General features: G+C 37.5%; 5 protein-coding genes across 9 annotated transcripts in view; 2 read left to right on the forward strand and 3 right to left on the reverse strand.

Annotated features, from left to right (window-relative positions):
- MS3_00006987 (uncharacterized protein) overlaps positions 1-5,083 on the reverse strand; it is a 19,829-nt gene extending 14,746 nt beyond the window's left edge. The window contains exons 1-3 of the mRNA XM_051215243.1: positions 4,831-5,083; positions 4,689-4,794; positions 4,397-4,655 (exon numbers count right to left, since the gene is read on the reverse strand). Of these exons, the coding sequence (XP_051068439.1) occupies positions 4,397-4,522 (126 nt within the window). The 5' untranslated portion in view covers positions 4,523-4,655; positions 4,689-4,794; positions 4,831-5,083. The remainder of the gene's footprint in view (positions 1-4,396; positions 4,656-4,688; positions 4,795-4,830) is intronic.
- A 32,871-nt stretch (positions 5,084-37,954) lies between these two features.
- MS3_00006988 (uncharacterized protein) lies at positions 37,955-61,770 on the forward strand (the record flags this gene model as incomplete). Of its 2 annotated transcripts, XM_051215244.1 has the most annotated exons (14): positions 37,955-40,459; positions 41,641-41,735; positions 42,309-42,401; positions 42,442-42,508; positions 43,094-43,252; positions 44,481-45,086; positions 46,491-46,551; positions 47,044-47,229; positions 53,153-53,520; positions 56,196-56,507; positions 58,444-58,537; positions 60,158-60,232; positions 60,291-60,310; positions 61,242-61,770. In XM_051215244.1, 9 exons carry the CDS (start codon positions 45,049-45,051, stop codon positions 61,645-61,647), a joined length of 1,560 nt encoding a protein of 519 aa, XP_051068440.1. In that variant the 3' UTR covers positions 61,648-61,770. The 2 variants fall into 2 exon arrangements, with proteins under 2 accessions (XP_051068440.1, XP_035585573.2); XM_035729740.2 differs by lacking the exons at positions 41,641-41,735; positions 58,444-58,537; positions 60,158-60,232; positions 60,291-60,310 and adding an exon at positions 42,091-42,214 and having other exon boundaries at positions 40,364-40,451; positions 44,788-45,086; positions 61,188-61,770.
- Positions 61,771-62,191: 421 nt separating this feature from the next.
- KAZALD1_1 (Kazal-type serine peptidase inhibitor domain 1) lies at positions 62,192-75,014 on the reverse strand. Of its 2 annotated transcripts, none has more exons than XM_051215246.1 (3): positions 74,242-75,014; positions 66,007-66,156; positions 62,192-64,050 (listed from the first exon to the last, which is right to left on the reverse strand). In XM_051215246.1, exons 1-3 carry the CDS (start codon positions 74,768-74,770, stop codon positions 63,797-63,799), a joined length of 933 nt encoding a protein of 310 aa, XP_051068442.1. In that variant the 5' UTR covers positions 74,771-75,014; the 3' UTR covers positions 62,192-63,796. The 2 variants fall into 2 exon arrangements, with proteins under 2 accessions (XP_051068442.1, XP_051068441.1); XM_051215245.1 differs by having other exon boundaries at positions 66,007-72,248.
- Positions 75,015-79,605: 4,591 nt separating this feature from the next.
- Positions 79,606-96,047, reverse strand: WDR4_1 (WD repeat-containing protein 4). 2 transcript variants are annotated; one of them, XM_051215248.1, is made up of 11 exons: positions 95,656-96,047; positions 94,987-95,317; positions 94,909-94,950; positions 94,731-94,874; positions 94,527-94,695; positions 93,277-93,389; positions 93,176-93,233; positions 90,980-91,158; positions 88,680-88,917; positions 87,454-87,502; positions 79,606-81,406 (listed from the first exon to the last, which is right to left on the reverse strand). In XM_051215248.1, the coding sequence occupies exons 2-11, from the start codon at positions 95,049-95,051 to the stop codon at positions 81,393-81,395; spliced, it is 1,071 nt and encodes a 356-aa protein (XP_051068443.1). In that variant the 5' UTR covers positions 95,052-95,317; positions 95,656-96,047; the 3' UTR covers positions 79,606-81,392. The 2 variants fall into 2 exon arrangements, with proteins under 2 accessions (XP_051068443.1, XP_035585575.1); XM_035729742.2 differs by lacking the exon at positions 79,606-81,406 and adding an exon at positions 85,884-86,196.
- A 3,866-nt stretch (positions 96,048-99,913) lies between these two features.
- Positions 99,914-127,127, forward strand: GPC4_1 (Glypican-4). Of its 2 annotated transcripts, XM_051215250.1 has the most exons (10): positions 99,914-100,168; positions 100,208-100,349; positions 100,388-100,561; positions 100,593-100,987; positions 105,635-105,800; positions 111,076-111,206; positions 113,611-113,808; positions 115,723-115,844; positions 119,155-119,380; positions 122,073-127,127. In XM_051215250.1, the coding sequence occupies exons 2-10, from the start codon at positions 100,214-100,216 to the stop codon at positions 122,409-122,411; spliced, it is 1,887 nt and encodes a 628-aa protein (XP_051068445.1). In that variant the 5' UTR covers positions 99,914-100,168; positions 100,208-100,213; the 3' UTR covers positions 122,412-127,127. The 2 variants fall into 2 exon arrangements, with proteins under 2 accessions (XP_051068445.1, XP_051068444.1); XM_051215249.1 differs by having other exon boundaries at positions 115,723-127,127.
- The last annotated feature ends 17,052 nt before the right edge of the window (positions 127,128-144,179 follow it).

Consider the following 144,179-nt stretch of genomic DNA (forward strand, 5'->3'; position numbering starts at 1 on the left):
ATGCGATATATTGATCAGAAAGTTAAAAACTTTATACTTAAACTACAGAAACATGCCGCTAAGTGCAATTTCAGAGAGCGATCGGAAATTCAACTTCGTAATCTGTTAATTGCTAGTATATATATTCTGAATTTAGAGAGAGAGTTAATTCAGTAACTCAAAAGTTCATTCCAAAAATTAAAACAACATGTATTAACTATGAGGCAGTGAATGAGCTTGATTTTTAGTCAGTGGAAATTTCTAATACTTTGCCTAGTTGTCGTGATGAACTACACTCTCAGAGTCACTCAAGCTCGCGTTTGTTCAATAAATGTTCCTATTCTCGTGGAAATATAAAACGTGATCCAACAAAGATTTGTAAAGCATGTTATGAAGGTGATCACGGGTTTGACAAATGTTTATCCTGTGGTAAATTCCACTTACGTTTCGCCACTAGTGAAGATAAACCATGCAGTTCAGATTTTATTAAGTTCAGTGTTTCTAATGGTTATTTATCTTTAACCACCATTTCGAAAGGTAATGTTCATGTTCAGAAGAGATCATATACCTTCCTTAATTCATTTTACGACTTCACTGTGGACATCGGCAGTATAAAGTCCATTATTTCATTCAGCAACCTGAAATCTTTAGATTCTAACATTGTAGCACGACTCACTGAAGTCTCAGTATTGGAGATTACTGGACACAAACTTCCCAAACGAGAATGCTGCGAATTGCCAATATAAAATGATAATTATTCATATATGCCTTGTGGGCTCTTAGTTGGTGAAACAGGACCGTCAATAATGGGTTCAAAAATTTGAAACTGCCTAAAGTGGGGTTGTCTTTATTAGTTTATAAAAAAATCTCTGATGCTTTTTTTGAAAATTTGTTAGCTGAGTGTGCTAAGTGCAGTGGAGGCATGAGAATCCAGCTTATAAAACATCAAGTACAGGGTGATCCAGTCTTTATTAAATGACGAATAATTCCTAATGATCTTCAAGAAACAGTGCATAAAAACATTGAACGACTCGTGTACGAGACGTATATTTGAACCGATCCAGTTTTTAGCACGGGGCACTCCTATTGTTACGCCCTTGAAGTCGGATGACAAGACCCCTAGAATATGTAGTGACTATAGATCAACACTGAACTCCTGCTTGTTGAAGCAAACGTGCATGATAGGGGAAGCTGAAGATATTCAAAGTCGACTTCATGGTTCCAAGGTGTTCTCGAAAGTTGACTTGTGTTATAATCTCTTTCTTACGGTTATGACCCCAGCTATTCCTGTTGCTTAGTATTCTCGGACACCGATTCACTCAACAAGTCCCCAAATCAGAACACGGTTGAACAGGAAAGAGATTATATTCCAGATAACAAGGTTAGATAGAAGTAAGAAGCAAGTAAGAAGCACAATATGGAAAACGTTAGTATATTCGTAGTTTTTACATGAGAAGATTCTAGAGTATTCTCCAAGTATCGAGTAGTGCAGATTGGATAAGAATTAGCCAATCAGCGTGCACTAAAGCAATCGTGCATTGAGCATGCTTTAATCCAGTCCATGTCCCGCTAACAACTTGAAAGATGCCTATCCTCAAATCACTTCAGATAAATCTTCATCTGTTTCGACAAAAATTAGCACTTTTTTAGCATGTCTAAATACAACTTTCCTCCATTTGGTCCAAGTTGTACCCCATCAACTTTCCAGGAAGTGATGAAAAATGCGGTCAGTGATCTTAAAGGCGTTGAAGTTTATCAAGATGATCCTATTACTCATGATCCTGGTAAGGTAGCTCATGATCAGAGACATTGCTTTATTACGTCGTGTAACTGAAAGGAAGTTTACGGTCAGTTCAAATAAGTATCCATTTTGTGTATCCAGTTTTGAATACCTTGGATACTTAGTTTACATTTTTAAGCCAGATATGAAACATCTAGCTCCAACCACAAGTGCACCATCTCCAAAATATCTTACAGAACTGCGTTCAGTAGTGGGTGCTCTTTAATACTACTCCATTTTTATTCCGAATTTTTCTTGTCGTGCTAACTGTTTATTTAATATTTTGACATCCAATTCATTAAATGGGTGACGAACAAAAGTCATGTTCACGAAATCCACTAAATTTTCTTCAAAGTGATGCTGTTCTTCGAACTTACTTCACAAGTGTACATTCCGCACTTATTGCTGATGCATCACTTTGGGGTATTGGTGCAATTTTGGAGCAGAAAGGTAGACCAGTAATCTGTGTTTCATGCAAATTTACTGTTGCTAAACAAGGTTATTCACAAACGCAGCGAAAAACAGTAGCTGTGTTTTGAGCCGTCAAAATAATCCACAAGTATTTATTCAGATAAAAATTCATTATTGTTGCTGACCATGGAGTTCTAAAGTTCATTTATCATTCCAAAAATCATTAGCACGTTCCTCGTTTGCTATGGTTCAAAAATGGAGCATGGCTTTGAGTGCCTGTAACTGTAAGGTTCAGCACAGAATTACTAAACAAATCCAAAATTCTGACTACATCTCTCGACAATCATTACAAGATAAACCTGTTAATACTGCAAACTGTTTACTAGTGTAACCTCTGCCGGTGGGACGTCCAGAACTCATTAGTGGAACTCGTCGATACTTCAAATGTATACTCAGTGATATATGACATAGTTGTTTGTGCTAATCCGAAACTTAGATTTCCTATCTATTTTTTAAAGCGGGATGAGTTATCCACTACTCCTGATGGTATTTTGTATTTAAATGATCGTGTTGTCATTTCTTATTCATTACGTAAATCTGTCCTTGAACGTCGTTATAGTGATCATTTGGGTGTTGAGAAAATGAAGACCTTGGCAAGACTAACATGTTAATGGCCGGAGACAAATGTAGATACATGTCGTACGGCGAAAAATTGTGGACGATGTCACAAGTATTAACTTTGTCGTTCAAGGTTGACTCCATGGTCAGTATCACTCGCGGCCTGGCACAGAATCTATCCAGATTATTGTGATTTATTTCTCGTCAAATACTATGCACTCGTGGTCATTGATTCTTTTCCCAAACGACCTGAGTTTTTTATCATGATTTCATCAAATTTTGAATTCGCAATCCAAACGTTAAGAAATATATCTAGTCGCGAGGTGATTTTTATAGTATTAGTGACTGATAATAGCTCTCATTTTGCAGTAGACGCAGTCATTGCTTCCAGGCACCACTGTTCTCGTGCTCAGACAGAAGCTTTCGTTAGGGCATAAAAACGGCTACTACTTTGATTGCTGCTTTGTTAGCTGAAGAACTGGAGAAGGGAATAGACACATTTCTACCGCAATATCAAAATTCTAAGCATTTTGTAACGAAAGATACTTCATCAAAGCTATTGAAAGGATTCTTTTTGCGAATATGAGGTGATTAGAGTGTGCAGAAGTTACACATTATCTTGGAAATGATCTTCGACTAACCACGACGACTGTGGTGAAGAATGTTGGAAAATCTATGGTCCGAATTTTAAACACAACCAACATGTTGATCAAATACAATTCCGGGAACCATGTGAGTCTTTTCCAGTTTTGGCCGTTAATTCCGATACAAATAATCACATTCTAGATCGTGCAGAATCTAAACACAATACATAGTCGGACAGAGACACGATGAACCTCATAAGAAGTACAATCGTTTACAGATAATTGGATTTGCATTTAAGCTGTGGAGAATGTGGTATTTGTACGAACTAACGTTTATTTTGTACTTGATTGCCAGCTGATTAAGAACTTCAAATATAATGAGTTCACTTATGCTCATCTAGTTCTACTTGTTGTTAATTGCACTATTTCGGGAACTCCTAGTTCATACAATAATTCGAATACTTCTAATTATCGTAGAGGCATTTTCATACGTATTTTCACGAGAAGGATATGATTCTCACTGAAAATACCAAAAGCTAATTAATTCTATCTAAATATATAGACACAAATCGTTCCCCATATATGTTGCCTAAATAACTGCATCGTTTAATTTTATTCTAGTTAAGATTACACCAAAAAAAGAGAATGGCTAGTTTAAGAAGCAATAACGTTTTTAATGACACAACTAATCTTCCTTTTAACTGTTCTTCATGACCTAAATATCTCAATACATTCTACAGCTAATTTGACTTTTTGATACTTAGTTGTTTCAAACATTTTAGTTAGTTCAAAGGCATGAAATATTAGATACCAGGCCTTAAAAAATGAACTGAATTTCGAAAAACTTTAAATTCTGAGTCCTCGAACACTGAAAACTTGAAATTATTTTGTTAATCAACAGGCCACAAACAGATGCTAAACTTGAGACACATTTAATCGTCAAGGTACTTTGTAATCAAACTGATAAATCCGCATGAAAGTGTGTAGAAATCTATTTACCTCATAAAATTAAATTTTGACTTACTTTGTTGCGCTCATTTATTTGGTCATTCCAGTGATCTGCAATTTCATTTTGGCCGGCCGCTCTCAACATGTCCCTCACATCCGAATTGTTTTTTTTTAAATGTTCCATCAACAAGGTTTCAGCCATCTAGATAATATTATATTTCTAAAATGAAGATGACCTTTTCCTTTTCTGAATCGCGTTCTTTCTTTAGAGCAGTGGACCGAATTAACATGGCTGACTTGGATTTGGAATATTCACCGTATGCTTTCAATAGATTCTAAACGATCACTTAGAGAATAAACGGCTTTACTTTTTCATTTTCTGAATCATTTTCCAGAAGTTGAAGTAGCTTGTTTCTTCTAGCTTGCAAACTTTCCTGTGAATCCTCATTGTTCTTTCCAACAAAATCCTGTGAACTTGTAAAAAGTAAACTCGTAGAGAGCTTAGTTTACCTATTTATTAAGTACTTGTTCGATGACCACCGTTTTTCCTTCTCGGTTCTCACAGTTGAGTTGTTTAAGTAGTTTGAATATCTTTTCCATTGCGCTAACTTCTCAAATTCAATATTATTCCTCTTTATAACCATGTCTTGGTATTTCATCGTTTTTGAGGGATCGAAATTGTCTACTTTACAGGACTGAATATCTCTAATGTAAATAAAGATTTCAATAACGCACGTACTTGAAGGTTGCCGAATGCAGTTTCAGTTTCAGTCTAGTAGGGATAGAAGGTTAGGTGGTCTATATTACTCCTATCAATTTATATAACTCGGTCGATCCAACTCTCTTTTGAAAGGGTCAGCAGACAGAGCTTCAATTATATGTTATCGTAATGAATTCCCCTCGTTGATTCTATGGGAAAGTCGGTAGTCAGCTGACAAATAATTTGTTCTGAGTTAGTGAATATTTTTAGGGTGTCATCACAAATTTTCTTTATCGGCAGACAAACAGTGATGGCATATCAGATGCAAATTTATCACTAAGTAATTTAGGAACCGTGATCAAGTCACCTCTGGTTTTTCTCTGTGACAATAGAAATAGGTTTAGTTTAGCCAGTCAAACATCATATGGGACCTTTGTTATTCCGGGAATTATCTTAGTTGCAGTTCTCTGAACATTTTCCAACAGCTGATTGTCTAGCTTCAGGGAGGGGCGAGCCGACTGTATACAATACTCGAGTTTAGGACGAACGAATACTGTATATAAAGTCAAAAACGTTTTAGTATCTCCATGACTAAAGGCCCTATGTGTTGACCGTAGAGTTCTAAAGCCTTCGGCAGTTATTACATAGCGGAGTGCAGTAGTTCTTAAGTCATGAATAATAATGGCTCCGAAGTCATTGTGTGTCTGAATAACAGGAGGCTCACTGATATTCACCGTGTAGGTATCCGTAAATTAGTGACCAATATGTATTACAATGGACTTGGTAGCATTTATTACCAACCACCAAGTTTTGGACCATTCAGATAATTTCTTCAGGTCATTTTGAGGCTGTGAACTGTCACATTCACTTTTTATCTCTATATATTTGCATCATCAGCATATAACAAAACAAATGCCGATACAGGAATAAGGCGGTCATCTACACATGGAAGAAACCACACTGGCACCAAAACTGTACCCTAGAGCACTCCGCCAAACACAATTTCCCAGCTAGACAACTCCATGTTCACCCACACATTTTGTTGACGCCCAACTCGGAAGTCTTTTACCCACTTCAATGGATTGCCTCCCATCACGATATTAACTTATTTAACAGCCGGTTTTGAGGAACTTTGTGAAAAGCCTTACAACATTTACAGGTAACTTTAGATCTATAAGAGCGCACCAATTTTCTGCGGGCCACTAATAAGTCAGTGAGAAATGAGTAGTCTGTTCTAAAGCCATGATACTGTTCAGAAAGAGTCCGGTTCTCGTCTAGATACGTGAGCAAATCCTTCTGAAATTTCAGCAACGAAGCTGGTTAAGCCAACGGACGATAGTCCTCAGGTTTGTGTCTCATACCTGTTTCGACTTATTGTGGCATTCCTTCTGTCCTTTGAAAATCTATCCTAGCTGTATGTGCTCAAGGGATTAGCGATGAAATCTGCTACATACTTCAGCAATCTAGAATGCGTTTCATTAGGTTTTATAGATTTTCTTATATCAAGCTCGTTTAGCAGACCAAAAACATCTAGTTCTTTAATGATCACAGTGTTCAGTGTGCTTATGGGAAGGCATCTATACGATGCACACATAGCTAAAGTAATTTGAGAACACGTGGACTATACCATAACCGTTCCTCAATGATTATGCACTACCATTTTTCAACAATTATCTGATCTATCTCATCTTAGTCCTTTGGTTAATGTGCGTTTTCCATGCTCTCCTGAAAGCGAGTGACTGTGGACTATTATTAAATATATTCTTAATGGGAAAGCAAACCCATCGCAGACTTACATCCGTAAATATTCTATGTGATCATTGATTTTAATGTTCAAATTTCCCGACTACAGTGATTGTAGCTACTCTTCATGTGGTAACATTTTCACACATCTATGGGGCGTAGTTCTCATCACCACTCCGCGTAGTAGTAGTGCTTCTCCACTTCAGTTATCTGGCATAAATTTTAATAATAGTCCTGTATTCTTGCGCTTTCACAATCTACATGACTCTTTTTTACTGACGCATTCCTGATTATGAGAAAACATCGACAGTGACAAGATCGACACAGAATAAAGCTAAGCAGTGCAGAGGCGATTGCTGAAGTAGCACCACCAGGAAATATGTAGTTGGTAAATATGCGTCATCTGATCATGATAATATTAACCCAGCTGTTCAGCATACCAGCCACGTAATCGAGACCTGATTTGTTTAGGTTTACGAAATAATGTGTGATATGGGAAACAGCTCCTCTTATAACAAAATGACTTTGAGCATATGCCAGTCATCTTTGATAATGTTCAAAACAAATCAAGCTGACTGAACATACTAACATATCCATTAGACGATCACTGTAACGGCGAGATTAATCACATCATTTGGGTTAAATTTATATTAGTTCCTACACACATTCTGAACTATTCTGCAAATTTACTAAGTGAAACGCTCACAAAGAAACCGTGAACTCGGTGTGTCAACCTGTCACATCCTGTCGCTTTCGTGTCAACCTGTGTAACTATCTACCTTTTCTTCTCCACCTTTTCTTCATTCATCATTCCTCCAAGTCTTTTGTAATTGACATGTTAAACGTTAACCACGAAGGCAGTTTCGAATCTGGTATTGATGGTACGTTGTACTACGTTTCTGACCTCAAGCTTTAAGAAACGTAGAAGACTGTTTAATGCGTCCTATAGTTGCAGTCATTGGGCAGCGTCTGTTTTACTGAAAACCTTTCAGAACGTCAATATATGTGGATCGTTTCTTCTGAGATGTAATTTCAAGCGTATATAAGCAAATTTCACACGATTATTAATGTTGTTGCCCAGGATTGGCACGTGTTTGTAATAACAAGGAGCCCATATTGACTTACAGTCTATCCAGTGACCTATTATGTATACGTGGACCCGTAGGAAATGTGCTTCCAGGTTCTTGTAGTTATGAGTAAATCCAAACACAATAGATTATGAAAAGTAAAGCTTTCATATTCGATCTCTTTATTATTACAGGAGGTCCCAAACATTTCTGAATATCGGTACGTCGAAACTGCAGCAAATAATTTATACATATCATAGCATACATAACGATGTTCCCTTTCTCTGGGACATCAGATTCTACTAGCTGGAATAGTAGAGAGCTTTGAAATAAAGTCGTTATTGTTTGCTGACTGCTCAGTCTTGCTGGTGTGATAAGCGATTAAAAAATACCACCTCTGAAAATTATTTGTTCTCGATGACCGGAGCAAATCATAAATATATTCTCATTTTCTATGCTTGACTGAGTACCTTGCAAAATACCGTCGGTATGTTGTGTCTAGAATAAATAAATTAGTGTTTAAATTTAACAACCTGGATAAAACTGTAGCCCCATTCTAGTAACATTGTTCCCTGTAAGCCGCCGGTGGAACTTCCAAAAAATTAGATGTCGAATGCTATGAGTTGGTGTATTTGTAACAGCTCAGGTTGGTTGGTTAAGAGTTGACCCCAAACAACCAAGCTTATGCCGAAACAGTATTGTTCAAGTATTCATTCACTTCCTTATTTTTTATAAGCGTTATATTCCCTATTATCTTGAATGTTGAGAGCCTTTGTTTGTCTGAACAGATAATCCCACGCTCCACTGTGACTGCGCGAAGATCGAAATAAAGACATATTCACTACTTCTCTGGTTTCTTCTATCAATAGCACGAGGGTTACCTTAAGGCACGAAATATTACTCTAAAACAATAGTCTGAAATGCAATCGTTCAGTTGCCGTCCCGAAGGATCGACAAAAATTTATTATTATACGCAAGGATTGTTATGAAAGGTTTTAATTGATATAACGTTTAGCCAACCATTTACTTCACAGACCCGAAATCCCGTCCGGCAGTCGCAATATTCAGACCTAAATCGTAAATTTGTTTGAAACGAAGAATATTTTGATGAGTGACGTCACCTTTTGTGTTTAGGTCGTGATAGTGAACTGAGTGTATGGTCTTCGGAAAAATATTGATCACTATCACCGTGTATGTTCTGAAGTCAAGAATCCAGTCCTTATGCACTGTAATTACACGCATGTTTACAAACATAGCTAACTTAAAGGCATTTTAGACTTGGGTAATCTTCGTTCTTTTTACATACCGGTATGACGTACTTGGTGTGTACATGCCGTACGAAAAATTACTGCTCACAGAAGTCCTTTCACCTTACACATTTCTTATATGCAAGTCTCGAAATTATCCCAACTAAGGAGTCGTCGCGATAGCGTAATATCACCAAAAATTCGTTCTACATCGTGCATCATTACGTTAGCATCACTTTATCTACTTGAAGAACGGAGGTTGTGAGACATAGTGGCTGAAATCAAGTCCAGTTCCAAATCGTCATGAGTTTATTGCTTATGGAAGTACCTTCAGACTGTTGTTATGATAAAATTCGCTCGCGCTATATAAAAGGGCAGTGGTATTTTTCATCGCTGGGTTCTGATCGTTTATTGCACATCAAGGTCACTGTTTTCAATGTAGCTAAAATGATTTCGCTAAAAGTAGTGCAAAAAGTATCATTTCTTTCAGCTAGTTTTGCACCTGAACTTAGGCCCACATGGGTTTGATGATGTCAAAGGTATTCAGTGTTTGACAACGCTTTTACCAGTAACACCTAATATAATTCGTTACCACCCAGAGAAATCAAAAGACAGAGTCGAGGAGATCGGAAGAGTGTATTTGGCGATTACCAGTATATCGGAATTCTCTGATCTAATCTGGCTAGCAATTGCGGTAGATGTTGAGCACGGCGTTAACACACGTGATCTGGTGCGGATGCATGACCGAGCGCCTGTAACAGCTTAGGTTGGTTGGTTGGTTAAGAGTTGACCCCAAACAACCAAGTATATGCCAAAACAGTATTGTTCAAGTATTCATTCACTTCCTTATTTTGTATAAGCGTTATATTCCCTATTATCTTATATTGAATGTTGAGAGCCTTTGTTTGTCTGAACAGATAATCCAACGCTCCACTGTGACTGCGCGAAGATCGAAATAAAGACCTATTCACTACTTGTCTGGTTTCTTCTATCAATAGCACGAGGGTTACCTATAGACACGAAATTGGTGAGCCCTTTTGAACACAAATTTAACCTCATTTTTGTTATTAATATTATATTTATTGTACTCAATCGTAAAAGTAGACCTGATTATCCGTAAACTAAGTTGGATATATAAATAGTTTTTATCTTTTTTTAATTACCTTAAGTTATTCGTGTTATAGAAACCATTTTTCGTGCTAACTTTATTGCTATATTTGTCACATACCTCATGTCAGACTCAATAGAAACCCATAATCTGGAGGATTTGTCACCAGTGGAGATAGACACTGTTATGACTACGAAATCTCGACTTCCAGAATTTGATCGTAGTGATCCTGAATTGTGGTTTGCTCAACTAGAGCATTATTTCACGAGACACAATATCAAATCTGAAGGGATTCGCTATCGAGACTTGTGTTCTATCCTTCCTCCTTCAGTCGCCAAAGAAGTCCGTGACTTGATTTTAGATCCACCATCACCACAACCATACACCATCTTAAGACGAGAGATAATGAACCGTTTATCATTATCAGATAGTCAAAGAATCCAAAGACTTTTTCAAGGTGAAACACTAGGTGATCGGTCGCCGTCACAGTTTTTACGTCACCTCCAAGTCTTAGTGGGTGATAACACAGTGGGTGAAGCAGTCCTAAAACAAGGATGGATACAAGCTCTCCCATGCTACGTCCAACACTGTTTGGATGCACAAGATCCTGAAACCTCATTATCTCATTTAGCGCGTATAGCCGACAGAATAATGGAAAGAGGTCCTCCAACTGGATCAGGCACAATTAATCACACACAAAAAGTAGGATCAGCAAAAGACCCCGTCATAGAAGGACTCATTGCGAGTGTTAAGAGTCTCACTGAGGCTGTCACCAGAATGCAAATGGGTCATACAAGCAGGAGCAGGTCACCACAACGACCACGATCCAAGTCACAAAACAGGTCACATATGTCCAGACAATCTGGGCAGTTTTGTTGGTACCACTGGAAGTTTGGTGTCAACTCAACCAAGTGCATGCAACCATGCGCCTGGCCTAAACATAATTCTAAGACAGCGGGAAACGAGTAACCCCTCCCCAAGTCGCGACGACTGAGGAGGGGCGCCTAAACAGTCGCTTGTTTTATGTTAGAGACAGAAACTCTGGCTTGAATTTCTTGGTGGATACTGGCGATGCTCTTAGCATCATCCCTCAAAATAAAACTGAGATTAGTCGAGAAACATCATCAATTACACTTCAAGCTGCAAATAAAACTAAAATTGCGACATTTGGGCAGAAAACTTTAACCCTAGATTTGGGGTTCAGGAGGCAATTCCCTTGGGTTTTCACGGTAGCCGACTTAGATCTGGCAATACTGGGGATGGACTTTCTAGAGAGATACGAATTTCTAGTTGATACCAAGAAACGGCGATTAACACTAAAAGAAACTTCGTATTACACAAAAGGCAAAGAAAGTCACATCAGCTCTCTTAACTTGATTCAAAATCCTCCAGTAACAACAGCGAAATTCCAAGATATACTCGCGGAATTTCCAAACTTAACTAAACCAAACCCACAGCCTTCTAAAGGCAAACTAAAAGTAAGTCATACTATCAAAACCGAAGGTGCACTGGTTTTTGCAAAACTCAGGAGACTAGCACCAGATAAGCTCAAAATCGCTAGGGCCGAGTTTGATTATATGCTACAATTGGGTATTATCCGTCCCTCTGATAGTCAATGGGCATCCCCTTTGCATATGGTCCCAAAGAAGAATGAAGGTGACTGGCGACCGTGCGGGGATTACAGAGCCCTCAACCGTCAAACCGTACCAGATAGGTACCCAATACCTCATATCCAAGATTTCACAAACGGTTTACAGGGTATGAACATATTCACTAAAACTGATTTAGTCAGGGCATATCACAATATCCCGGTAGCTGATGAAGATATTCCCAAGACAGCTATTACTACACCCTTTGGCTTATTCGAGTTTGTACGCATGCCATTCGGCCTGAGAAATGCGGCACAGACATTTCAAAGATTCATAGACAACCTACTTCGAGATATGCCATTTGCGCAGGGGTATATAGACGACTTGTTAATTGCCAGCCCCAATTTGCAATCACACGAACAGCATGTACAAGCAGTGTTGAAAAGACTGGATGAACATGGAATAAACATACATCAAAGTAAGTGTGTTTTCGGTGTTCAAACTTTAGAATTTCTCGGTCACACAATAAGCTCAGAAGGGATTAAACCTATCAAAAAAGAAGTGGATACCATCAAACAATACCCCATACCTAGTTCTCTAACACAACTGAGAAGTTTTCTAGGTCTAATGAACTTTTATCGCAGATTCATACCAGGTTGCGCACAATTAATGCAACCTTTGACAGATTCACTCAATGGAAAACCAAAAGAATTCAAACTGTCTTCTGACGCCGTCGAAGCTATTAAACAGCTTAAAGATAAATTAGCTCAAGTAACTACGTTGATGTATCCGAATTCTCTTTCCCCACTTGCTTTGATGGTGGATGCTTCAGATAAAGCAGTAGGCGGTACCCTTAACCAACTGGTTAAAAACGCCTGGAAACCAATTGCTTTCCTCTCAAAAAGACTCGCTCCAGCAGAGACAAGGTATTCTACCTTCGGGCGAGAACTTCTTGCAATCAACCTAACCATTAAACACTTCCGACACATGTTAGAAGGCAGGGAATTTATAGTCTTTACGGATCACAAACCATTAACGAATGCACTAAAAGCGAGAGCTGATAAATACTCACCTCGAGAAGTCCGACACCTTGACTATATATCACAGTTCACAAGCGATATCCGACATGTCAAAGGTCAGGACAATCAGGCGGCAGATGCTTTATCTAGGCTAGAAATGAACATGCTACAGCAGTCTACAGTAAACTTCGAGACGTTAAGACACGAACAAGAGCAGGACCTAGAATTACAAAACCTACTTAAAACAAACAATTCAAGTCTTAATTTAAAACAATTCCCATCACCTATCGATGGTATTCTAATTTATTGTGACACGACCAAGGCAATGCCGCGACCTTTCGTTCCCAAAAATATGCGAAAGTTGATATATAATAACTTTCATTCTTTGTCTCATCCTGGCGCGAAAGCTTCAACAAAACTAATCAATGCCAAATATATATGGCCGAATTTACAGAAGGATGTACACAAATGGGTTAGAGAGTGTTCAGCATGTCAACAATCAGAGATTAATCGTCACACAAATTCACCCATAGGTGTTTTCTCGCAACCAGATGCACGTTTTGCCCATGTGCATATCGACTTGGTAGGTCCTTTACCACGTTCAAACGGTTTTAATTATCTGTTTACATGCATAGATCGATTTACCAGATTCCCTATAGCCATCCTGATAGCGGACATCACAGCGGAAACAGTAGCCAAAGTTTTCATGCAGAACTGGGTAACCATTTTTGGTACACCCATAACAATAACGACGGATAGAGGAGCGCAATTCGAATCCGAACTATTTAATAACTTGGCTAAACTTCTAGGCTCCAATAGGATACGCTGCACTGCATATCATCCTCAGGCTAATGGGATGGTAGAACGTTTTCACCGTCAGCTAAAAACCGCCATTATATCTCACTCAAACCCCAATCAGTGGACAGAATTCCTACCATTAGTTATGTTGGGAATACGAACATCTGTCAAAACTGACGCACAGTGTTCAGCTGCGGAACTGGTTTTCGGAACAACTCTGAGACTACCAGGTGAATTTATTAACCCTAATACTAACAGTCAAAAACTTAATTTAGAAAATTATGTAGATCAACTACGGGACCACATGTCTAAAATTAAGCCGATTAATACTCGTGAACAATCGCGCGCCGTATATATACCTAAAGACCTAAGCAATTGCACGCACGTCTGGATAAGATGTGACAAAATAAAAGCACCACTCAGTCCTCCATTTGAAGGTCCTTTCAAAGTCGTCTCAAGAAAATCTAAATATTTCGTGATAGAAAAACATGGAAACATCGACACAGTAAGTATTGATAGGCTAAAGCCGGCTTATCTAGATCATGAACCACCATACGTGTTGTTAGATCGTTTAACTGACAAATCCATTACGGAATCGAAATGTAAAGATGATAAATCTTTACAAATGACTAAAACGGTTCGCTGGGCACATCCAATTAGTCAGTCAAGGATGTTGACAGTTTCGGCTGCAGGATAAAATCTAACCACGCAGCTAATCACACCCTACATCTACTTAAAAATATTTTTTTCCTCATTCCGTCTCACCGACAACTCCCCAGACCTTTTACCTTTGATATATACGTGTTATGTTAAATATTTTTTTTAAAATACTGGACACATAAGCTAGGTATTCCGAAACGATGGCTGAGGATTTTAATCAAACTCATACAACTAACACTGGCAAATACAACGAATTCAAAAAGCAACCCAGAATACCAATCCGTTCTGGAGACCAAGCACTTACATGGAACCGAACAACTATCAATTACATTTATGTATTTCCATTGTGTATCTTATTATTTTATGCAGGCAGTGGAGCAGTTCTTCAGGTTTGCTTGATTTTCACCATTACCTTTGAAGTAGATTCTTCTTTACCTTTAACTTGAGGGCGACTCAAGAGACAGGTGAGTAAACACCTGATAGCCGGTCTGAGCATGGAAAAATCGTACCTCACCAACACGGTGTTGGGTAGCCCGCTCGCGGCACTTCCTCAGATATTCTTGTCCCACATTCTCACACTCTTTCTCTTGAAAGCACGCAGCAGACCGTCGTCGATAGTTGTAGAAGAAATCACATGCTACAAAATAAGATGACAAGCTAGTAAAGAAGAGACATCCATGGACTATCGTTGACAGCGTTAGTCGTCACTGATTGTAAGTCAAATAGTGAGCGAGTTGATAATTTTCCCTTGGGATGAGAAATAGAACTAAGGTGTTTTCGATAGATAGGTTAATCGAACCGACGTTCCTACGGAAGTCGATTCTAGGGGGAAGCTAATGTAACAGCTCAGGTTGGTTGGTTGGTTAAGAGTTGACCCCAAACAACCAAGTATATGCCAAAACAGTATTGTTCAAGTATTCATTCACTTCCTTGTTTTGTATAGGCGTTATATTCCCTATTATCTTATATTAAATGTTGAGAGCCTTTGTTTGTCTGAACAGATAATCCCACGCTCCACTGTGACTGCGCGAAGATCGAAATAAAGACCTATTCACTACTTGTCTGGTTTCTTCTATCAATAGCACGAGGGTTACCTATAGACACGAAACGCCTTCAGTTAGATGAGTCCACTAAAACATGGTCAGCATCCAATGTCGAAAACTTAGAGCTATTTATTTTGGGGATTTATTTACCGCTACAGATCACTCCCCCCCCTAGTGGGGCAGTGACGACCCTAAGACGTGGCCAGCCAGAAGTTTAAACCCAACGAGTTTGTCGTTGGTAAACACTCTTCTGATAGCTTACTAAGTGTAGAAGCGTCTGGTCGTCTTTCCTTACTATATGGGACCGAGGTACAACATAGTTACAACGAAAATTTCGACTCCTCGTAAACTGCATCATTCTTTTCCAGCCGTCCTGGAAAAGAAAAAAGAAAGTGTAAGTGCATGTCGAAATACACTCGTATGTGCGTAAATACACAATGTCGGCGAAAAAATGGAAAATAAACTCGAGCACACGTAATAGCGTTAACAAAATGTTTATGTTTTTTTTAAAATAAAAATATAAATATATAAGTATATTAAAATTGTCTTTTTTAAAAAAAATTATATATCGTAAAAAGAAAGATCGAGATAATGTAAGATGTCGAGTAGTGCCTTACGTGCAGTAGTCGTTTAAATGTTCTGGAAATCTTACTCTTCTTCCAGAACGCGTCGTTTTAAGTTTTTTTTTCAGATACATTCGGAGTATCATCGCTAGTGTTGGTTGTCGGTTGAGGAATTATGAGTGTAGGAGTCGTGTTGTGCGATTGTACCGAAGGAAAGTCGACGTGAATAGGATTTCCTTCTAAATACGCTGCTTTTAAGCGATCGATGCTGATGCTATCGTTGGTTCCGTTCTTATCGACTATATAGTACTTAGATTCACGTTGAAGAACTTTGAAGGGTCCTTCGTATGCTGATTCGAATGGTCGTCGATGCGAGTCTCGACGAACGAAAACGTGTGCACTATATCGTAAGTCAGGTTGAACGAAAACATCGGTTGATTGTGGTCGAGTGGAAGCAGGTTTAACTGAACGCATTGCGTTTGTAAACCTGTTCGTGTAGGAGGTTAGATCCATGTTCATTGAAAAGGATGAAGGATCCAAGAATTCTCCTGGAAGTCGAAGTGTCGTTCCATTAACCGGTTGAGTCGCAGTGTATCCAATGTCAGCTTTCACTGCATTGCGAATACCTAGTAAGACAAGTGGAAGAGCGTCGGTCCACTGTGAAACGTTTGCAGATGATAGTGAAGCTTTTAGTTGTCGGTGAAAACGTTCTACCAACCCGTATGCTTGTGGATGGTAGGCGGTCGTTCGGAAGCGAGTGATTCCTAAAAGTGTGGTCAGACGACGGAAAAGTTCAGATTCAAACTGACGTCCGCGATCTGTAGTGATGGTTGAAGGGCAGCCGAAGTTTGCTACCCATCGTTCGACGAAAGCGCGAGCCACTGTTTCAGTAGTGATGCCCTTGATAGGTACTGCTTCTGGCCATCGAGTGAAACGGTCTACGCACGTTAAGAGGTAAGAGTATCCATTTGAATCTGGTAAAGGTCCTACCAAATCCAAATGAACATGGTCAAAACGAGCATCGGGAGTTTTAAATGAGCCTAAAGGACGTTTATTGTGTCTGATAACCTTAGATTTTTGGCAGCTTACACAGGAGCGTGCCCACTCCCTCACGTCTTTATTCATGCCAGGCCAGCAAAACCGTTCTGCTATAAGCTTGATGGTTGCACGAACACCTGGATGCGAAAGTTTGTGCAATGTGTTGAAGACATTGCGTCGATAATGTTTCGGCACGATTGGGCGATCCCTACCTGTAGATGTGTCACAAAGTAAGGTTTCCTTACCTGTTCCCATCTGTTTGATGCGTAGTTTAAGTGTTGTGGACGATAACTCGTGCTGAAGATCACTGTTTTCTTTTTGAAGCTCGGCGAGTTTAAGAAGGTCGATTCCTTGGAAACTGTTCAAGGAAGTTATGCGAGATAAAGCGTCTGCAACTACATTGTTTGCTCCAGAGATGTGTTGAATATCTGAAGTAAACTGCGAAATGTAGTCCAGTTGTCGAGACTCACGGGGAGAGTACTTGTCTGAAGGAGAGCTTAACGAGAAAGTGAGCGGTTTATGGTCCGTGAAAAGAGTGAATTCACGACCTTCGATGTAGTGTTGGAAATGCCGTACAGCACAATACATAGCTAGGAGTTCCCTACCGAATGTGCTGTACCTCGATTCGGTGTCTAGCAACCTTCTAGAGAAAAATGCCAAGGGTTGCCAGGAGTTGTTAACCCATTGTTGTAAGACTCCTCCGATTGCTGAGTCGGATGCGTCTACTGCGATGCTAATGGGTGCTCGGGTGTCCTGATGTGTGAGCATTGTTGCTTTAGCAATCAGTTCCTTAACTGTGGAGAATGCTTTTCGTGCGGTGTCGTCCAAATTAATGGATTTCGCATTTCCACGAAGTTGGTCGGTCAGAGGTTTCATAAGTAATGCGCATTTGGGTATGAAACGTCTATAGAAACTTACGAGGCCGTTGAACGTGCGTAATTGCTTGACGGTGGTCGGTTCTGGGTAATCCAGAATGGCCGCCACTTTGGTTCTAAGGGGTCGGATACCTTGAGCATCGATAGTGTGTCCCAGAAAGTCTAATCAGTCGGTTCCGAATTGGCATTTCCGAACGTTTACAGTAATGCCATGTTTTTGTAGTCGTTCGAAAACAAGATCCAGATGCTTGAGATGTGTTTCTCTGTCCGGACTTGCGATTAGACAGTCGTCAACATACGCGTGTACGAAGTTGAGACCTCGAAAAACGTCTTCTATGAATCTTTGGAATGTTTGAGCAGCATTTCTTAGAACGAAGGGCATTCGCAAAAATTCATAGAGTCCGAAAGGAGTTATGATAGCTGTTTTCGGTATGTCGTCAGTAACCGTAGGGATTTGGTTATACGCTTTAACCAAGTCGATTTTCGAAAAGACAGTTGTACCTTTCAAGGTAGCTGTCAAATCGTGAATGTGAGGCAATGGGCAACGATCGGGAATGGTTTTCGCGTTCAATCGCCGATAGTCATCAGTTGGACTCCAATCGTTGCTGTCCTTTTTAGGGACCATGTGCAACGGAGATGCATATGGGCTACTTGACGGTCGTATGATTCCTAAGTCTATCATATGGTCGAACTCGTCTTTCGCTAACCTTAGCTTTTCGGGAGCTAGTCGTCGTGCTTTAGAGAATACAGGTGGTCCTGTAGTCGTGATGTGATGTGTAACGTTGCTGGTTACACACAGTAGTTTCGGTTGCGTTCGCTGAATTCCAGGAGACTTATCGAGTAGCGGTTGATAAAATGGATCTATCGTATGCTTAATTGTGACCGGGGATAATCTGAAACCAGAAAAAGAAGTTACGCCAACGGATAATTTAGTGTTTCCGTCTACTAGCCTCCGTTTGAGGGTATCGATGATTAGATTATGGTGTTGTAGAAGATCCATACCAATGATTGGCATAGAAACATCTGCAACAACGCAGATCCAGTGAATGGGTTTGCGTAAACCCACGTTAAGGTAAACGTACCTTTTGCCATACGTAGCGATCGGTTTCCCGTTTGCCGCCTGTAAGTTTAGGGTCGATTCGTGAAGTCGGTCGTTGGAATTCGCTGGGAGAACGCTAACTTCTGCGCCAGTGTCGACGAGGTAGCGAACTCTCGTTGTCACACCTGTGACGTATAACAGACGGCTATGTTCACCGGCTACGGTTGCCGTTAACGCGTGCCGGCTTGGAAGTTTCCCGAGTTGTTTTTCGAATCAGTCGGTTTCGTGTTGGGAAAATTGCAGGGTTTTCTGCAATTTCTGGAAAACTTTCCATACTGGTTATGATACCAGCACCAGTCGGGGTTATCTGTCTCTCGTAGTCTAGAGACAGATCGCTTACGTGAAATGCTTCTACGTGGTGGCGCGATCTCTTACGGTCGGTACGAAGACTAAGATAACGCGTGAGTGTGTGACATAACTCGGTTATATCATTCTGAGTCGTTTGATGTTTTTCTTTGACTGAAAATACCTCGGTAGTAGAAGGTTTCGTAATTTCTAAAATGCGGTCGGCAGATGCAGCTAGCTCGTCTAAGGCGCTGTTCTGGAACGAGACCAGAACTGCTTGCACCTGTTGGGGAAGTTTTGATAAGAAGAGTTGTTTGAATAGACCTTCGTCGAAAGTTCTTGGGCCTATAACCTCTCTCATCCGTTGCAACGTGTCCGTCGCAGAACCGTGTTGCAGGTCGATGTTATTGAAGAGTTGATCTAACCTTTGTCGATCGGTTAGGTCTCCTCGTTTAAGAATCGAGTGTTTTAAGATTTCGTAAGGATCGGAAACATCACTAGTAAACATACTAGGTGTTACGTACCTGTTGAATTCGCGCGGTAGTGCCATGACTACTGCGAGGAATTGTGCACGTGTGTCGATCACGCCGTGCTCATGGAAGTCGGATTCTGCGTAGCAGAACCAAGCTTCGATTTTGTCGGGCCAGAAAGGCATCAGTTGAAACGAAGGTGGGGACAAAGTCTTAAGCTTGAGTACTTTGGGTGTCTGTTCAGTCATGATGAAATGTGAAATACGATAATGAACGAGGGGAAAAAAATATATATCCAAGAAAAAACACGAAAAAAATCACAACGTTCAAAAAATAAAAAATAAGGCAATGATATGTAAAAATCCCAAACAGGAACAGACTCACAGTTGCAATTAGGTGTACCAGATCACATCAGTCTCACCAATGATGAATGTTACAGGTATTCAGTGTTTGACAACGCTTTTACCAGTAACACCTAATATAATTCGTTACCACCCAGAGAAATCAAAAGACAGAGTCGAGGAGATCGGAAGAGTGTATTTGGCGATTACCAATATATCGGATATCTCTGATCTAATCTGGCTAGCAATTGCGGTAGATGTTGAGCACGGCGTTACCACACGTGATCTGGTGCGGATGCATGACCGAGCGCCTTCAGCTAGATGAGTCCACTAAAACATGGCCAGCATCCAATGTCGAAAACTTAGAGCTATTTATTTTGGGGATTTATTTACCGCTACAGGTTGTTCTAGCTACCGGGAAAGACGATTTACTCATTCATCCTGAGTCACATTTTGTCTTTATCAATTGTTCGCTTATCAACCTTGATTATTTTCATACGACCGTATGTGTATTTATTGCTTACCCTATTCGTTATACGTCTTTGGCCTATTTTTGTCTGACTATAAGTACTGAATCACACTTCATCAAATCGGTCTGACTCACTCGCTCAGTCCTCTCGCCTTACATTCTGAATGTCCGTCTGTATAAGCGAGTGACTGAAACAAATTCAATCAACCTAACCTGTGTTTGACTTCTCACTGTCTCTATCTCACAAACGAGGTTTGCCTGGGTGATGTGCGGAGTTCAATGTCAGATTTATGTTCATGGCATTTTTATCCGTTCTTTTAATCAGCAGCCAGATCAACGGACCACTAAACTTTTTATACCCCATGGAAAGTGGTATGCAGTGCAATAAATGCAAATGATGGTATTGTAGAATTAAGGTCTACTATGATATTAGTGCTGCTCTAATAATAGACCTAATTCTAAATTTGTAGATTCGTCATGATATAACTGCCTAATCTATAAGATCTTACGTGGAAGTCACGCCATCGACTACGCCAACTCACTGTATCGTACCAATTACCAATACATGATGTAGAACAGGGTTAGGCTAGAGAAAGAACAATATATTTAATATGAATACAAGAAATAAGATAACATTCAGCAGGGACCACGCCTGCATGGCCAAGCCATGCCGTTCGATCAACTCTAATTCGCTCAACTCATTGTTCGCGCCTTCTCCATCGTTAGGTATTTCTCCGTGTTAAATATTGAATATCTATTTTCCGAGTTGTCTCATGTTCAGCTTTGCGGATTGTGTGGTTATGGTTCAATGCCACTACTCTACTCCCCCACCAGAATCAACGTGGTGTTGGTTCGATACCAAATCGGATGGGATCGTCGTGCGCCGGAGGTTACCAAGACTAGTAAGAATCCCCCGGGTAATGATAAGCTGAAAGATAAATCAAAAAGAAGGCGGCAGCACTTGGTCGAGAAATACATGTAATAATTTTAAAATATCTGCCTTCATGCTTAACATACTTGAAATGAAAATTTGGGTGATAATTTGAGCTATAAAAAATGGGATTACAATAGTAATAATAATAAAACGATGCATGTTAATAGCCGTTGGTTAATAACTTAACCCATAGGTAGTATGTATTTTGTGTTTAGAAATATTAAAAGTAATGAATATTGTAGAAATGTTAATATTTGTATTATTTTTGGTTTAAATTATGAAATCAAATAACAATTATGCCGGTAAGTTGTCCATATGAGTTGAATCCCAATCGCATCTCTATTACTAGGCTAACTGAAGGAACAAAAGTATTACCGTGGAGAAGAATTCCAACTAGTGTTCCAGTTAGTTTGATACGGTTTATTTAGTTACGGGGAAATTTTCTCAACCTCATTTTTACTTGACCGTGATAGAATTTAGTAATACTACTAATACACATGAACGGTTATCAAAATAAAATTTAAATACATGAGTGATAATTATATGGATTTTGGACAGATAGCTAGGAAAAAATCGTTAAACATGAGTGTGTTCGTAAGAGACATGCTCTAGACTCAATGTTCTGATCTGCAGCAGACTATTTATTTATATTTATACTTGCCGGCTGATTGCGCACACAAGTTAGTTGCAAGTATGCAGTTTATCATAAGGCGGAATACGATTTAATTGAAATATAGTGGTTATAAGTTATTAAAATCAGTTAAGCTTATGTGTCATATTACTAAGTGATGTGGTGCTGCAAGATGTATTTGGCTAAATAAGTTTTTACAAGATGATTAATAGTAAGTGATGCTCATGTGATTATAAGGGAGAACATAAGTTGTAACCAAGGGGAGTACACTCCCAACTCATGTCTATGATAATGGCTTGAACCTTAGTCAGTGTTGGGGTAAATTCGACATTGATGTTTTCAGTTTACAGGTTTGCTCGACTGCTTATACTGATTATTTGCATGCATGATTGTGTCGCTAAACCATCAATTAGACTGACAAGGTTTCGAGATATTTACTGAGTGAGCATCTGATAGAGAAACATACTGTAATCATCTGTAGTGAATGAAGATAAAAGAAAAACAACACTAGTGATAATTATAAGTCAATTTGCTGACCAATTTTGTTAATAATTTCACTAATTTTATCAATCATATTACGTGATTGTCAAGTCATGACAATGCTTTATGACGATATCCTGAGACTATTATGTTTAACTAGTTATAGTGTTGAATGAGGATTAGTCAGTGGAAAAATAGGTATTGTTGCTTTAGGTGATTCGAACTTATCAGAAATTTGTAACGTTAAAGAATCCGAGACACCTAATTTAATTATAAATTTTAATTCAGAAAGATTCGTTTAGTGTTAATTCTAGTAGGCTACGGAGTTTTGATTTTAAACGTTTGTTTAGCCAACAGCTACCTAGGGATTTAGTTATTTTACTAGTATAGTTGATAGTACCTAAATTTTTAATCTTATTATCTAAACTATGTTCGCATTTTAGGCTGCTAATACGATAAACCAATCCATAAACCCAAATACGATTAGCAACAACGACTATGATGGGTTTATTGATAAATGTTAAAGGCGATTCAGATGATTTCTAAATTCAAAAGATATGAAGATATAGTAAAACGTATGTACGGGCCAGGTTAACATGCAGGTTGTTGACGTATATAAAAATTTAAAAATAATGAACATGACCAGAAAAATAATTTTAAAGTCAAGACTGCTTATGAAACTTCAGGCAGGAATGTAACGCGTTATAAACTTTCCATGAGAAATTCCTGCATTTAGCCTAAAGACACTTACAAATATATGGCACAAGCAACTGGAAAACATACATGTTAAGTACAAAACAAAAATCGTCCAGTAAATTAGTTAAACTCGCCTGGATCATTTTTGAAAATTATATTATTCAGTGGACGACATATATAACGCCATTCGTGAGGAGTAGTAATGATCCGAATGTATCCAGAATAAAACATGCAGTATGGCAATCACTTCCAGGGTGCTTGATGCCGTTGACGTTTTTGTCACTTGCTCGGATCAGAACAATCGAATGAATCCAGATAATTGTGTGGTTGTTATTGAACGAGCCATCTATAATGACCCTATGATTGCAGAAAACCTATAGCTGAAACTCATCGTATGTTTTTGGAGAAGTATCATCCTTGTTGTTTGGCAATGGAACTCGAAAATATGAAATTAGGCAGGCAGTGGTCAGAAGAAATATATTACAGGATAGTGCATAGTTTAAAAACAGGATGAGGTGTTAAATGAAGGAACACTAAGAATTAGATCCAGATAACTATCTAGTCCTTGATTGCACTGTTAGTCGATGTATATTCACGTTATTTTTAGATAGAGCTAGATGGGCGAGACTCTAATTTAAGGACCTTGACAATTATTAGCCAATCAGAAGAAAGTTAGTATAAAGTGAAAATATATTATATGAAAGTAATAAATTACAGTGGATATTCTTCTTTTACATGATTTAAAAACTTGTTAAGGTTTGGTTAAGGTTCAGAGTTTCTGAATTCACAATGCATACGGAATAGAAACTCGTTAGGGTTAGGGTTAGTTGAGGGTTAAGGTTTAGGGTTAGGTGAGGGTTAAGGTTAGGGTTTAGGGTTAGTTGAGGGTTAAGGTTTAGGTGAGGGTTAAGGGTTAGGGTGAGAGTTAGGGTTAAGGTTAGGGTTAGGTGAGGGTTTAGGGTTAAGGGTTAGGGTTTAGGGTGAGAGTTAGGTGAGGGTTAGGGTTAGGTGAGGGTTTAGGGTTAGGGTTAAGGTTTAGGGTTAGAGTTAGGTGAGGGTTAAGATGCTAACATACGAGTTTTTAAATCATGTCAAAGAAGAATATCCACTGTAAGTTATTACTTTCTTTTAATATATTTTTACTTTATGCTGTCTTCTGATTGACTATCAATTGAAATTGCTCAAACGCTTCTGATTGGCTCGTCCCTAAATTAGAGTCTCGCCGTCCTATCTGTTGTAACCTCTCATTAATAACCTACTCTCTAAAATCCGCTGTGAACCGATCGTATGTTAGCAGCGCGTGTTGAACTTGGCTCCGTGACCTTGAAGTTGCTCAAACGCTTCTGATTGGCTCGTCCCTAAATTAGAGTCTCGCCTCGAAGACCTACAGAGCAATTGATTTTGGGGCTTTATTTACCACCACAGATCACTCACCCCCTAGTGGGGTAGTGATAACCCTAAGAATTGGCCAACCAAAAGTTAAAAACCAACGAGTTCGTCGTTAGAAAACACTCGACTAGGTAAATGATCAGAGATTTTGGCTGCAAATTCTATCGTACAGTGAGCGATAAATGTTAAATTTTTCCACATAGTCTTCACTAGGTGATCAAGTGCGGGATCCTGGACATTATTTCCTAATCACAGTTCTTTGGTGTCCAAAAACATATTCAACTCTCTGCTCCGATATACCTTTATAAGCTCAGATCTTGTGAATTGTCAGTCAGTGATTGGCTGTCTACTCCTAAATTTATAGAGATCCTTAATACCTGTAATCTCTAAAACTAAAACGCATGCTTTCTAGTGACATCCATCCTTCATTAAAAGTGTCTATCGGATTGGATGGCCTAACGCATAAATTCTAAATACAACTCTCCATAGTGAATGCTATGAGCGAATGTCGTTTCCTTTTTATCCACTATCAACTTCGATCCTATTTATTTCTATTAAACAAGTGTTTAATCTCGTAACCGATTACTAACAAAGAACGTCGTATTCAATACTTCGCACTTATATTCCTGGTTTCTGTACACAGTGACTCACGAAAAATGGAGACCACGGAACACGACTTTTGTTCCGTGGTGAATTATTATGACAGGAGACTTTATGGATCCAGCACAATCGATGACAAATGTCGACGCTCCAGTTGTTCCTGACATTAGGACTTTAAATGTCTTCAGTGTTCATTTTGAATCTGATTTTCTCTTACATTCGGACCGAGTGAGCATGAACGGACGTCCATTAACATTTTTGTTTGGAATATATTGTTATATCAATTTGTGTTTGAGCCAATTATGCTAGCCAAATAACTTTGCATAACCCGTTTTGTGTTTTATTAAAATTTGAATCTGTGTAAACCGTTTCATGAGAATCTTCATACCAAAGCCTAATAGAATATGCTGAACGACACTCAGAATATTTGCTAACATCCCCGTTTTTAAATTCACATATCATTTCTTTACTTTTATTATTACATATCGCGATATTATTTTTGTACTCTCGAACTTCTTGTCTATTTGTAGACTTTATCATCACTATGACGGAACAGACACCTAACTTATTGGAAATTAAGACCGTTACACCCCCGCCTTTCAAATCATTCCATTCTGACCTGGTAATATAGCGGTAAGGTTCTGCTAGGTATAAGCTGACTTCCATGATAACGGTGCAACAGATGCACGTGAGCAGTTCCCCGCAGTAAAGAAGGCATAACTGTGTGGCTTTAAGAGGTAGGTATCTTTAACAGTGATGTTTGGGAATCCAATAACAGTTTAAAAAAGGCCATATAGATATGTGGCGGTCTTGTAAAATTATTATCTACTATGATATTAGTACTGCTCTAATAATAGACTTAATAATAAAATAGTAGACTTGTCATGATATAACTGTCTAGTCTATAAGATCTTACGTGGAAGTCACATCACCGTCTACACCAACTCACTGTATCTTAACAATTACTTTTCGTGCCTTAAAGTGACCCTCGTGCTATTGATAGAAGAAACCAGACAAGTAGTGAATAGGTCTTTATTTCGATCTTCGCGCAATCACAGTGGAGCGTGGGATTATCTGTTCAGACAAACAAAGGCTCTCAACATTCAATATAAGATAATAGGGAATATAACGCTTATACAAAATAAGGAAGTGAATGAATACTTGAACAATACTGTTTTAGTATATGCCTGGTTGTTTGGGGTCAACTCTTAACCAACCAACCAACCTGAGCTGTTACATTAGCTTCCCCCTAGAATCGACTTCCGTAGGAACGTCGGTTCGATTAACCTATCTATCGAAAACACCTTAGTTCTATTTCTCATCCCAAGGGAAAATTATCAACTCGCTCACTATTTGACTTACAATCAGTGACGACTAACGCTGTCAACGATAGTCCATGGATGTCTCTTCATTTACTAGCTTGTCATCTTATTTTGTAGCATGTGATCTATTCTACAACTATCGCTGACGGTTTGCTGCGTGCTTTCAAGAGAAAGAGTGTGAGAATGTGGAATAAGAATATCTGAGGAAGTGCCGCGTTTCTCAGGCCGAATGGCATGCGTACAAACTCGAATAAGCCAAAGGGTGTAGTAATAGCTGTCTTGGGAATATCTTCATCAGCTACCGGGATATTGTGATATGCCCTGACTAAATCAGTTTTAGTGAATATGTTCATACCCTGTAAACCGTTTGTGAAATCTTGGATATGAGGTATTGGGTACCTATCTGGTACGGTTTGACGGTTGAGGGCTCTGTAATCCCCGCACGGTCGCCAGTCACCTTCATTCTTCTTTGGGACCATATGCAAAGGGGATGCCCATTGACTATCAGAGGGACGGATAATACCCAATTGTAGCATATAATCAAACTCGGCCCTAGCGATTTTGAGCTTATCTGGTGCTAGTCTCCTGAGTTTTGCAAAAACCAGTGCACCTTCGGTTTTGATAGTATGACTTACTTTTAGTTTGCCTTTAGAAGGCTGTGGGTTTGGTTTAGTTAAGTTTGGAAATTCCGCGAGTATATCTTGGAATTTCGCTGTTGTTACTGGAGGATTTTGAATCAAGTTAAGAGAGCTGATGTGACTTTCTTTGCCTTTTGTGTAATACGAAGTTTCTTTTAGTGTTAATCGCCGTTTCTTGGTATCAACTAGAAATTCGTATCTCTCTAGAAAGTCCATCCCCAGTATTGCCAGATCTAAGTCGGCTACCGTGAAAACCCAAGGGAATTGCCTCCTGAACCCCAAATCTAGGGTTAAAGTTTTCTGCCCAAATGTCGCAATTTTAGTTTTATTTGCAGCTTGAAGTGTAATTGATGATGTTTCTCGACTAATCTCAGTTTTATTTTGAGGGATGATGCTAAGAGCAGCGCCAGTATCCACCAAGAAATTCAAGCCAGAGTTTCTGTCTCTAACATAAAACAAGCGACTGTTTAGGCGCCCCTCCTCAGTCGTCGCGACTTGGGGAGGGGTTACTCGTTTCCCGCTGTCTTAGAATTATGTTTAGGCCAGGCGCATGGTTGCATGCACTTGGTTGAGTTGACACCAAACTTCCAGTGGTACCAACAAAACTGCCCAGATTGTCTGGACATATGTGACCTGTTTTGTGACTTGGATCGTGGTCGTTGTGGTGACCTGCTCCTGCTTGTATGACCCATTTGCATTCTGGTGACAGCCTCAGTGAGACTCTTAACACTCGCAATGAGTCCTTCTATGACGGGGTCTTTTGCTGATCCTACTTTTTGTGTGTGATTAATTGTGCCTGATCCAGTTGGAGGACCTCTTTCCATTATTCTGTCGGCTATACGCGCTAAATGAGATAATGAGGTTTCAGGATCTTGTGCATCCAAACAGTGTTGGACGTAGCATGGGAGAGCTTGTATCCATCCTTGTTTTAGGACTGCTTCACCCACTGTGTTATCACCCACTAAGACTTGGAGGTGACGTAAAAACTGTGACGGCGACCGATCACCTAGTGTTTCACCTTGAAAAAGTCTTTGGATTCTTTGACTATCTGATAATGATAAACGGTTCATTATCTCTCGTCTTAAGATGGTGTATAGTTGTGGTGATGGTGGATCTAAAATCAAGTCACGGACTTCTTTGGCGACTGAAGGAGGAAGGATAGAACACAAGTCTCGATAGCGAATCCCTTCAGATTTGATATTGTGTCTCGTGAAATAATGCTCTAGTTGAGCAAACCACAATTCAGGATCACTACGATCAAATTCTGGAAGTCGAGATTTCGTAGTCATAACAGTGTCTATCTCCACTGGTGACAAATCCTCCAGATTATGGGTTTCTATTGAGTCTGACATGAGGTATGTGACAAATATAGCAATAAAGTTAGCACGAAAAATGGTTTCTATAACACGAATAACTTAAGGTAATTAAAAAAGATAAAAACTATTTATATATCCAACTTAGTTTACGGATAATCAGGTCTACTTTTACGATTGAGTACAATAAATATAATATTAATAACAAAAATGAGGTTAAATTTGTGTTCAAAAGGGCTCACCAATTTCGTGTCTATAGGTAACCCTCGTGCTATTGATAGAAGAAACCAGACAAGTAGTGAATAGGTCTTTATTTCGATCTTCGCGCAGTCACAGTGGAGCGTTGGATTATCTGTTCAGACAAACAAAGGCTCTCAACATTCAATATAAGATAATAGGGAATATAACGCTTATACAAAATAAGGAAGTGAATGAATACTTGAACAATACTGTTTTGGTATATGCCTGGTTGTTTGGGGTCAACTCTTAACCGACCAACCTGAGCTGTTACATACTAATACCTGATGGAGAACAGGCTTAGGCTAGAGAAAGAGCAATATATTTAAGATGAATAAAAGATATAGGGTAACATTCCGCAGGGACCACGCCTGCATGGCCGAGCCATGCCTTCCGATCAACTTCAATTAATTCAACTTCTTGTTCCAGCCTTTTCCATCGTTAGGTATTTCTCCGCGTTGAATATTGAATATCTATTTTCCGAGTAGTCTCGTATTCAGCTTTCAGGATTTTGTGGTAACAAAAGATAATTCTTTAATCGAAATCACATAATAAAGGCTCAGACGAGGAAGACTGAATAACAAAAGATGTGGTTAAACGAGATCTTAACCAAGGGTAAAATACGCGACAAGGAGAAGGAACAGATAAATGACAATACTGTTCAACAGAGAAGCTGCGGAGGGATTTTCATCGTTCTCTTTCCGTTACACTGTGTATGATAAATCTCGAAATTGCAAAACGTTCTGTAGTTCCTCGATCTTCAAACATTCTGACACGAAAAGCCCTCCAGGAAACTTTCCATCTGGCATGCACTGACGGTAACCGTGGCCGGTCAACACAGCTGTCATTTGTATAGACTTGCTATGAAATCATTACGATCGTAATCCGCAAACGGAAGTCAGTAGGTAGCACCACTTAATTATCTGATTGTATAACTTCCTTTTCCGGTCGCAGATTATCCACAGTCTCTGTAAGGCACATAATCGACAGTCAACAGATGTTCGATGATGTCGGGGATGCTTGATCCCAAAAACATATTTGGTAAACGTCTTACTTTTTGCAATATGATTTTTGAAATTTGAATTTCTTGTTTTCGCGACAAATTAGCCTATTTTTACCTTCAAACTGTATTTCTGAATTGAAAGGCCCCTTAATGTAATTGGTTCATTGTATCTTTTAATATTCTACTTTGTGACGTTTTCCAATGATATTTTTATGCTGTACATATAAGCTAGAGTTGTGCTTGTTGTTATTCCTTCCTCTGGTTGCTTGCGGAATGCTCATTCCTTCTTTTGAACCCGTACTACTCCCTCTAGTTAGCGGGCCTGAGACGCATTGGAATAGCTAACTTATGCTGTTATTGTGTCGCTGCCCCTTCGTTCCGTTTGCAGATTTTAAGTGATCTCGTAATTCCTTTAAACATAGTAATGTGGCGACGGCGCGGGTGCAAATATGGATCCTTCGAAAACGAAATCATCCAGTTGTTAGCAGAAAGGAAAACTACGTACACCACACAACCGAGCACTTCTAATTCTACAATTGCAACGTCAATTGATGATATGACGAGCTGCATTGCTGATTTTCACTACGATCCTGATGCTAATATTACTGTGTAGAATTATAGTCTACTTCATTATTAGTACGGCTCTAATAATAGACCTAATAATAAAATTGTAGATTTGTCATGATGTAACTGCCTAATCTTACGAGATCTTGTGTGAAAGTCACATAATTAGTTGCATTGACTTATCGTGTCGTAACAATTAACAATATATGATGGAAAACACATTTAGGCTAGAGATAGAACGATGTATTTAATGTGAATAAAAGAGGTAAGTTAAACAAGAATGACCACGCCTGAAACGCTGAGCCATGTCATCCGATGAACTGAATTTCGAATTAGTGTCCCCGCGTCCACCCTTATTGATTTTTTCTTAGTGTTACATGTTGAAAGTCTATTTTCCCAGTTATCTCATGCTCGGCTTTGGGGATTACGGTTAGGATTCACTGCTACAGCAACTGTTGATATGTGGTCACAGAGGTATGAGAACTTAAACTTGATTTTGCTAACCAATATGATGCTTGAAAGGTTCGGTTGCTATTTCGGAATCTAGGTCCAAGTGAGCTAGACAGGTACTGTAATTTGATTTTGACTTTGAACTCGTATGACCGCTCATTCTCAGACAGTTATTGTGTCTACAGTTTGGAGATAACTCCCTATTGCCCAACGCATGTTATAGATGATTGAAACTGGTTATGAAGAAAGATTCATTTCCTTACTCATGTGGGCATCATCAAACGCGAATACGAACGATTCCGACTGAAATTACTTACTGAAGATCACTTCAAAACCCTCATTCTCATCTACAGTTCACGTAATTCAACAACGATTATCCGACACAGCAAAATCCGTAACTGATAGTATAGAACCCAAACTACGGTTTGGATGTTGAAGAATAGCCGACCGGGGACTTTAGACACGCGCCATTTCCCGTCGAAATCAAAACAAGTAATCGGGTAAATAGCGGTTCTATAATTCATCATAAATTTAAATGTAAATCGTTACCTAAACAAATATTACCACCCGGCTATTCAACCAATGATTGTTCAATCAATTAAATCTAAATTACAATAAATAAAGAAGTTGATAGAAGATGAGGAAAAATTACCAATCACAACAAATCAACGTTATTCTATCCTGGCTGGATAGATCACACACAACAGGAGGAACAAATCAATATGGCTACCGCCAAGAACAAGTGTCAAGTAAAACAACACAGATGCAGTTCAGGAAGAAGCACAATCTTAGCGAATGCGAAATAAAAACAAAAACTATAATAAAAAATACAAGTATTAACAATTCAAATGTAATCAAAATACAACAATGTACAACTAAGGGGATAAATAGGAACAAAGTACAAGTATATACATGGAGAGATTTTCACCAACACACAAAATATTCAAAATGGATCTTACAGATAGTTCGATCCCTTCTCATCCGATCTCAGTACAGAGGACGAAGACTAATCCTTATGCTCCCTGCTGGCATTATGGTGCATGGCATTATGTACGAATTTGTTCGTTTAAACAACATCGTCGCTAAAAATATAAATCCGTTGGCTACGGAGGTGGATTTCGTCAAAAGAGGAGTTCAAGTCGGTTCAGAAGTACTAAAACGCCAGTCACCAGATCCTGCACAAATTCGTTGAACCTATGAACATCTTGTAAGAGCTCAATCCCAGGTGAGAGGGAATTTATTGCCCCTAACAATAATGCGCATCCATTTAGATTGTGAATAAATAGTGCACCAGACACTATCATTTTCTTACGGGAATTTTGGGTTAAAATGGGTGGCACAAGCACGATTCCGGTGACACAAAAACATCGCACAGAATGTGGTAATTATCTACGTTTGTTGATACAGTTATATTGTGATGTTTATTCCCGCGACTTGGCGTTCACTGGGGTATGTTACATAACGCCAGATGATCTAAATTTGCTTGGGTTCGATCCTTTCGACCACCTGCATTCAACTGACACCCCGTTAAGTACCGTATGCCATCTGTTAAAGCAACCCTACTAACCTGAAGCATATGCGGTGAAGTTAATGACACAGTTTTCAACCATTTTTCCGCCTGTGTTGTGTCGGTGCTCTGCCGTGAAAGGAACCCTGAGGTTTGAGCCTGGTGGATTAACCTGCCTTCCGTCCAAAGAGATCAGTGTGTTTTAGGTATTCATTCATACAGTTATTGATAACTGATAACTTTGGCCACAGTAGTCCAATTTTATTTATAAGGAAACGAATGGCAAGAGAGTGGTTGCCACCGGGATATCAGAGCGGCTTACAAAAATAATGAGTGACATTTCAGGGACAGAAATGTTCGTCATGAATGTGTACAGGCAGAAACCACCACAGTCAGAAGTACTCGTCGACAAACTAAGATAATCGGTTTATTTATAGCAGTCTTTCATCATACGGCAGAATTGCTGACTCGGAAATCAACTTAGTTGCATTGTTTTGAACCTTTTTCAACAGTCTGCTGTCTCTTTATGAGGAGCTGAACATTTGGGTGCTACAGTCGAGTTTAGAGTGAAGAAACACTGTATGCAACATCAAAATAATCTTGGTATCAATATGGATAAAAGCTCTACGTATTGACCTATGGTTTCTAATACCTTGTGAAGCTGCAACATAGCAGTGTGCAAACGTTCTCAAGTCTTGGTTAACGATGACTCGTAGGTCGTTGTGTGTATGAACAATATGCAGCTCGGTATTATACACTATTTACGTATGTTTAATTCAATGACGAGCATACAAGATGGTGCGCCTAGTAGCATTTTCAGCTTCTGCCAAATACTAGACCATGCACTTGATTTCTGCAGATTGCTTAAGGTCTCTAGACTAGAATTCCTTATAGGCTTGACTTCAGAACGTGTGTTTTGTCTTTAACCAACAAATCGTTGTTGACAAGCATGTGAAAAACCATAAGGAGGACAGGATGGTCACTCCTACCTCGAGGAGACATATAATCGCGGGCTCCGGGGAAATGAAGATATTTTTATTAACACGTTTCACTGGAGGAGATCAATCTCTTAACACACATCTTGGTTAGCAAAACGTATTCGATTGTCCGCGCGAGTACCCATCTATTTGTATAAGTTTTCATTACATTTCTAACGCTATTGATAAACAATGTTTTCAAGCCACTTACCTCTGTCATAAATGACCAATAGGTTTCAGAAAAATGGAGTATATTTTCCACGTTTTCAGGGTACTTACTAAACATGAGTTTCCTTTTGAATTGTCTACCGCACACCTTAGACAACGGAAGATGGTCGGGCAATTTCGTGGACTGATCAAAGTTAAATTTTAACACTGTCGGATGCCAGTTTAGTTTTCCAAAGGTCAAGCGTACCCAGAAGATCGAAGATTCTGGGTTTGAGAACCGTGTGAGTTATACTCGATGCTCACTGCTCAGAAGTCCCATACCAGGTCGAAATGGATGTTCAGTGTTTCTAGGTTTTTAACGGTGGTCTAGTACTGAACGACTCATGACTTACTAAACTTCAAAGATCTCCACATTACCATACTTTGGTACGATGTACATCAATTTTTTAATGGTTGGAAAAGTTTGACTTTGACTTTCGTGACATAAGTTGTTCAGGGCTTAAACGGAATAATTCAGTTAAGTATCTAAAAATACTCTGGTGTGATCTAAGATGAGTGAGATTATAACTTAAGCTGCTTTTAGCTCACTCAAAAGTGGGCTTACAGATTTCAAAAAATTGTAAGTTTTAGTACAAATAACAGTTTTTTACCATAAAGTATGAGCCAAGGCGTTCAAAATGAACGTGAACTAAGAAATACCAAACATTTAATATAAAGCCGTGAATCATCAATCACAAGATCTCCATTATATGTTATGCTTGCGCAGAAACGTATAAAGCCATTTCTCTACCGCGAGAGATTTATGATGAATCTGCTTCACTAAAACGACAAAGTGTACCACAAGACTTCATATCATTAAAACACTTAACATAGTATTTAGTAGTCTAGTATTTCATTAACTATCTTACGATAACGCTTTCAACATTTTAACAATGGGTAAAAAGTTTACGCACAGAGTTTTAATGATTTGTTGAAATACAGGATCGTAATTGTTTAGACGCATTAATCATTTTGACTAAGTACGTTCTGGTTACTTAGATATTAAGGTCACAAGTAAACCCCGATTAATATGACTTGGTCGTTATGGTACTTTCAAAGGAATAGGGAGCGATTCAAACATTTGTTAAATAAGCTGATACGAAACTCTGTCTCAAGGTATTTTAATTTGGCTCTATTTATACCGTTTAGTGGTCAGTGCATCGTTATTCCAACGTGTTTTCACGAGGTAGAAATTGTACAACTTATATAAATTTTTAAAGCATGCATTGAGGAGTTTACTGCTGGAGGGCTTAAGCCACAGATGCCTTTCCATAGTTAGATTCGACGTGTGTAATGCAATCCACGTTGAGGACAAGTAAGTATACCTCAAGTTTTTATTTTCCAGTCAGTTCACAGTGTTTTTTAAGGATACGACAGGGCGAATCATAATGCTTCCCAAGCTGTACGACATTTTATGAAATAATTTTCAGATTGCCTAATTTTTGTAAGGATAGTGAGGTTGTGAAATTGAGAGAATCGCCCTCAGGCGTTTGTCATTTGTACAATAACAAACGCAACTCAACAAACTTCACCATGATTTTTTTAAAAAGCATAGATCAGGAAAATAGATACTATCACAGTTATCTTGAAAATTTCATTTTTCAGGTAAGATTGGGTTTATAAGTTTATTGTTACAAAGTTAAAGTTATATAACAAGATGTGAACATTAGTAAAATGTTCGACGAGATTATACATTATAAATTGTAGTTTTGTTGCTAATCACCAACTATCAGTATACGTTAGATTTCCGAACGTTTTGTCCACAAATGTTCAAAAAAACATTAACCACCTGTAAGTGGATGCAAATACATAAGACAAAGGAGACTCAAATTAAAGATGAACATGTTAATATAATTGACCTACAAGAATAGGATTTGCAGCCACAGTGCGTCTCGATAACTCAAGCAATAAAAGATAAAGACGTTAAATAAAACGATCATTTATATGGCATTTGTATGAACTAATAATTTCTTTGTACATGATGACTGCTTGATTTCCAATTCCAAATACAGTGCGTTCTTTCGTGCTCATCTAGTACTTTTTGGTTAAATTGCGTTATTTCTGGGATTCCTAGTCTGTACTACAATTCAAATACTCCTAATTATCAAATTGGAGTCGCGATGGAGCCTGTGATTTAGGATTACATTGAAAGGTTCGAAATCTAGGCTATGACCAAGGGGGATGTCGAGGATGTTAACATTGTGGCATATTTCTTCACAATCATCAAAAAAGAAGCATACAGTTCATTAAAAACTCTGGCTTCACCAGAAAAGTCTATTTGGATTCCTTATGCAACTCTTAAAGAACTACTGCTAGACTATGTAAAGTATACAAATTTCAAATGCAGTAAAGGAGAAAAATTCCGTAAAACGATTCATCGGGACATCGAAAATTCCACTACATTACTACGTTGTCCCAATGCATCGCGTACTCAAGGATATACAGATAACTCATTGAGGAGTTGTGGTGCAGGTCACAAAGATGGGCACAACTTTGATAAATGTTTGTCCTGTGGAAATTTTCACTCATTCAGTTCATGTGAATTTCATAATTCTACATGCTTTAAATGTGATGAGATTGGACACATTCAGTCAGTTTGCAATACTGCGGTTCATTTTGCTTCAACTAAAGCTAAAATTTGTAATTGTTATCCTATTAAGTTGAGTTTTTTTACTGATCATTTATCTTTATCCACGACTTCGAAAGGCGGTATAGAGTCACATAGCAGTCCAGAATTAAGCGAAACTCAGAATCACTGTGGGATAAACATTTATAATCAATCAACTTCTTACCAAATTTCTCATGTTATTGTACTAGATATGGTTTGTCCTGATGATTCACATATTTATGGTAAAATTTCCTATAAATCTGAGGAAAATATGTTGAGTGAATCAAATCGTGATCAAAAATCTAACGCAGTTTTGATAGATGCTGATTTTTCTAGTGATTCATTATTCTTTGATGAAATTCTTAATAAATCTGAGGAAAATATTTCGGAATAATCAAATTCTGATGTTATGTCAAGTGTCGTTTGTTCTCACAGTGGATTTATCTCTAGTGATATCCCTAATGAGTGTGACAAATATGTTCCGAATGAGTTGAATTCTAGTCACATTCCTGATGTTATTGTATCAGATATTGGATATTCTCACAACCAAAGTAAGTTGAGTAGAATCCTTAGTTGGTGGTATGATGAATCAGAGGAAATAGCAATTTTTTGCAAAGTAATCAGAGAACCAGTTTACCCAAATATGAAGTTTGCACAGACAGAAAATTCAAATCGAGTTCAAGATTATCCTAATGAGTATGAGGCAGATGCCTATTTTCCATTTTGATTGTTTTGTAGTGAATCAAGCCTAGATGAATCACATTTGTTGATTACACATATCAAGGCATATTTATCTGTGTATTCTAACGTGAAAAGCAAAAAGGACTATGTATCATAATTTTTATGCGAGTCAAATTCACATTATGGAATACCTCAAATTATATGTCAGTGTGTATCCTCAAATACTCATAGATGATAATCGAAGTGTGAAATATGAAAAGTAATATAAATTGGGAACGTCAAAATGGTCATGCAACTGCGACATAAGGACCCTATATTATTTCTTGGGGGTGGTTAGTGTTGGAAAGTCTGTGATTTTAAATTCTAGATATCCATCGTTTCACTACACAGCCAACATAGTGATTGTATCCAATTCCGGGACCCAGATCATAGAGAGTCTACATCTAATACACGGTCGGACAAACACGATGAACCTAAGAAGAAGAGGAACGATTGAGTTCAGAGTTTTGGATTCTCATTCATACTGTGGCTAATGTGGTGTCTGTATGAAATAATAATTTCTTTGTACATGATGACTGCTTGATTTCCAATTCCAAATACATACGTTCTTTCGTGCTCATCTAGTACTTCTTGGTTAAAGTGCGTTATTTCTGGGATTCCTAGTTTGTAATATAAGTCAAATACCCTTAGTTATCATAAGTCGTTTTAAAATGGCAGCCCGTATTCAATATAATTAGTTAGACATAGTATTCTCCTCGCTAGAAATGACAGATCTACACAACCTTAAACATAATATTGTGAAACCCGTTTACAGAACAAAAGATTAGGTAAAGAAAGTGTCCAACATTTTTTCATGTTATGTCTTGAATTACAATTTAAGATGTGTCCTTTAAAGTTCGAACAAATATGGCGTCTCGCTTATCTTTTTAAAACATTACAATTGGTTTTAGGGGTGAAAGAAATGAGTGAATATGAATTTCATCACTTTTAGAACCTCTCATTCAGCCTTTTAGATGTACCACTAATTTAGTAGACTGCTCCTTAAATTTACTCTTAATACAGTTTAGTTGTTTCTTCATTGGCAGCAAATTTCAAAACATCCCTTTCATTGGAAATCTTAAACAGTTAATATACCAATAAGATACTAGAATAGATATTCAAGAGACAACAATGTAACACGAAATAAATAGTCATCCAGTTTTTAAATACTTGGTGCTGAAAATTTATAGTTGGTTTTGAAATCGATCATTAATTGTTGTCGAATTTTTTCTTATGCCTTATGTCTATATATGTCCCGTTTATTCACAAATTTTAGAACAACAGTCGTTGACTAAATGTTTAGGTGCCGCCTGCTTGAATAATCAGATAAGTTCCTTCTTATAACCACAGCTGACATTCCGTGGTAAGATGGGTAGTGATTTGGTTTTTAATAAGAAGTGCTTTAACTACATTAGTCATTGTAGGCTCATTAGGCTATCGATCGATTTAATTTTTTGGTCAACAACTCAACATTGGCACTCAAACGACAGTGGATATATTTGGTTACATGTGATGAAAGCTTGACAAATAATTACGATTTGAAACTTGTACTTTTAGCGCTATACTTAAAGAAAAATTTAGCCGCTTTTGAATAAGGGTGTAAAAATCCTCGCATGTCATAGACATGAAGAGCTGATAAACGTCATTTAAGGTTTTTTTCATGGTAATTTAATTTCGTCGTATCTTTTTACCTGAAATATGTGTTAACAAGTAGCCAGTCATGTGTAAGTTTTATACGAATACTTTAAATATGATTTATGTAAATTTACGAGTGAAATTATTTATGAAGTAGAAAAGTTTAGGCAAACAAATCCTCACTCATATACACTGTTACACTAAGATACATTTTCAGTGTCCTGAAGAAAACTATCATGCTATGACTGATAAAAATCGTCCCAAACGGATTACATTAGAGACCTATAATCTACTGAACAGTCATATATTTGCAATCAGAAGTTGTAGGATTACATGAATGACAACATAAAGGCAATGGGGATTCTTGAAGGTTACTGTGCATCACTTAACAAGTTAAGTACTTTACTAACTGATCCGTAATCAATAGATATGGTAAAAGGTTTATGACTTGCTATATTAGTCACATTTATTCTCGATGACTGGGAATATATAAATACAAATATTCCCGAATAACTAGCATGCACAGTAGCATTAAACAACTCAAGTGTAATAGGACTGATTTGAAATGACTGAACTGAAATTGGAATAACACAAAAATTAAACCCCCTTGTAGTTGATTTGAATTTATGTTGACACTGGCATTTAGAATCACCAGCAGTTGTATTAAAATGGATATAACACCGGCTATGGGATAACCACAAGTTTTATCCTAGTGAAGTAAATCAAGGACTGTGTTAGACTGATTTAATCTGCATTTCATTGAAATAGATCTTCCTTGTTCAGAGTGCCAATTTTTCAGTGTCATAAGTACTTATACATCGATATGATTAATAGATAGATAGATGGATAAACGGTCAGTCAAGAAAAGAAATATTGGAAAGATTCACATATAAATCACTTGAATTAATTAGACAACTGAATATAAGTTAACCAACGGAATCGAATTAATTCATCTGACAGTTACATGCTTGATCAGATATTGTATTCCAAAATTAGTATGCATTCATTTTCATTTAACATGTCTGTGTTTAATACCATAAAGCTATATGATAAATAAGTGGGGAACGGGCATAATGGAACTATAAAAGTGATACTAATAAAACAAGTCTAGTTAGAACATGGAGAGAAACGAAAATGAGAAGAGATTTGCAAATCTATGCGCATTCAACAAATTGGTTATAGGCAGCACAATATTCTCACACAAACGCATATAAAAAGCTACATGGATCTCACCGGATCACAACACAGAGAACCAGATAGATCGTATTTGTATCAATAAAAAATTCAGAAGGACGATGGAAGATGCGAGAACCAGGAGAGGAGCTGATATGGCTTCAGATCACCAACTGGTTGTTTGGGCCAATATCAAACTGAAGCCAAAGAAACTAGACAACTGGTGGAACAGCATTACAAAGGTTCGACACAACCTTCCTTCGAGATACTAAGAAACTCAACGAATTCAAGATAACTCTCAAAAACAGGTTCCAGGAAAATTTGGGAGGAAGAACAAGTGCCACCGACAAACTGGAAAGAAGGATACCTCGTCAAGATACCAAAGAAAGTAGATCTGAGCAAATGTGAGAAATATAGAGACATCACATTACTATCAGTACCAGGAAAAGTTTTCAACAGAGTTTTTCTGAACCGAATGAAAGACTCAATAGATGCCGAACTTTGAGATCAACATGCTGCATTCCGTAAGGATCGGTCGTGCACAGATTAAATCGCGAGACTACGGATCATCGTCGAACAACCAGTTGAGTGGAAGTCGTCACTATACATTAACTCCCTTGACTATGAGAAGGCATTTGACAGTATGGACAAGAGATCATTATGGAAACTTCCTCGACACTATGGAGTCCCCAAGAAGATTGTCAACAATATCTGAAACTCACGGCGGACAACCGTGCAAAGTCGTGCATGGAGGACAGCTGACAGATGCATTCTAAGTAAAGACCGGAGTCAGACAAGGCTGTCTACTCTCCCCCTTTCTATTTCTTTTGGTGGTTGACTGGATTATGAAGACCTCGACATCTGCGAGAAAACACGGAATACAATGGACAGCTCAGAACCAATTTGACAATTTGGACTTTACAGATGAAATAAGTAAGTAGGTTAGTACACGATTAGAAAGCATTTCTTAGTTTCATGATTCACAAACTGATGAGAAGAACTCAGTTTAATGATATCCCAGTAACATCAATGAACAACCGGGCTTGTGTATCCATCATTAACTAAACATCTGCAAACGTACATAAAGAAGTTTATGTATTTCGCCAGTGAAATTAGTTAATACTTCATGTAAATAATGTCAAAATTAGTAAAAAGGAACAAAACCCATATTTGTATCTAAACTCTATACACCTTGAGGACAAATAATCATCGGTTCTTTCCCCTATAGTGTCTTGGACGTATACAGTTGAGGATTACCACCACACTAGGATGAATCAGCTGGCCAATGAAGTAACACATTAAAGCCTAAAGTTCTAATTTTAATTTAGTTTGCTTGCTTATGTAGATTTATTTAGCTTTGTTTCATTAACTTAGTATTTTTGGTGCTATAACTTTGTTGGTTTTATTATCTAGTCACGAAATTCGTTTTCTTATGATGGCCATTTTATTTCATACAACATACCACATATATGGTTATGTATTCGGATTCGAGGTACACTTTTTGTATAAGAGGTAACCACACGATTTTACTGCCCAGTGTGAAGTAAGTGGAGAGTGTTTTATGCCTAGGACCTAATGATTAAAAACTGAGTACTATAACCGCTAAGACCAATTTAATTGATTATCTATTGATTAAATACTAGCAACATAATGCACTACATGTAAAAATACCGATTGAAAGGTACCGATTAATCGAAAATTTGTTGACTAATTGTTTACTTTTAAAAAAGAACCAATTTTGTCATAAAGATATTGATCATTCTTATCGGTTTACCAAACAAGGTTAGAATAGTTGACTTACAATGAATAAATTGGCTTCAATAGTTGAAATCATAAGTCAGTTGAAGCTAGACCATCATGGGAAAACTGGAAGCATTGAACGGCTGTTTCATCCTAGTGTTGGACTCCTCAGTAGTGAGCATCCACGATCCCATGCTCTGATGAGGAATTGCACAATAAGACGGAACAGCCGTTCTGTGCTTCCAGGTTTTCCATGTTGGTGTAGCTTCAATTGACTCATGATCTCAACCATAGAGATTACTATAATATCCACAAAAACCCTTCTGATATAAAATAAATTGATAACATTAAAAATAATTCACTCAAATTTATTTTTCCTCAGGAAACTGTTCAGTGTTATGAACGTGGCAAACTTTTAGCCGATATTAGAATGATTTACAAAAATTTTATTGAATCTCTACCAATCAAATTCTCGAGGTAAGTAGTGAAATACTGATTCAATTTAAAATGGAATCCTAATAATTGAATTCATGAGTCAATTGGAGCTACACCGCCATGGAAAACCGGGAAGCTCTGGACGGTCATTTCGTCCTAGTATGAGAACTCTACAGCAGCACGCACCTACGACCTCACCTAGCGAGATTCGAACTCAGGACCTATCAGTCTTGCACGCGAAAGCTTAACCAATAGACCATTGACTCAGCATCCAATAGTGTTAATGTCTAACTTAAATCAATCCACGAAATTTAGCGACACATCCACCATTGTCTTCAGTTAGTTACTATCTCACAACATACCTGGTTGAACTCTATTGGTCATGGCTTCTCACTAGAACTCCAGGAAATACCTATAGGTCCTGGATTCGGATATTGCGAGGCGAGATCGTGGATGCGCACCGCTGAGGAGTCCCACAGCAGGACGAAATGGCCATCCTGTGCTTCCAGGTTTTCTAGGTGGTCTAGTTTAAATTGACTCATGATTTCAACTATTAAAAATTACTATTACTTCTATTAATACTGCTCTGATTAAAATGGAATTATCTTTTTGTAGTTTATTCACTGAATTATTCTGTCAAGAAATACTATGTCAAAAAACTTTACAACTGAATGAACAACATGTCAATGAAACTATGAATATTTTTCAGTAAGTTAAGTATAGCAAAATTATTATTCTGAAATAAAAGTAAGATTAAAGCGATGTGTGAAACGAACAAAACATATAAAATGGAAGAAAAAGGCATTGCAATTAAGGTACGAACTTTTTTATCTATTTAAATACATAAACATTGGTACAAGGAGGCACCAAATACATATGCGCCACATAAATTATTCGATTTATATGAGGGCCGGGACACTACCCGGGTGCTCAAACCAAAGCAGGTGGTTTTCTTAGGAGGCCACATCCTGAGCCTTTGACCTAAACGTCAAATCCACAAGGCAGTGGAGCAACGTCAGGAGATGCAGTCACATGGTAGTCGGTGACCAACAACTAGTTCATACGCCATTTGTTCCCTCAAGATTCTTAAGGCTATGTACACTATTGGTTTGGAATGGGAATTCTCCAACTCCCCTAGGTGAATCCTCCATATCCACCAACCCAGTTAAAGCGCCAGACATGCGGTTTTTGTCCCCTAATTTTCGTATACAACACCCGTGGTATGAGTAGGCAGTGAGTAGAACTTTCCTATCAATGGTTGTGTGCACATAATCATGGGAGCGCATTTGGAGAGGGAGAGCTGACTCTCCCCACTCTCGACCGTATCAGGGCATTCGGGGGCTATGAATTACTTTTTGTAGTAGCTAAACTATATCAGTAAATTCTCTTTTTTAAATTAGCTTAAGGCTAAATTAAGTGAAGCATCAATGAGAGAATATTTACTAAGTGAATTTAAACATTATTATACAAATCAACGGAAACATTCTAAAGACAGGTTGGAAAATATGAAAAACAACTACAAATTATGGAACAATTCGTTGAAAGTACTTAATTATCATGTAAGTTATTGTGTTTGTGTTAATCTTAATGTTTTTAGTTCATCGAACCTTATTATTGCTTAGTGTAATAACCTTTAATAAGCTTATGATGACCTAGGAATGTCAATTGGGTTTGTCTATTGTCTAAATATTGACAACCAATGAATTCCCAAAATTGTTTACATATCAGTTAGTGAGTACTGAGCTTCCAGGTTTTCAATGGTGGTCTAGCTCAGATCGATTCATGAATTCAACTATTAAAGTTGCTACAATCTCTACAAACCCCACTCTGACCATAATCATCATGTGCTCATTAGTGACTGGCTTCAAGATTATTTCCTGAAGATCTGGTGAGAAACCGTGACCAGTACAGTCCATTCTGTGTCGAATAGAGATAGGTGCCGATCTTAAACAATGGACGAATGGTTACGCAACCACTCATGTATCAATTGAAGTTAGACATTAATATCACTGGATACCGGCTCAATGGTCTAGAGATCGAGAGCTCTCGCGCGAGACCGAAGGTCTTGGGTTCGAGTCCTGCATGTAGGATTGTGAACACGCACAGATAAGGAGTCCCATCGTAGGACGAAACGGTCGTCGAGTGCTACCATGTTTTCAACTGTGGTTTAGCTTATATGGACTCATGAATTCAACTATTCAAATTACTACAATCTCCACAAACTTTATTCTGATCTAAATCTCTTTTTGGCAATAGGTTTCACCTACTACCCTATAATAGCCTGTTTTCAGACACTACTAAATTAAGAATCTCTAATACTGACAGTTTTTTCGGATAAAATAATCGATTTCTTTGTCTCTATTGATTATTAATCATAAAAAATTTGGTCTACTATTTATTATTTATTTATTTAAACACATAAACATTGGTACAAGAGGGCACCAAATAGATATGCGCCACATAAATTATTCGATTTATATGAGGGCCGGGACACTACCCGGGTGCTCAAACCAAAGCAGGTGGTTTTCTTAGGAGGCCACATCCTGAGCCTTTGACCTAAACGTCAAATCCACAAGGCAGTGGAGCAACGTCAGGAGATGCAGTCACATGGTAGTCGGTGACCAACAATTGGTTCATACACCATTTGTTTCTTCAGGATCCTGGAGCAAGTCCATGTACACCATTGGTTTGGAATGAGGGTTTTCCAACTCCCCTAGATGGACTTTCTGTCTCCACCAATACGGTTAACTCGCCAGACATTCGCTTTTCATTCTCTTAATTTCGTAGACAACACCGTCGCAACGATGTGGCAGTGAGTGGGACTCTTGGCCGTAGCAGGGCGTTTGGGGGCTTGTTCTACTAACGTTTTATGGAATCTGCAATGAAAATATATGATCAATGTTTTATTTATGCACGGTAATAACCTAATTAACTTCTGTGTATTTCACATCTGTTATCCAAACAACTTCTATAACTACTCGAGGAAATAATAAAAATGACTTCAATGACAACGATTGCATAATTACAAAAATATGAAGTTTTTTTCTCATTCGTTAATTTTAAAATGAATCTTGTAACTTACTATCAATTATAGGTTTACAGTCAAATATCGAATGTTCCAAAGTCAAATATATCAAATTTAGCTGTTATATGTTTTAAATTACAACAGACTGTTGAAATATGGGGGTTTATTGGTGCTTGGTTAATAGAATTATTAAAACTATATGATACAACAATTTTGAATCGAATTGACAAGATCATATGGAATGATTGGTATATACATTTTGAATCTGTAGAAAAAGATCTTTATATTCATGATCAAGAATGTAAACTACATTTACAAAAACTAGATTCTATGTTAAAGAGTCTAGATACATACTTTAAACATGACAGGTTAAATATTACACAATATTTTGACTATTTTATTTTTGTTATTATTAAGTCATTAAACAGATTTTTACAATCTTTCCAAGAGCAAACAATTGAAGAAATATTGAGAATGGTGAACTGACATCAATTTGGGATGCATTTTAGAAGTGAATTTAGTGGTGTATACATTAGGTCAAGTTATTTTGGATTCATTAAAGTGTAAATCAGCATAAACATTTCCCATAAAGTCACTGGTTACCTGCCTAAAACCAGTTCCATCTACTAACCAAAGGACGGGTTTACTGTGTAGCAGTTCGTTCCGGCCTACTTTATGGCAGTGAAACATGACCGGTAAGAGTAGAGGATATTCGTAGGTTACTAGTATTTGATCATAGGTGTCTTCGAAGCATTGTTCGTATATCCTGGGACCATCGAGTAAGTAATTCAGTTGTTAGGAAACAGGTAGTAATTAAGAATGGCAAATCAATTGATGAAGTAGTGAAACTTCATCAGTTGAGATGACTGAGACGCGTGTTACGTACGCGCAACCACCGACTGGTGTAGCAGTAGGTTGGAATGAAGTTAGGGGTGGCCAGACCAAAACGTGGCACAAATCCATGAAGTCACTGACAAATGGACTGAGCTATGTTGGTAGGTGTAGACTACGTGGTAAGGGACCGCGAGATGATAGCAACTGGTGGTTAGAGACCTTGAATGACATGGTTCAAAATCGTTTGCAGTGGCGCAGGTGCATCCACTCTTTGTGTTATCCCAAACTCTAATCTTCTGAATTCTTCATATTCTTAAGTTTTTCTCTTTCCAAATTTATTTCATTGGACTTTACTCCTTGAATAACATCTTCAAACCCTAATCTTTCCGATTATTGCTTATACTTTTACTGCCTCTACCGCTATGGGATTTGAATCAACAATTGTATCTGTGTGTTGGTGTGGTATGGTAACTCGAACTGATGTACGTACATAAGAAGGTCTACATTGTTGCTGACTGACTGACTGAGTGGTTTTGATGTTGGATACATACGATAAAAGTAATCTCTGATCTAAAATTGTAGGCCGCGAAAATCATTATCTATCACAGCTGATTTTTTTGACCAACATCAATTAGTCACAGAATCTATTCACAAACAACAAATTTCGACGAAATAATTAGCCAGTACGGTATGCAATAATAAGTAAGTCATTTTTAGTTCTTAGTGCTAAGGATACTAGAATCTCGCGAGGCGGGATCGTAACCTACGCACTGCTGAGGAGTACCACAGTAGGATGAAACGGCCGTCCAGTGCTTCCATTGTGGTCTAGTTCCAATTGACTCATGATCTCAACTATTAAAATCAATATGGTTCCCTTGTTCCACGTTTATTTACAATTTTATACAAACAGTCAACTTTTATGTATTTCTCTTTCTTAGACTGATGAATACACAGAACTGTTTAAATGATCTATTAGACTTACTGTCAAATTTATTAGAAGTAAGAAGTTAATCTTTCATTGATTTCCTAGTTTTTAAGTAAAATTTTTGTTCTTTCTGTTCAAATGATTTCATATTATTTATTATATTTCTGCAGCAATATGGAAGACTCTCCCAGTCTCCCACATTGTACCAAGTTTCCATGTACTTAAATTAATGGTTGCTCTGGTTATCAGAACAGGCATCAGCCGAAGGAAATCGGCTTTCACCATGAGGCATCATAACTCTTTTACATGAAGACCTTTTAACTCTCAGGGCATAGGTTAAATGGTTTGAATTATTTTTTCTGGTTAAGGTTTTTTTAGCGAGTTAGTTTTCTACAAGAAACATAAGTCACTTTGGATAATTCTATCATATATTCGTTGGTATTGCTACTTCAAATTATGGAACTATCATAAGTTTCCTATACAATTAGAAACATCATCTATTATTAATTGAAAAGAATAATTAAGTAGTATACTTTACAAATTTTTTTCTATTTGTCTTTGTCAAGGTCAGCAATGAGTGTCTAGATTTATTCAATGGAGAGCGTGTATTAAATATTGAAGAAAAACTTGTAACAATTGACCATATCCAAAATTACTGGTTTGAAATGTTTTATCAGTCGTCTCATTGTGATGAATTAATGCTTGAAGACTCTACAAATTATGAAAAAGAAATAACTATACAATTACAAAAAGTAATGTGTGTAGGAATTTTAATTTAATAATTGAATTCATGAGTCAATTGAAGCTAGATCACTATGGAAAACCCGGAAGCATTGGATGGCTTTTTAATCCTATTGTGGGACTTCTCAGCAGTGCAAACTCACCATCCTGTCTCGCGAGATTCGAACTCAGGACCTATCGGTCCCGCGCACCAGAGCTTAACCTCTAGACCACTGAGCTGACCAGCATCCAACGATGTTGATAGATAAATGTAAATAATATTGACATCAGTGTATTTAACTACAATCACCATTTATTTATTCGGTCAAACTCAAGGTTAAGGATTATTACAGTTAACAAGATTATAAAAAATAAAGGATATATTTAGTATTTAACTGTTACAAATTAAGCTATTTTTCAACTTGCTTTTACACGTAATTTTTTCTCCAGGTTAGCTGTTTTCTTGTTGGATACGATACGAAATCGTATATATTTGTTTATAGTTTACCTGATCTATTGTTTCTGTGTAAAATGTCCTTTAAAGCTACATGAATAATTATCTTGTGCATTTCTACGTTAGGTCTTTAAGTGTTCCTATCATTTTGAGATGATGGAGAAGATTTGTAGCTCAGGTGGATGATTTTGATTGAGTTTCATTCTCTGAGCTAGTTGATTTGGTTGTGGAACGCTCGACGATTTTGTGTGTCGTTGTGTAACGTTCCATATTATTCACGACTAAATCATCCAGTTCAGAGAACAAAACTCCATCAAAATATTCCTATCTTTTTAGATTACATAAGCTATTAGTATCTGAGGAGTATGTTTCTACCATAATATTGAGCTTAAAAATATTATCTGTCATTTTAAATTGCAAATGATGATTAGGTAAAATTTGATTTATCTATAGATGTATTGCCTGAATAAGTCCCTCAACTGATGAACACAGTCTCATCAAGGCTATACTCAAAACAGGTAACCACATATTTAGCCAACAATTACAATGTTTAGAACAAATCAATACAATTAGTACAAAAAAGTAAAACGATACAAAGTGAACAGTAAATACACATCCATCAATCAGTAGCATGGACACAGAAAAATAAGGATCAATATTTAATCATGTTTGTAGAAAAATGTGCAACTTCATGAATGTTAGTCAAATAAATAAAAATCATAAGGGGTTTTGTGGATATTATAGTAATCTCAATGGCTGAGATCATGAGTCATTTGAAACTAGACCACCATGGAAAACCTGGAACCACTGGACGGCCGTTTCGTCTTATTGTTGGACTCCTCCACAGTGCGCATTTACGATTCTGTCCCGCGAGATTTGAACCCAGGACCTATCATTCTCGCTCAACAGCACTTAACCTCTAGACCACTAAGGCGGCCGGCATCCAAAGGTGTTAGTGTCTAACTTCAACTCCAAATAAATAAATAATAGCAACCAGTCTGAGACTAAATGAATCTTAAATGAAAGGCATTTAACTCAAATACAATTGGTTGCTTCACTCTTGTCGATAGTGATTTATAATTCCTCCCAAAAGTCCACCACATCCTCAGTCATCATTAACGAATCGTGTGGATTTTAATTTCTACTTCGATCAACTTCCTTTGATTTTATGCTGTTAATCTCTTTTGTTTAACACGAAATCACTTATTTGGCACCTAGTTACGCCTGTTACTCCTCACGGAGGAGCATAGGCCGCCCGCCAGCACTCTCCATCCAACCCTGTACTGGGTAATCCTTTCCAGCTCTTTCCAGTTGTTATTCATCCTTTTCATATCTGCTTCTATTCTCCAACATAATGTGTTCATTGGCCTTCCTCTTTTCCGCGATTTTTTGCGTTGTTTAGCGAGTTAGTTTTCTATGGGATGGGGTCGCTAACCCCATACCCAACCCTTCTCCTTTACTCGGGTTTGAGACCGGCAGTAACTTTAGAAGAGCTACAGGCGGAGCTACTTATTTAATAGTTTACTATTACTTCAGTTACAATTTTTATGTCTACAAATTATTACTTAGTAGAATTTCATAGTGAATCACTGAATAATAACAAATGACATTCAGAGTATTTTTATTCATACAACCTTGTCGAAATAAGCTTTACTGGTCGTAAAAAAAGACAACCGATAAAATATAAATCAATCACTCCACCTATAGGTCTTCTACGGTTAATGCCATTCCCAAGCTTGGGTAAACGAAAAGGGTTAGTTATGCGGCTGGAAACTCTAGCCGTAGAAAACAACCTTGTTCCGAGAATGCCAACAAGAAAAAAACATTTTAACTTTGGCCTGGGATTTGAAGGAACTTCATTCAGAAGAATTATGACGCCTCATGATGAAAGCCGAGATTCCTCAGAAATCATGAAACCAATTCCCTTTCTGACAACCAGAACAACAATTAACCTTGGTATGTGGAATATCCGGATATTGTGGAAGACTGGGAGGACCAGCCAAATGGCTACAAGAATGAGGAGGTACAACTTGACAATATTCGAAATCAGAGAATCCCATTGAACCCAAGCTAGACAGAAAAGGCTAAATCCTGGAGAGATGCTGTTGTACTCTGGTCACGAAGAAGAAAATGCTCCTCACACATAGGAAGTTGTTCGATGTTGTCCAAATAAGCACGAAAAGCACTTATGGAATGAGATGTCACGGAGCCAGGATCATCAAAGCATCCTTAAAAACAAAGAAAGAGGGAATCACAGCGAATGATATCCAGTGTTATGCACCCACCAATGATAGTAATGAGGACGATAAAGATCAGTTTTATGAGACGCTTCAGTCGATCCTAGAGAAGTGTCCATAAAAGGAAGGACAATAAGATAGTAAATAGCAACAGTTAAATAAGGGCAGAGAAAGTCAAGGCGCAAGCTGGATACACAGAAGCAAACAAGAGAGTGATGAGGAGCATAACAGTTGACAAGCACACTTATTGAAGAAGCTGTGGAAGAGGCGAAAACTTTCACGTACCTGGGAAGCATTATTGATAAACAAAGAGGATCTGATACAGGCACGGATTGTCAAAGTAAGAACAGCATTCCCACAACTGAAAAACATATGAAATTCAAAAAAGCCGACAGACAAAACCAAAGTCACAATCTTCAATGCAAACATCAGGACAGTTCTATTGTACGAAGCTGAAACTTGAAGAACCACCACAAACACCATCAGAAAAACACAGGCATTTATTAACACTAGGTCATATAAAATTCTCCATATCCATTGACTACATATCATCATCAACCTGTGACGGCAGAGAACAAACCAATTTCCGGATGAGGAGAGAATTAGGAAAAGAATCAGGGGGTGGATGAAACATACATTGCAAAAATCATCAAATCACATCATGAGGCAAGCGTTCACTTGGAATCCTGAAGAGAAAAAGAGAAGGGGAGCACTAAATAACACATTGTGTCTGGAGTTGGAGGGAGTCATCAAAAGACCAAATAGCTCTTGGTAGTGAGTGGCATATAGAGCTCAGAACATGGTTGGAGAATCCTGGTGAGTGGCTTGTGCTTCACGATGGGCAACACGCGTAAGTAAATAAGTAAAAAAGTAAAAAGTCGTTATTTCATTCAACCCAGCATCAGGAACATAAGACTTTGAATCAAATATGTACAACCAATAGATATGATTTTTCAACTATATTTTACGGATATGTAACTTACACCAATAACTTACCGTTGATTGAAACGAGTTAAAAAAATCAATACGTAGGCTACCAATATTTGGTGATAGATACCTTGAGACCGCTATCTGTATATGGTAAAACTATGAAGAGAGTAATGTTGAAGCAACGTGGGAAACGCTAAATCAATCGACGAGGCTAAAAGCCTTCATCGAACGAGTTATTTGAAATATGTGTAACATAAGTCCAATAACCAGACACATTGAAGTACTGTGTTAGCTAGCAAAACACTCAGTAAGAACAATGTTAGGGGTAGCCAAACCAAGACGTGATATCAGTTCGTGAATTCAACTACTTTTAGACTGAGACGTGCCTGAAAATAAAAACTGTCTTCTTGGGGTCTGCACAGTAGTTACAATCAATGGTAGAAGACCGTAATTAACGTAACTCAAAATCAATTATAGTAACAGTATTGATCTTGAATTATAATATTCATACTTTACATTGTTTTTTTTCAAACCATTTTCTCTATTTTACTAGTTGAGATTATGAGTCAGCTGAAGCCGGCTCAGTTGGTTAAGAGCTTGCGAGCGAGACTGATAGGTCCCGGGTTAGAATCTCGCGAGACAGGAACGTGGATGCTCACTGCTGAGGAATCTCACAGTAGAATGAAACGGCCGTCCAGTGCTTTCAGGTTTTCCTTGGTGGTATAGCTTCAATTGACTCATGATCTCAACCATAGAGATTACTATGATATCCACAAAACCCCTTCTGATAGTTTCTCTATGTTTAGCTTTTACTGTAATCAATGCTTATATTGTTTTAGTTTCTTTGATTTTAATCTTATAGCATAATTGATAAGTGAATAACTTGAACTGTAGTATATTTGTAGCAGCTTGTGCGTTTGTTACTGATCAAGTTGAAAGTTACTTATTGTTGTTTATTGTTCACCATTCATTTTGTTGTTATAATCTAAATATTCCATGTCATAACTTCTAGAATCGTTTTCTAGTGGTCATTATTTTGAAATATCACAGTGTATATATGTATCCACTTTTATGTCCATAATTCACACATACACAGTAACGAAATGTATGAAAATGAGAAACATACACTACCACTAGTCAGCATCTATCCTCCCTCAATCCTTGAAACTGGAATCGTTTATCAGCGAAGATTATAAATTAACACTTTTGTTTCGTTCAGTTTAATTCACAGCAAGAGTGCAAGTATACCACATTGAATCTCTACCATTCCTTATTCATAAAACTACACTTTATTGTAATGTATAATACAATATGTCTTAAAGTAGATGAGAAATCTTGTATCCATTATTTCGAATGACTAAAAATGTATAGCTATCAGCATATTATAATAATTTCAATAGTTGAGATCATAAGTCAATTGAAATTAGATCGTCATGAAAAACTTGAAAGCACTGGATGACCGTTTCGTCCTATTGTGGGACTCCTCAATGAATTTAGTAATAAGAACATTGTATTCGACATTTTAAATTGATTTTAGTTATGATAGTCAATTTATAACAGTATTATATTCTTTGTATGCAAGTAAGTGGCTATTTATTATTCCTTTTTGAAATTATCCACAAAATGATTTTTCGTTACAGCCAGTCTATATACATTCTATATATACACCTATATACACCCCCGAATTCCCTGGTACGGCCGAGGGTGGAGAACGTCTACTCTCCCTCTCGAAATGTTCTCACATGACCACGTGATACAACCATTGCTCGAGAAGTCCTACTCACTGCCTTCTCCTACCAGGGGTGTTGTTTACGAAATTGAGAGGATGAAAAACAACTGTCCGGCCCTCTAACCAGTTTGGTGTACAAAGAGAGTCCATCTAGGGGAGTTGGAAAATCCTCATTTCAAACCAATCGTGCACATGGGCTGGCTCCAGGATCCTGAAGCAACTAATGGTGTATGAACCAATTATTGATCACAGGCTACCATGGGTCTGCATCTCCTTACGTTGCTCTACTGCCTTATGAATCAGGCCTTTAGATCGAAGGCTCCGTGTGTGGTCCCATATGTGAACCACCTGTTTCGGTTTGGGCGCCCGTGCAGTATTCCAACCCTCACACAAATCGAATAATTTATCTGGCGCATATCTGTTTGTTGCCTCCTTGTATCAATGTTTATATGTTTAAATAAAGAAAATTGTATTACCAAGCAACTTTGACTGATGGATTTAGGTTACTTCATACATACACGACTATTTAAAAAGAAAATCAAATTATAAAATACTTCGACACTTAGTTTTCATATTACTTCATTTTCATAATTTTCTTACTATAGGAGCTTACAAATATGATCGCTAGTCGTCGAATTCAATTACATGGTGAGAATGGAATTGTACAACTTTTAACTAAAGTTATTAGAAATATTGAAGATTTTATTCGATTTATTCAATTCAATACTGAAAACTATGTAAATAATAAAAATTCAAAAACCTATTCACCTTTAGGATTAAATAATCAAAGTAAAATTACTACGGACGAATTAGAATTACACTGTAAAAATCTTTGCCAACAATATGATTATTGGATGGAAACTATTAAAAATATACTTCATTGTAAATGGCAAATATATGACAATGAATTACCATCAAAACAAATTAGTAGACCTCATTCAATCGATGAAACATGTACAGTTGCATTTGATGAGTAAGTTGATGAACGATGAAATTTTCTTTCTTTCTTTTTTGTACGTGTTTTTTAAACTTAAGTTTATACTGAGATGTTATTTTTGACTGAACTATTATAAAATCAATAGATGGTTTACTGTGATTTAACTGACGTTTTAGAATTTTTAGTAAGTTATTCATTTTACATCACTCATTCAGTCAGCTACAATGTAGGACCAGACATATGTATGCATTGGTCCAAGCTGCTATACCTCATTAGCATAAAAAGATGAACACCGAATTCATAGAAGACTGTGGGTGACCGCAATCTTCAGTCATTGGTTACGATAGTCACGCGTACGCCAACCGAGTAGTCCGCATCTCCCAACATGGCTCAGACCAGAGGTTAGTAAATTCAAGGGCTGATGCCATGTTTTAGTTTGGCTGCCCCCAACTTTCTTCCAACCATCCCCAAAACACTAATCAGCATTGCACGTCATGGTAATCGGTGTTCAGGGATACGTAACACATGACCCAACCATCTCAGTTGATGAAAATTCACAGCCTCATCAACTGACTTACCATCATTCCCTAATACTCTGTGTCGAACTTCATTATTACTTACCCTGTGATGCCAGCAGATGCGAGCAATATTTCTAAGACATGTGTGAACAAATGCTAGTAGATTACGAGTATCTTCTACTTCGAATGGCTATGCTTTGTAGCCGTAAAGTAGAACAGAATGAACTGCCGTGCAGTATACTCGTCCTTTTATTGGTAGACAGATATCTCACGTTCATCATAGGTGACATAAGTTGGCAAAAGTCAAACGAGCTTTCTGAACCCGTGCTGAGATTTCGTCGGACACCAGTTTATTCATTTTACATGGAACCTAGCTTATGTTTAACGTTTGAATTATAAAGCGTTTCTAAAATCCTACATTCACTAGTTGGAATTAATGAAAATTCCTACAAAAACCGTTGAAAACCACCATTTGTTACGATAGGTTAATATAAGTAATAAATTATTTAATCAACATATGTTCACTAGCGACGGTCTACAAGAGGTATTTCTTAGAGTTCTAGTGAGAAGCAGTGACCAGTGGAGTTCAACCGGGTCTGTTGTGAGATAGTAATTCACTGAAGACAATGATGATGGGTAGCTCAATTACGTGGATTTGTTGAAGTTAGACATTAACACCGTTGAATGTTGGCCAGCTCAGTGGTCTAGAGGTCAAGCGCTCGCGCGCGAGACCGATACATCCTGAATTCGGATCCCGTGAAACCGGATCGTGAATACGCTCTGCTGAGAAGTTCTACAATAGAAATAAATGGCCATCCAGTGACTCCAGGTTTTCCATGGTGGTGTAGCTTCAATTGACTCATGATCTCAACTATTGAAGTTACTATAATATCCACAAAAACCCCTTCTGATAATAATTCACAAATTAACTATCAGATTCACTAGAACAACGGTTACATTCAACATACCCAAGGTTTATTTAAACCAGAAAACTATCTTAGTTATTCAAAGTGATAAGACAACAATAATAGTCAGTCGCTTAGCAATCAAATGTAATATATGACCGGTTTGAAAATGTTTCTCGTAACAAAGTGAGTTTCAACTAGTAGGAGCATAGCCAATTTGCCGGTCATTAATTTAACTACTGAGGTTAAAGCAAACATGGATGAACATTGGTTATTATTATGTAATGTAGTCATAAAACAGTTTCTTAGGTCCAATGGAAACATAATTGGCATTCTTAAGTAGTAGAAACAACGTTTGATAATTTTAATTTTGATTCAATGGATAAAAAGGTTACATGGAATTACTCTACAATTCATCATTAAAAGTAATTTTGATCATTCAAAATCCCTTACATATCTATCAAATGTTTTTCTAAATACATCGTGACCAGTAATTTATTTCCGAAAAAAAACTAATAAACCTACTAGCATAATTTTTAAGCAAAGATTTATAGTGGTTATCAGTGTGAACCAGTTTGACGTGCGTTTCGTCCTGTTTGGGACACGTCAGCTGGATGTACCTGCATTCCATAGTTGATGTTCGCTCTGAGACTCGAACCCAGTAACGTTCACTTCAAATGCTATCGCGTTATCCAGTTAGTTACTGAGTCCTGCTAACTACTTGCTTGCGCAATGGGGTGAAGTTTTAAATTCACTTGGTATTGTTTGTTTGAGTTTTCTCATTGTTATTTAGGACTGCGATTGATCAGTCTGTTATTGGCATATGTGCATCCTGTGTGTATTGTTTCGATATTGCCTTGATTCATAAGTATTATAAGCAAACATGGATAGTGGCTAGCAGTGGAATCCAGTTTGATGAGCGTTTCGTCCTATTTGGGAATTGTCAGTTGGATGTACCTGTATCTTAGAATTGATGTTCACTCCGAGACTTGAACCCAGTACCGTTCACTTTAAGAACCATCACATTATCCACTATAATCGTTATTATTTATTTCATGAGTTTGATCTTATTTCATAAACTGTTTCAGATTTTGGTGGAGTTTTGTTCTCTGAGCTGGATGGTTTAGTCGTGGAGCTTTCATCGTTCTTCTGAACGACATCATCAGCACAAACTTCAGATAGAAGTTCAGAAGAACGATGAAAGCTCCACGACCAAACCATCCAGCTCAGAGAACAAAACTCCACCATAATCATCCACCTGAGCTACAAATCTTCTCCACTATTTCAGATGGAATCAAATTAATGATAATAAAAGGAGAAGTTTATTTAAATGTCAACAAAATCTAATTAAATGGTTGGAATTAATCAAGAACAGGGTGAATAGTATTAGTGAAATGAGAAATGAACAAATACTATTGGAACAAATTAATATAATACAACAATTGAATAAACAAATTACAAATAACAATACCAATGATGTAAATGGTCAGCGAAATTCACCTTTTGGAAATAATTCAAGTATACAGAATGATCAATTAAATAAACAAAATCCTAAATTGAAAAAGAATAGTTTCTATGAATTGACAAAATCATTGTTTAAGTAAGTTGATGAGAATAATGAATGGTAACAACTGTTGGAATCTATTTATGATCTAATACGATACATATATTTCTTATTGGATAATTATTATGTAATTGAACTGTGCATATTCGTGTTCCTCTTATCATAAGCTTTATTTTAATCTATGAATTATTATGATACGATTTACTATTCTTGAGTTATACCCCAGTCTATCCATTACAGTCTCGCAAATTCACAGTCACTTTTGGTTAGATCTTGTACAAATGTTGTTTCGTATTTGATGGTACGCTGTATTCTGTTTGGTTGGTATATAATCCCGATGTGTTTGAAATAAATTATTGATATCACAGAGGCTGAGATTGGTGTTCTGGATTCAACAGACAGACAGGGCTAGGTAGGAACAAGGACTGATAAGGACTCTAGACTGTTCGTATGAGTTTTATGCGTCATTGGTCCGATCGATAATTCACTGTTATCTAATTGGCGGTATCATCACGTTATACATTAATAGGATACAGGGCACAAGTTATAACAGTTAACTAATAGACAGTACAGTATACGAATTATGTTAGTTCTGTTCTATGGGGATTTCCAAGAAACTACGGATTGCTCTAAGAGTATTCATATCGAGGAAATGAAACTAAATTCAGTACAACTTCAATGTTGACATTAAACTTTTCAATATAACGATTTAAATTGTACTAGAAACACTAATAAAATCAGGCATGATCTTTAACAACGAACAAAAGTGTAATAAATAACCACTTTATCTAACCTGATTGATTCTACCTATTGAGGAGGGGAGGGGGAGAACGAGTTGCTACTTGATTTTCGGGACTTCCAATTAGAAACTAAAATATATATGCTTATCGATAACATAGAGCTTAATTTTAACTGTGATACAAATGAATAAGTTTTGAAAGCATAGATCGTATAGTTTTAATTGTATAACTGAAAATGATCAAATAATCTAAATGTTTACAATTCTGTAGAAGATGAAAATAACTTTAAAGACCGATTTTAAGAAAAAAGAAAACAAATGTTTAGTCCTCTCTGATTTAAATTGGTCCTATATCTAAAGTTAGAGATACTACCCCTAACTCAGGGTCTGAAAAGTCGGAAAAATGAGAATTTCGTAAATGCGATAAGAATGATCTTGGTGGTCTTTGTAATTGTATTCCGACACGAGACAATTGGTTTTAAGCATTCTTTAAGTCCTAACGCTTCAGGCTGAACTATTTCGTTTACTACCCTACATATGTGTTGTATGCAATATAAGCTATATGGTTATGTAGAGCTGAAGGTCTCATATGAGGTTGGAGGTTCGCCATTGGTATTGTGAATAGTTCGGCATCGCCTTGACAAGTTTTGCTGACTGTTTATGCACAAAATTGGTTTGCTAGATAACCGATTTTTATTCATACTGGTGGTTGCTTTTCAGTGTTCTCGAGGGTCATTGTCATTGGGACATTGTGAGGCATTTCGCCGTTGCTAACATTATTGAGTTTGACTGTCGTGTAAGCGGAATAGGTCAACTTTGGCCCGTTCGTGCTGTGCATAATTGATTCACGTGATCATTGATCGGAATAACTATACATGTGGTGTGAATATGTATATGAATTGTGCGAATGGTCCACCAGGGTGCTTGGTACCTGTGTGGTTGCGCCACAGGTTTAAGCTATACTATTCAGATTGTGGTATTAAAGCCCATATGGTGTCTGCTTCTCCTGCGAAACTGGACTGAGTTGTACTGTTCGGGTTAAGATTGGGCGGTGTCTGGTTCTCCTGAAAACCAATGTGAAATTACTCTGGCCCCCAAGGTTATATTATATATAACTATATCTAAACTTAGTCCATGATGAGAATCAATATCAATATAGATTTGATAATTATTTGTCATGGATAGTATTTCATTAATATTTCATCATTTATCAACTATTTCTATAATTTTCAGATTAGGTTCACGAGTGATTAAACATTTAGATCAAAAAAATATCTGGATTTCTTATGATCACAAAACAATGTTATCCAGACTGAATTCTTTCAAAGTAAGTCAGTTCAATTTCAATGTAATGTTGTTTATTTTAACTCACATTCCCTAACTCTTTATAGTTTATCGAATGATTCAGTAAGATATGGTGCAAAATTTTCATCAGTATATGGTTGTGGAGATTACTAAGTTATTGATTGAGATTATAAACCGATTGATGTTAGATCACTACTGTTGAGGAGTCTCGCGATAGGACGAAACGGCCATCCACTGCTTCCAGGTTTTGAATGGTGGTCTAACATCAATCGGTTCAACATCTCAATCAATAGAGAAATTTTTAGTTCGATATTTTATTCTGACATATCAATACTTTATAGTTAAACTGTAAAAAACTTAAAAAACTGTTTACCCTTAGTTCAGTTTATGGTAGTTAGAAAGTTTATATTTTCACCCAATATTCTACATCTGATGATTGAGAACACCCGCGGAAATTGTTGTTGGATGCACTTAACAGTACTATATTATAAATGATTGGTGGTATTGTATTTTCAATCAGTGAAATTGTTTACATTACACTCTGCAATGCAAAATAAAGCAGAACTATCCAGTAATGGCTTTTTTCACTTAAAAGAAAGCCACTAATAATAACTTCTCGTTCTCAATAATTCATTTTTATTATTATAGAGGGGTTTTGTGGAGATTGTAGTAATTTAATAATTGAATTCATAAGTCAATTAAAGCTAGATCACTATGGGAAACGTGGGAGCACTGGATGGCCGTTTCATCGTAGTATGGGACTCCTCAGCAGTGTGCATTCACGATCCCGCCTCATGAGATTCGAACTCAGGACCTATCAGGGTCACGTGCGAGCGCTTCATCACTAGGCCACTAAGCTGGGCGATGTCCAACAGTGTTAATGTATAACATCAACTAATCCACGAAGTTGAGCGACACATCCACCATTGTCTTCAATGAGTTACTATCTCACAACAGACCCGGTTGAACTCCACTGGTCACTGCTCCTCACTAGAACTACAGGTAATACATCTGGAAGCCAGGATCTAATGAGCATATGTTGACTAATTAAGGATTGTTCGAAGAAATTCGGTCAGATTAACAGATTACTTACTTACTTACGCCTGTTACTCCTCGTGAAAGAGCATAGGCCGCTCACCAGCATTCTCCATCCAACCCTGTCCTGGGCAATCCTTTCCAGCTCCTTCCAGTTGTTATTTATCCTTCTCATATCTACTTCTATTATCCGACGTAATGTGTTCTTAGGCCTTCCTCTTTTTCGCTTCCCTTCAGGATTCTAAGTTACGGCTTGTCTCATGATGCAGTTTGATGATTTGCGTAATGTGTCCTATCCATTTCCATCGTCTTTTCCTAATTTCTTCTTCAGCTGGAAGCTGATTTGTTCTCTCCCACAAAAGGCTGTTGCTGATGGTATCCGGCCAGTGGATGTTGAGTATCTTGCGAAGACAGCTATTTATAAATACTTGTACCTTCTAGATGGTGGTTGTTGTAGTTCTCCAAGTTTCAGCTTCATACAGTAGAACTGCCTTGACGTTGGTATTGAAGATTCTCACTTTGATATTGGTTGAAAGTTGTTTTGAATTAACAGATATAAACAATTAATTTTCTTTTTGCTATAAAAAAATTTCCTATTCTCATTTAGTTATATGCGGAGAGATGGATTGAATACTTGAATAAAATAGAAAATTTTAACGATACACAAACATTTAAAAATGTGGTATGTTCTGTTATAACAACAAAATCATGTAATTCACTATCTATAATATTCATTTCAGAAGGATTATTTAAATGTTCAGTAAGTAATTGATTCATGTTTTTTACTCATTTTTCTGATTAAAGAACTTCTCAAATATCAGAAAGAGTTTTGTGGATATTATAGTAATTCCAATAGTTGAGATCATGAATCAATCGAAGCTGGACAACCATGGAAAACTTGGAAGCACTGGACGACCGTTTCGTCCTACTGTGGGACTTTTCAGCAGTGTGAATCCACGATGTGTCGCTCAATTACGTGTATTAGTTGAAGTTAGACATTAACATCGTTGGATGCTGGTCAGCCCAATGGTCTAGAGGTCAAGCGCTCGCACGCGAGACTGATAGGTCCTGAGTTCAAATGTCATGCGGCGGCATCGTGAATACGCACTGCTGATGACTTCAACAATAGGACGAAACAGTCGACCATTGCTTCTAGGTTTTTCAAGGTGATCTAACTTCAATTCACTCATGATCTCCACTATTAATATCGATTATTAGTGTTGTATTGGATGTTGGAAATTTCTTAGTATCACATCAACTAGTGGAATCCAAGACGCATGGACGTGCCAACATCTCAGAGTTGATGTCCACTCTGGGACTCGAACCCAGAACCGTTCGCTTAAAACCCCATCACATTATCCACTTAGCTACTGAGTCCTGATAACCACTTGCTTTTGCAATCGAGTGAAGTTTTAAATTCACTTGGTATTGTTTACTTGAATCTTCCCATTGATGTTTTTAGGACTGCAGTTGATCAGTTCTAGCCACTATCTATCTTTGCTTATAATACTTGTGACTTAAAGCAATATCGAGGCAATCTGCACAGGATGAGTATATGCCAACAAGAAACTGATCAATCGCAGTCCTAAATAACAATGGGAAGATACAAGTAAAACAATACCAAGTGAATATCACAGCAACTGTTTGTGTGTTTTTCCCTTTTCCTTGTTCTTTTTTTGTAATAATTATAGTTCAGGATCTAGAAAATTTATAGGCGTATACAACCAGAGTATTATACGATATTTACAATCAACCGATGGAACTATAAGAGAACATTTATTAGCTAATACAATTGATGGTCAATCAGTTCAAAATAATGATGATACAGAATTCATGGTTCAATTATCAAATCATTATTTAATGAATACAAAATTGGCATATTTAACTTTATTAAAACAAAATGAATTAACTGAATTACTTAATAAAACTGAAATGACAACAATGGAATTTGATAAAGAAACAACAATTGTAGAACAACAATGGATACATTTGTGTAACACTATTGAATCCTTACAATATCAATTTGATATGAAACAAAATGAATTAAAAAGATTAAAAGATATATTACAGATAAAAATGGAAGTATTAAGTGAATAAGAAGAAGTTATTCTTGAATGATTAAACAGTTGATTACGATTATATGATAATAGTGAACATACTACTTAATATATTTTATGCTACTTGTTTCTTTTTTTTAAATTAAACACATAAACATTACAGATTGAAATCATGAGTCAGTTGGATCTAGACCACCATGGAAAACCTGGAAGCACTGGACGACCGTTTCGTCCTAGTATGGGACTCCTCAGCAGTGCGCATCCACGATCCCGCAGTGGAGTTCAACCAGGTCTGTTGTGAGATATCAGCTCACTGGAGACAATGGTGTACGGTGGCGCAACTTCGTGGATTGGTTGAAGTTAGACATTAACACCTTTGGATGCCGGTTCAGTGGTTTAATGGTTAAGTGCTCACGCGCGAAACCAGTGGGTCCTGGGTTCGAGCCCCGCGGGGTGCGGGATCGTGGATGCGCACTGCTGAGGAGTCCCATACTAGGACGAAACGGCCGTCCAGTGCTTCCAGGTTTTCCATGGTGGTCTAGCTTCAACTGACTCATGATTTCAATCTGTGAAATTTCTAAAATCTCCACAAACCGCTTCTGACCTAAACATTAGTACAAGGAGGCATAAAAATAGATATGTGCTATACAAATCATCCGATTTATGTGAGGGCTGTGATACTGCTCAATTGTCCAAGTGTCTTAGGGAGCCACACCCGGAGCCTTCGACCTAAAGTCAGTGGAGCAATGTAAGGAGATGCAACCACATGGTAACCGGTGACCAACAACAAGTTCATACGCCATTTGTTTCCTTATGATCCCGTAGCCCATGTACACCATTGGTTTGAAATGAGGGTTTCCCAACTCCCCTAAGTGAACTCTCTGTGTCCATCAAGTCGTTTAAATCGCCGAACATTCGCTTTTCATCCTCTTGATTCCGGAGACATCACCCCTGCCACGACATGGCAGTGAGTAAGACTTCTCTGATAGTGGTTTTATGCACGTGGCTACTTGACAGCATTTGGAGAGTGAGACGTTAACCTTCCCATTTTCGGTCGTACCAGGGTATTTAGGGGCACTTTAAAGGTAATACTGACAAACAGAAGTCAAGAGAATATATCTTGGATACTATCTTATCATTATTACATGTATCTAACTAAGTGTTAATTTCTTCATTATTTTCATAGCTGAAGTAAACTATTATCTCAGTTTTAGATAGGTTTTCTTTCAGTCTTATTATCCTTGATTTCAAAATAGAATTTCTTGATTATGATGATAAAAAAAAATTAGTGCAATCGAAGTTGAGTGGTATTTCTCACTTTTTTTGGTAAAGGTGCTATCAAATGTCGTTTCCGATGGAGTTTTGTTCTCTGGTTTGTCGTTGATCTTTCATCGTTCTTCTGAACGACATCATCAGTATAAAATTCAGATAGGAGTGATGTGTTCATTTTTCTCTACATGTGGTACACAGGTTGTCTTTTAGACCTCGATGTTGATTGGTTCTTGTTGACCTTAAACCTGTCATTGTTTACTTCTTTGTTTTGATTGTATCTCCCACCATCTCAATATCGTTTCCTTTTATGTTTAATGAACTATGATCGGTACCGAAGTATGATCAACGATTCAGTTAACATGTAACTCGACAAACAAACAAACATAGTAAAATCTGAGAATCATATAGTAAATACTCAATTTACAAAATATCCATTATTTGTCCAAAACTTGACTATTTCTTTTGCAAATATCAATCCATAGTCTCAGATTTCATTGTTCCTACATTTTCATACAAATTGATTTCCATTTTCGTTCTTTCCTTTTCGATTTTCCATTGAAATACATTCTATTCCTGACTATCATTATATACTACTACTTATATGGATATAAGTAGCTCACATCATACTATGATCAGTACAAAGATAAGATCAATTATTCAATCAACAGGTTAGTTATAAAGCAAGAATTAATAATTAAAGTTATATTTTTCTAGAACTTGGTTTGTTGATTTCAATTTAAAAAGAGAAAAAAAAGCAAACTAATCGTTTTGTTTTAATGAATAACAAACAATTGATGATTAAACATGCATAAAGAAACAGATAAACTGTTAATGGGTAATTAGAATGTACCTTTATTTGTGTAAATATTAGTTAAGGTGTCTTGTTTAAAAAATATTTGTACTCAATTCCAATTGTATTAATGTTTTGATTCATCATCATCATCATTATGTAAATATAATTCAGTGGATGAAATTAATGAAGATGAAAACATTGGTGAAGCACTATTTCTAACTAATGATGTACCTTGTGCTTTAATTCCAACAATATTATCAGCCATACATACATATTCACCTTCATATTCTAAGATGAAATTTGTTATTTGTAAATAAGATATAGTGTGTGTTTCTTCAGTTCCTCCACGAACACTAACAGTAAAATCTTTGTAATTACCTTCAAATATAAAAAAAATGAAATAATAATACATTGTTAATTAAAATTATTCAAGATAGGTAGTTTTAAACTAAATACTTATGTGAAAAGAACCAATGAAGTTAGTACAATAATTTTTAAGCAAAGATGGATAGTGGCTAGCGACGGAATTCAGTTAGACACGCGTTTCGTCCGATTTGGGACTCGTCAGCTAGATGTAACTGGATGTCAGATTTGATATTCATCCTGGGACTTGAACATAGTACCATTCGCATCAAACGCCATCACATTATCCACTCGGCTACTGAGTCTTTATAAAGCTTGTGACTTAAGATAATATCGAGGCACTCCGCACAGGATGTATATATGCCAATAACAGTCCTAAATAACAATGGGGAGATAAAAGTAAATAACACCAATTGAATTTAATTATTTATGTTTTTTTCTATTGGTATTTTACATTCTGTAATCCGGGTACTCAAGAAACCAACAAGTTATTGAGTTTTTATTCGTACGACCATTTCCATGAGCAAGGCATTTGTTCTCCTTATTAGTATTAATTCTTCAGAAACTTTAAGAAAAAAATAATAGACTAATAACTCCTTTCATGAATAATAAAAGATTATGTCAGACTGTTTAAGATGATCTTAGTTGCATTCAGTAAGAACAAAACTAAAATAATTCTTGATGGTATGTCAATTTCCTGCAATTTTTGCATACCTAATGAAGTTTTTTGACTAGCTTCTGTATTATTTGTACTCATACTGACATGATCAAGAAAATGACATCCTCATTATTATAGATTCAATCGTCGAACTGTTTATTCTTATAACATTCATTACCCGTAACATACTGCATTAACTTGTTGGATTTAACTAGATAACGAAAAGTATCTTCAGCTAACCGTGTTTATGTGTGTATGAAAATGGTTGTTATAATTCTCTCTTTTATCACGACCCAGCTATTCCTATCGCTTAGTAGTCTTGGACACCAATTCACATGACAAGCCCCCAAATCAGAACACGGTTGAACAGGAAAGAAACTATATTCTAAATAAAAAGGGTAGATGGAAGTAAGAAGCACAATAAAAGAAGCGTTAGTACGTTTATAGCGTTTACATGAGATTCCAGAGTGTTCTCCAAGTATCGACCAGCGCTGATTGGATAAGAAACAGCCAATTATCGTGCACCAACACAATCGTGCACAGAACATGCTTTAATCCAATCCACCACACTCGTCACCCTTTCAGAGCAGTGGTTCTGCCGGCCGTCCCACTTCCTTCTCTTCTGCAGTCTGTGCCACGCTGCCCGTCAAAATGTCGAGTATGCGGCGCGCTGACCTCTACAGCTCCGTCGACCTGCCGGGCCATCAGCACCCGGTATCCACCCGGCACCTAGGACATCCAACGCCCGCTCTCTAGCGACCTACTGAGCCATCTATGTCCGATGTCCGCCCAACAACCGTACGTCCCACCGCTCCTCTGTAGACAGTATGCGCTACAGCCAAGGTCGTCCGCCAGAACACTGCACTCGAGGTCACCTCTCTGCACCTAGCCGCCCCAACTAGCACCTCAGCTCCAGATCCGCAACAGCGTCCGCAGAACAGCACACCACTTAGAGTATATTTAGCACAAAATAACAGAGTTGCTCGGTAAAATATAAAAGTCAGTAAGGGGTTGTGGAGATTAGAAAAGTCATACTCTAATACTTCATTTGCAAAATGTTCATTAATTGTCTCAGACTTCATTGTTCCTGTATTTCCATACCAATTACTTTGTGTTTCCGTTTTTCCCTTGTCGATCTTTTCAAACTTCTGCTGCCAGACATTCTATTCCTGAATCGCGATATATACTACTTATGTCGATATAAGTAGCATACACCACACTATGACGTAATATTAGAATATTTTCAAATGTATAAGAAATTTAGCTAAACGAAAACAAAAATAATAAAAACCATAACAGTTACGGTTACAAACCTGGCATTTGAATTTTATCCTGCTTTTGATTTGGTTTATTAAAATACCAAGTAATGGTTGGAAGCGGATAACCGCGTGCTTCACAAATCAATGTAACATTTGTACCTTCAATAACAGTTTGATTTAATACAGTTAATTTGACCGAAGGTGCTTGGGGTAAGGAAAAAAATAAGAATTTATTACAAAGTAAACAAATAATACAAACTTTGAGAAAAGGTCACAAAAAATTAACCAAGATAACAAACCTGCACAAGCAAGTGGCTATTAGGTCTCAGTAGCTGAGTGGATAACGTGATGGCATTTGAAGCGAACGGTACTGTGTTCGAGTTCCGGGGTGAACACCAACTCTAAGATGCAGGTACATCCAGCTGACGAGTTTCAAATAGGACGAAACGCGCGTCAAACTGGATTCCACTGCCAGCCACTAACCATCTTTGCTTATAAAACTTAATAATATTTTTAAGGTCTACCCATTTTCTACAATGTAATCAGAAGGTAATAACTAGAGCAAAATGTTTAAAATTAGCCTTTTTTCAGAGATACAATGAACTTTTTAAACTTTCATTTGCTTGTTCTAGATTAAATGAAGAAGAAGTATTTAGTGGCCCTATATCTAACTCCAGATCAAAAGTCTGAGTGTTCGAATCACATCGGATTCACCACTTTAGTGGGACCCTTTATTTGGACGTCAATTAGATAGGACGATGTTGTCGATGGGCTTATCACATTAGTGACCTGTGATCTGACTCCAATTAAATCGTATGACTGATTGCTCTCGAAATATATATATAGTCAATTCTCGTATATAATCATCGACGTAATCCGCGTTAGAGAATAAAGGAATTAAAACAAGTTAAATACGGGAAAGGATTTAGAATACGTATATTTTGTACAATCATTGATTCAGGCAGACGATCAAAGCAACGAAGCGAACAGAAATGGTGATCGGTGGAGAAGGAGAATTGTCATGGTTGTACTCTTAAGACTAGAATTACCCAAGACCAAGTTCAGTTCAGCAGTCAATAACTGAATTCTATCAAGCCTGTAGTTTATATAATTTATTTAACATATATTTATTGTCATTACAAGTGACATCTATTTAGGATCAAACAGTTGGTCAATCCGTAAACTCCACAACACAGTCATCATCTATACTCATTCTCAACATTGTTTAATGTTTTTAATTTTCCAACTAATCTAATTCATTTGCCAAGTATACGTTTACTGTACTTGGTTCTAGACCCCAGATTCTATTCTATATCCTATCTCTCACAGTGTTATTCGCGTCCTAGGTGAAAAAAGCGGCTGTATTCATAAGTCCGGCGTATGTCTCCAGAACAATGTTATAGAAATGCATAACGGAAAATAATTCAAATGTTTGTGAATTCGCCAAATTAGGCAACAACTGTTCATTTTCAGTATGGGGATTTGTGAAAATTGTAGTATTTCATGAGTCGACCACTAAGTCGGCATCCGCCGATGTAACTGTCTAATTTCAATCGATTCATGATTTGCACAACCCTTCATCTAGAGGTTAAGCTTTCGCGTGCAAGATCGACGGTTCTGGGTCCGAGTTCTTCATGTGGGATGGTGGATGCGCACTACTAAGGAGTCCCATACTAGGACAAATCGGCCGTCCATTGCTTCCATGTTTTACGTAATACATTTTCAACAATCTGATCACACATATACTCTTTAAGACATTTTATATGAAAAATAAAAGGTCAACTAGACAAATTAAAAGGATAGCGGAAAGAAAGATTATTATAAAGTACACAAAAACAATGTGAAAACTATGCTGGATAATAAATCAATATTTCAGGTTAGGTTAAGGGTAAGAACAAATTGTATTTGAACACACAAAGAGGGTTTCAGTTCCTGTATGCCAAGGGCTTCAAAAAGCCTTAGCATATGCCCTTGAAAGCTTTTGTACAAAACTACAGAGTCTGACTTGATATCAGCCTTATGACCAGTTTCAACCAAATGTTTCGTAATGGAGGAAGATATTTGTTTATCCTGTGATCTTATTTGACCATAAGAATTCATTTGTTTTTGCAGTTATTTAGGTATGTGTTCAGCCACCTTTACTTACAGCTCATGATTGCTTCTTCTTGTTTACCTGTTTCCGCACGTACATGTAAATTGATGGATGAAATCGGATGTGACCGGTCTCAATAGAGGAAATATTTATTTACCATGTGATTTTATTTGACCATTGGAATTCAAAGTCAATGCGAACCTAGTGAAATTGCTTAACATGAATGTTATTAGCAAAGATAAATTTAATTTATTAAAACCTATAGGTTCGTTTTATCCTAATTTATACAGACCACCAAAAATTTATAAGTCCAATACCTTCTAACGTCCAATCCTATCAATGTGTCGGTCATCTACACACAATCTTGTAAAATGGTTGACAAAAGTATTAAACCTTATCGGAAATCAATTTTGTAAGTATTCCTTGACTGACTCATTTGGATTAATTAAGTACTTAATGGATATGAATGTAAAAACAAAGACAATGAGCTTCAATGTGAACATTTTATTCACAAATGTGCTTGAGATGGTGAAGATTTGTAGCTCAGGTGGATGAAGTTTGTGCTGATGATGTCGTTCACAAGAACGATGAAACCTCCACAACCAAACCATCCAGCTCAAAGAGCAAAACTCCATCAAAAAACAAATGTACCTCTGTTATATTTCTCTCTTACGGTTATAACCCAGCTATTCCTAATGCTTAGTATTCTTGGACACCAAATCACTCGACAAGTCCCCAAAACAGAACACGGTTGAACAGGAAAGAGATTATATTCCAGATAACAAGGTTAGATGGAAGCAAGAAGCACAATAGGGTAAACGTTAGTATATTTATAGTTTTTACATGAGAAGATTCTAAAGTGTTCTCCAAGTATCGACTAGTGCTGATTGGATAAGAATTAGCCACGCTTTAATCCAGTCTATGTCCCACTAACACCTCCCCTTTGAGCAGATTCGTAGGATCTGGTGCTAGGGTCCAACTGCAACCGAGTGACTGGCCTGTGCTTTCGATTTGTCCATCGTCTAGGCAATAAAGAAGTATCACTCTTTTCTTGCACTGACATGTCTGCTCCAGGCGTTTAGATTTCAAAGGTGTCTAGCAGAACATCAAGAGGTAATCGATATTGAATCTCGCTGCTGGCTATCGAAGTTGCTTTCAATTGGTTAGCATGACGTACCCAAACTTCTGAGCCAACTGACACCTCGTAAATCACACTCCCCTTCTTTTTCAAGACCCGACCAGCTGTCCATGTGGGATGTTTCTCACGATAGTCCAGAGCAAGTACTTTTTGTCCCACCATAAACAATCGTCTTTGTGCCCAATGATGTCGATTGAACTGATTCTCCATCGATAGGTCTCGTTGGGGTCCAATAGCTGGCGTAGGACGGATGACATCGAAATGTGTTCGTATCTTTCTGCCAAGTAGAGCTTCTGCTGTAGAGACCCCGTTAATCGTCTGACGGTTCGGTGTAGAGCGATAAATAAACAGGAACCACTCTAAGATCTCTTCAGTGATCCCTTCCCCTTTGGATTTTTTAGAGCATTTTTAAATGTACTCACAAAGCGTTCCACTTGGCCATTTGATTGGGGATGGAATGGAGGTGTTCGGAAGTGATGGATTCCGTTCTGCCGACAAAATTGTGAGATTACGGACGTAAACTGTGTTCCGTTGTCACTAACTATCGATTCCAGGATTCCGAAACGACTGAATAGTCGACGTAGTTTACTGACTGTGCAGCTTGATGTCGGGTGTTTCATGAGAAAAATTTCTGGCATCAATCACCAAAAGGTAAGTTTGTCCATGAAGTGAACCAGCAAAGTCCAAATGTATACGCTGCCACGATGACTGTGGTATTGGCCATGATTTCAGCACTGTTTTTCGCGGTGCTTTGGTTGCTAATGCACATTTGGTACACGAACGGGTGAGCTGCTCCGTTTGGGTGTCTAAATGCGGCCAGTATACATAACTTCGTGCTAGTGCTTTCATGCAATTTATTCCAGGATGTCCTGCGTGCAACTGTTGATACTTTATGTGACTATATCTCATTGAATAACCTTACTTTGCCATTTCATGTTAAAACTCTTAAAGAATTATTATTATTATTGTGTACAGACAATGTAAAATTCACTTTTGAGGGTGAACACTTTCGAAAAATCGATGGCCTAGCTATGGGTAGTCCTTTAGGACCGTTGCTGGCTGATGTGTTTATGGGATATATTGAAAATCCAGCTGAAGATTCAATTCAAAAGATGTATCTATGTAAGCAGTACATCATAATCATAGGGGGTAAACGTGAAGATGTGAACCGCTTGTAAAAAGAACCCAACACAAGTCAAAAGCATATTTCTCTTACATGCGAAGAAAAGAAGAACAACCAACTTCCTTTTCTAGACACACTGATTAGTAGGAGAGATGATGGTAAAATCAAACGTTCCGTATATAAAAAACCGACATGGACATCTTAATTTACATAGTCTCGGCCTGATTCATTACAAAGGTGGATTAGTAAAGGGTCTATTAAATAGAATCAACCATATTTGTATTAGTGATACTAGTGAAGGAGACACGAAGCTTTTAACTGAAACATTAATGAATAGCGGTTATACATTGAAGTTCATGGACTGCTGAAAGTGTTGCAATTCAATGAGACCTAGGACGTTTTTGGCACCTAAAAAGCCAATCCATATTACTTTACCATTTAGAGGTAACTTAAATAGTCTCATGTTGAAACGGAGACTTAAATTGGCTAACAACAAAACATTTTATTCAGCCCAACTCATCATTATTGAAAAGTCAAGGTCTATGTTTTACCAAAAGTCAAATCGCATGTAAGCGATTGTGTCACATCCGATTTCGTCCATCAATTTACATGTATGTGCGGAAACACGCACATATGGAGGGTCAATCGTGGGCTGCAAGTAAAGGTGGCTGAACACAAACCTTAATTATCAGTATGGGCTTGTAACGATTATTAAGTTTTTGATTGAGATCATGAATCGTTTGATTTTAGAGCACCATTGAAAACCTGGAAGCACTGGACGGCCATTTCGTCCTAGTATGTGACTCCTCAGCAGTGTACATCCGCGGCCCAACATGAGGGACTGGAACCTAGGACCTTCGGTCTTGCACTCGAATGCCTAACCTTTAGACCATTGAGCGGGCATCCAAAGATGTTAACGTTTGATTCGGTCGATCCATAATATTGGGCAACCCTTGATCCATTATCTGAAAGAGATAAGTTTTTCCACCCGACACGGATTGTACTCCACTGATCACAGACATCCAGTGCTTCTAGGTTTTCAATGGTGGTCCATCTAGTTTTTGTAGATAGTGATGTTCACTATTCAGATTAAAACAATGCACAATTTATAGCCAATTAATAAATTATTACAGACAATAAAATGTTTGTTCCTAAACACATGAGCACAAATTTTGAAATACAAATTAATTAATCACTAATTTTTGATATTTCTAATCATTTCCATAAATTCTTTTTAATGAAGGTCAGAAAACACAATAACCATGGCAATAATATCAGCCGTCCGTTTTTGATTTTCCGCTGATACATGTACCAGACAGATGAGCCATGTGTTATTGATTTGAGTTGTGTTGATATCTGATAGAATAGTGCTGGCTCAGTATCTAGTATAGGGCGAGTGAATCGTATATGCAGATATATCGTTCATCGTTCGTTTTAATCAATTTCATTTCCTATTTGTGTTATTTTACATATTGATTATTAAATGTCGATGGCTTGAAGAGTTGACACGTCTAATTTTCCTCCTCACTTAAGTTGTATGAACACTTTCAAACCAAATGGTTTAGTTTATTTCATTTCTTCTGTTTAAAAACTGTCAAAATAACGTATAGCATAGTGAATAAGGAACATTTTTGAAATTAATCCCTTCAATTGATTTGAGTAATTTAGTTCAAGGAATAGGCTTTGTACAAATAATTGCCTTGATCATTTCGAGGCGATCAAAAGTGGTTGAGTTATTGAACGTGATAATCTGTACAGGATTATTAGCTTGATTGTAAGCTACGTTCTGCCTGATGTATTGTTAAGTCATCCACTGACCATCGAATGCCCTGGCACGGCCGAGAGTGCAGAGAGTTAGCTCCCTCTCTCCAAATGCTCTCTCATAGCCATGCGTACACAGCCACTGCCACACAAGTCCTATTCACTGCCTTCTCGCGGCATAACTGTTTACGAAATTAAGAGGACGAAAAATAAAATAATATAAAACGGATAAGAAAACTCCATTAGTTATAACTACCAATTTAATAAGCTCATGAATACATACTTAAAAAGGAATAAGTCTTTACACAATTACAGCTGCAATAAAATTTTAGAAAATGTCAACAATGAAAAAAATGCATTACTCAACCAACCATTGTCAAGTAATTATCAATGCTATATTATTTAGTCCTTAATGTTGATTAATTCTTATGGATTGAATAAGTAACGTAATCAGTGAATTAGGTCCTAAGATTGGTTGAAACATTAGTAAATTCACTTAATCAACCCAAGCTTCTGCCTGAAGTTTGTGCTGATGATGTCGTTCAGAAGAACGATGAAAGCTCCACGACCAAACCATCCAGTTCAGAGAACAAAACTCCATCAAAAGTTTTCCAAATGGCTTTGACTGCCAATTAACGAACACATACTATGCATTCCTTATTTATTTCCATATATTTTTACATCCTCCATTCTACTCATACTCCACTCCAGGTACTAAATTTCGTGGACATCACAGACACATAGCTTGCCATATTTAAATTTATAACCAAAGTATTGATATCTAATTCCATTATTATTAACTTGATACATCTATAACAGTGGATGAAGATATGACAGTCAACGACCAAATATACTTTGTTTTGTGACTTCCAACATTCGTTTACAATTGTATGATAGAACGTAAAGAGGTGACTCACATTGCATTCGATTATTGACAAACATTTAAACATCTTTATTGAAAGTAATCATTGTATGTTCAAAACATTCAATATATCTTGAATACTTTTAAATCTGTTATCAACAACAATGGAAAGTGTCACAATAATCCCATTCGTTTTATGTGAAATAAATAGCAAAACAAAATCACTAGACCCATTTAACCAAACTGGGTATTTTCAGACGATGACCAAAGTCGTGGTTATTTAAACATAAGCAAACAATCTTTGTTGAAAGGCAGTTTCTTTGACAGTGCGGCCAAGAGTGGGGAGACAACTCTCCCTCTTCAAATGCTCTCAAGAGGCTACGTGAATACAACTACCAACAGGGAAGTCCTACTCAATGCCTTCTAGTGGTGAGGGTTTTATTTACGAGATTGAGAGGATGAAAAGCGGATGTCCGGCACTCCAACCGGGTTGGTGAATATGGAGGAACCACGTGGGGGTGTTGGAAAACTCCCATTCCAAACAAATGGTGCACATGAGTTCCAGGGTCCTGAGGAAACAAATGACGTATGAACCAATTATTGGTCACTGGCTATCATGAGAATGCATCTCCTGACGTTGCTCCACTGCCTTGTGGATTAGACCTTTGGTGCCTCCTTGTACCAGTGTATATGTGTTTAAATAAATAAATAATAAGAACACAGGAAACTTCAATTAATATAACGTTATGTCGAGATTTTATATTCTTGTTTCTGGATAGCAACTAGGCATTATAATTAATCTATCAGCTAACGAAATAACTTGTAACTTGGCGAAAGATTGATAACTTATAGTTTTAATAAAATTCTGTCTAGTTAATCATGTCATACATGGAGCAAATACCAGTGGATGGTATTTAAGTTTATATAATACTATATTAGCCTCAAAAGCTGAAGCTTTTAGATTCCATGCCTTTTTAGAGTCGTGAGTCATATCTTACAGGACAAAGTTGTAGAGTAAGAAAAATCTGTTTACTGGGACTCCAACTCATGTTGTAGTAAAACTGAACAGATAGTAATTGAGATTATGATATCAAATCCAAAATTATTACCATAATATAAGCAAAATCTTTATGATAATTGAACCTCTTAGAATAAATAGTAGAAAGAGTGAGACTGTATACTTTTAAGTTAGTTCAATCAAAGAAGAAGCATCCTTTAGGTGTCTTTGTATTTTGGCATAGTCGTAGAAAATCTTACTTATTTTAAAATTAATTTGAATAATCACCTATAAACCTTTAGAAAAAGTAACTTACCAGTTTGACAGGGTCCTTCACTAATTGGAATAACTGTACCATTCGATGAGATGATTGTTGCATTCATTTTACACTTTGAATACGTTACACCATCAGAACCGCATACTTTACCAGGTTTAACACAATAACATATACTTTGCGATCCAATTATCTTTGAGTCAATATCTGTACGTGTACGACATTCTAAATCTGTACCACACATTCCATGCCATGTAATTCCTGGTTTTAAAATACCATTTTTAAAATCTTCAGGTATATTACATAATTGAGCTTCTTCTAATGCACAAATATCACAACATCCACATTTATCACGTACTGTACCAACATTACATTGTATAATAGGTGGACATTTTTTACGATCACATTTCTCACATTCATCTTCTATATCTTTCATTACAGTTGGATATTGTAAATGTTTGAAAGGTTCATAATTATAATCATTATTTTCACTACATTGAGAGATGCGAATTAGGATTATATTGACAAAAAGTAAAAATAATTGAATTGACATGTTATATTTTGTTGCCATGGTAGTTATTATTATTATTATCACTGTAGAATAAAAATATGGTGCGCCCTGTTTCAGTGTTCTGGGCAGAATGGTTTAGTGTTAGTTATCTTAATGCAAAATAGATTTGTATCTATAAGGATATTGATTTTATTTCCAAATAAAATGAATAGGGATAATAATATGAACCAATAAGGAGTGTAAGGATAATGTAGTTTAGTAAATCGAATTCCAAACACAAATTGCTACACAACTAGTACAATGTTGCACACTAAGTGAATAATATTCGTTAAAATCAAAGACATGTCTTAATGGTTTAACCAATCACAAATTAGTGTTGTATTACCTATGTAAGAATAGATTTCAACCCAAGACAGTTATTCCTGATTTATTTATTTATTTAAACACATAAACATTGGTACAAAAAAGCAGCAAATAGATATGCGCCACATAAATCATTCGATTTGTGTGAAAGTAGAGATACTGCCCGGATTCCTAAACCAAAGAAGGTGGTTTTCTTAGAGGGCAACACTTCGACCTAAAAGTCTGATCTTCAAGGCAGTGGAGCAACGTCAGGAGATGCAGACCAATGGTAACCGGTAAATAACAATAGTTTCATATGTCATTTGTTTTCTCAGGATACTGGAGCCAACCCATGTACACGACTGGTTTGGAATGAGAGTTTTCCATCTCCTCTATATGGACCCTCCGTGTCCACCAACTCGATCAAAGCACTGGACATTCGCTTTTCGTCTTCTCAACTTCGTAAACAACAGTAATGTCTTGAGAAGGCAGTGAGTAGGACTTGTGTGGTAGTGGTTGTATGCACGTGGCCATGTGAGAGCTGACTCTCCCCAATTTCGGTCGTACCAGGGCATTTGCGGTTTAACGCGACCACATTTAGATATCACCTCAGCAATGTCTAGTCGATTATTACTATTCGTGAAATGAACTATGGTGTAATCAGTCTTAGATTTCGTCATTACAATCAATCATTTTGAATACCAGTAAAAGAAGAATTCATTATAAATTTTATTGGGTGTTCAGTTTTCATACCAAGTTGACTATACATCCTCATAGAAAATCTGGTGGGGAAACAAAGTTAATTCATGATTATTACACATCAATATCAATACGGAATAAGACCGATTTAGATATACTATCCAACTACTATTCACCAAGGTAAATAACTTAATAGCTCAATTTTAGCTGGATCGTGGAAAGACATCCACATGAAATTTCTCAAAACTGCATAAATATCCTTGTGTTAACCAAAATAATTTGGTGGTTTTAAAATTACCCTGTAAGCTTAGTTGTGAATCTTAAAAGTAATCTTTTCCACTAAGGTGATCATTTATTTTCACTTCAGTAAATTTTCCCTCAAATATCAGTAAACAATGATTCAATGATGGTAAGATGTTAAATGAAACTAGATTGGCAGAGGTTGACATTATGTTAACTTGCAATATTGCTTTTGTGGTGTATGTTACTTATGGCTGTCAACATAAGTAGTATGTAACATCATTCAGAAGTAGAATGCCTGGCAGAAAAAGATTGAGAAGATTGAACTGAAGACAACAGAAATGTACACAGACAGTAATTGTAATATCAGAAGGGTTTTTGTGGATGTTATAGTAATTTTAGTTGTTAAGATCATGAGTCAATTGAAACTAGACCACCATTCAAAACCTGAAAGCGCTGGATGGCCGTCTCGTCCTCACGAGATTCGAACCCAGAACCTTCAGTCTCACGCGGGAACGCTTAACCTCTAGACCACTGAGCTAGCCAGCATTCAACGGTGTTAATGTGTAACCTCAACCAATGCACGAAATTTCACCATCTTCCATTATAGTGAGGTAGATATTAGTCTCTACCCTATCTGCCTTAACACTGCCAAGTAGCTCAAATCCAAAAATAAATACCATTAGATTTTTAAAATATGTTTTGTAAACTCAAAAGAGAATCCTTTATGAACCATTGTCTGCAATTAATATATTTCTAATTAATAAACTATTCTAACTCTTGAGTCTACTGAACTCATTTCCGCTAAGTCTATTATAAAAAGATTGTTTTTGGTACTCTTTTAAACAAATGAATCGTAACCATTGAGAAGTTTTGAACAGTAATTTACAACTATGTATCACACAAGTGATTCTAGTCATATTCCAATCGGTACTGTTATTATCAGTTTTCAATGAGCGTAACTAGCATTTTGTTGACTTGCTAACTGGCTAATATGTACATAATTGCCTCAGAAAATCATATCTTTTACATAAATCATTTTAAATTCAGCCTTATAACAAGAGGTATGCATCTACTGTAAATGGTTGAAAAGGCTGTATTATATATAGTTCCAAGATGACAGAGAAACATTCATAATTGATTTTAATATTATAACATCGAATTTATTAACCTGTTTCGAATCTTTGGATTTTAATGAATAGCCAGGCCAATCATACTTGTGGTCAGGTTTCAGAAACTACTCATGGTTTATTTAAGTAAACTTCAATAAACCTAATATGTTGTCTTAAGTCTAGATTTTTCTGAAAGACTTTTATTCTGTAGTTTTATTGTATAAGCTACTGAGATTTTGTTATTATGTCAGGTACCTGTGGAAGTGTTCTTGAATTGCCAAAATAGTTAAGTTGAACAAATAAAATCTAACAAATCGATTAAGATCAGATAGCATTCAGAAGTTCCCATCATAGTTTGGAAAGTTTTAGCCAAATAAGCCCACAACCATAATAGGTATCTGAATTAAGGTATTGAAATTTCGCGGTGACGGTCATAACATCCAGGTAGTGTTTAAGTTGAATAGTTTACGTCTAACTTTCATAGACTGTTCAAAATGACCTAGAAGTTTTAGTCGTTTCTAACCTTTAACAGTAATGAAAAAAGGAAGAATTTAAGCAACAAAAAGAACATTCCGAAGTAAATACTACTTTTATGTGATGGATGGACATTTTTAGATTGGCTTTGCTTTTCCTCGCTTAAAGAAGCCCATTTATATGGATCAAATTTACTCTTTTCCACGAACTTCTGTACAGTCTTAAGTAGTTTTTTAAATAAATCTCAATAATTATTTCAATATCTTCGTCAATACCGTAGACGTAGTGGTGAACAGATCAAATTTCTCTGCATTACTCTAACTATAATAGTTCAGATACTTCTGCCACATATCAGGGAAGCTGCTCTGTTTACTTGGTTCCTATTATCCAGTCCAGTGGGTGAAATGGCTCAGAATCGATCACCATGGCGTAGGTGTACACACTCTATGTCTTCTCTTAAACTATGAGATTAAAATCGCTTCTTTCTACGAACTAATTCTTTCTTCCTGTATTATGTCCTTATACACAATCTTTCTTTTATATATTACCACCACTGAATTAACTATTTCTATGAATTTGATATTCATCTTGTTGTGCTAATGCGATATGGCAACTTGGACCGATACATATATGTGCCTGGTCCTACGTTGTAGCTGACTGACTGACAATTTACAACCACATCAACGAATTTCTTTTGTATCATATAAATGGGAATTAAAATCCCCCTATTTTTGAAATTTAGTTTGACAACCGAAATTAAGATAAAATATATTATTCATCGAGATGTCCTAGAATCTCCTAATCAGTTTCTATATATCTATACGAAATAATATTTCACGATAATGTGTCGTCATATTTTCCCTATTATAACTACTTCTCAAAAGGCGTAAACGCCTTATATCCAACTATTGTATTAGTGGACGGGAACGCAAGTGGATAAAACTAATTTACTGTTTAGTGCAAAATCACACAATTAGTTAGTAAAATATAAAAATCATATATTAAGAACATGATTTGCACATGTTCGTTACTTTGTGCTTTACATACTCTATTATTCCTCTAATTATGTTGTTATTTCGATTAATGTCAGATTTCCTACCTGTTTTCTTCATTGCAATCTTCTTCTGCCAGGTAACCTGTATTCGATCAATGCTACATACTACTTATATGTGTCAACATAAGCAGCATACACAACACTGGTACTAACCGATAGTACATAAGAAATAAAAACCATTTCATGCCCTTATAATCTCTGAAGTCCATACATCTGTTCTTAGATCAGCAATCAATGCCAAAATATAATTTTAGACTAGGATTGGGGAAATTGTATCTCTACAATAAGTTATTATAATGGCATATGTTTATTTAATACATCTCAAATAGCAGTATACAACAATGTACAGTATAATGTGGATAATGATTAGACGTCAATGTACTTTTTACCAACAATGTTGTCTAGTATGATAGCCAATGTCTTATTAATCTAACTGGCTTAAAAAGATATGTCATTAGAATCACATTCCTGTTAGTAGTAGCAGTACAAACATTCACGTCGTTTCAAAGCTAAGCTTGAAAATAATTTTATTTTTCACTTAGATTAGTCATCATAGTCAGTAACTAGTTTTCTATTCACCTTAAAAATAACTAACTTTTTACCATTATAGGGTTGTGGAGATAACTAACTTTTTGATTAAGATCATGAACCGATTGATGTTCGACCATCATTGAAAACCGTTGGATGCCGGCTCAGTGATCTAGAGGTTAGGCGTTCTTGCGCGAGATTGAAGGTCCTGGGTTCGATTCCCGCGAGGATGCACACTGCTGAGGAGTTTCACAATAGGACGAAATGGCCGTCCAGTGCTTCCAGGTTTTGAATGATGGTCTAACATCAATCGGTTCATGATCTCAATCAAAAGCTAATTCTTCGTAAGAATAAGTTAACTTTTTAAAACTATTTTTCAAAGTCGATGAATCGATATGCAATAAAGTATAAACTGTTGTTGTTGTTATATTTTAAGGAAAAGTTGACCTATTAAACTATTCAATAGTATTCTTTTTCATTCATTTGAATAACTGAACATGTTTACTACTGTTCATTTAATCTAATGTTTAGTTAAAAGTACATAATTACAATAGCTACTTATTCTATCCCATATAAAATTGATTGTACTTGCAACAATATGATTATGTACTAACTAAGAATTCCCGAAATGGTGCAAGTTAAGGCAGGTAGAACTAGATAAGGGCACAAACCAATGTATTATATAAGGAATTTGTAATCAAATGGAATCAAGTAATTAAAAGAATCATTAGTTCGTACAAATACCACAATTAAACACATTAATGTGAAAGAAAAAGGGCAACTATTTTATTTAGGAACAATAAATTATTCGTCTACAGAATGAATCTTTGGAAAATCCAATTTGAATGAAGATAATACTATCGTTTATTTGGCATTAGGTTAACCACACACACACAGTTTTTCTTTACATTTGTTCTAATAGAATAAGTTTAACAAATAAAAGATTAAATCCAATGCTACTTGCAAATATTTGTAAGTAGGACATAAATGTAAACTAACTCACTTTGTCTGTTTATGCTGTTTCAGTTTTCGACTATACATTTACCTGTTTTTTTTCTTACATAACAATACTTACGCACATGATGTAATAATATGATAGTTTATTTAGACAGATGAAGAATTTACAGTAAAACTATAAAAAGCCCTGGTACGGCCAAGCGTGGGGAAAGTCAGCTCTTCCTCTCCTAATGCTCTCACATGACCACGCGTATACAGCCATTGCCAGGGAAGTCCTACTCACTGCCTTCTCCTACCAGAGGTGTTTTTTTACGAGATTGAGGGGACGACAAGCAAATTCCCGGCACTCTAAACGGATTGGTGGACACGGAGAGCGCATCTAGGGGAGTTGGAGAACCCTCATTCCAAACAAATGGTGCACATGAGTTCCAGTATCCTGAGGAAACAAATGGTGTATGAACCAAATGTCAATCACCGGCTACCAAGGGTCGGCACCTACCGACGTTGCTCCACTACCTTGTGGATTGGACCCTCAGGTCAAACGCTCGGGGTGTGGCCCCATATGGGTACCACCTGCTTTTGTTTGGGTACCCGGGCAGTAGCACCCCAGCCCTCACACAAATCGAATAATTTATTTGGCGCCTCCTTGTACCAATGTTTCTGTTTAAATAAATAAATAAAGCTTAAACATATTCAAACAGGTATTTGTAAACAGAAAATCCTGAATAGCAGTTATCGTTTCAACCCTGAAAGTTATACTTTCAATTCAAAGTAACTTATGGAGTATGAACCCATATAGTACATAAAATAATACAACAAATGATCACTTCTGAGTTTGAATATATTTGATTAGCTGGTAAATGATTTATTTACGATACGAAACATTAAGTGCTTTGAGAAGGAATAGCGTTTTTAAACACTCAACTTGATTATTTCGAGAATACTGATGTTTCTTTTTTGATGCTCAATCTTTTGTATTAAACAATTGAGTATTTATTAACATCATAATCTTGAGTAGTTTTTCAAAAACAGTAGTACACCTGGAGAAAGTTAACTGAAGTACAGTTGATCTTTTTTAATAAAAATCAGTTTTATTCTTGAACACTGAAGTCAAGGAAGATACAACAGCCAAGATATTAAACAAATTATAAATGTCCTTGAGAAAAACGTTTTATTCAGCAGAGCTCTGAACTATTTTCTTCAGCAAAAACCCAATCACAGAAATGTCAAGGATAAATTGGTGCTTCGGACCACCTCAGTGTACATTTATTATTATTCATGTCAAGCGGGCTATATTGAACGTTTTTATTTTATTTTATTTGAACACATAAATATTGGTACAAGAGGGCAACAAATATATATGCGCCATACAAAACAATGAGAATTCGGAGAGAAAAAAAGAACAATAACGAATAGATTAGTGTAAGGTAGTGTAATAATAATAATAATAATAATAATAATAATAAATAATAATAATAATAATAATAATAATAATAATAATGGGGGAAACGAGAAGATACAACCAGAAGAAATCTTTCAGTTAAGGAAGATACAACCTTTTTTTAATGAAGAGAGAGTAAAAGAAGGTTACAGCAGGATCGCCACTGGCTTCTATTCTGAGCCATATCTGATAACGTCTCTAGCCACTGTGTTGCACCATCTCTCGGACCCCAACCAGGAGTCGTGAAGGACCGACAGAAGCCAGTCCTTTGCAGCTTTCTTTCATACCACGACACCATATCATATACTGACCACCTCTCCGCTTTCTCCAACCTGTCCTAGAGTCGGCAAATCATGCACGACGTGGAATTCTCTGGGACGACATTCGGAGAACATGTCCAAGCCACCGAAGTCGGTGTTTCAAGATGGTGACACCAATTTAATTATCGTCTCTGCACCCGAACACGCGATGCCTAACTTCTGCATTACTAACATGGTGTTGCCACTGGATGTCAGCAATCCTTCGGAGACAGCGGTGATCGAACACAGAGTGGTCCAACGTCCTCAACTCGGAGAGGATGTTGAACATCCAAAGCGTGGACTTGGTAAGCTAATATCTGAGCATGACTTCATATGGCTATCTAAAGGGGAATAAGGATCAATTAACAGCTCAGTCCCTGAACACATAGTACACTCGGATCAAACCTCACTACGTGAATCGTAGTTCATAATGAAGAGAAGTAGAAAGAACCGACTCAAAAATGTTTGGATGAGGAATTAGTGCACATAGCAGGCTGTAGCAACTCATCATCTCAAACTCGAACTCTGTATACACAAGTCATTCCTAACCCCTTATTCCCCCAGTCTTAAAAAGCCTTTGAATTTTACAAATCTTAAGTGCTGATTATTGTTATTATCTTATTCTTCACCATCTTCCCTTTATAAAGGAAATGGTTATCCTTAACTTTCATTCTACAGATCATTACATCTTATTACTTCGAAAACGACTACGTAAGCTCTTGGTGATTTTCGATTACTTTGCTGAATGATCCAACCCCGTTTTATCCTTCCATTTTTGAATGATCAAATTCAATGCATGACAATATTGTCAACTCAGTGGTAACGTCTCTGACTGTGAAGCTGGGTGACACGAGATCGAATCCGCCAGGGAGCACCAGTTCCCCCAAGATTACAGGTGCACCTTGCTGACGAGTGCCAAGTAGCACGAAACCCGGGTCCAGGGTTTCCTGTTGACTACCTCCAACCACCATCTAAATCTCAATACGTAGTGCCCGCAGTGTCGAGTCACCTAGACTGGTGGCCACATTGCAACATGATCGATAGCATTCGATCTGCACTAATAAGGACTAGACAAGCATGAAATTGATCACCACCCAGTGATCAATCAATTGTGATTGTCAACACCACTTCATCTTTATTGACTTCCACCTGGAAAGGTTCGACAACTCTTGATAATTACGTGGAACTCCTCTATTTTATTATAGACTTTTACATGCAAAAATTACTTATGAAGACGACTGTATAGCTTCAGATAATGATATCATCGAAAAGAAAATTCTCTCCGCTCGAATATTTTCATTCTTTTAAAAAAGTGTTGTTGCAGGTTTACAGTTAATACTGATAAATTTAATTTTAACTAAGGTCATTTCACATACCAAACAGTTGGTAGTGATGCGATTTCGTAAATCTATGAACTAGTCAAAACATTAAATCGTCTCAAGACTAATTTATTCATGTCAATTGGGGTTAGCTTTTAATTCACCGAGTACAAAGAGGATGCAAAATATAGCTACAGGTATGCTATCTTTCATTTATATATTAATACCATTGAAGTAACTACTCCTATGAATTTAGTGTTCACCTTGTTGTGTTAATGAGGTGTGGCAACTTGGACCGATGCATATATGTGCCTGGTCCTACGTTGTAACTGACTGATATCCAGTGAAATTGACTGACAAGAGTCATTCGACCAAAATAAACGGTGTGTTCATCAAATTACCAGGTAAACAAAAGTCTTCCAAAGATAGTAAGCTTTTGTCTCTGGAATAGCTAAAGCCTTTGACATACATTTAGAAAAGCCAAAATTATGTATACAAAACAAGCTCATTCGGCCTTTTCTTCTATCATGATTTTAGTTCTTGTTTTCATGTCCTTTTTAGTTATAGTTCATTTTAATTCAAAAACTTATCACTTTCAGTAACTTTTACTCACAATTCTTTATCTTTATTTAACCTTTTGATAAAAATTAGAATTATGTTATTAATCCAGCATCAAGAGAAGTGTTACGACACTCGAAAATATAATCCCTCTCAAACAGAGTAACGGGAGTAGAATAGTTTTTCTGGATTTGGTATGTTAACGGATAGATTGTATAAACATTCAAAGTATTCCGCACAACGCTTAAGTGCTTTAATTAATGTATTATCAGCCTAGAATTGTTTCATTGGAAGAGAGTTTTAATCGGTTTGTAAGATTTGGATTAGCTATCGGAAGTTACCAGATACGGTTGCTGTAACTAACTGGCTAGTTTAACTTAACCACAACGTTTCATAAACCGCCAAAATGCGAAATAAGTTAAGCATATAGTAGAATATTATCCAGGTCGAAATAGGTGCTCCAAAAGCAGTAACAGTCCCGAACAAACGCTTCCTATCGATATCTATTTAAAGTAGGAACTATCAGAGTCTAGCCTGATGTTTTATAGAAGGGATGAGAAGTAGCATACTGGAAACAGGTGACACAAGTTAATATTAGCTAACAACGAACTATGATGTGAATAACGATCTCAGTTATCACACTTAGAACAGATATGAAACCATTCGAACCGAAAGTCAGTTGTCTACAAGAGAAAAATCCATTTTGGTATAAATGACCATGCTCTGTACTCTACGCTGACATAACTCCCTAATGGAAGATCTAGAAGGGGTTAGAAGACAGTTACCAATAACCCATCTATGGAAAAGCTAAAAAAAGAGATAAGAACAGAGGTGACTACGATGGTACCTCACCATAAGCTGACATAATCAGTAAAACTTTATTACAGTCTTCTGTTAATTTGCATAACTTTTTAAGCAAACATTAAGCTGAGAGCAATTTAAGAGATAAGGGATGTATAATCAAACGGCATGAAATCAAAGGATATGGTTAGTGCAAATTACCCTTGGAGACCTCAGAGTCTAACGGAAGGGTATACCTCTAGCTAATACACCAAAAAAACCACCAAGTTATATCGAGGTCACGTTTCTCTAGTACCTTTCATAAAAGTTAGTAATCTTTAACCGACCCTTTTCAAAATAACCGTTACAAGTTAAACCACTAATGTATCCCAATTCGGGTTGAGGTCACTAGACACAAAGTCATGTGACGTTTCTCAGTGTGAAAGTGAGCTCGAAAACAATTAATTATTAGTCCTGGAAAGTGAGCTCCAAATGCTCTAACATGGCCACGCGTATACAGCCACTGCCACACAAGTCCTACTCACTGCTTTCCAGTGGCGGGGGGTGTTTCTTACGAAATTGAGAGGATAAAAAACATTTGTCCGGCGCTCTAACTGGGTTGGTTGGAAAACCTTCATTCCAAACCAGTCGTGTACATGGGCTCCAGAATCTTGAGGGAACAAATGACGTATGAACCAATCGTTGGTGACCGGCTACCATGGGACTACATCTAAAGTTGCTCTACTACCTTGTGGATCAGACCTTTAGGTCGAAGGCTCCGGATGTGGCCCCCTAGGAAAACCACCTGTTTAGGTTTGAGTACCGGGGTAGTATCATAGCCCGCACACAAATCAAGTGACTTGTGTGGCGCATGAGCATTCGATGCCCCTTTGTACCAATATTTATGTTATCAAATAAAATAAATAAACTTAAAAAGTGGATATTTTTAGTTAACCGTACTGACCAGCAGCCCCAACATTGTGGAACATTGAAGTTTGTGAATTTGATATTAACTCGATAGAATTTATTCCAAACTTTCCTTGGATTTAAAGAATAAAGGATTCAGACAGTAAAGAATAATTTGCGTAAAAACAGAAGTTGACTAATAACTGATGAACTTAAAAGTTTTGGAAATTTGTAAATGAGAACGCTAATATTTCAATTTGCTTTGCTTTACTTTGAAATAACGACGACAGAAGACTACTAAAAGAATACGTTTATATTGATAAGAGCTGATAGTACTGGTGATTAGCTTCTATCAACCAAGGAACGATCGTAAAATCATACATTCCCCGATAGACTTTATGGAAACAAATAATGAGTTCAAAATATAGTGGTGTATATCGACTACAATGAACTTTCCATAATATCAACGTTTCTATGCAAATAATAATAAGTCGCTTGCAAAATAATTACCACTGAAGGTCTACAACATCACTTTTTAAGCCAATACAACAATATTAAGAATAACATTTAGATAGTGAGTCGTTTTTTATACATTTAATTCTTTATCAACAGAATTCTGTCGAGTTTTATTCAACTTGCGCGTTTTTTGACTACGTATATGACGTTGAGTTACATTGTGTTGATGCAATTGTTTATTTGATTCATACGCTTGTAACATTGAGCTATTATCTGTGCACTTGAAGAATAATTCCAAAAGTTCTGTTCGGGGACTTGGAACTGAAGATCATTAAACAAAAAGAAAACAAGTGATTTCTCATATTGCAGCGACAAAGACGAAGGCAGAAGTGAATAATCATTGATTGTCACATTTATTTTCATATCTTAATAATCATCAGTTAGCCGGAATGTACTTCATTATCACTATTTTTTATACAATACTTTGTACATTTTGAATTCTAATTAGCTGGCAAAATTTATTAAGCTTTCTGAACCTCTGTCGAGATTTTACCAAACACGAACAACATACCACAACCTATGAGACGTTTAGGATAAGTGAAGTGAATAATGAACTCAATTTCTTTACGCCCCAGTATTAAAATTACCTGATAGGATTACTGTGAACTTGGTGCTATACTCACACCAGCAAGACCACGAGAAGTTTTAGTCAAGTCTGCAGGTACACGAAGGGCAAATCATAATGGTTCTTCATACTAGCCACGTCTTTTTATGGGCACTTCCTTACGATCGACTGCAGCGTCTCATAAAACTGATCTTTATCGTCCTCATTACTATCATTGGTGGGTGCATAACACTGGATATCATTCGCTGTGATTCCCTCTTTCTTTGTTTTTAAGGATGCTTTGATGATCCTGGCTCCGTGACATCTCATTCCATAAGTGCTTTTCGTGCTTATTTGGACAACATCGAACAACTTCCTATGTGTGAGGAGCATTTTCTTCTTCGTGACCAGAGTACAACAGCATCTCTCCAGGATCTAGCCTTTTCTGTCTAGCTTGGGTTCAATGGGATTCTCTGACTTCGAATATTGTTAAGTTGTACCTCCTCATTCTTGTAGCCATTTGGCTGGTCCTCCCAGTCTTCCACAATATCCGGATATTCCACATACCAAGGTTAATTGTTGTTCTGGTTGTCAGAAAGGGAATCGGTTTCGTGATTTCTGAAGAATCTCGGCTTTCATCATAAGGGATCAGGATTCTTATGAATGAAGTTCTTTCAACTCCCAGAGCAGATTGTAAATGGTTCAAATTGTTTATTCTGTTTATCCAGGCAAGGCTGTTTTCTATGGGATAGGGTTGTTAACCTCATACCCAACTCTTTTTCTTTATCCAATCATGGGACCGGCTTTAAACCAAGAAGGGCTACAGGCGGAGTTTATGATTATCTAACCCATTACAATCTGTTTCACGAGCAAAATTATGGTAGTTTATCGGTCAAGCGTATTTAAGATGCACTAATTATGTAAGGAAAACAGACATGGTTTATACAGTACATATAAAACCTAAAACCACCTACCTGGAACTTGTAGAAGAAAGCTGTTTGATATACAATCAACAATTTGAGGCTATTTAATGAAAAGAATAAAATTTTATCATTTAGATCTCTCTTGAAATTACATATAATAGGCAGTAAAAATAATACCTTAACTATGAAGCAAAACAACTTTGTCCCCAAATGCCCTGGTATAGCCGAGAGTGGGGTGGGCCCGCCCTCCCGCTCAAAATGCTCACACACGGCCACGCGTATACAGCCTCTGCCAGGGAAGTCCTACTCACGGAATTCTCGTGGCCAGGGTGTTGTTTACGAAATTGAGAGGACGAAAAGCGAATGTCCGGCGCTTTAACAGGATTCCAAACCAATGGCGCACATGGGCTCAAGTATCCTGCGGGGACAAATGACGTATGAACCAATCGTTGGTCACCGGCTACCATGGGACTGCATCTCCTCACGATGCTCCACTGCCTTGTGGGTCAGGCCTTTAGGTCAAAGGCCCGGGGTGTGGCCCCGTAAGAAAACCACCTGCTTCGGTCTGGGCACCCGGGCAGTATCACAGCCCTCACACAAATCTAATGATTTATGTGGCGCATATCTACTTGGTGCCTTCTTGTACCAATGTTTATGTGTTTAAATAAATAAATAATAAAAATAAAACAACTTTAGTGAAAATGAGTAGACATACAGATCCACGTTCTGCAATAATTAAATTCAGTCTGGACTAATCATTTTCAACTGAATTTTTAGACTAAAACTATGCAGTGGAAGACTGTCAATAAAATAATTGAATTTAATTTATTTTGCTATGATTGCTATTTGGCTTTATTGAGGGGAAAAACAACTATAGTGTTGTCATCAGTCAATCACTTATTGATCAGCATTATATATACCACTTCAACAACCAAAACATCTTCATAACAAACCCCAAACCCTGCAGCATAATGAATCTATTGTACAAATCCTATCGCACTAAGAGTTATTTCATACAGTGAAATGAAATATGTGATTATGGACTTAATATTCATAATTACACGACATTTTGATACGGTTTAAAATTGTGCTCATTAGTGACTGTGTGGAAAACAAATTCTTTCCTGTTGCTTTTTACACTAAACCGTTGTTTTAATACGATTTTCACTTCTTTTCCTCTTCTATGATACATACTTCATCTTGCTCTAAACAAAGTTTTTTTCCTAGTATTTATTGCATTCTTTTAATTAAATAGGAAAATATTATTTAACACTTACAACATCCCATTTGACAGAGCAAGATGGTTGGCAAGTATTGTATTGAATAATCAATTTCCAAGAGTAGAGACAAACACTAGTCACAGTAGAACACAGTCCAATAATACGATTATCATTTGAACATAGAGCTATATCCGTAAATGGCATTTTATCCTCTGTGGAAGTAAAAGCTTTCGATCCCCAAGAGACAACTTCATCTTCATTTATATGAATATGAAACGCCATCAGTACTGGGTTGCTGTAAATAAATTTTTTACGGGAAGTGAAGTGAAAATAGATTATGTTACTAGCAGTATATTTGTAATAGCATCAAAGTCCCCACCAACTTAAAGACAGACAGACACCACAAACAAAAAGCCTAGGAAAAATGTACGTGGGGCAAGTTATTATACTACGCTAGCACGACGGATTGAAAATAATAAAAGAAATCTAAATAATATAATTCCAATGATAAAAAGAGGCTAAATTTCGAGAATATGATTTGAAAAGAGATTGAAAAAGTGTATATATAAAGGAATACTGGAATTCAAAAGTTCAAAAAGGATAGAAAGTAAATACGTCGTGAACTATTCTGAGACATATATCAGTTCCCAATAATTGATTACAAATATCACGTGGACCACAATCAGATAGTCTGAATCTACCAATATGGCTCAAACCAAAGACCTTTTACCTTGGAAGACTGTGTTGCACAGCCATAACGTAATGGAGAGCAGACTGTTGCGCACAATATATACCCCCTTTGACTGTCAGGAGGGCATGCCACCTATGCCATAAGTGACACAAGTTGGCAAAGGCTAACTGCACTTCATGAATATTTGACGACATTTTACTACACATTGACCCTACAAGATTTATGAGACTTTTAAAATAAGTTAAATGATCAGTACACTCAACTACTTTAATTTCTATCATTGGTTCAGGCGTTAAAGCAAACCAGTTGTGGAGGAACATTTCACCTTCAGAAGGAGATCTGCACATAACAAATGTTTGTAATGCTGTTCATTTCGATCAAAAGAATGCATTTTGTCAGCATCACCAAATAGGGCTATTTCATTTACATATTCCAACTCGATAAGCAAACCTCCCGGTATGAGATTGCTTCTATGAAAAGTTAGTGGGAGAAAGTGTTATTTCTAGGATAACATTGATGAAAAGATGGATAAAAATAAGGATAGTGATGACTTTGGCGAAAGGCACCTGATTATAACAGTTCGATCAAACTGAACCAATAATGTCTGAGTCCCAACATTTAAAACTATATATCAGTAGTCTTAGAAATTAGTGTCATGTGCTTGAAGGCAACCAACATAATAGAGTTAAATTGTTGGTTTTCATTCTTAATATGGTGCGATTACAATAAGGAAAGTTATACCATCTGTTTCAAACCTGTTTTTAACGAATGATTAATCTAATAAATGAGTCATGGTAAACACCTCACTGTTAATAATTTCAGTACAGTCGATAGCGTGACTTCGCTCTAGGATCTTAATAACATACCGCCTTTAATCCCTTTAAACGGAAAACTGAAAATACTCAATAAAAGATTCCAATTTATTCAAAGTGATGGTTGTTTATTAAATTTGGTGAGGCAAGGAGCTGGTTACGTATGTTGATGTACAATTTCATACAAACGTGTATAACATAGAGTTTGTATACTTCGTAACAGTACAGAGAAAAGAAAAACTATGAAAACAAATAGCGACGGTAGCAGTTTAGAATGGGATGTGAATCACAAACTACAAAACGTCCAGGGTTTAATGATAAAATGAGTGGGGTTTTTTTATTATCACGCTTCATCTGTCGTATTTAATACCCTATACAGAAAATCTGGATCTTCTAGAGGTAAGATCAAGTCAAAACTTGTGAAACGCAGTAGCAACTTTGATCTGGACATTTTTCGACTTTACCCAACCTAACCCTAATCGGCCAGTATCGCACTTTAGAGTTGATGGTGACGCAACAAGGATTACTGGATAATATTCAGTCAAGAAGTGCACTTTTACCTTGAGTTCAATACTAATTCAGCATCCGCAAGTCTACTTTGTAAGTTTGGATCCCAACATAATTCGCCTTGCCTAGGAATTTGTTTCAAAAAACCAAAATTCCTTTCATCATGGACGGTAACATTGTAAAAGCTATTTAAACTTATTATAATACATGAGATTTCTGGTCGTTATACAGTTTACGGACAACTTGAAAGTGCAGTATTGTATAAGGTTTTGTGTTGGTATCTACCTTCTTTATAGACAGCCTAGCAGATAAGAAAAAAGCTAATAGAGATTGAAAGTTCAACTCACGATAAAAAACAACAAACGACAACATCTTTGATAAAATAAAACCTAGAAACAACAGCTTCCGACTTAAAATTGAACTGCGAATCCGTAGAAACTGAGAGAGATTGGAGTTCACTTTTTGAAACATAATACGATGACAGACAGTGACCCGACTCACAATTCCAAATACTTATATATCCATCCTAAATTAAGGAGAAAAATAGACAATGTAAGCCAACAAATATATAGACAGAAAAACCATGAGTTTTTACGCAATTACGTGTCAGTTCAAATTATTAGTATAGGGGTTGTGGAGATTGTTAAGTTTTTGATTGAGATCATGAACCGATTGATGTTAGACCACCACAATTGAAAACCTGGAAGCACTGGGTTCGAATCCCGCGAGCGGGATCGTGGATGCGCACTGCTGAGGAGTTCAAATTATCTCTGCATCGGTACGGATTATGTCTTGTTGGTGCCCCACTGCAACTAAATTTTCATATTACAAAATGATAAAGACAACTAGCTTAGATAGTTTAATATCGGCCACAGCTAGGTTTATGCATTTATTATTTATCATGATGTAGCTGATGTACATTCAACTTGAGCTAGTGATGTAAATTGAAAATATCAGAAGTGTCAAGGTTTTATTGATATATCGAAGTCTTTTTTAGGATTACCAGAGAAACACTAAACAAAGCCCTTCCGAACCACTTACTTTACACCAAATTCAACCTTTTCTAACCACGTTTCACCGGCAGAAAGCTCTAAATGGTCCAAGACACTAAATCCAAAATTTATAAGTGTGATAAGAAACACATTTGTTTTTAATTGTTCGAACCTATTAACATTGGTACGAAAGGGCACCAAAATATATATAAGTCACAAAGCAGTTTTAACTCTATTTGCGTGCGGGTTGCGATACTGCCCGAGTCCTCAAACCATAAAAGGGTGGTTTTTTAGAGGGCCACTCTACTAACTCCGTATCATCTAAAAGGGTTGGTTTAAATTAAGTGTTATGGAAATGAATTACAGTAGAAACCTGGTGAGTATAGAGAACCGGGAGCAATTTTTTTGAAGTTTCTGTGTAGCGTTGAACAACTGAGTTCCAGCTCCGGTCAGTCAGAACAACTTAGTATCCGGTGGACTACTTTTCATCTGGTATCAGACTAGATGCATTCGTAATATCTGTCAACTAATACAGCTTATGAAAAGCATAACTTCAAATATCATGAAACTGAGAGAATTAAAAAACACGATAAACAGGCTGAAATTCGATGAACGTAAACTAAGTTAAGATAGCTACATAATTCAAAGAACGACAATTATTGGAGATTGATGTATTTGATAAGTGGTCATTACTACGGCATATGCCCTTTGTTCGTAGATGGAATCATGTACATTAGGTTTTACAGGTTTTCCAGATTATTTTTTTGTACCGATTTCTAACAAAATGACTTTTTATTATCAGTGTGAAAAACCAGAGGAGCTTGAGGATAAAGTGGATTATGAATACGATCAAGACTAGGAATATTGCGGCTCCTCAAACTAGGATTTTAAAATTACTTTTTGATCTAACCATCATACTCGTACACTGAAGCCTCCAATTAAGACTACTTTGATATATTCGGAAAAATATTCAGGTTTTAGTTGGATCTGTCTGGTTTTTGGACTGTGACTAACGCTTTCAACCGTACACTAGGAATAACTTGGTAAAGTGATCACATGAAAGTATCAAACATGTTGATTAAGATAAGTAGTGAAAAGCATACCCTAATACACTAACATTGTGCAGCATCAAAAGTGAAAATTGTCTGCCAGTCCTAAACTACAACAAACATAAAATTTGGGCGCCTTGTCAGTGGGTTGATAGAATAACACAATGTGATGAGAATTACACTGACATAATCAGTAAAAATGCTTCGGAATTCCAATCTCAAGGATACATATTTTGAGATGATAAAAACCCTATTTACTTTCAGTGTAGTTACATATGTTGAAATATTATTCGGACCTCAATGGTCAGCTTATTTCTAAAAGCCTATGCATTTCAGAAACTCTAAGAACTATCTTGGTTGGTAAACTGACAAAAATAACCACATGATAAAAGATTCTGTGACAAAAGATGAGCGACAACTACCAGTCCCAATCCTTTGAAGAAACTATAGTAGTGAAAATGAAGAATTAGATCAATTAAAAGTAGCGAGCCTTCCAACTTACTCCTCCTGTTGAGATTAAATATCGAGTGTCGGGAATAAATCCAAGCTGAGAAACGAACCTGTTGTTTGTTTTTAAAAGTTAGTCCAACACACTCAACATACGATTTATGACCAAGACAAAATGATTGGATAACATAGGGTTCAGAAAATCGACTAATCCGTATCTTTTCATCACGATCACAAGACGCCAAGTACATTTCATCCTCCGAAATAGCCTAATAAACCGTAAGATGTACATAATAAGTTGTCATACAAAAGTGCAATATAAACGTCAGTATCAGTATCTAACTAGAAAAATGCATATAGACGGAAATTCTTATAAATGCGATGAATGAACTAAGATTATAATCAGGAACTTGAAGCATAAAATATCACTTGTCCGGAAAGTCAACAATTAAAAACCCATGTCATGTGAAGAATGAGAAACCGTAAATAACTGCTAAAAGCATTCCACGGAAGTTTCGTAACCAGTTGATACTCCTACTTAATTAAGTGTATTTGTTAGCCCTTATAAAGTATGAGCCACATTTTAGCAGATAAAGCCATATTTGACTGATAATTCACTATGTTTAGTACAAGTCTTACGAAGAAGATAAGCAAGAAATAAAGGATAAGGCTACTTCGGAGAAAAATGTCATATCGTCTCAGAAACATAATAATAATATTGAGACTTGGGTAGAATGAAAAACGAACAAACATACCGTTGTTATTCACAACATATGTTTTCAAAAATACTGGCTTTTCGAAAGATATCCCGATATCAGTTTAATGTGTGCACTCATTCATTTAGAGAGGCTACTGTGAATGGATTTTGTGTCCACACACTGGGCACCCTTGTCAGAATATGGATTATTATTTCATACATCCGAGGAATTCAACAGACTATATAATCGGACTGAAACAGACGAGCAGTCGCTCTCTCTGGGTGATTTTGCTTTGTTACCTATTTAGAAAGACAGAGTTCCGTATGAGTCAATGGGTCCAACTATATTACCCTGCTATTTTGTTTAGATTAATGTAGCATACTGAGTTCATTCTATGCTGAGTTAAACGCGGATTAAGACATCTGTAAGACAGAACTTTTTGGGAATATGGATACAATTAGAGGGTAGTAAGAAAAGGAAATAACGGTAACACATAAGTTGACTAGTCGCTTAGTGATTGTGGTAATCAGACTTCGGTCACTAAGTTTAGAATTCCAACTATTTTAATCTGTGAATCTAGAAAGCATCACAAGCTTTAATATCAACGTGTAGTTGAAAAGCAAAACAGGATAATTCATGAAGTTCCCAACCTGAAATTCAACAACACGACGACAACTAATAAGTTAGGATGACAGAAGAAGCACTTACCATGTGACTAAGTATTGAGAAATGTCCGCAAAGAAGAGTCAAATCTGTATCGTGAATGGGCTTCTCCGGACACAGAGTGAGTTTGAAAACATCTCCGGACTTGTCTCCAATAAGTAGTGCTTTTTCACTTGGAGAAAAAAAAAGACACGATACCTGTTTGCGCAGCTTCCTAAACAAATTTAAACGAATATGAGTGTCACCTACAATTGTGAAACCAATAACCAGTGGTCATTTTCATTAACATAAACAAACAGCCGCTTTAGGTTATCTGCAGCAGACAGGTATGAACCCTTCGAAGAAACCGTCAAGAGTGAGATAGTAGGAACTCGTCTGCCAAATTCTGAATCACTAAACCTAATTACTTGAGATACATAAGACGTACATCACAACATCAGGTAGAGAAGTCTCGTTAACAATACCATTTCTGTAAGTGATGCTTCAAAGTTTTTAAAAAGCAAACCTTAAATTCCAGCTTATGAATGAGTGTTTTAGAGATAAATAAACCTCTCTGCAGGCAGTAAGCATTTGTGCAGCGCTTCGAGTCTATGCTGAAAGTATGTTGAGTTGAAAAAGTGAGCAGAGTAGAGAGTAAATCTGGTAGAAAAGGAATGATATGGAAGGTTAGCAAATGATCTTGTAAGCGAATAGGATGCACTCGAATTCAACAGTGAAAGCAATCGATAACAAATGGCGATAGCACATGCACTACTACCAGTTGCATCGTCCATTGATGGAGGTTACTGAGCACTTGAAGGTCAAATTGTCACCAAACGATTGGTGCATCAACTCGACTGTCCGTATGGTTTTGCAGAAGCGGTCAAACCAAGGCAATTATGTGTAACACACGTTATCGGCGTTTGGTAAAGCTAGGTGGCCCGTGTTAATCCTGACAACGATGATCTCTCAGTTGATAAAACTTTCTTTTGAAAGAGTCCACAGATGGAGCTTCAATCACGTGTTGAGGTAACTAATTCAGTTCGTTGATGATTCGATGGGAAATTCGATAGTCAGCTGACAAGTAATTTGTCCTGGGCTTGTGAACTTTATTGAAGTGTCTTTGTAACTCCTCTGTTACGAAAGACAAGAAAAATTGGGGCATATCAGATGCAGATTTATCGTAATTAAATACCATCTGGTTCTTCTATATGACAATGGAAATAGGTCTAGTTTGTTTCTAAGAACAGGGGAATAAGATATATAGAGAATCAGTGTTTGTACGTCGGCTTTCAGGTCGGTACTCACACGTAAAGCAGAAATCTTCAAACGCTCCTGCCGTCGCTCCATTTGACCTTCTGGCTCGAGAAACGAACGAAGCCACTGGAATGCATGATGGTCTATGAATGTACGAAAAGTGCATCCTATGACGTAGTGGCAAAAATGCCGCAACAATTTCACTACAGCCGGCATCTCCCGGCATGTTGTAGAATATCCCGTTTCCCTTTAATCCAGCCGCTGACTAGCAGAAGCTATGACCCGCTCATAACCATCTTCTGCAATTTTAGACAGGACTGCTCTGATAGCTGACGAGTTAGCTTTCGCATCTAGTAAAACCTCACCCCGATTAACCGACGTATCCTGAAGAACTGGTATGAGCGGAGCAGTAAGCATGACTTCTAAGTGTTAACTGGCTGTTGGTACTCTGAAGTTCATAAAATGTGTCGTCCTTTATGAGTCAGGTGATGTTAAGCTGCTGCCAGAGATGCGACATCGTGTACAAAACATCTGCAGTAGGAAGCAAGTCTTAGAAAGCTGTAAGGTGTTTGTATGACCTAGTGATTTCTTTGTACTTGATGACTGCCCTATTTCAAATTCCAAAATCAATATGTTTCATTGTGATCAATTGGTTATATTTGGCAATAATTGAGTTATTTCGGGGATTCTTACTCAATATAATAGTTCAAATACTTCTAATCATCACACTGGTGTCTCGATCAAGCCTGTGATGGAATAGTTGGACATACATTCAAATTGGGCTGCCTTTGAGGACTATTTTGAAAGGTTTGAAATCCGGACTATGAACAATGAAGATATTGAGTTTGTGAATGTAACGGTTCATTTCCTCAAATTCATCGGCAAAAGTCCAGAGCTTGTAAAAAATTTTGGGATTCCCAGATAAGCCGATTTCACCTTCCTGTCAATGAACTACTACCAGACCATGTAAAGTATACAAATTTCAAATGCTGTAAAGGAGAAACATAACATAAAATAATTCGTCTGAACATCAAGAATTTCACTACATTACTACAACATCCCGATCCGTTGAGTAATTTAAATAATCAAGATAACCATTCATTAAGGAGTCGCAAATCGGATCACAAAGATCAGCATACGTTTGTTAAACATTTCTTCTGTGGCAGATTTCACTCATGTTATTCTTGTGTATTTCGTAATGCTAAATGTTTTCTATATGGTATGATTGGACAAATTCAGTCAGTATGCAAAACTATTGTTCATTTCGCTTCGAGTAATGGTAAACTTTGTAGCTCTGCTCCCATTAATTTGAGTGCTTCCAATGATAATTTATCTTCATCCACGACTTTGAAAAGCAGTATAGAGTCACATAACAGTCCACATTTAGATGAAACTCAGAATCATTGTTTCTATTCAATCAGATTCTTATCGAATTTCTCATGTTATTGTATCAGATATGGTTTGTCCTAATGGTTTAAATATTTTCAATGAAATTTCTTATACGTATGAGGAAAATATGTTGAATGAATGGAATCATGATTAAAAAGCTGACGCAGTTTTGTTAGCTGATGACTTTACTAATGATCCATTATTCTTCAATAAAATCCTTTATAAACTAGAAGAATATATTCCAGATTAGTCAAATTCTGATGTCATACCAAATGTTATTTGTCCTTAGAATGCATCTGTTTCTTGTGGGAAAATTTTTCAATGCGAAGCATTCGTACTAAATGAGCTCGACTTTGGTTTCAATTCGGATGGTTCTATAACAACTATTGTTTATCCTCATCATGAGGTCACCCCTAATGAATCCGCTAGTCAGTGTGACAAATATGTTCCGAATAAGTCGAATTCCAGTCACAACTCCGATGTTGTATCAGATGTTCTCACAATATATTGAAGATGACACAGGTATTCAGTGTTTGACAAGGCCTTTACCAGTAACACCTTCTAATATAATTCGTAACCACCAAGAGGAATCAAAATTCAGAGTCGAGGAGATCGGAAGAGTGTATTTGGCGATAACCAATATATCGGAATTCTCTGATCTAATCTGGTTAGCGATTGCGGTAGATGTTGGGCACGGCGTTACCACACGTGATCCGGTACTGATGCATGACCGAGCGCCTTCAGCTAGATGAGTCCACTAAAACATATGGTCAGCATCCAATGTCGAAAACTTACAGAGCTATTTATTTTGAGGATTTATTTACCGCTACAATATGTTGAGTAGAATCCCCAGTCGGTGGTATGATGAGTCACAAGACAACAAATTTTCCCGAATCAGTCAAAGAACCCGTTTGTTCAGATGTGAAGTTTGCACAGACAGAAAATTCAAACCTAGTTCAAAATTATTCTAATAAGCATGAGGCAGATGCATATTTCCCAATAGATTGTTTTGCGGGTGAATCAAGCCTAGATGAATCACATGTGTTAATTACACATATCGATGTAAATTTATTTGATAACTAGCGCAAACACCTTGTGCATTCTAACGTGAAAAGCAGGAGGAATATACATCATTTTTTTATGCATATCAACTTTACATGACGGAATGCCTCAAATTATATGTTAGTATGTGTCCTCAAATGCTCATAGATGATAATCGAAGTTTGAAATATGAGAAATAATATAAATTGTGAACGTCATGACATTGCGACATAAGGATCTCACAAGTATATAATATATTTATAATATCCCAATGAGTAGAAAAATTAGATGTTCTGACGTTTTGCGACTCAGTGTAAGCCACTTCTTGAGAGAATAAACAACCAAATCAAAATCAATTCAAGTTTTAACGGTACGACGGAACATATAATGCTCTACACAATGCTCATATATACCATCATATTACAAATATATTATTTACTTATAACAATCCACCCAATAAACAATTTATTCGAAGTCATCAAGCCAAAACTCGGTATTGATATCTATAAGGACCTTACATTATTTCTTGGGGGTGGTTAGTGTTGGAAAGTCTATGATTCAAATTCTAGATATCAGTGATTTCAGCGCATGACTGACATGTTGAACATATAAAATTCTAGTGACCAGGTGAGTCTGTAGTGACATTGGGCCCTAACCACACAATCCTCAAAGCTGAACACGAGATAACTGGGAAAATAGATGTTTAATATTTAACTCGGAGAAAAACACAACGATGGAGAAGGAGGGGAGAATGAATTGAATTGATCGGATGGCATGGCCTGACCTTGCAGGCGTGGTCAACCTTATGCGTTGCGACATAATCTTCTATTCATATTAAATATACTGTTCTGTCTCTAGCCTAAGATTATTCTCCATCATGTATTGGTGATTGTTACGATGCGATGAGTTGGTGTAGATAATGGTATGACTTACATGTAAGATCTTACAGATTAGGCAGTTACATCATGACAAATCCACAATTTTAGGATCAGGTCTACTAATATCATAGTAGACCATAATTCTACAAGTCAATTCTATTTGTTAATTCTAATATTAATCAGTATGTTCTAGGTCATACTGAATCTGTATCCAATACACAGGTTGAAAGATATATAATGAACCTAAAAAGATGTTTAACTGATTACTGAGGCTTATATTCCTACTAAAGCTGTGGCGGCTGTGTTGTTCGCATGATCTAATGATTCTTTTGTACCTGATGTGTGCCTGAGTTGGATTTCCAAATGCAATACGTTCCTTTGTGCTAACGTAGTTCTGTATAGCCTTATTTGTGTTGTTTCTAGATGCCTATACTCTAACGGGTAAAGGTTAAGGGATTGGCGGTGCTTTTCATAAGATTTGAATTTGAGTTCTCGGACAGATTTCGTGGCCCGCCGTTGGATACGCTCCAGTGTTCTTAACATTTTGGAGTGAGGGGATACTATGTTTCCGTACTCTAAATGGGGACGAATAAAACTGTTGAAGATTATGTGGAAAGTTGTTCCGTCAAACTAGCCGAAAATGCGCTTCAATGTTACCAGTGCATGGTTTGCTCGAAAGGCATTTTTGTCACAGTTAGCGTAAGACTACAAATAGTAGGGTATCAGGATTGCTAAATCTTCTCGAAGTTGACAGTATCATAATGGAATTGTGATAGAGAGAAATAATACTGAATCTTGCATGATCAACAAAATAGCAACAACCATTTGTACAAATAGGTCAATTGACAGCGTTTGACCTCGTGAATGTGGAGGATTATATGGCAATGACCTCCACTTTAATGTTTGTAAAAGTGAACCAATCAGAAAGCGATCAGATATCTGGAGCGAATTACAACTGAGTGTCGTTTAACAGATTTTGCTTATCCCACTCTTGTTTAGTTTCTAATTGTTTTCGATCGCTCCCATTATTAAATGTAATCGCAATCTATATGGTTGTTGACTCAACTCAATTCTGTTGTTATCATCCAAAGCTCTCTATGATCACGCAGTTCTGCACTTCGCCTGCATTCAAAGTACTTTCAGGTTAGACACGAGCCATACATTTAGATATGTAATTTTCAGGCGGAAATGTGGGTTTACAATGCAGTTTTCGTCATCATATTATTTGATGACCTGTGGCTTGCAGAGTTCAAGAGTGTTGATTCACATTGTATGTTGGCTAGAGAAATCTTAAATAAATACATTTCCCGTCCTATTGAATCTAGTAACGCTTGTATTAAAGCCACATTTTGTTATCTTTAGATCAATTGGTCAATTTGTGCAGAGAGAACGGCGGATCTGAGTTTAATGATTGCTGTAATGAGGAGTCGCTGAAAAACATTGTGTCTATTGGCGCATCTGAATTCACTAAGCACTGGCGCATATTCTGGCTTAACATAAGTCAGAATTTAAGGGAAGACGCTCGTTATCTGCAAGGTTTGTTACATAACATTGACTAATGATCCAGGCTATATGTTAGGGAGTTTGAAGCTAACATTGAAAAGTTTTCATGACCTCTTTGTAAACTCCTACGGATATAACTATGATCAAAACAAGGATTTTGTTGAGGCATTCTTCCATGAACTGGAAAGTTATATGCTGGGAGACCGGCAAAATATAGCGTCGTTGGTTGATGACTTTTTCGATGGCCTGCTAATTCGTGCACTCCATGTAATGCTGTTTGTAAAAACTGAACCGGATGGTATTGTAGCCAACTGCGTTGCATCCAAGTTGAGACCTCTGAAGCCATTTGATCAAGCGCCTGAAATAATAAGGTTTATGGCAACTCGCGCATTTCCTCCTCCTAGGATTCTTAGGAATAGTCTCCTTTTAGGAGATCATGTGGTTCAGTTTTTATCAAAGGTAAGCGACACCAGTCATTCTTGATTTGTTGTTCCAAACTTTTACAAACAAATTGCAAGCTATTCAACTAACTTACTGTGCCTGTACTAGTTTTGTATATTTTCTAGTTAAGGCTTAGTTTATATTAGTTCATTTTCGATCGCGTTTCACGTTCAAAATTTACTCTTGCTTCAGACGACCAAATCTAAACAAAGCCCATAGCCTTGTGCACTTATTTGTACTTGACTACGGTATAGCATTAGTGATTAATTAACAATTAGAAACAACTAAGTTATTTAGAACAAGTGGTGTTCACTTTATTCTTAATATCTTTGTAATATTAGGTACTGAGTTAAGCCCTAATGAGCTAACTATGTACTGGATTAATCTTCGCATAATCGAAGCTAAAATAAGTCAGTCAGCTAAAACGTAGGACCAGACACATATATACATCGGTCCAAGTTGCCATACCTCATTAACACAACAAGATGAACACCGGATTCATAAAAGTAGTTAATTCAGAGGTGGTGATATACAAAAGAAAGATTGCATATAAGGATATAGTACAGAAAGAAAGAATTAGTTCGTAGAAAGAAAGATATGAAGCGATTTTAATCTCTTAGTTTAAGGGAAGACAGAGAGTGTATACACCAACGTCATTGTGATCGATTCTGAGCGATGTCACTCACAGTCTCCAACCATTGGTTACGATAGTCACGCGGACCCCAACCAAGTAATCTGCATCTACCAACATGGCTCAGACTAGAAGTTAGTGACTTCAATCACTGATGCCACGTTTTGGTTTGGCCGACCCTAACTTTCTTCCAAACATTCCGAACACCGGTTAGCATTGCGCGTCGTGGTAATCGGTGTTCGGACATACGTAACACGTGGCCCAACCATCTCAGTCGATGAAGATTCACAACCTCATCAACTGATTTACCATGATTCCCTAGTACCCTACATTTAACCCCACTAATACTTACCCGGTGATGCCAGCAGACGCCAGCAATATTTCTAAGGCATCTGTGGTCAAATACTAGTATCTTACGAGTGTCTTCTACTCCTAATGGGCACGTTCCGCAGCGGTAAATAGAACAGGACGAACTGTCGCGCAGTATACTCGTCCCTTAATCGATAGACGGATATCTCGCCTTCGCCATAGGTGACGTAGGTTTACAAAAGCCAAACGGGCTTTTCGAATCCGTGCTGAGATTTCGTCCGATACTAACCCATTAGGGCTGATCAGACTTCCAAGATAAGTGAAGTTGTCAACGCGTTCGACCACTTCACTCCCTATCCTTAGTTCAGGTGTTGACGCAAACCAGTCCTAAAGCAACAACTTGCATTTGGTGGGAGAGAAGCGCATTCCAAACATTCTGGCATTGTTGCTTAGTGCTACCAGAAGGCTCTGCATTTTATCAGCGTCTTGATCAAACAGGACTGTCATCTGCATATTGTAAGTCGATAAGTGGACCTCCTGGAAGGAGATCAATACCCGAGAATTCAGTCGACGAGAATGGTATTTCCGTCATTAGGTCTATGATGAAGTTAAACAACATTGGAGAAAGTTGACAGCCTTAACGGACACCGCTTCGGGTTGCAAAAGCAGATGACAGTTCTTCATAAGCTCTAACTTGACTAGTAGTGTTGGAGTAAAGAATCTTCACAAGGTTTATGAACTTCTGAGGTACTCCTTTCAGTGACAGACACTGCCACAGAATCTCGCGGTCTACAGAGTCAAATGCTGCTTTTAAGTCAAGAAAGACCACCATTGCCGGACGCTGATAAGTATGTCTGTGTTCTAGAACCTGAGGAATAGTGAATATGTAGTCGATGCATCCACGACCAGGTTTGAAGCCAGCTTGATTCTCTCGTGTTTGCAGTTCACGAGTCTTAGTTAGGCGTCTGATAATTATCGAGGCTAGTATTTTAGATATTATATTAGTTAACCTAATCCCTCTATGGTTGTCACAGGATGATTTTAACCCTCTCTTATATATTGGGACGATAAGTGATTGTGACCAGTCAGATGGAATAACGTCTAACTCACAGATCTTAGCTAAAATATTAGTCAACCTAATCGCTAAAATCGGACCACCATCCTTAAAGACCTCTGGAGCCAATCCATCTGGACCAGCTTCCCTTCCTCGTTTCAGATTAACTATAGCCTTTTGAAATTCTGCTAGAGTTGGGGGACCTACTTCAATGTTCCATTCACACTGTCTGGGAATGGAGGGTAGTTGTAGAGTAGCTGAAGGCCAACTGAACTGTTCTCTGAAATGTTCCGTCCATCGTTCTAAACGCCTGGACTGGGAGCAGATGAGTGTATCGTCTTTTTCCGATATAATCTCACTTACACTTGACTTATTAATTCCAGTTTCTTTTATTAGTCTGTAAAGCTGTCTTGTGTTCCCTATAGTCGCCGCCTTTTCCATCTCTTTTGCTTTCATTGCCCATCACTGCTCACGGTCGTTTCTTAGACTTTTTCTTAACCTAGATCTGATTTGTTGTCGCTCTTCATCATGTTCAGAACCTGATGGGACGAGTTTGCGAGAATCCATCAGTGTGATAGACCTTGAAGAAATCCATTGGTTCTTTGTAACCCTGTGGTTTAAATCACTGATAGATGTCACTGCTGTTTGTTTATCTTTCCAAGCAACATCAGGGTCAGCTTCGTTTTCAGAACTACCTAAGTGTGACCTCGGTTGTTCCTGGAACCTACTTTTGGTTGCGTGCCCGTATTAGGGCATGGTCGGAGTCCAAGCAGGTTCTCCAGAATGAACGACAATCTTCTACCGACCCTCTCCAACGATGACTGGTGGAAATATGGTCTATTTGAGTCCATCGTTGGTTTGGTGTAGGGGGTTGCCATGTTAGACGATGTCTCTCCTTATGCTTAAAATTTGTGTTTGCTAAAAATAAACAATTGTCTGAGCACAGTTGCAGCAGACGATCACCATTATCTGTTCGTTGTTCCGGAATACTAAAATACCCACCTAAATGCCTTTCTGTTTGGCTTAAACTACCTATCTGAGCATTAAAGTCACCCCCTACGAGTACTATGTCTGAACGTTTAGCTTTCTGAAGAGGTCCAGATAGCTTTCTGTAAAATTAATCTTTCACTTCATCTGAGCTGCAGTCGGTGGGAGCGTAGGCAGAAACGACGAAAAGGCAACGACGTGTGTCCCTATCCTTCCGAGTTTATACGGAGCCGTTTAGCCGAACAGCACATAAACGACTGTTGACGGGGATCCACTCTAACAGTGCTTGTTCCGCCCTCATGCTTAGTGCTATGCCCACACTTGCCAGTTCACGAGAACTGGCCGTCAGGTCACCAGATAACACGTAGGGTGTATCTCGTTGGCTCTCCGTTTTGCCGAGGTGAGGTCAAGTGAATGACCACACTGGAATCCTGTATGCGTGTTTCGGAGACACAGCATACATCAATGGAAAGAGACTCTAGGGTTTTAGCCAAGGAAGCCTGCTGACCGATTTGACATAGAGTGCGTACGTTGAACGCTCCAATGTGTAGTTTGGAGCGAGGTTTCAGTAGACCTGGGACAGAGTTTTGAGCACTAGAATCGTTGGCTATGGTGACACTTGAGGAGGAAGCCGAAAGAGGAAGTTTAGCGTTGGAAGTCGATGTAGGAGGAATAATAGGAATCGAAGACGGAGGTTTATTATGAATACAGTGGTCTTGAGTGCTGTTAGAGGTATGAGGGCGGTTATCACTTCCCGGTTGCCCACATCGTGGAAGGGTTCTTCTAAAGGTATCTGAAAAGGAAATTGGATTAGAGGCGGTCTCAGTGACCTGAGAGCGTGACCGCAGTACCCAAGGGACAACTGCTTGAGGCCGGTCGCGCACGGCCTTTTCGTGGGAGGTTTTTGACGTGCTAGCTCCGTTCTTCAAAGGGCCTTACCGCCGGAGACGGAAATCCGTGAGGTAAGGTGAGGTGTGCATTTTTAGGGTCGACCTTTTCTAACCCCACCCCTCCTTGTGGGAAGGCAGCATCGCTGTCATGCTGGTTGTCTGAAGGAAACACACTGCTGTCACACCTCTGTACAGTCAGCAGTACTACTTCGCCTTCGGACCTTAGGTTTGTTACTTTTGGTCTTGCCGCTCTTCAACCGACCTGTCTGACATGGTAGGACCTTGAGGAACGGTTGTTCCAGCCAGTATAGCTCGGTTGGTTCATCACGATAGGCAAGCCCGACCACCACGTCAAGGTAGCAACAACGGTCGGGAAAGCTAAAGTAAGATGTAGTTTGGTTCTGTTTTGGTTCCGTAGCGACGTTTTTCTAATTGTAACGTGTTATCAAGGTCTCATCAGAATTTCTGAGTTGTCTAGGTGTAATCTCCGAGTAAGTAAATTTGAGGTTGATTACAACGCCCGTTAAATAAGATAGAGCAGTTAATGAGGTTAAACACTCATTGATAAAGACACAATTTTTTGTATGCTACTGGTAGTCGTGGAATTGATAACGTCGAACTACGAGATTGTTCAAAAATCCAATGACAGTTTGAATTTGGTTTCATCGGTAAGATTTCATCTTCCATCCCCTATATTAAGATTTCTCAGGACCGCTTTACTTTTTGTCTCTTAATTTCGAAATTTTGAGACGTTAGACATATGAGTAAAATATTTGTAAATTTTTTACTTCCAGATTACGGTGAATGATAGTTGTATAAATGAATGGATTAAACTACGTTACTGTAATTTATGTTCAGGAGTAATCCAACCCCTCATTTGTCGACATAGTTGTTTTAGTCGTTTGTCCACATGTTTTTTGTTATGGACTGCTTTTGATAAATACTGGCTATCATTTATTGGTAGGTTGAATATTTCATGTTATTTACATAAAGGTATTATTTTTATGTTGTTTGGATGCCGACTTACAAAACGCCTGTCCCATTCATTTATTAAACGAAGTTCCTGTCTTTATCGAAAATTACAGACAGTCTGTTGATGAAATCCTGACAGACTCACTGTGTATTGGCTGCCTTTAGATTCCGAATAGGGCTTGTTTAGCTCCTTCAGTATTGTCTTAGGAGTTAGTTTTTCGTGTTTATAATATCGTCTTAGTATTAGCTCAGATGGGAATAATCTATGCATAGTAACGTTCTGAGCGGTTTGTTTCCGTCTAGGTAACTATGAGTTAAGGTAGTTTGGTCACAAGAGGTTGGATGTATGTGTTTGCGTCCGACGCTTTAATCTATATTTTTAAAACTCAACCAGGGAGTTGTGATTGGGCTAATGGATCTCAGTCCTGTACACCGGTTTTTCATACCATGTTCTAATCGCCTCCATCAAGTCTCAGAGTTGACAACGCTTATAAACACTGGGTTTCTTCAGGCTCCTTACAACTCATTGAAGCCCGTCGGTCTACTCCGGGTGACCGTGAGTTTGACCACAAACGAAAGTTGTTACGTAGCGAAATTGGGCAAAGCTTGCGTAAGGACCGAGAAGCCTGGTGGTCGGAGCGTGCTAATGAGCTGGAAGCAGCAGCTGCATCTGGTAATTACCGGAAGCTCTTCTAACTCATCCGAGCCACTGGCAGCAAGAAGTCTGGTGTAAGCGAAACAATCTGCGAGGATGATGGGATGCCAATCACTAACATCCATCGACGTCTTGGACGATGGGCAGAATTTTTCGAAGGGCATTTCGACTGGCCTGCTGCTCCGGCAGCATCGGTCAGACTGTCCTGCCCCCCATGGCAGGTGACGACTGATCCACCAAATGAGGCGAAAGTCCGCAAGGAACTCCAACTCTTGAGGCGCTACAAATCACCCGGCCCAGATGACTTACCTTCGGCTCTTTTTAAAGATGGTGGTGACTTTCTGACTAAGGAACTGACGACGTTGTTTACTAAGGTACGGGAGCTAGAGAGTGTATCAACGTCATGGAATGAGTCGATAGTTGTCCCTATCTTTAAAAAGGGTTCACGTCGTTCCTGTAACAACTATCGGGGGATAAGTCTACTTCCGATTGTGTTCAGGCTGTTGGCTTCCGTCATACTTCGTAGGTTGTTCAAAGCCTGAGAATGATTGACTCGCGAGGAGCAGGCTGGGTTTCGTTCTGGTCGAGGATGTATTGATCATATCTTCACCCTGCACCAAATGTTAGAACACCGCCATACTTTTCAAAGGCCAACTATCGTAGTGTTTCTTGACATCAGGGCTGCCTTCGATTCGTTGGATAGGACTGTTCTCTGCGATTGTCTATTGAAGAAGGGTGTGCCTGAGAAGCATATTAACATCCTAAAAGCCCTATATACAAACACCTCAGGGAGAATGAGGGCATACAACCACCTCTCTCCATTGTTCCATTCGAGCAGTGGGGTTAGGCAGGGTTGCCCAATCTCACCATTACTCTTCAACTTTGCCATCGATGACATTCTGGAAACAGCTCTGATGGATGTAAGTAATGGTGGTGTGGATCTGTTGCCTGGAGAAAGACTTCTCGATCTTGAGTATGCGGACGATATTGTCTTACTGTGCGATAATGCTCAAGCCATGCAATCCGCACTTAATCAGTTGGCAATCAGTGTCCGTAGGTATGGTATGTGCTTTGCACCTTCGAAGTGCAAAGTACTTCTACAAGACTGGCAGGATTCCAATCCTGTACTAACCCTGGATGGTGAGCAGATAGAAGTAGTCGAGGAGTTCGTGTATCTGGGTAGCTGCATAAGTGCTGGTGGTGGCGTGAGTGATAAGATAAATGCACGTATAGTGAGAACCAGAGCGGCTTATGCCAATCTGGTCCATCTTTGGCGCCTTCGTGATGTTAGGCTGGCTGTAAAAGGTCGGATTTGCAACGCGTCGGTGAGAGCAGTTTTGCTCTTTGTTTGTGAAACCTGGCCTCTGAGTTGAGGACGTTAGACGACTTTCTGTGTTCGATCATCGTTGTCTCCGAAGGATTGCTGACATTCAGTGGCAACACCATGTTAGTAATGCAGAGGTTCGGCATCGTGTGTTCGGGCACAGAGATGATAATTCAATTGGTGTCACCATCTTGAAACATCGACTTCGGTGGCTTGGACATGTTCTCCGAATGTCGTCCCAGAGAATTCCACGTCGTGCATTATTTGCCGACTCTGGGACTGGTTGGAAGAAGCGGAGAGGTGGTCAGTGCATGACATGGTGTCGTGGCATGAAAGAAAGCTGCAAAGGACTGGCTTCTGTCGGTCCTTCACGACTCCCTGGTTGGGGTCCGAGAGATGGTGCAACACAGTGGCTAGAGACGTTATCAGATATGGCTCAGAATAGAAGCCAGTGGCGATCTTTCTGTAACCTTTTACTTTCTTCATAAAAGAGGTTGTATCTTCCTTAACTGAAAGATTTCTTCTGATTGTACCTTTCCGTTCCCTCATTATTACTATTATTATTATTACACTCCCTTATACCAATCTCTTCATTATTGTTTTTTTTTACGTTCCTCATTTTTTTTCTTCTTAAATTCTCATTGTTTTGTGTGGCGCATATATATTTGGCGCACTCCTGTACCAATATATATGTGTTCAAATAAATAAATAAGAGTTGACAAAAAATCCAGCACGTGAAAGTTGCTCGAATGACATTAACAAAACATGACCAACGCCCAAATTTGGGCGTAACCTTTAAAAGTAAGACTTATTCGTAGGTTAGTAGTGTTTGATCATACATACCCTCTAAGCATTACTCGCGTATGTCAGAACTGTCGAAGTAGCGGTGCTGAGGTTAGATAAATGGTACCAGAGAAAGGTGGAAAATTGGTTGGTGGTGTAGCGAATATCCATCGATTAAGGTGGTTGGGACAATACAGGACGCTTATGGGCATAACCGCTGTCCATCTCCATGTATGACGTTTGCTAGTGTTTTGGTAGGTTGAAAGAAAGCTTATTATTTATTTATTTATTTGAACACATAAACATTGGTACAATTGGGCACCAGATATATATGCGCCACACATATATAAGCTTGCTTACTTACTCCCGTTACTCCTCGTGAAGGACCATAGGCTGCCCACCAGCATTCTCCATCCAACTCTGTACAGGAAAATTCTTTCCAGTTGTTATTCATCCTTTCCACGTCTGTTTCCAACTCCCGACACTGTGTGTTCTTCAACTTTCCTCTTTTCCACCTCACTTCAGGATTCTAAGTTCGGGCTTACCTTGTGATGCAGTTTTGTGAGTTCCGTAAAGTATGTCCTATCCACTTCAAAAGTCTTTTCTTGATTTCCTCTTCAGCTGGAAGCTGGTTTGTTATCTGACACAGTAGGCTGTTACTGATGGTATCCAGCTAATGGATGTTGAATACCTTGCGTAGACAACTATTTATAAATACTTGCACCTTCTTGATGATCGTTATCGTAGTTCTCCACAATTCAGCTCCATACAGTGGTATTGTCTTGACGTTCATATTGAAGATTGTGACTTTAATATTGGTTGATAGTTGTTTTGAGTTCCATATGTTCTTCAATTGTACGAATGCAATCCTTACTTTGGCAATCCGTGCCTTCACATTTGCGTCAGATCCTGTTTGTTTATCATTAATGCTTCCCAGGTACGTGAAAGTTTCCACCTCTTCTAGAGCTTCTACATCAAGTGTGACTGGGTTGGTGTTCTCCGTATTGTATTTGAGGATCTTGCATTTTCTTTTGTATATGTTGAGGCCTACTGATGCAGAGGCTGCTGCTGTCCTGACGTTCGTATTGAAGATTGTGACTTTGATGTTGGTTGAAAGTTGTTTTGAGTTCCGTATGTTTTGAAATGTAGGAATGCTACCCTTGTTAGGGTCGCCGAAATCAGAACGTATCATCCGTCTATGAAGTCACTAACTGAATGCCTGACCCATGTTGGTGGACGCAGACTACTTGATTGGGATCCACGTGATTATTGTAACCAATGGTTGGAGATGTTGGGTAGCAGCTCAGAATCAGTCACATTGCTGCAGATGCACTCATTTTTCATCATCCCTCAGATCCTAGGTTCATCTCACAAATCCATTCTTAATTCTCGAGTCATTTTCTCTGTGCATTCTTTTATACTACCACTGATACTGTTACTACGTTTACCACACACACGCAATCTCTCTCTCTTTATATATATATAAGCGTTAGTCTGACGAAATTTTGTGCCAGGCTATACAAGTCCGGTATATTGACCAAATGTACTCTTTCACTAAAGATGGTTATAATTTCGAACGTTCGGGAGTTATTTATTTATTATTTATTTTAACACATAGATATTGGTACAAGGAGGCACCGAATACATATGCGCCACACAAATCTCATCTGATATGTGTGAGGGCCGTGATACTGCCCGGGTGCCCAAACCGAAGCAGGTGGTTTCCTTAGGAGGCCACACTCGGAGACTTCGACCTGGAGGTCTGATCCACATGGCAGTGGAGCATCGTGAGGAGATGCAGTCCCATGGTAGCCGGTGACCAACGATTGGTCCATACGCCATTTGTTCCTTCAGGATACTGGAGCCAGCCCATGTGCACCACTGGTTTGGAATCAGGGTTTTCCAACTCCCCTAGATGGACTCTCCATGTCCACCAACCCGGTTAAAGCGCCGGACATTCGCTTTAGGTCCTCTCAATTTCGTAAACAACACCCTGGCCACGAGAAGTCAGTGAGTAGGACTTCCTTGGTAGAGACTATATACTTGTGGCCATGTGAGAGCATTTCAAGAGGGAGAGCGGACTCTCCTTACTCTCGGCCGTACCAGGGCATTTGGGGGCTGCTTAAAGTTCTCAATGTAAGAGTGTAATAAACTGTTGTTTTATATCTTCTAGTAATTCCGGATTACGGTTTTATAACTATTTAAGTTGGTTTTCACTGGACGCTCAAACATTTATATTAGCTCGAGAAATTTATTTTCCGCCGTATTATATTCGGCTATTATAATGGTACTATATTCTCTTGCAATATAAGTGGTTGATTTCATGTTGAGTCATATTGGCTAACATCAACTTTAGAGTGTTTTGTCAACGTATGCTAATCGTCGTTTCATTCCTATTACATACTGCATATTAGCCATTAAAAGTATTCCAATAAAAACGTTTTTTCCACACCACCCTATTTTCAAGTTTAAAGTAAGTGAAATCCACTTTGTTTTTCTAGATCAGGTTGTTCGTGTTGCTGAACGTTTAAAAGACTCCAAAATTTTCCCCCAGGTTATTCGACCATTACAAATACATATATCTGACGCTATCATGAATCTTCAAACTATACTTTTTCGACTGGATCAATCTGTAAGTTTACGTGTTATTCAACAGAGTTTTGTTATTAATTTTGCGGTATTTTGAATATAGAGTGGTGATTTCATAAGTTTAGCAACTGAATTTTGACCGCTGATCGTGGTTCACTTTCTTCGGCATAGTATACAGAGTTTTATCACTAGCCTTCAACGCAGCATAGCTCAAATCTGAGTACTTGGATCACTAAGTTTGATTCCTGAGGTACATCGTTGCGTCAAAAGTTTTTATACCTGTTCAAACTTTCTGTTTTAGAGCTATCTGGTTAATTCATAATTACAGAGCCTCTTTTCCCTTATAGGATTTTTAATCAAACATTATCCCGAAGGTCTTGGTACAAGTGTTTTTGTTCATCTTCTCACTCCTAACACGTTTATTAATTGAAAATTCATCATCCTTTACGTTGCTGTACAGTGCTGTTTAGTTTATTTGAATCAAGTTTTATCAACTTGACTCGTTGGGAAAAGCGTTTTGTATCCTTTATTCGAATAGGTTCTGAGGAACATGACAATTTTTCCATTGTTAATAAAGCAAATCATATATGGCAATTTTATTGTTGTCTAAATAACAAACAGGCTTTATAAACTTGTCGGTGTATATACTTCTGTAGATCAACAATATATTGTTCTGTTAAATGTACCCATGATCAACTGTAAGTCGGTAAGTGAGCTCAAAACTACGAATATTGAAGTTTTGTGATATGTTTCAAAATAAGATGATACTTATTCAAAAATCTATAATGCAGTTGTTATGTTCTTCCTAATTTGTCTTTAGTCTACCAATACACATCACCTTAGTTTGAATGAATTGAAAGTAAGATATTATAGACACTAAGTTATTCAAACATTACAACCGTTAGTCGACGAGAAAGGTCTTAGGAATGTATCTAGACATTGAATAGATAAAGTATAGCTAGTCAAGTGGTCCGAATATGTCCTTTGCCATCTGACAAGCGTAAACTTATAAAACTAACTTCTTATGAATCGATTAGTTCCACTAGACGAACATACGCCACTTTCTGTGTTAGTACACAATAAAGACGCTGATCATTCTTCAATCTAAACTTAAGTATTAGTTTATCATGTTATATTCAATCTTCCTTTTTTAATTTTTGTTCTTTATTGTATAACGGTTATATTGCTGTGGTACAAAATTCTAGCTGAACGTTTTATTTGTTTGTGGACTAACTTATAATATACTCTGAGTCTTGAGTATCCGACTTCAAACACTGCCCATCAAGGTGTTTGTGGAGCAAGGTTATTACGATAGATATAGCTTTTAACCTAGAACATGAATATGTACACAGTTGTTGACGTATCATGTACGTATTTTTAAGTACTATTCGATTTAATACACCTGTCAACATGTGCTCAGCTTTTATACACAGTCTTAAGTGATAATCAGATTTCCTATACCCCTTATTCCAGTTATGGACAGTTCGTCACGAAAATTCAATATATTTTTATTTCTACATGGTTGCTAAATACTTTCTTATCCCTCCCTCCCACCTAGGTCAACACCATTCTTTGAAATCGGACTAATCAGGCGTTTACATATATTGAACATAAAATTGTATTTAGGTTAAAGGCTTCATCAGACAACCTTCATGTTTGATCCTTACTTGTAAATCGTTGGTAAATATGATTCCTCCGGCGCGTCAAGCAGAAATTGCCATTTCGTGAATGAAAATCTTCATACTCATCTGTTATCATCTTAAATAATCGAGTGAAAACGTACACGGTTTTCAGTATGGAAAGTTATTGATAACACTAACTGCTATAGATAATGCAAGGGGCAATTTTTTCTCCAGTTCATTTTCATGATATCATAAGTGTTGCTTACTTGATGGTTCAAGTTTCTTGAAGGGACCAATAAACTAATTCTTACAGCCTTAGGCAGCGTAATTTTGTGAAAAAGCATTAAATATCATATATAATCATGTAATATCGTTTTACAAAATCAAATACAATTGTTCTCTTGTTTACACACAAGTTGTTTACCGTATCGTCTAAGTTGGAAACTTTGTTTAACTTTGGACCAGTCAATCGTTTATGCATATGTAATATACCGTTATTGATAAGTTAATTTGACATGGCAATCCGCTTGTGGTATAATGGACTACATTAATTACTACCAGTTTACTAACTGATAGCTGTCAATCGTTTTTTAATCCGAGATGCACAGAATATATGAATATTTTGAAAGCTAAGCATATTCTCAGCAGCCAGCTCGTTACGCTTCAACAGCATCCAATCTTTTCGCTCTTGTTGTTTGGCACCTAAATTCAAACAATACCTCTAATATATATATAAGATTACTTGTACTAATCAATAATGACAAAACGTATTTAATTTTTTGGGATTGGAGTGTTTTAGTTTTTAAATTTATGTTATTTGTATAGGATGAATTTTTCAGTGACTGTTTATTAGAAAACTCAAAAGAGCATCAGTCGTTTCCTTCCAGGACTGATTTTAGGCAACGACGACATCAGGAATTTGTATTTGTTGATCATGATACCTTAGTTCAGGATTACAAACATCCTTATATTTACGGCAATTATGATATCCTGAAATCATGGGCGGACAGTATTCGTAACAAGGTATGCACATCCATAAATATTTTCTGTATATATGCATGTGAAAATGTCTCATTTTTTTATGGTGTAGATACGAATTGGAAAAAGTGTTTACGATATCATCATCATGCGGTATTTATGACGATGATTTGCTCCTGATTGCTAATAAAGTGATTTGCGATCCGTAGGCTAAATAGAATGAAATCTGATTATACTTTGTTTTGAATGAGATGCTTGGTGGTAACCAACATGTCTTACATCAAGTAGATGTGCTTGTTTGCACTTATCATCATGGTATGTCTATAATCTTTTATATACTAGTACTTTCTGGCAGTTTGAGGTATGCCAAACTGTTAAGTGGTAAAAAGTAATCGGGATTTGTGTATGTTTAATAAACGAAGCAGGGTCCACTGGAAGGAGTTTAGTAGCCCCCATATATGACTCCAGTTAAATCATATTCTGATTGTTATTGAAGTATACATGCTGTCAAGCCCCGTGTATTTTTATCGACTCAATTCGCGTTAGGAAATGGCAAAATAAAATAAGCCAAATAAGAGAATGAATTTTGATTATGTATATTGCATACATCCATTGATCCGAACAGACAATCGGGAAAACGAAGTGAAGAAAACGAAACGAAACAAAATGGCGCGCGATAGAGAAGGTAAGTGAGCCAAAACACTTTAATCAAGCGTGACTCAATATTTATATTCAGACAAAAAATAAGTTACAGATCGGTGATGAATAGGGTAAGCAATTAACATACATACGATCATATAGAAACAGTCAGGATTAATAAGCGGATAACTGACAAGGTCAAAATGTGGCTTGAGAAGAATGACTAGATCGGTCTGTCCAGAAGTTAGAATAACCTATGTGGGTTTGGATATAGTGCCAGCCACTACAGGAGCTTTTTTTATCCTTCCATGTATCCCTACAATGTTTCAACGCTATACTCTTATGTATAAACAAACTTGTTGTTTTTAGATGTTATCCAAAAGGGCTATATTTATTACAAAAAACTCAAGACATTTATACGAGACCCTTCTTTCAGAAGAACAGATATCCATACGATTTTACTGAAGTTGTATGCCAGACTTATCATCATCTACCGTTATACCACTAAAAGTGAACAGATGGTCAGTCGCACTCTGTGTGATGAATGTATCAACGTTCACTGTTGGTTTGCCTATGGAGAAAGTTCTTTGAAACCTGTCATTCACACTTTCCCTCAAATCCCTTTACTTTAGAATGGAGAAAAACAAGCTAGTGAGAAACAAATTGGATATTGTATGTAAGCCAAATCACAATAACTAATGCAACATATTAGAACAAGCACAATCTATTTCGTGTAAATGGATAAAGCTTAACAATTAAGCTTCATCGCATACTCGTGGACGTAATATACAGAATAGTATGTAAAGACATTACACTTAACCATTAGATACATAGACTCAATCCGTCCATGCAAATAATACATTTCACTATCGAAACAAGTAGTCTAAATTTGTTTTATCAGTTAAAATAAACAATCACATAAATCACTTCTTAAAGTTATACCAACTATATTATCTAGCGTGGCAGTAAAATAATTTTTAAAAAATGACATTTTCTGTTACGATTCTCACAACATTATCATCATTAGCTAGTTTGTCAGTTTAATAATCCAAAGATGCAATTATCGCAAAAATAACCCTCGTTAACTTTCGGAATTAATGTTCCAGTTCTATGTTATAAATACAATCAATCTTAACTTCACATATATTTCCATATTTCTATTAAATGAGTCAAGCTTGGCTAATTGATAACGAAGATGCAACTTAAATAAACCTATACTTCTCTATTGAGTTTTAGCGTGTTTTGGTTACATTTAATATCATAGTATAGTTTAATAAATTTCTTGATGTTCATTTGATTTTCTTTGGTGACTTTTTTCAGTATCTCTCTATACGCAAACCATTTTCTACCATCATCAAGTATCTTTGTAGTGAGGATCTTCTACGTGATTCAAAGGAAAATAGTGACCATTTATGTTGGACAGGTGATAGATTAACACATACGTAAGACTTGAAAAGTTTCAATTTAGCTCACTTTTATTATTTGGCATTTTTCGTCACAAACTCATCAGAATTGCTAGACAACCTCTTTTCGAGTTCTGTTATAGTGACTGAACTGTAACACATTTTGCACTTTAAAATTCCTGAGTATTTTCGATGACAGCTGGAAATTCTCATTATACAAAAGAAGCAACAATTCAAAACAAAGTGTTAGACACAAAGTTGCTACACTTTGTGATAGTTCAGTAAAAGAAAATTTGTAGAATTAAGTAGATATTAGGACAAACATCATACGTAATTGTAAGATATTGATTAATCAAGAATAATAAGATTCTCAGAGTCTCTAGAGGTAAACGAACGAAAGCAAACATTTGAGTGAGAAACTGAACATAAAAAATATTGTTTCGAAAAACGAATGGAATCCAGAGTAAAAAATTTGGCACAATATCAAAGTTTCAGAACTACATTGGACGGCTGTGCAATACACTTTCTGAGGAAAAATTAGTATCCAACTATCTCTTTAAATACCGAAATATATATATCATCGGTTAACTAAATCTTAACGGCAAAGAAGCTGATTTATTTATTTATTTAAACACATCAACATTGGTACAAGAAAGCATCAAACAGATATGCGCCACATAAATCATTTGATTTATGTGAGGGCTGGGTTAATTCCCGGGTGCCCAAACCGACTCAGGTGGTTTTCTGAGGGGGCAACACTCCGAGGCCCTGACCTAAAGGCCTGATCCTCAAAGCAGTGGAACAACGTCAGGAGATTCATTCCCATGATAGCCGGTGACCAGCAATCGTTTCATACGCCATTTTTCTCCTCAGGATCTTTAGTTTGCCCCCAAATGCCCTGGTACGGCCGAGAGTAAGGAGAGTCCGCTCTCCCTCTTGAAATGCTCTCACATGGCCACAAGTATATAGTCTCTACCAAGGAAGTCCTACTCACTGACTTCTCGTGGCCAGGGTGTTGTTTACGAAATTGAGAGGACCTAAAGCGAATGTCCGGCGCTTTAACCGGGTTGGTGGACATGGAGAGTCCATCTAGGGGAGTTGGAAAACCCTGATTCCAAACCAGTGGTGCACATGGGCTGGCTCCAGTATCCTGAAGGAACAAATGGCGTATGGACCAATCGTTGGTCACCGGCTACCATGGGACTGCATCTCCTCACGATGCTCCACTGCCATGTGGATCAGACCTCCAGGTCGAAGTCTCCGAGTGTGGCCTCCTAAGGAAACCACCTGCTTCGGTTTGGGCACCCGGACAGTATCACGGCCCTCACACATATCAGATGAGATTTGTGTGGCGCATATGTATTCGGTGCCTCCTTGTACCAATATCTATATGTTAAAATAAATAAATAAAAAGCCCATGTGCACCATTGGTTTAGAGCGTGGTTTTTCCAACTACTCTAAGTCGACTCTTCGTGCTCACCAATCCGGTTAGAGCGCCGGACGTTCGCTTTCCGTCCTCTCAATTTGGTGAAGAAAATGCCTTTCGCCACGATTAGACAGTGAGTAGGACTTCCTTGTTGGTAATTGTATGCACGTAGCTACTGGAGAGCATTTGGAGAGGTAGAGTTGTCTCCCCACTCTTGGCCGCGCCGTCAAAAAACTGCCTTTTAACAAGGATTGTTTGCTTATGTTTAAATAACCACGACTTTGGTCATCGTCTGAAAATACCCAGTTTGGTTAAATGGGTCTAGTGATTTTGTTTTGTTATTTATTTCACATAAAACGAATGGGATTATTGTGACACTTTCCATTGTTGTTGATAACAGATTTAAAAGTATTCAAGATATATTGAATGTTTTGAACATACAATGATTACTTTCAATAAAGATGTTTAAATGTTTGTCAATAATCGAATGCAATGTGAGTCACCTCTTTACGTTCTATCATACAATTGTAAACGAATGTTGGAAGTCACAAAACAAAGTATATTTGGTCGTTGACTGTCATATCTTCATCCACTGTTATAGATGTATCAAGTTAATAATAATGGAATTAGATATCAATACTTTGGTTATAAATTTAAATATGGCAAGCTATGTGTCTGTGATGTCCACGAAATTTAGTACCTGGAGTGGAGTATGAGTAGAATGGAGGATGTAAAAATATATGGAAATAAATAAGGAATGCATAGTATGTGTTCGTTAATTGGCAGTCAAAGCCATTTGGAAAACTTTTGATGGAGTTTTGTTCTCTGAACTGGATGGTTTGGTCGTGGAGCTTTCATCGTTCTTCTGAACGACATCATCAGCACAAACTTCAGGCAGAAGCTTGGGTTGATTAAGTGAATTTACTAATGTTTCAACCAATCTTAGGACCTAATTCACTGATTACGTTACTTATTCAATCCATAAGAATTAATCAACATTAAGGACTAAATAATATAGCATTGATAATTACTTGACAATGGTTGGTTGAGTAATGCATTTTTTTCATTGTTGACATTTTCTAAAATTTTATTGCAGCTGTAATTGTGTAAAGACTTATTCCTTTTTAAGTATGTATTCATGAGCTTATTAAATTGGTAGTTATAACTAATGGAGTTTTCTTATCAATTTTATTAGTATTTTATTTTCGAATTTCGCGAGGCGGGGTCGTAAATGCGCACTCCTGAGGAGTCCCACAATAGGACGAAACGGTCGTCCAGTGCTGCCAGGTTTTCCATAGTGGTCTAGCTTCAATTAACTCATGATCTCAACTATTGGAATTACTATAATATCCACAAAAACCCCTACTGATATTATTTTATTGTCAAAATCTAAAAGGCTGTGTGATTAGTCGATTGGACTTCATTTTGAATGTTCATCTGTAATGGTCATTATTATATATGCATTTTTTTAAAACCCCCATTTCACTTAAACCAGTTTAAATAACTAAGTTGTTGTTATAAGCAAAGATGGATAGTGGCTAGCAGTGGAATCCAGGACGCCCGCTTGGGACTCGTCAGCTGGATGTACCTGCATCTCAGAGTTGATGTTTACTCTGGGACTCGAACTCAGTACCGTTCGCTTCAAACGCCATCGAGTTATCCACTTAGCTACTGAGTCTTGATAGCCACTTGCTTGTGCATTGGGTTGAAGTTTCATTCACTGATCAATTTCAGTCCTAAAACATCAATGGGAAGATTCAAGTAAAACAATACCAAGTGAATTAAGTTGTTGTTATGTCTTAGTTTTATTAATTTTTGTTGTTGTTATTTTTATATATTAGTCTGATTGTTACTACCATTTTCTTAAGTGATGTATTATACTGTAGTTAGCTCGTTCACAAGTATTTATAATTTACGTTACAGGTCAAATATAACCGTAAATCTGATCGAAAATGAATCGTTTCTTAAGATAAATCCTATGGCTGTCCGTGTCATTAAAGATCTACAACACATAACTGAAATTATGCAATCTGTAATTCAAAATAATTCTGATCCTCATTATGTGCCGATTAAAGGGGAAAGTAGAATTCAATCTATAGATAACGTAACTGTTTTCCTTCCATTGCCGAGTTATTCAACAGCAAACCCAGTAAGCATAATGGTCTGTATATTTTTCATTACATTGCATTCAGTAGAGTTCTTTCTATACATGTTTATTCTTAACAAGCTGTTTTACTGTCTGCTTAATAAAATGTAAAGGAAATACAAATCGTTATCACACACATTTTCACAAGTGATAGTCACTACCGAGTGTACACTAATAAACTGACTTAAGAATTCCTTATTGGTGTTCTGATCGATGATGAGGAATGTATCGTCAATAAGTCTAGTTTTTCCCAAATTTCGTTCACAACTCCATTTTCTAATTTGATTATAAAGCAACCAGCTAATATTCTGAACTTGACACATTTATCTCGTCAATTTGTTGACAATATTGTGAAAGACTTACATAGTAAATATTTCCTACCGTTTACCCTCTCAGTTTTCCAACGGGCTACGAGTCTACAATACTGTTCTATGTTTTCACAATAAATTTGTAACATTCCTGTCCTTTTCCTTAGCCTGATATTAATTGATAGACGATTTTGATCATTTTTCCACACCCTGCTTTTGGTTGTTTTCCATCAATTTTTATATCTCTTCTTTACTGCTTTCACATGTGAACTGATTATTCACATATTTCTTACTACGCAATTTTTATAAGTTGTTATTTTACTGTTAATGTTTCCAAGTTTCGATTTAAGTTCGATATTAAAGCATTTATACATCCATCTCTGCTCATAATTTATCCAAGCTGTTATTATTTTTATTATTACGAGCGTCAAGACAGTTCTAATGTACGGAACTGAAACTTGGAGAACTATTACAGATATCATCAAAAAGATGTACGTATTTTATAAACAATTGTCTACTCAAGATACTCAATGTCCGTCGGCCGGATACCATCAACAAAAACCTACTGTGGCGGAGAACACACTGGGATCTGGCTGGATAAGAAATTTGGAAAAGTCGTTGGAAGTGGATAGGACATACATTACGGAAATCAACAAACTGCATCACAAGTCAAGCGCTTACCTGGAATCGTGAAGGGAAACGGGAAAGAGAAAGGCCAAAGTACACACTGTGTCGGAAATCGGAGGCAGACATGGAAAGGATGAATAGCAACTGGGAAGATTCGCCTGGTATAGAGTTGGATGGAGAATGCTCATGGCGGTCTATGATCCTCCACGAGGAGTGACCGGAGTAAGTAAGCTTTCTTTCAGCCTACTTAAACACTAACAAACGTCACACATGTAGATGGACAGTGGTTATGCCCATAAGTGTCCTGTATTTCCCTAACCACCCTAATCGATGGAGATTCGCTGCATCACCAACCAATTTTCCACCTTTCCCTGGTACCACTTATCTAACTTCAGCACTGCTACCTCGAAAGTCCCGACATACGCGAGTAATGCTCTGAGGGTATCTATGGTTGGATGCCTGTAGCTTACGAATGTCCTTTTATTTTCTAGGACCATGTTGCTTAGCTATATCATAGTATATCTTACTATTAACATATACTTTTTACGTGCTATGATTAGTTATCTAATCTATTTCATCATCTTCAAGAGTTATGTTTAGTCTCATATTTTTGACGTATGCGTCGATATTTAACTGCATATTATGGTGAAGCATAATAAAAATTAATTCGAAGCAATGTTGTTCTAAACTACATTTCGAAAATCTTCAATATTTACAACCAATGTTTCAAAGAATTCGAATTAATTTATTAAATACGTACTGTATAGGAATAATGGCTTAGTTACATAAGGAGCTGATATATAAACATAGGATCAGAGTAGAAAACGCCTCAATGCTTAATCTAGCTCAAGCATTGAAATAGTGTACCTGTTCTTGCAACTGTATGACAGAACATTATATGCTCATTTTCTTGTTTTTTTTAGTGCCATTTAGTTGACTCCCAATGATTCTTAAGAGAAAACAATAGATTATAGCTCCTTAATTAACTTCGTATTTATTCACATCTTTGATGTTTATTGAACAAGGGAACTATGAGTAAAGTACGAAAGTTTTAGATCCATATATGTCATACATCTGTTAATGCAATCAGATAATATGTGAAACCAGTTGGAGCTAAACACTGTCTTCTCAAAATAGACATTGACTAATATGAGCAAAGTGACAGACATTGGGTATGATAATTAAGTGTACAGATATACAGACGTTCACAATACGCACAAGTAGAGATTTGACTAGAACAATAATAAAATGGATACACACATTGATGGTCACAATTGCTTTTGAAGTGAATGAAGTTTTTAGAATTGTGAAAATGATTTTAGTCAGATGTTATCTGACATATCAAAGTCGTTCCGAAATCCAGAATAGACTTAGGCGTTATAACAGAGAAACTATTACAGGATGCTTTGTCGAAAATCAAAACGAAGGTTTACAATTCGGTTTCTGAATAAAACAGTGTCGACCATCTGTTTTTTTTCACCGCTACTGCAGAAATCATTCTATGATTGTTAAGTAAATAAAATTTTAATGTAATCCGTTGTTTCAGCAAAGTATAAACACATTACAGCTATGTTTCTAATCTATTTTGTTCATGATTTTTTATCTCCAAGATGATTTCTGGATCATAAATTGAAACTAGACTAGACAAGCATGAAATTGATCACCACCCAGTGATCAATCAATTGTAAAACTTTTTCACTGTTTTGCCTAGGTAATTTAAAGCAAGCTAATTTACTAATATGGTCTTTCTTCAATTTTAGAGTACAGTACTAACAACTTTAAACTATTTAGAATCTAATAACAAAATTCATTCTACATCTTTACCAAATTCTATCAAAACACTATTTCAATTTGATGCAAATCCTATTAAAACATCTCGTTATTCAATCAAAAAACAAATTAAAACTAATAAAGTAATATATTTAAATCCTCCTCATAATTTATGGTTACCATCGGCTAATATACCATCATATAATTATCAACGAAAAGTAATCTGGACATTTAATTCTAATAGTGATAATATATTAAAGTTTAATCTATCTACTAAAGTTTGTATAATTTATTTTACTTGTATATATATGTATTTACTTATATATTAAATGATCAGTTGACAAGTACTTTGTATTTAACGTTTTCTTTATTGTTTAGTATTTGATTTACTTTATCATCTATCCATTGTATAAAATAATCATTTAAGATGAAAAAAACAAACAAACATACTTCTCTTTCAATTGAATAAAAAGTTCCGTTAATGTATTTTCTATACATCAGAAGAAGTTATAGTTTAGTGAACGAGAACACAAATGGGGACAATCGAATGTATTTGACCACAAAATTACAGATCATCTCACTAAAATCTGAGAACCATACAGTAAATACTTCATTTACAAAATATCAATCCATTGGCTCATACTTGACTATTTCTTTTGCAAATATCAGTTCATCATCTCAGATTTCATTGTTCCTATGGGAGGTCGGTCGCCTCCCGGATAGCTCAGTGGTAACGTCTCTGACTGTGAAGCTGGGTGACACGAGATCGGATCCGCCAGGGAGCGCCAGTTCCCCCAAGATTACAGGTACACCTTGCTGACGAGTGCCAAGTAGCACGAAACCCGGGTCCAGGGTTTCCTGTTGACTACCTCCAACCACCATCTAATTTCAAATGGTTAGCGTTTTACTGTTCTGTAGGCATTCTTTTCAATGAATGTAAGGAATTGAGTCCAAAAAGCATCTAAATGTGAAAGTATTCAAATGGCTCTGGACGGAATGGAAGACGTTTAGAGCTTAACAGACTTCCGTATTTGGTAGAAATGTGTCACCGGTAACTCCAGTTAAGAACCTAGGTATATTATCTGTTATATCCTAGTGAAGATAACATAAGGAGTAACAACTGAGACCTATTAATGAACTAATATTATTTATATATTCTCATGGTATAAATATTCAGTAACTAGATTGTGTATATATATATTCCCCTTGTTATAAGCTTTATTTTGACCTATAATTTATTCCAATGATTGTGATCATGAGTCAGTTGAAGCTAGACCACCATGGAAAACCTGGAAGCACTGGACGGCCGTTTCGTCCTATTTTAGGACTCCTCAGCAGTGCGCGTCCGCGACCTCACCCCCTGCGAGATTCGAACGCAGGACCTTGCGCGCGAAACCAGTAATTTATTATTGTACGATTTACTGTTCTTAAGCTATGCTCAGTTTGTTGACTACTGCCTCCCACGTTCACAGCCACTTTTTGGCTTTATTGTGTACAAATGTTATTTCCTATTTTATGGTGCGTTGCGGTCTGTTTGGTTGATATATATGTCTGAAATAAATGATTCGATTCACATAGTGGAGGCTGGTATTGGTGTACGGGAATCAAGTGGACGGGCTAGGCGGACATAAGACCAATAATGGCGCTAGACTGCTCATACCGGTTGAACGTCATTGGTTTTGGCACAGTGCTAAGATTGTAAAGTCGTATTTTGATTGGTGGATAGATCACGCGATAAAAACCAGACATAAAGACAACATTATCGATAAAAGAGGAAACGTCCTTAATGTTCCAGTTACTACATGAGAACCTCTCTGTTTGTGACATGATTGTCGATGAAATACAGGAATGTGGGAATGGGAAACTGGATAAACTATTAAAGAGTTGGAACGGACAGATCGACACAGGGCTTTTTTTAGGGTCACGTGTAATTTAGTTTGCATCTTTATTTATTTTTTTAATACGTTGCAAACTCTATTAAAGAAATAATGTCTTTTTCATTCCATCCACGTTTTCTGTAATTTCAATAACACTTCAGCTATTATTGCGTATAATGTTAAGTATCCATGATCTAATATTATAGTTGTATCTGTTCCGTTTTGTATTTTACCAATAATCAAATTGGCATGGTTCTTATGTATGTATGATATTAAAATAGTCACATGATGCGAATATGTACGAGGAATTTGTTTGTGTCCCTCTAATATGTTTGAAACACAAATGAAATCGTATGAAAAATGATCTCTGAAGTCACCAATAAGTTGATTCAGTTACATAACGAAAAACTGCATGGCACAAACTAAACAGTAATGAATTAGTGGACTTTTCGTATATAAAACGTTTGGGTTGTTATTACTAAACTAAATTGAAAAATTAGGATGGTAATTTAATCTAAATGCATACTTACTTAGAAGGCATCCACTGGTTTTATGTAACCCTTTGGTTAAAATCAATAGCGGGTATCACTGCTGTTTGTTTTGTCTCGCCAAGAAACATCTGGGTCAGCCTCGTTTTCAGAACTACCTCAGTTGGAACCTACTTTTGGTTTTCTCATTACTCAATTCAACTATAATGAGTCTTTTTAGTGTGGCTTTTGTGTGTTCGGTGAGGTGCAAGCAGATGAGTGGTCCGAGTCAAAGCAGGTATTCCAGGATGAGCGACAGTCTTCTATCGACCCTCTCCAACGACGACTGGTGCGTCACCTCGACAATTGGCAAGCTTTTGCAGAAGCGGTCAATTCAAGACATTTGATTTCAGCCACACTAAGTCTGGTAGCATCCATCCTCCAAGTAACGGAAGTGATGCCATCGTAATGATGTATTATATCGGACGACTCTTCAGTGTTATTATGCTATTGCGACGGCTTAACTGTTGAGACCTGTTTGACAAAAGCACATAATTATTTTTACCTTTTGCGCACACTATTTATGTCATGCCATTATGTATAAAGAACATTGACGACCCAACTCTGAAGTATTTTTTCGCCAGATATATTTGCACCTATGGATGTAAACGCAGTACATCAGACTCAGATGCTTGTCTGCAAGACATTGATGATGATAATGGTCACCATTCCCACAAAGAGCATACATCTTTTAGCTCACCATCACAACCTATGTACGCTTCACTTCAAATTAATTTATTTCAAACAACTGAGGTCTGACCTTGGTAATCAGTCTTATTTCATTTCATCGAAATAACAATATGCTTAGTAATTCAACTGAAGAACCATACATTTCAACGAGTTCCCTAAATCGCCTTGTAGTCGTACTTATTTCTGCTATTGACTATTTTTGTAGGGATATCGGAGACCTAAAAATTGGGACTCCGCACAACGATTGATAATGCTATGTTTGCTTAGTCTCCGGTGAAATCATCACATAAATGTATCTTCTGCACATGAACCTGATTTATTCTCTGCAATAAAATGATTTGGTGGCTTATATTTCTAAATGTAGAACGCAGTCAAAGTTGGATGGAGGCTAGCATGTAATCGTCCTATGTAGGACTAGTTAACAATGTGTACCTGTACCCAGAGTTGATTTTAACCCCCGGACTCGAACTTTACTGCTGAGTTGTCTTCTCCATTGCGCGCGATTTTGTTCATCTTCACTTTACCATCAACGTATCCAAAAATCCATCCTCGTATTTGGCTTGATTTAGTTATTCACCAAAGTCATTTAGGTCGATAATTATATACGAGGACCGGCGACGTGTATATTTCAATAACAATCGGACTAGAGTCAGATCCCGGGCCACTCAAAATTAATGATTATTCTGTACTTAGTTCCTGGTTAGTTTCGACTTCTCTATACAATACTTTCGTTTGTGTTCACATAGTTCTCTTTGGCTTTAATTGCACTCTCTCTGAAATTCCTGGTTAATACAATAGTTCGAATACTTTTAATTATCATATAATCAAGCTGATATTTATTAAGTGACACAAACCTAATGCTTGAAGAAAGTCATCAACCGAACTTTTGAACCGAGTTGCAGTGATGACGTACGTCTGTGTAAGTCAACGGAATCGATAGAGTATTGTCTTTATTAAACAAGTTGTAAGATTATAAGATGGAGTACGAGGAGGTGAGTACCAAGCTTAAGAAATGCCATATATATGCTGGCAGTTGATTAGAGTTTGATTTATTGCTCCTGTTTAAGAGTTTCTAACTTTGCTGGTGAACATTGTTGTCGGAATGCACTGAAACATAACTTACTTTTGTCCTCTTTGATTACTGCTGAAATAAAGTTTTTTTGTAGGAGGCAAGAATGAATAAACTACTTTGAGGTCATCAATAAAAAGAAAAGGTTTACAGTATTGAAGGCGAATAAACATCATCAACGTAAGGAAGAAAGAGCAATAAGCCATTTACACTTGCTTGTATAACCCAGCTGGTTATATTTATAGACTTAAGGTAGAAAGATTCAAAGAGAATGATTTGGCCACGTTCTGCTGAGAAGATTTGAATAAAGATAAATTGGGATTCCACATGCTAAATGAAAACATGTTCCAGAACAATAAGAAAGTTGTGCGAGAGACTGTTCAAAGCCCCACTAAAATAGAAGTACTTGTTATCAATTCTAATGTATTTACGCTCGCGTCAGAGAAGCCTGGGGAAAGCCGAAAACGTCCCTTGATTGTAACAAATATCTGACAGAAGCATGTTGTACAATTTGGGAGCCGGATGAAAAACGTCATCATGTCTATGTAAGCGATCAAGTGGTCGCTCAAAACTCGGACAAGTATTTATATAGGAGGTATATGTAAAATGTGATCGATAGACGAACCCACCAATAATAAAGTGAAACACCCACCACCACATTAACTCTCTTTCACCTTGTGCGACTGTATCTCTTTATTAACCAATCACAGTTTGATGTTCATTGTAAAACAATTTTGCTTTGTTGACTCATTTTTCCTATTCTCTGCCTACTGTTCGGTATGTTATTTGTCCCTGTTTTTCCCTGTATTAATAGACCGTACTGCTTGTTTGTACACTACCGATGTTAATCTATATTTTAGAAACAGATAAAGTTTATCGAGCCAAATTGCTTACTTGTTCTGACTTTGGCTAAACCAAGACTCTGTATTCGACAGTCTAGAGATTAGCTTAGAGTTGAATCTGTAGGAAATTGCTTCCTACAGTATATGTAACATGTTCTAGACATCTATTTACAAGGCTAGTATTTTGTTTTATTCCTTCCCAGTGGGAACCTATAGTTATTAAGAATACCTTCGGATGTTTGCAAATTTCGAATATATCGATGTTTACTGCATGGTCGGTTAAGTAATTGTTGCATCCATTCTGCCCGTTTACAGTCGCGTAGTTACTGCAACTGCGTATTGCACTGACAGGTAGTTCAACTGTGTCATTTGATTTGTTATCGGGAGGTCTGTTTACGATCAAATTCGAACCAACATTTTTAGAAGAATGGACACCATTTACATTTCGGTAACTTTATTCTGAGTTCTGAATTTTAAGAGATTCAGGAGAATTTTCAGTGGTGGCAAACTTGTTAATTGAAATGTTCTCTCACAATCAGACTTAATTCTATGACCTCTCGAACTAGGATACGTTCAGAATTTTGACGCTGTTGGTTTGTAACTAGCCTCATCTAGAAGAATCTTAACACCCCTGAATATCTGTTCTTGTCTGATCACGTTGAAGAAAGTTAGGAACTCACTGACATCTACAGATGTGTCGAATTTGAACAAGACAGGTGAATACATACCAGGGTGACTTTTAATCTTGTGCATACACATGTTATTTCTCTGGATTAAAGCAGATTAGACTTGATATTTTCTAGGGAATACATGTCCGGTGTATCAATCATATTACATTTATGGATCATTCATTCGAAATCTCTGAGGCAACATCACCCATGAAATTATATATGCTGTTCATATGATCTGCATTCCCCGCGAGTTTGGGTTTGATAAGATACTTAAACAAATTAAGAACGTTGATATTAGCTTGCAACTTCCTTATATAATCAGTATCATTGTAGTGACCATTGTCATCATTATTTGTCATTAGAACCAAGGCATGTCTGAAATGACGAGAACTGGCATAAGCTTGTCCCGTTCTTGATAAATCGAGTAGCAGTACTCATAAAAACTGCCAGAAATCGTGTCAGTAGTTGTATCGCGAGCAAGCGGGTGTAGTGGCAGAGATGCAATATGGAAGTACATTTAGCAGTAGAATAGGACGAAAAGTGTTCACATTGGATATATTTTAATCTAGAGATTACACGGAAAGATATACGTCATACTATAAAGCAATATTCAACGACCGAAATAGGTAGTGTATGTGGTGCATATTCATACTGAAAGCCAGCATGAGTTAAAGTTTGAGACTGCAGAGACATGTAGATTTAAAGAGGATTAATACAACCCAGAATTAATATGATACTTTATGACCAAAATAGAAAAGACGGCTTTGTATGTAAAAATACTGACCAAAAAGTATGACAGACTCACAGAATTAAACTGATCATTAGAGGAAGTAAATGAGTTAAAGTATCCAAATACAATTCAAAGAATATCATATAAAATAGTGTTCATGGCCTAGACTATGATGGTTCATGATGTATGAATATGTAGTTTCGAGTCTTAGATTGAGGTCTAAACTGAACTAGTAAATCCAGGAAGTATGTGAGTTGCACAATCCAAATAATATATAAGGTGCAGTATGCAAATGCTGAAATACAACCCTTCATCATATATGATTATACATGTTTTGAAAGTGATAGAATTTGGTCGTGTGAAATATAAAGATGGATTTATGGTCATATGCATACGATATATGTGCTCTGAATATGCCAGATTGAGACCCTATTTCTACAGTAAAAAATATATGTAGGTGTTTCTGATGGAAGTTGCTTTTCTATGATGTTTTGAATTATTTGAATTGTATTATGAACTAGGAATCCCAGAATTAAGGCAATTGAATTAAGAAGTGAGACACAAGCACAAACGAATGTATTGTATTTGGAATTCGAAATCGAGCATTCAACAAGTACAAAGGTATTATTAGTTCGTTCAAACACCACATCCGTCACAGCTTAAATAGAAGTACAAGTGTTCGTAATCCGTTGTACGTCTTCTAGTTAAGTTCATCCTGAGTCTGTCCGATATTGCATAAGATAAAAACGTTGTAGTATCTAGAAAGTGCTCATTAGTATTGTAATTACCAAACGAAATCGGAACAGACTCACCTGGAATTGTATACAATCAGCATGTCGGTTTTGTAATGAAATCATTTGTAAGATCCATTTTGAAGGTCTTGTATGTTGGTGAAAATCCCTCCATGTATATACTTGTACTTTATTCCTATTGATCACATTAGTTGTACATTGTTGTATTTTGATTACACTTGAATTGTTAATATTTGTATTTTTGTTATAGTTTTTGTTTTTATTACGCATTCACTAAGATTGTGCTTCTTCCTGAACTGCATCTGTGTTGTTTTACTTGACACTTGTTCTTGGCGGTAGCCATATTGATTTGTTCCTCCTGTTGTGTGTGATCTATCCAGCCAGGATAGAATAACGTTGATTTGTTGTGATTGGTAATTTTTCCTCATCTTCTATCAACTTCTTTATTTATTGTAATTTAGATTTAATTGATTGAACAATCATTGGTTGAATAACCGGGTGATAATATTTGTTTAGGTAATCATTTAAATTAAATTTATTATGAATTATAGAACTGCTAGTTACCCGATTACTTGTTCTGATTTCGACGGGAAAGGGCGCGTGTCTAAAGTCCCCGGTAGGCTATTCTTCAACATCCAAACCGTAGTTTGGATCCTACAGTTCTAAACAAATATTACTTGGCCGAAATCCTTTGGTAATCGTTCGCGGATTTTCTGGAAATAATTGGTCATTTCGCTTATAATGCCAGTTAATCGTCGAAGGAAATGAAGCTCAAAGTTCGTCGATGTTAACGAAGAATCCCCTATTGTCAAGCAAGTGCCTTTTGACGTCCTTAAGGGTCATGGTTCAGACCTAAATAGGGTTAATTATCATGGCAGTGATTCTAGCCTTAATTCGATGTCAGATGATGTAAAAATCTTAGTTTAAAGGAGGAGCAAAGGCCTGAATTACTAGGAAAGAGCATGTCGCCTATAGTCCATGTTGTTGGCCCAGAGCTACCAAAGGTTGAACTGAGTTATTTCGATGGAGAGCCAAGAGGTTATTGGAAATTTATAAGGCAATTTGAGACGTATGTGGCATCAAGAGTCACGGATGATAGCCAGCGCTTGCTCTATTTGATACACTATTGTAAGGGCAAGGCTAAAACAGCTGTTGAAGGTTGCGTCATGATGGAGGCATCCTCTGGCTATAAAAGAGCAAGGGAGATTTTAGAACGTTTTTCGGACAGTCTCACGTAACTGCTCGAGGAACACTAGAGGACTTATTCAGTGCTGTGAATTTTGAGTATATTGATGGGGACCAACTAACAAATTTGGCTATTAAGATGGAAAACTGTGCCATGGTCTTGGAACAGATGAATTATACTTCTGATCTAAATTCCCTAGTTACCTTGGAAAGAATAGTGAGACTCTTGCCTCAACCTATGCAAGCCCAGTGGGCGGACTGGGTGGATAAATTGACTGAAGATAACAGGGAACCGACATTCGACGAGCTCACTCAGTTTATCGCATCGCGTGCGAGAGTGGCTTGTAGTAGATTTGGACGGTTAGCAAACCGTTCTAGAAAAGGACATAACGTAAAGACGAACTGTCACGTGCAATCAGAGCAAGGGAATAGTTCGACAATGAAAACTAAATGCAGTATGTGTTCGTACGACCATGCCATTGATAAATGTCCACAGTTCTTAGCGCTTACAGTTCAAGACCGATGGTCTCACGCTTAAAGCAAGGGTATCTGTTTTGTCTGTCTTAGACAAGGACATAAGGTTAATGAATGTAAGATGACAAGGCTCTGTAAGGTTGACAGTTGCGAGAGGAGACATCACGCTCTGCTGCACACTGACTCGACAAGCAACGTCGTAAATGATAAGCCATCATGCCCGGAATATAGGAAAAGAGTTGTTAATCATATCAGTAAGATACAGACATTAGAGAACGAAATACGTAAGCCTTATGACGTAGAGTTTTCAGATGCTTATTCAAGTGATAAATCATTATCAGTAGACGACAAGGTGGCTATAAAGATTGTGGAAGGTGGCACGCGCTTCGACAACGGTCATTTTGTAGTTTCTTTACCGTGGGAAAAGAATCCAGATATGAAAGTGGATAATTATGAAGTAGCAAACCGTAGATTACAAAGTTTGAAGGGTATGTTGTCGAAGGATGTCAGTCCGCATATCAGGTATATCAAAAGTACTGAAAGTGATTTTACTAAGACTTATGCGGAGAGGGTCTTTGAAATATATCTGCAGTCTTATTATCGCCCTCGATGGTATTTACCTCATCGTGCAGTATTAAACATGAAAAAACCAGATCTTAGAGTGGTCCTTGATTGTGCCGCCCAGTTTGCAGGGGTTTCCTCAAATGATGTGATTTATCAAGAACCCGATACCACCTCTGAGTTAAGGTGTATATTATTAAGTTTTCGCAAGGAGGCAGTTGCAATCCCTGCAAATGTTGAAGAAATGTTCATGCAAGTGAATGTCCCTGAGTCTGATCGAGGAGCTTCAAGATTTCTGTGGTGGCAGGAGGGGGACATATCGAGAGAACCGTCTGAGTTTCAAATGACAACTCATGCATTTGGTGTCACATCATCGCCCTTTCGTGCGAACCTTGCCCTGAATAAGACGGCCCAAATATTCTCTGATGGTTATGTTGTAGATGATGTCAAGAATAATTTCTATGTTGATGATTGCTTGATATCCATTCCCACTTGTGATCAAGCAAAGAGTTTCGTTAAGCATATAAGTGAATTATTATGTAGAGGAAGTATACAAAAAATGACCGATCTTGAATCCTGGTTCAAATGTCCTATTTTATTGCATGGCGAATTTTATATAACAATCACTGACTGTACGGAACCTACTCTTGACGATATTGAGTTTAGAAAAACTGCTGTGGTTAACTTGAGTAGTATAAAGTACAACAAGACACCTGTTCTCTCTTATTATTCCGAGTGGATGAAATTAGTCAGAGCTGTAACCTGGTTTAGAAGGTTCATCGAATTCCTGATGGTACTTCGTTTACCGAGTTGTGAAGGATCCGTTCATCTAGGATGTTTAAAGGTCAAAGAGCTTGAGATTGCCAAGCGTAAGATTTTATTGATGGTTCAGAGAGAAGTGTATGGAGAATTACTTAGTGAATTTAAGAACAGCAGTAAAGTAGTAAGTCATGATGATCTGAAAGGTTTATCGTTGATGATGCTTGATGGGTTACTCTGCGTTGGAGGTCGACTAAGATACTCAGATTTCCCAAATGCTTTTAAACATCCGGTAATTTTACCCAGTCGACACTTAGTGACGGAAATGATAATCAGACATTGTCATAAAGAACAAGGACACATAGGAAGATCATTAGAAAAAGGGTATGGATATGTGTTTACTTGTTTGCAAACATGGGCAGTACATATTGAAATGATGTGTAATTTGATTACTGATTCATTTATAATGGCTCTATTACGTTTTATTGGAAGAAGAAGGAAACCTCCAGAGATTTACAGTGTCAGTGCGTCAAGCTTCGTGGGGACAGTTTCTGAGTTAAGCAAGTTTGTGCAGCAGTCGAATCAGAAGATAAACATTGAATTGTCAGCGAGGCCCTCATCCAACAGCATGGGTGGAGTTTGGGGAAGAGTGATTAGGCCTATATCACGACTGTTATTGTTGATCACCAGAGAACAGGTGAAGCAGGTCTCCTTGAAGCTTTGGATTAGTCTTTGTTGTTATTAATGTAGTTAGGTCGAGTAGGCGTACTGTTGTAAGTCCTACTCGTTCCTATGGTGTGATATGTTATATAATGAACCATGACCGTAGGCATCAAGGTAGCTTGTGTGATATGGAGGGATTTTGGGGGCCGGTGTAAGATCCATTTTGAAGGTCTTGTATGTTGGTGAAAATCCCTCCATGTATATACTTGTACTTTATTCCTATTGATCACATTAGTTGTACATTGTTGTATTTTGATTACATTTGAATTGTTAATATTTGTATTTTTGTTATAGTTTTTGTTTTTATTACGCATTCACTAAGATTGTGCTTCTTCCTGAACTGCATCTGTGTTGTTTTACTTGACACTTGTTCTTGGCGGTAGCCATATTGATTTGTTCCTCCTGTTGTGTGTGATCTATCCAGCCAGGATAGAATAACGTTGATTTGTTGTGATTGGTAATTTTTCCTCATCTTCTATCAACTTCTTTATTTATTGTAATTTAGATTTAATTGATTGAACAATCATTGGTTGAATAACCGGGTGATAATATTTGTTTAGGTAATCATTTAAATTAAATTTATTATGAATTATAGAACTGCTAGTTACCCGATTACTTGTTCTGATTTCGACGGGAAAGGGCGCGTGTCTAAAGTCCCCGGTAGGCTATTCTTCAACATCCAAACCGTAGTTTGGATCCTACAGTTCTAAACAAATATTACTTGGCCGAAATCCTTTGGTAATCGTTCGCGGATTTTCTGGAAATAATTGGTCATTTCGCTTATAATGCCAGTTAATCGTCGAAGGAAATGAAGCTCAAAGTTCGTCGATGTTAACGAAGAATCCCCTATTGTCAAGCAAGTGCCTTTTGACGTCCTTAAGGGTCATGGTTCAGACCTAAATAGGGTTAATTATCATGGCAGTGATTCTAGCCTTAATTCGATGTCAGATGATGTAAAAATCTTAGTTTAAAGGAGGAGCAAAGGCCTGAATTACTAGGAAAGAGCATGTCGCCTATAGTCCATGTTGTTGGCCCAGAGCTACCAAAGGTTGAACTGAGTTATTTCGATGGAGAGCCAAGAGGTTATTGGAAATTTATAAGGCAATTTGAGACGTATGTGGCATCAAGAGTCACGGATGATAGCCAGCGCTTGCTCTATTTGATACACTATTGTAAGGGCAAGGCTAAAACAGCTGTTGAAGGTTGCGTCATGATGGAGGCATCCTCTGGCTATAAAAGAGCAAGGGAGATTTTAGAACGTTTTTCGGACAGTCTCACGTAACTGCTCGAGGAACACTAGAGGACTTATTCAGTGCTGTGAATTTTGAGTATATTGATGGGGACCAACTAACAAATTTGGCTATTAAGATGGAAAACTGTGCCATGGTCTTGGAACAGATGAATTATACTTCTGATCTAAATTCCTAGTTACCTTGGAAAGAATAGTGAGACTCTTGCCTCAACCTATGCAAGCCCAGTGGGCGGACTGGGTGGATAAATTGACTGAAGATAACAGGGAACCGACATTCGACGAGCTCACTCAGTTTATCGCATCGCGTGCGAGAGTGGCTTGTAGTAGATTTGGACGGTTAGCAAACCGTTCTAGAAAAGGACATAACGTAAAGACGAACTGTCACGTGCAATCAGAGCAAGGGAATAGTTCGACAATGAAAACTAAATGCAGTATGTGTTCGTACGACCATGCCATTGATAAATGTCCACAGTTCTTAGCGCTTACAGTTCAAGACCGATGGTCTCACGCTTAAAGCAAGGGTATCTGTTTTGTCTGTCTTAGACAAGGACATAAGGTTAATGAATGTAAGATGACAAGGCTCTGTAAGGTTGACAGTTGCGAGAGGAGACATCACGCTCTGCTGCACACTGACTCGACAAGCAACGTCGTAAATGATAAGCCATCATGCCCGGAATATAGGAAAAGAGTTGTTAATCATATCAGTAAGATACAGACATTAGAGAACGAAATACGTAAGCCTTATGACGTAGAGTTTTCAGATGCTTATTCAAGTGATAAATCATTATCAGTAGACGACAAGGTGGCTATAAAGATTGTGGAAGGTGGCACGCGCTTCGACAACGGTCATTTTGTAGTTTCTTTACCGTGGGAAAAGAATCCAGATATGAAAGTGGATAATTATGAAGTAGCAAACCGTAGATTACAAAGTTTGAAGGGTATGTTGTCGAAGGATGTCAGTCCGCATATCAGGTATATCAAAAGTACTGAAAGTGATTTTACTAAGACTTATGCGGAGAGGGTCTTTGAAATATATCTGCAGTCTTATTATCGCCCTCGATGGTATTTACCTCATCGTGCAGTATTAAACATGAAAAAACCAGATCTTAGAGTGGTCCTTGATTGTGCCGCCCAGTTTGCAGGGGTTTCCCCAAATGATATGATTTATCAAGAACCCGATACCACCTCTGAGTTAAGGTGTATATTATTAAGTTTTCGCAAGGAGGCAGTTGCAATCCCTGCAAATGTTGAAGAAATGTTCATGCAAGTGAATGTCCCTGAGTCTGATCGAGGAGCTTCAAGATTTCTGTGGTGGCAGGAGGGGGACATATCGAGAGAACCGTCTGAGTTTCAAATGACAACTCATGCATTTGGTGTCACATCATCGCCCTTTCGTGCGAACCTTGCCCTGAATAAGACGGCCCAAATATTCTCTGATGGTTATGTTGTAGATGATGTCAAGAATAATTTCTATGTTGATGATTGCTTGATATCCATTCCCACTTGTGATCAAGCAAAGAGTTTCGTTAAGCATATAAGTGAATTATTATGTAGAGGAAGTATACAAAAAATGACCGATCTTGAATCCTGGTTCAAATGTCCTATTTTATTGCATGGCGAATTTTATATAACAATCACTGACTGTACGGAACCTACTCTTGACGATATTGAGTTTAGAAAAACTGCTGTGGTTAACTTGAGTAGTATAAAGTACAACAAGACACCTGTTCTCTCTTATTATTCCGAGTGGATGAAATTAGTCAGAGCTGTAACCTGGTTTAGAAGGTTCATCGAATTCCTGATGGTACTTCGTTTACCGAGTTGTGAAGGATCCGTTCATCTAGGATGTTTAAAGGTCAAAGAGCTTGAGATTGCCAAGCGTAAGATTTTATTGATGGTTCAGAGAGAAGTGTATGGAGAATTACTTAGTGAATTTAAGAACAGCAGTAAAGTAGTAAGTCATGATGATCTGAAAGGTTTATCGTTGATGATGCTTGATGGGTTACTCTGCGTTGGAGGTCGACTAAGATACTCAGATTTCCCAAATGCTTTTAAACATCCAGTAATTTTACCCAGTCGACACTTAGTGACGGAAATGATAATCAGACATTGTCATAAAGAACAAGGACACATAGGAAGATCATTAGAAAAAGGGTATGGATATGTGTTTACTTGTTTGCAAACATGGGCAGTACATATTGAAATGATGTGTAATTTGATTACTGATTCATTTATAATGGCTCTATTACGTTTTATTGGAAGAAGAAGGAAACCTCCAGAGATTTACAGTGTCAGTGCGTCAAGCTTCGTGGGGACAGTTTCTGAGTTAAGCAAGTTTGTGCAGCAGTCGAATCAGAAGATAAACACTGAATTGTCAGCGAGGCCCTCATCCAACAGCATGGGTGGAGTTTGGGGAAGAGTGATTAGGTCTATATCACGACTGTTATTGTTGATCACCAGAGAACAGGTGAAGCAGGTCTCCTTGAAGCTTTGGATTAGTCTTTGTTGTTATTAATGTAGTTAGGTCGAGTAGGCGTACTGTTGTAAGTCCTACTCGTTCCTATGGTGTGATATGTTATATAATGAACCATGACCGTAGGCATCAAGGTAGCTTGTGTGATATGGAGGGATTTTGGGGGCCGGTGTAAGATCCATTTTGAAGGTCTTGTATGTTGGTGAAAATCCCTCCATGTATATACTTGTACTTTATTCCTATTGATCACATTAGTTGTACATTGTTGTATTTTGATTACATTTGAATTGTTAATATTTGTATTTTTGTTATAGTTTTTGTTTTTATTACGCATTCACTAAGATTGTGCTTCTTCCTGAACTGCATCTGTGTTGTTTTACTTGACACTTGTTCTTGGCGGTAGCCATATTGATTTGTTCCTCCTGTTGTGTGTGATCTATCCAGCCAGGATAGAATAACGTTGATTTGTTGTGATTGGTAATTTTTCCTCATCTTCTATCAACTTCTTTATTTATTGTAATTTAGATTTAATTGATTGAACAATCATTGGTTGAATAACCGGGTGATAATATTTGTTTAGGTAATCATTTAAATTAAATTTATTATGAATTATAGAACTGCTAGTTACCCGATTACTTGTTCTGATTTCGACGGGAAAGGGCGCGTGTCTAAAGTCCCCGGTAGGCTATTCTTCAACATCCAAACCGTAGTTTGGATCCTACAGTTCTAAACAAATATTACTTGGCCGAAATCCTTTGGTAATCGTTCGCGGATTTTCTGGAAATAATTGGTCATTTCGCTTATAATGCCAGTTAATCGTCGAAGGAAATGAAGCTCAAAGTTCGTCGATGTTAACGAAGAATCCCTATTGTCAAGCAAGTGCCTTTTGACGTCCTTAAGGGTCATGGTTCAGACCTAAATAGGGTTAATTATCATGGCAGTGATTCTAGCCTTAATTCGATGTCAGATGATGTAAAAATCTTAGTTTAAAGGAGGAGCAAAGGCCTGAATTACTAGGAAAGAGCATGTCGCCTATAGTCCATGTTGTTGGCCCAGAGCTACCAAAGGTTGAACTGAGTTATTTCGATGGAGAGCCAAGAGGTTATTGGAAATTTATAAGGCAATTTGAGACGTATGTGGCATCAAGAGTCACGGATGATAGCCAGCGCTTGCTCTATTTGATACACTATTGTAAGGGCAAGGCTAAAACAGCTGTTGAAGGTTGCGTCATGATGGAGGCATCCTCTGGCTATAAAAGAGCAAGGGAGATTTTAGAACGTTTTTTCGGACAGTCTCACGTAACTGCTCGAGGAACACTAGAGGACTTATTCAGTGCTGTGAATTTTGAGTATATTGATGGGGACCAACTATCAAATTTGGCTATTAAGATGGAAAACTGTGCCATGGTCTTGGAACAGATGAATTATACTTCTGATCTAAATTCCCTAGTTACCTTGGAAAGAATAGTGAGACTCTTGCCTCAACCTATGCAAGCCCAGTGGGCGGACTGGGTGGATAAATTGACTGAAGATAACAGGGAACCGACATTCGACGAGCTCACTCAGTTTATCGCATCGCGTGCGAGAGTGGCTTGTAGTAGATTTGGACGGTTAGCAAACCGTTCTAGAAAAGGACATAACGTAAAGACGAACTGTCACGTGCAATCAGAGCAAGGGAATAGTTCGACAATGAAAACTAAATGCAGTATGTGTTCGTACGACCATGCCATTGATAAATGTCCACAGTTCTTAGCGCTTACAGTTCAAGACCGATGGTCTCACGCTTAAAGCAAGGGTATCTGTTTTGTCTGTCTTAGACAAGGACATAAGGTTAATGAATGTAAGATGACAAGGCTCTGTAAGGTTGACAGTTGCGAGAGGAGACATCACGCTCTGCTGCACACTGACTCGACAAGCAACGTCGTAAATGATAAGCCATCATGCCCGGAATATAGGAAAAGAGTTGTTAATCATATCAGTAAGATACAGACATTAGAGAACGAAATACGTAAGCCTTATGACGTAGAGTTTTCAGATGCTTATTCAAGTGATAAATCATTATCAGTAGACGACAAGGTGGCTATAAAGATTGTGGAAGGTGGCACGCGCTTCGACAACGGTCATTTTGTAGTTTCTTTACCGTGGAAAAAGAATCCAGATATGAAAGTGGATAATTATGAAGTAGCAAACCGTAGATTACAAAGTTTGAAGGGTATGTTGTCGAAGGATGTCAGTCCGCATATCAGGTATATCAAAAGTACTGAAAGTGATTTTACTAAGACTTATGCGGAGAGGGTCTTTGAAATATATCTGCAGTCTTATTATCGCCCTCGATGGTATTTACCTCATCGTGCAGTATTAAACATGAAAAACCAGATCTTAGAGTGGTCCTTGATTGTGCCGCCCAGTTTGCAGGGGTTTCCCAAATGATATGATTTATCAAGAACCCGATACCACCTCTGAGTTAAGGTGTATATTATTAAGTTTTCGCAAGGAGGCAGTTGCAATCCCTGCAGATGTTGAAGAAATGTTCATGCAAGTGAATGTCCCTGAGTCTGATCGAGGAGCTTCAAGATTTCTGTGGTGGCAGGAGGGGACATGTCGAGAGAACCGTCTGAGTTTCAAATGACAACTCATGCATTTGGTGCCACATCATCGCCCTTTCGTGCGAACCTTGCCCTGAATAAGACGGCCCAAATATTCTCTGATGGTTATGTTGTAGATGATGTCAAGAATAATTTCTATGTTGATGATTGCTTGATATCCATTCCCACTTGTGATCAAGCAAAGAGTTTCGTTAAGCATATAAGTGAATTATTATGTAGAGGAAGTATACAAAAAATGACCGATCTTGAATCCTGGTTCAAATGTCCTATTTTATTGCATGGCGAATTTTATATAACAATCACTGACTGTACGGAACCTACTCTTGACGATATTGAGTTTAGAAAAACTGCTGTGGTTAACTTGAGTAGTATAAAGTACAACAAGACACCTGTTCTCTCTTATTATTCCGAGTGGTTGAAATTAGTCAGAGCTGTAACCTGGTTTAGAAGGTTCATCGAATTCCTGATGGTACTTCGTTTACCGAGTTGTGAAGGATCCGTTCATCTAGGATGTTTAAAGGTCAAAGAGCTTGAGATTGCCAAGCGTAAGATTTTATTGATGGTTCAGAGAGAAGTGTATGGAGAATTACTTAGTGAATTTAAAAACAGCAGTAAAGTAGTAAGTCATGATGATCTGAAAGGTTTATCGTTGATAATGCTTGATGGGTTACTCTGCGTTGGAGGTCGACTAAGATACTCAGATTTCCCAAATGCTTTTAAACATCCAGTAATTTTACCCAGTCGACACTTAGTGACGGAAATGATAATTAGACATTGTCATAAAGAACAAGGACACATAGGAAGATCATTAGAAAAAGGGTATGGATATGTGTTTACTTGTTTGCAAACATGGGCAGTACATATTGAAATGATGTGTAGTTTGATTACTGATTCATTTATAATGGCTCTATTACGTTTTATTGGAAGAAGAAGGAAACCTCCAGAGATTTACAGTGTCAGTGCGTCAAGCTTCGTGGGGACAGTTTCTGAGTTAAGCAAGTTTGTGCAGCAGTCGAATCAGAAGATAAACATTGAATTGTCAGCGAGGCCCTCATCCAACAGCATGGGTGGAGTTTGGGGAAGAGTGATTAGGTCTATATCACGACTGTTATTGTTGATCACCAGAGAACAGGTGAAGCAGGTCTCCTTGAAGCTTTGGATTAGTCTTTGTTGTTATTAATGTAGTTAGGTCGAGTAGGCGTACTGTTGTAAGTCCTACTCGTTCCTATGGTGTGATATGTTATATAATGAACCATGACCGTAGGCATCAAGGTAGCTTGTGTGATATGGAGGGATTTTGGGGGCCGGTGTAAGATCCATTTTGAAGGTCTTGTGTGTTGGTGAAAATCCCTCCATGTATATACTTGTACTTTATTCCTATTGATCACATTAGTTGTACATTGTTGTATTTTGATTACATTTGAATTGTTAATATTTGTATTTTTGTTATAGTTTTTGTTTTTATTACGCATTCACTAAGTTTGTGTTTCTTCCTGAACTGCATCTGTGTTGTTTTACTTGACACTTGTTCTTGGCGGTAGCCATATTGATTTGTTCCTCCTGTTGTGTGTGATCTATCCAGCCAGGATAGAATAACGTTGATTTGTTGTGATTGGTAATTTTTCCTCATCTTCTATCAACTTCTTTATTTATTGTAATTTAGATTTAATTGATTGAACAATCATTGGTTGAATAGCCGGGTGATAATATTTGTTTAGGTAATCATTTAAATTAAATTTATTATGAATTATAGAACCGCTAGTTACCCGATTACTTGTTCTGATTTCGACGGGAAAGGGCGCGTGTCTAAAGTCCCCGGTAGGCTATTCTTCAACATCCAAACCGTAGTTTGGATCCTACAGTTCTAAACAAATATTACTTGGCCGAAATCCTTTGGTAATCGTTCGCGGATTTTCTGGAAATAATTGGTCGTTTCGCTTATAATGCCAGTTAATCGTCGAAGGAAATGAAGCTCAAAGTTCGTCGATGTTAACGAAGAATCCCCTATTGTCAAGCAAGTGCCTTTTGACGTCCTTAAGGGTCATGGTTCAGACCTAAATAGGGTTAATTATCATGGCAGTGATTCTAGCCTTAATTCGATGTCAGATGATGTAAAAATCTTAGTTTAAAGGAGGAGCAAAGGCCTGAATTACTAGGAAAGAGCATGTCGCCTATAGTCCATGTTGTTGGCCCAGAGCTACCAAAGGTTGAACTGAGTTATTTCGATGGAGAGCCAAGAGGTTATTGGAAATTTATAAGGCAATTTGAGACGTATGTGGCATCAAGAGTCACGGATGATAGCCAGCGCTTGCTCTATTTGATACACTATTGTAAGGGCAAGGCTAAAACAGCTATTGAAGGTTGCGTCATGATGGAGGCATCCTCTGGCTATAAAAGAGCAAGGGAGATTTTAAAACGTTTTTTCGGACAGTCTCACGTAATTGCTCGAGAAACACTAGAGGACTTATTCAGTGCTGTGAATTTTGAGTATATTGATGGGGACCAACTATCAAATTTGGCTATTAAGATGGAAAACTGTGCCATGGTCTTGGAACAGATGAATTATACTTCTGATCTAAATTCCTAGTTACCTTGGAAAGAATAGTGAGACTCTTGCCTCAACCTATGCAAGCCCAGTGGGCGGACTGGGTGGATAAATTGACTGAAGATAACAGGGAACCGACATTCGACGAGCTCACTCAGTTTATCGCATCGCGTGCGAGAGTGGCTTGTAGTAGATTTGGACGGTTAGCAAACCGTTCTAGAAAAGGACATAACGTAAAGACGAACTGTCACGTGCAATCAGAGCAAGGGAATAGTTCGACAATGAAAACTAAATGCAGTATGTGTTCGTACGACCATGCCATTGATAAATGTCCACAGTTCTTAGCGCTTACAGTTCAAGACCGATGGTCTCACGCTTAAAAGCAAGGGTATCTGTTTTGTCTGTCTTAGACAAGGACATAAGGTTAATGAATGTAAGATGACAAGGCTCTGTAAGGTTGACAGTTGCGAGAGGAGACATCACGCTCTGCTGCACACTGACTCGACAAGCAACGTCGTAAATGATAAGCCATCATGCCCGGAATATAGGAAAAGAGTTGTTAATCATATCAGTAAGATACAGACATTAGAGAACGAAATACGTAAGCCTTATGACGTAGAGTTTTCAGATGCTTATTCAAGTGATAAATCATTATCAGTAGACGACAAGGTGGCTATAAAGATTGTGGAAGGTGGCACGCGCTTCGACAACGGTCATTTTGTAGTTTCTATACCGTGGAAAAGAATCCAGATATGAAAGTGGATAATTATGAAGTAGCAAACCGTAGATTACAAAGTTTGAAGGGTATGTTGTCGAAGGATGTCAGTCCGCATATCAGGTATATCAAAAGTACTGAAAGTGATTTTACTAAGACTTATGCGGAGAGGGTCTTTGAAATATATCTGCAGTCTTATTATCGCCCTCGATGGTATTTACCTCATCGTGCAGTATTAAACATGAAAAACCAGATCTTAGAGTGGTCCTTGATTGTGCCGCCCAGTTTGCAGGGGTTTCCCAAATGATATGATTTATCAAGAACCCGATACCACCTCTGAGTTAAGGTGTATATTATTAAGTTTTCGCAAGGAGGCAGTTGCAATCCCTGCAGATGTTGAAGAAATGTTCATGCAAGTGAATGTCCCTGAGTCTGATCGAGGAGCTTCAAGATTTCTGTGGTGGCAGGAGGGGACATGTCGAGAGAACCGTCTGAGTTTCAAATGACAACTCATGCATTTGGTGCCACATCATCGCCCTTTCGTGCGAACCTTGCCCTGAATAAGACGGCCCAAATATTCTCTGATGGTTATGTTGTAGATGATGTCAAGAATAATTTCTATGTTGATGATTGCTTGATATCCATTCCCACTTGTGATCAAGCAAAGAGTTTCGTTAAGCATATAAGTGAATTATTATGTAGAGGAAGTATACAAAAAATGACCGATCTTGAATCTTGGTTCAAATGTCCTATTTTATTGCATGGCGAATTTTATATAACAATCACTGACTGTACGGAACCTACTCTTGACGATATTGAGTTTAGAAAAACTGCTGTGGTTAACTTGAGTAGTATAAAGTACAACAAGACACCTGTTCTCTCTTATTATTCCGAGTGGTTGAAATTAGTCAGAGCTGTAACCTGGTTTAGAAGGTTCATCGAATTCCTGATGGTACTTCGTTTACCGAGTTGTGAAGGATCCGTTCATCTAGGATGTTTAAAGGTCAAAGAGCTTGAGATTGCCAAGCGTAAGATTTTATTGATGGTTCAGAGAGAAGTGTATGGAGAATTACTTAGTGAATTTAAAAACAGCAGTAAAGTAGTAAGTCATGATGATCTGAAAGGTTTATCGTTGATAATGCTTGATGGGTTACTCTGCGTTGGAGGTCGACTAAGATACTCAGATTTCCCAAATGCTTTTAAACATCCAGTAATTTTACCCAGTCGACACTTAGTGACGGAAATGATAATTAGACATTGTCATAAAGAACAAGGACACATAGGAAGATCATTAGAAAAAGGGTATGGATATGTGTTTACTTGTTTGCAAACATGGGCAGTACATATTGAAATGATGTGTAGTTTGATTACTGATTCATTTATAATGGCTCTATTACGTTTTATTGGAAGAAGAAGGAAACCTCCAGAGATTTACAGTGTCAGTGCGTCAAGCTTCGTGGGGACAGTTTCTGAGTTAAGCAAGTTTGTGCAGCAGTCGAATCAGAAGATAAACATTGAATTGTCAGCGAGGCCCTCATCCAACAGCATGGGTGGAGTTTGGGGAAGAGTGATTAGGTCTATATCACGACTGTTATTGTTGATCACCAGAGAACAGGTGAAGCAGGTCTCCTTGAAGCTTTGGATTAG

Source organism: Schistosoma haematobium, chromosome 2 (assembly GCF_000699445.3).
Source record: "Schistosoma haematobium chromosome 2, whole genome shotgun sequence".
Classification (NCBI taxonomy): domain Eukaryota; kingdom Metazoa; phylum Platyhelminthes; class Trematoda; order Strigeidida; family Schistosomatidae; genus Schistosoma; species Schistosoma haematobium.

What these genes read in the sequence shown, in the direction of transcription:
- KAZALD1_1 (XM_051215246.1), bottom strand. Translation starts at nt 74,770, where the DNA reads ATGGCAACAAAATATAACATGTCAATTCAATTATTTTTACTTTTTGTC. An exon ending in TGAAGGACCCTGTCAAACTG is followed by an intron (nt 66,157 to 74,241) that starts GTAAGTTACTTT and finishes CCTTACCCCAAG; the next exon opens with CACCTTCGGTCAAATTAACT. An exon ending in GGATAAAATTCAAATGCCAG is followed by an intron (nt 64,051 to 66,006) that starts GTTTGTAACCGT and finishes TTATATTTGAAG; the next exon opens with GTAATTACAAAGATTTTACT.
- WDR4_1 (XM_035729742.2), bottom strand. Translation starts at nt 95,051, where the DNA reads ATGCTTACTGCCTGCAGAGAGGTTTATTTATCTCTAAAACACTCATTC. An exon ending in TCTCAATACTTAGTCACATG is followed by an intron (nt 93,390 to 94,526) that starts GTAAGTGCTTCT and finishes ACGGTTTATTAG; the next exon opens with GCTATTTCGGAGGATGAAAT. An exon ending in TTTTGTCTTGGTCATAAATC is followed by an intron (nt 93,234 to 93,276) that starts GTATGTTGAGTG and finishes AACAAACAACAG; the next exon opens with GTTCGTTTCTCAGCTTGGAT.
- GPC4_1 (XM_051215250.1), top strand. Translation starts at nt 100,214, where the DNA reads ATGTGGGTTTACAATGCAGTTTTCGTCATCATATTATTTGATGACCTG. An exon ending in TTCCCGTCCTATTGAATCTA is followed by an intron (nt 100,350 to 100,387) that starts GTAACGCTTGTA and finishes TGTTATCTTTAG; the next exon opens with ATCAATTGGTCAATTTGTGC. An exon ending in TTTTTCGACTGGATCAATCT is followed by an intron (nt 111,207 to 113,610) that starts GTAAGTTTACGT and finishes TTATTTGTATAG; the next exon opens with GATGAATTTTTCAGTGACTG.